Source organism: Leucopleurus acutus, assembly GCF_964270905.1.
Source record: "Leucopleurus acutus genome assembly, chromosome: 6".
NCBI classification, from domain to species: domain Eukaryota; kingdom Metazoa; phylum Chordata; class Mammalia; order Artiodactyla; family Delphinidae; genus Leucopleurus; species Leucopleurus acutus.
The window spans coordinates 86,062,317-86,189,196 of record NC_139149.1 but is presented as its reverse complement, the minus strand read 5'-3'; the positions used below and the strand labels follow the sequence as shown (position 1 = coordinate 86,189,196).

Here is a 126,880-nt window from a genome sequence, read left to right as displayed (position 1 = left end):
GGCTTCAAAAGGGTCTAGCTCTTACAAGAAAAGAAACAAAAGGAAAACGGCAGCATTTACTAGCTATAGGCAACTTTGGGGGGGGGGGATGTTTAAGGAGACGGGAAGACTCTTGAGATTAGTACACCTAAACATTTTTAAAACCTTTTATTGTGAAAAATGACAAGTATAGACAAAAGTAAACTAGTATAATGAAATCCTATATACCGTCGTTAATGTCCCATCTTGTTTCATCAATACCAGCAGCTGACAAACTGTAAAGAGTCAAAGAGTAAATATTTTAGGTTTTACAGACCATCCTGCTTGCAACTTAACAAAAATCAAAATAAGAATATTTTATGATGTGCGAAAACTAGATGAAATTCAAGTTCCAGTGTTGTAAAGTTTGTTGGAACCCAGCCATGCCCATTCCTTCACTATTAATAGCTGCTTTCACCCCAAGGTGGCAGAGTTGACACTAATTTAAAGTAGTTGTTTGCAAATTAGGCCTTTTGAAGATCTCTTCTTGGTCCTCAAGCAGGCATGTGAAACTTAATATGTGAAAACTTCGGGGGAGGAAGGGGGAGAAATTACTCTTGCTGCAGCATCCCCCATTTTAGTAATTAGCAGCTCCATTCTCCTAGCTGCTCAGTCTCAAGAACCTAGGAAGTATCCTTGCCAGCTTTCTTATATACCTCACATTCGATCTAATCCTTTCAGCTATATCTTCAAAATATATCTGGGCTGTAACCATTTTTCTACACCACCACCACCACTACCACCCTGATGTGAGTTACCACTAAATCTTTTCTGGATTATTGCAGTAGCCTTCCAATTTGTCTCCCTGCCTCTGCCTATGCACTTTCCCCACCTATGGATTCTTCTCAACATAGCAACCAGAGTGATCTTTTAACGTAGAAATAAGATGTCACTCCTTTGCTAAAAACCGTCCATTGGTTTCCCATCCCACTTAAAAGAGCCAGCAAGGACCTGTGTTTTCCTCCCACACTTCCCTCTCTAACTTCTCCAGCTACAGTATTATTCTAGCCTTCCGTTATATCATCCAGACACATGGCTTCCTTGCTGCTCCTCAAATTCACAAAGCACACTCCAGTCTCAGGGATTTTACATAAGCTGTCCCTCTACCTAGAGTGCTCTTTCCCCAAATGTCCACACACAATCTTAAAGTCTCTGCTCAAGGATCACCTTGTCCGTTGCTATAGTCTGAACGTTTGTGTCTTCCCGAAATTTGTAAGTTGACATCCTACCCACCAAGGTGATACGTAGTATTAGGAGGTGGGGCCTTTGGGAGGTACTCAGGTCATGAGGGAGGAGTGCTCATGAATGGCATTAGTGCTCTTATAAAACAGATTTCACAGAGCTCCCTAACCCTTTATGCCATGTGAAGATACAGGAGAAGTCTGAGACCTGGAAGAGGGCATTCACCCAACCATGCTAGCACCCTAATCTTGGACTTCCAGCCTCCAGAACTACGAGAAAGAAATTTCTGATTATAAACTACCCAGTCTGTGGTATTATTATAGCAGTCCAGGCAGACAAAGACATCTGTGAAGCATTCCCTGACATTTCTTTAGAAAGTAGCATCCCCTTTTCTCCCTTAATCTATTTTTCACTATAGTATTTATCAGATGACATATAATTTATTTGTTTATTGTGAGCTTCCCTCTGGTAAAATTAAGCACCATGAAAACAGGGACTTTGCTCTCAGGTCTTTGTATAGTGTCTTATACACAGTAGGAGCTCAATAAACATTTGCATACTGTATAATGAAATAAATTACCTATTTCACTACATGTCTCTGTACTTATTCCACCTCAAATTTTCCTCCCACTAAAAACTGTTAGTTTACAGCATGTTGGATTCATCATAAGAATAGCACTATAAAACATAAATTTAATCAAGTTATAAATTATACCGAAAATAATAAACGTGTTGCTCATAAACAAAGGTGATAATATTGTTGTACATGTTGCTTCTCAAACTTCCAAGTGCATACAAATCACCTGGGGTTCTCAGTAAAATGCTGATTTTGATTGAGTAGGTCTGGGATTCAGTGGGTCAGCGGTCTGCCAAACTCCCAAGTGGCACCAATGCTGCTGATCCACAGACCACGCTTCTGAGCATTAATGTTCCCACAGTTAACAGAAGATGTATTTTGCTTTGTTTTGGAAGTAGTACTGATGGATTTGCATCCATCTACTCTCATCTTCTTCACCTTCCCCTTGTGACTAGTGACACAGATATCGAAGAGATATAGTATGTGACACAAAACCAAGCCAATTGCTACATGTAGGTATTGAATCCTCAAGCATGATATTATTGCTGTTAGAGCCAGGAAGAGATAAATACATCATCTGGGATGACTCATGGCTGTTCCTACTGGGATACAAAGGATGGTAGTATTTTGTTTTAGGGTCTGCATCATAGGGACAGTCCTCAGCTTTGCCACCAGTAAGGAGACTCCAGGGCACTGACTTCCCCTAGTTAACTCACAAAGGACTAATATATGTAACCTGTGTGGCAGTTCCCTCCTTTCTGTCCTATAGGTCTCTAGCTATGAACTGAAGAAGAGAAAGTCAAGGAACATATTGTCTCTGAGGAATCTGCTGGTTGATTCTCTTTTCCATCTAATAATTTCAATAATGGGATAGGTTGGTACCCACCAAACTTCTGTGAACGAGGATTATCCAAGTCTAATTTCTCCTTTCCCTTTTCCCTCAGACAAAATACACACTGAATTGCAGTGGAGGATTAAGCAGTTCTTTTGCTGAAGGTTTAAGTCTCCCAAAGATAGAGTCAGGGGGAGATCAGAAGTTATGTCTTTTTTTAGTTAACTCCTTTCCTTATACCACATAGAAGGAAACAAGCACAGTTACTCTCTGCATAGACTTAAATAAGATGTGTCTCCTGGGCAATCCCCAGTTCCCTTAGCTCTCTCAATTCTCAGTTTTCTATGCACCCTATCTTTAAGCTGTTCCTCTCCAATGTCCCCATTATCCTCACACTATAAGTGTGGGATCCAGGCCCCTCTTGAGTCTGTTAAATTCTGCTGCGTATAGATGCCAACGGTCTTCCTCTGCTGAGGCTTCTGAGGGCTCCCAGGAGTGGGGAAAAGCTTTTTTGTCAGTGGGTCCTTCAACAACACTAGGTGTCCCTCCTCCAGTGTCTTTCTAGCTACCTTTCTCCTAACAAACCTCAGGTGAATACATTTTCTTAATAAGACTGTTACTCAGCAGCCTTCTTAAATAATATGGCCTTGTTATCTAAAATCCTGTTTCTGACCAACTTTTCATGGTAAAAGGCATACTCAAGAACTGAAATAGCCCCTAAATCCACTGGATGCTTCTGTGCTCAAACAGTTTTGAATCTGATGGCAGAGTTAGGAATTTCAGTTCCCCTCACCAGATATAGCCTTGGAATGTTACTAAATTAATTAACAATGAAAATTACATCTGCCAAGATAACTGGAATATTCATGTCTCTCAGGGCATTATTTTGTCATAGAAAGAATACATAAGGAGGTAAAGTATAATCTCAGGATTGCTTTTTTTATCTTGATTCAGAGCAAGTTAAATTAATTAAATTAACTGGATGAGTAGTGACATCTTGTATAATAACCTGCATGCAATCATTCCCACGATGGGCAACCTGCCACGATGAAGCAGATACTTAATTGTGCTAGAGAGAACAAAGTTTTCCCTTGGACAGGGTTGGAGGCAGATGAACAAACTTTTGCTTTTCAACCTCCCCTTTCATAAATTCTGTCCTGTCCATTTCCCTTCGATCCATACCTCTTCAGTTAGCATGGCTAGAGGCTTTTCGAGTTTATTGATCTTTTCCAAAAAACTAGCTTTTGGTTTTGTTGATTTTCAATATTGAAATATTCAATATTCAATATTCTTGCTCTTCTTTTTCTAGTTTCCTAAGGTGGAAGTTTAGATGATTGATTTTAGATCTTTCTTCTTTTCCAATATACGCATTCAATGCTGTAAATTTCCCTCTAAGCACTCCATTCGCTGCATCCTACAAGTTTCAACAAGTTGTATTTTCATTTTCATTTAGTTCAAAATGTTTTACTTTCTCATGAGATTACCTCTTTGACCATGAGTTATTTAGAAGTGTGTTGTTTAATCTCCAAATATTTCGGGATTTTTTCGAACTATCTTTCCATTACTGATTTCTAGTTTAATTCCACTGTGGTCTGACAGCATACACTGTATAATTTCTAGTCTTCTAAATTTGTTAAGTTGTGTTTTAGAGCCGAGAATGTGGTCTATCTTGGTGAATGGTCCATGTGAGCTTGAGAATGTGTATTCTGCTATCGTTGATGAAGACACATGGATGTCAACTATATCCAGTATGATTGATGGTGCTGTTGGGTTCAACTATGTCTTTACATCTGCCCTGGATCTATTTCTGATATAATGGGAGTCTCCAACTATAATAATGGATTCATCTATTTCTCCTTGCAGTTCTATCAGTTTTTCTTCAGGTACTGTGATGCTCCCTTAGTAAGTTCATACACATTAAGAATTGTTATGTCTTCTTGGAAAACTGACCCCTTTATCATTATGTAATGCCCCACTTTATCCTTGATAATTTTCCTTGCTCTAATGTCCACTCTGTCTGAAATTAATATAGCTATTCCGGCTTTCTTTTTATTAGTGTTGGCATGTTTTATCTTTCTCCATCCATTTACTTTTAATCTATATGTGTCTTTAAAGTGGGTTTCTTGTAGACAACATATAGCTGGGCCTTGTTTTTTGAACTGCTCAACAATCTCTGCCTTTTATATAGTGTATTTAGAGCATTAATGTTTAAAATGATATTGATATAGTTGGATTAATATTTACTATATTTGTTACTGTTTTCTATTCATTGCCCTTGTTCTTTTTTTTTTTTTTTTTTTGCGGTATGCAGGCCTCTCACTGTTGTGACCTCTCCCGTTGTGGAGCACAGGCTCTGGACGCACAGGCTCAGCGGCCATGGCTCACCGGCATAGCCGCTCCGCCGCATGTGGGATCTTTCCGGACCAGAGCATGAACCCGTGTCCCCTGCATCGGCAGGCGGACTCTCATCCACTGCACCACCAGGGAAGCCCTGCCCTTGTTCTTTGTTCTAATTTTTTCTTCCACTTTTTCTTCCTTTTATGGTTTTAAGGGAGCATTTTATACGATTCCGTTTCCTCTCCTTTCTTAGCATATGAGTTGTACTTTATTTTTTTTACTTTTTTTGTGGTTGCCCTAGAGTTTGCAAAATACTTTTACAACTAATCAAAGTCCACTTTCAAAAAACCCTGTACTTCTTCAAAGGCAGTGCAAGAACTTTATAACAAAATATTCTTAATTCCTCCCTCTTGTCCCTTGTATCATTATTCAGTCATTTCACTATACATAAGTAAACATATGCATATACATACATAAGCATACATAATTGAACATACTGTTGCTATTTTTATTTTGAACAATTGTCAGATCAATTAAGAAAAATAAAAATTTTTATTTTACTTTCACTTATTCTTTCTCTGATGTTTCCTTTCTTTATGAAGATCCAAGTATCTGATCTATATTGTTTTCCTTCTCTCTGAAGAACTTCTTTTAATATTTCTTGCAAGGCAGATCTACTGGCAACAATTTCCCTCAATTTTTGTTTGTCTAAGAAAGTCTTTATTTCCTCTTCACTTCTGAAGAATAATTTCATAGGGTACAGAATTCCAGGTTCGTGTTTTTTCTCTCAACACTTTATTTTTCTTTTTGGCTGCGTTGAGTCTTCATTGCTACACGTGGTCTTTCTCTAGCTGTGGCAAGCAGGGGCTACTCTTCGTTTTGTTGTGCAGGCTTCTCATTGTGGTCGCTTCTCTTGTTGCAGTACACGGGTTCTAGGCGCACGGTCTTCAGTAGTTGTGGCTTGCAGGCTCTAGAGCACAGGCTCAGTGGTTGTGGCTCGCAACCTTAGTTGCTCCTTGGCATGTGGGATCTTCTGAGACCAGGACTCAAACCTGTGTCCCCTGCATTGGCAGGCAGATTCTAAACCACTGCACCGCCAGGGAAGTCCCCTCTCTCAACACTTTAAATATTTCACGCCATTCTACTTGCTTGAATGTTTCTGAAGAGAAGTCAGATTTAATTTTTTATCTTTGTTCCTCTATAGGAAAGGTGTTTTTTCCCCTCTGGCTTCTTTCAATATTTTTCTTTATCTTTGATTTTCTAACTTTGAATATGATATGCCCAGGTGTAGCTTTTTTTTTTTTTTGCATTTATCTTGCTTGGTGTTCTTTGAGATTCCTGAATCTGTGCCTTGGTGTCTGTCATTACTTTGGGGAAATTCTCAGTATTTATTGCTTCAAGTATTACTTCTGTTCCTTTCTTTCATTTCTTTCTGGTATTCCCATTACACACATATTATATCTTTTGTGGTTGTCCCACGGTTCTTGGATATTCTGTCCTGTTTTTGTTTTTGTTTTGTTTCAGTCTTTTCTTCTTTTTGTTTTTCCATTTTGGAGTTTCTACTGACATATCTCAAGCTCAAAGATTCTTCTCAGCTGTGTCCAGTCTAATAATGAGTTCATCAAAGGCTTCTTCATTTCTGTTGCAGTGTTTTTGATCTGTAGCATTTCTTTTTTATTCTTTCTTAGAATTTCCATCGCTGTTTACATTGCCCATCTCTTCTTGCATGCTGTCTACTGTATTTACTAAAGCTGTTAGCATATTAATCATAATTGTTTTAAATTTTCTGTATGATAATTCTCAACATCCCTGCCATATATAAGTCTGGTTCGGATGCTTGCTCTGTCTCTTCAAATTGTGTTTTTTGCATTTCAGTATGCTCTATAATTTTTGATAGCCAGACATGATATACTGGACAAAGGAACTGCAATTAAAGAAACCTTTAGTAATATGGCAGTAATGTGTTAGGGGAGGGGAAGCTTTCTATAGTCCTGCGATTAGGTCTCAGTCTTTTTAATGAGTCTATGCCTCTGACCTGTGTACTTCACAAACGCTTCTCAGTTTTTCCCCCCCTTAGGTGGGACAGGATGGCTACAGTGTACTGCAGTTGGGTATTTCCCTTCCCCCAAGTCAGCTAGGCTCTGATAAAACCCCAACAGTTTCAGCTCTGGTAAAATAGTTTCTCTTGGTGGCAGACTTGTTAAAAAGAACAGAATGCTCTGCTTATTTGAAAATGGTTCTTTTTCCCCTCCCTCTGTCAGAAACATGAGGGGATTTTTCTCCAATATTTACTATGAGAACCTGATTGACCTCCTCACAATAAAACTCAAAAAGTTGGGGGAGACTCCTCCATTGCTGGGACCTCCTGGAGTTTTTAACTCTCAGACTAGTTCACTCTACTCTGAGCCTCCAGTGTTTTGTCAATTACAGGTAAGTTTCTCCTACCCCCCCCCCCCACCCACCAGTATGGATTCCTATGGAGGATTCTGCTCAGGGTTTCTGTTCTGGTAAGATTTGGTTCTCTGTATTCACCTGTCTGTCGCTGCAGTTTTGCAGGTAGTGGTTTGCCCTGTGACCTCACATCTCTGATGAAGCTAAGAAGAATCGTTCATTTTTCAGTTTGTTCAACTCTTTACTTGTTAGGACAGAGTGATAACTTTCAAGATCCTTACATGCTGAACCCAAAACTAGAAGTCTTATCCATACCTTTTCAGTAGGTACCACACAGTGGTCTAAACTACCGTCAGACATACTAACGCAAACACTCTGATTCTGATTACACTGACTCGAATATGGGTGTTTCTAAAATTTTTACCATTTACAGATTCCTTTATTAAAGTGGATTACTTTATGTATTCTCCTTTAGAATCACAGAACTAGAAAACTGGAAGTTATCACACAGATCATGTAATTCAATATCTTCATTTTAAATATTAAAAAATCAAGGCCTGAATCTGAATCAAACCAAGCCTCTAGACCAGCACTGTTCAATAGAAATTTCTGCCATGATGGAAATGTTCCACATCTGTGCTGTTTAGTACAGTAGCCACTAGCCTTATGCAACCATTGAACAATAGAAATGTGACTTGTGCAACTGAGAAATGAATTTTTAGTTGTATTTATTTTTAACTTAGACACATGTAGCTAATGGCTACTGTATTGGACAGTGCAGCTCTAAAGCTAATTTGCATTGCAGGAAACACAGAGGATAGAGAAATAAGTTAAATGACAATTTATTAAAAATAAATTGAGGGATCTTCCTGGTGGTGCAGTGGTTAAGAATCTGCCTGCCAGTGCAGGGGACATGAGTTCGACCCCTTGAGTTCATCCGGGAAGATCCCATGTGCTGCAGAGCAACTAAGCCTGTGAGCCACAACTACTGAACCCATGAGCCACAACTACTGAAGCCTGCGCACCTACAGCCCGTGCTCAGCAACAAGAGAAGCCACCACAATGAGAAGCCCGCACAACACAACGTAGAGTAGCCCCCGCTCGCTGCAACTAGAGAAAGCCTGCATGCAGCAACAAAGACCCAACGTGGCCAAAAACAAATAAATTTTTTAAACACTTATAAAAAATAAATTGATGTCTAGAGGAGTTGACTAGCCCTGTAGCATACTGCTTATGGTTGACAGAACTAGAACTAAAACCCAGAACTCCTTAATTCTAGGCTTTTTTGACTATATTGTGCCACCTTTCAGAGTCCAAAGGTTGATGAATTTGAGCAAGTTTTCTCAACCTCAGCACTATTGACATTTTGTACTAGATACTTTTTTGTTCTGGGGAGCTTTATTGTGCATTGTAGAATGCTTAGGAGCATCTGGCATCCACTCAATAAATGCCAGTACTGTCTTCCAGTTGTGACAACCAAAAAGGTCTCCAGACAACGCCAAATATCCTGGGGACAAAAACTGGGGGCAAAACCATCCCCAGGGCTTCCCTGGTGGCGCAGTGGTTGAGGGTCCGCCTGCCAATGCAGGGGACACGGGATCGTGCCCGGGTCTGGGAGGATCCCACATGCCGCGGAGCGGCTGGGCCCGTGAGCCATGGCCGCTGGGCCTGCGCGTCCGGAGCTTGTGCTCCGCAACGGGAGGGGCCACAACAGTGAGAGGCCCGCGTACCGCAAAAAAAAAAAAAAAAAACCATCCCCAGTTGAGAACCTCTGGTTCCTAGGATTTCCTAGGTACATAAGATGTCCTTTAGGACCACCAAAAGAGGCAAGGTAGGTCCAACTTAATAGTACAATGAGAACTTCAAGAATGTGATCTAGTTTTAAAACTACAAATTAGGGAATTCCCTGGCAGTCCAGTGGTTAGGACTCAGTGCTTTCACTTTCAGGGCCTGGGTTCAATCCCTGGTCAGGGAACTAAGATACCACAAGCTGTGTGGCACGGCCAAAAAAAACCCCCAAAAACAAAACAAACAAAAAAAACTGTAAATTAACTCAAGACAGGGCTGCCTATTGGTGGCTATCACCAGAATTAAGACCAAAAATCAAGGAACGCATAATAATTGTTTGTTGAACACCTATTATGCACACAGTACTATGTGCTTTACATCTTTTATCTCTAATTCTCAAACTAACATTGCAAGGCAAATAGAATTCTCCTCATTTTACAGATTAGATAACTGTGGTTCAGAAAGTTTAAGGAACTGGCACAAGGTCACACAGGTATCTAGCAAAAAAGAGAGGCAAAATTCATACCAATTAGCAATATCTGATTTTAACACCCATGTACTTTCTACTTGGATACCCATCTCTCTAACAACCTTTTGGTACTCAGGACTGCAGATCTGAAGCATAAGATAAAGAAAGGGGGAAAGAAAATAATAAGGGAAATTCTTACTGAGGTAAAGGTACATTTAATGGGGAGAGTTGCAGGGAGATACTGCCAAATAATTACTACGATTAAAGCAGGCTTCTAGTAGAGAGTGGTACCTGAGCAAGGCCATGAAGGAATGTTAGAATTTGGGTGTCCAGAAAGAAGAGGAGGAGAATTCTGAAAAAAGAATGTCTTAGGTAAAGGCTTGACTCCTGGGGGCTTCCCTGGTGGTACGGTGGTTAAGAATCCGCCTGCCAATGCAGGGGACACAGGTTTGAGCCCTGGTCGGGGAAGATCCCACATGACACAGAGCAACTAAGCCCATGTGCCACAACTACTGAGCCTGTGCTCTAGAGCCCACGAGCCACAACTACTGAAGCCTCTGCGCCTAAAGCCTGTGCTCCACAAGAGAAGCCACCACCAGGAGAAACCCGTGCACCACAATGAAGAGTAGCCCCCACTCTCCACAACTAGGGAAAACCCACGTACAGCAATGAAGACCCAACGCAGCCAAAAATAAATTAATTAATCTAAAAAAAAGTGATATAAAACCACGATTTTATTGAACTCACAGATTCTACGGACCAGGAATTTGGGCAGAGGAAAGAAGGGATGGCTTGTCTCTGCTCCACAGTGTCTGGGGTCCCAGCTGGAAAACTCAGAGGCTAGGAGTGACTTAATGGCTGAGGGCTGAAATAATCTAGAGACATCTTCATTTATATGTCTGGTGGTTGATGCTGACTGTTGTTTGGGACTTCAGTGGACTGTCAAAGTAACACCAGCCAAAACATAACACCACACAGTCAAACTGCGTGGGCTCATTTAGGCTTCCTCATGGTGATTTCTTAAAGAAGAAACAAAAAGCACTAGCCATGAGGGAAAAATATGATAACTTTAACTACATTAAGATTAAGAAAGCTTGTTCCTCAAAAGCACCATAGAGAGTGAAAAGATGCCGTGGAATGGGAAAATGTATTTGCAATACATATTTTATTTGGAATATACATCACATTATTCGGAATAGATAAAGAGTCCTAACAAATAAATAATACAAACTATCTAAAACTTTTTATTTTTTTTAATTATTTTTTTTGATAGTTTAGTAAAAGAAGAATACACTGTGACCAATAAGGATTATTTAGGAATACAAGAATGGCTTAAAATCACGAAATCAATTAACCTATTAGTAGGTTAAGGAGAAAAAAACACAAAGATTCTCTGATGTTGAAAAGTTTTCAATTAAAATATACATGCATTCCTGATTTGTTAAGGTTAAGCTGTCGAAAAAATTTCCATAGAACTAGAAAGTAATCCCTTTCCATCATCAAGAACAGCTATCAAAAACACACAGCCTACCTTCACTGAAAGAGGAAAGGCATTCTCGTTAATATAATGAACAAGACAAGAATGCAAGCAAATGGGGCTTCCCTGGTGGCGCAGTGGTTAACGGTCTGCCTGCCAATGCAGGGGACACGGGTTCGAGCCCTGGTCTGGGAGGATCCCACATGCCGCGGAGCAACTGTGCCCGTGAGCCACAACTGCTGAGCCTGCGCATCTGGAGCCGGTGCGTCTGGAGCCTGTGTGTCTAGAGCCTGTGCTCCGCAACAAGAGAGGGCGCGACAGTGAGAGGCCCGCGCGCCGCGATGAGGACTGGCCCCCACTCACCGCAACTGGAGAAGGCCCTCGCACAGAAATGAAGACCCAGCACAGCCAAAAATGAATAAATAAATAAATTGGAAAAAAAAAAGAATGCAAGCAACTGCTGCTACTTTAGACTGTTATGGAGGTTCTAGCCAGGTATGATTTTCTTTTTTATTAAATTTATGTCTTTTATTTTTGGCTGCACTGGGTCTTCATTGCTGTGTGCAGCCTTTCTCTAGTTGCGGCGAACAGGGTCTGTTCTTCATTGTGGTGCGCAGGCTTCTCATTGCGGTGGCTTCTGTTGCTGCGGAGCATGGGCTCTAGGTGCATGGGCTTCAGTACCTACGGCACACAGGCTTCAGTAGTTGTAGTTTGCAGGTTCTAGAGCGCAGGCTCAGTAGTTGTGGCGCATGGGCTTAGTTGCTCCGCAGCATGTGGGAGCTTCCTGGACCAGGGCTCGAACCCGTGTCCCCTGCACTGGCAGGCAGATTCTTTTTTTTTGTTTTTGCGGTACGCGGGCCTCTCACCGCTGTGGCCCCTCCCGTTGCGGAGCACAGGCTCTCCGGACGCGCAGGCCCAGCGGCCATGGCCCACGGCCCCAGCCGCTCCACGACACGCGGGATCCTCCCGGACCGGGGCACAAACCCGTGTCCCCTGCATCGGCAGGCGGACCCTCAACCACTGCGCCACCAGGGAAGCCTCAGGCAGATTCTTAACCACTGCACCACCAGGGAAGTCCCAGGTATGATTTTCTATCTGGAAAATCCAGGAAAATCATCCAAAAATGTGTCATCTGCTTTGGCTCAGATAAGTTGGATTTGTGTCCCTGGGAAGAGAGAATGCTTCGGCTTGGCTGAAATTGTTCAGTTTTCAAATATATTCAGGAGTCCCTGCCTCTGGGGAGAGAAGAAGCTCGCAGCTCGGCGGCTGTCAGCCACTGGCCTAAAACTTTTTAAATGGGCAAAATATTTGAATTGGTCATTCACAGGAAGGGAAATACAAATGGCTGACAAATATTTAAAAGATACTCAAACCCATTTGCAATTAACGAAATGCAAATTAAATCCATAATTTTAAAAAAACCATATACTTATCACTTCACAAAAATAATCAAGTCTAACTATCAAAAGTACTGTTGAAGATATGAAACAACTGGTATTATCACACACTCTTAATGAGAGTATACTTTGGTACAATCAGTTTGGAAATGAGTTTGGCACTATCTGGTAAAAATAAAAATATGAATATTCAATGACCCAACAGCTACTTTGTATATAGGCTTGAGAAACGGTGCACGTGTACCAGAAGGTATGTACAACCTGTACAATTTGAATATGAATTTATGTATTTCACCAATTTACAAACTAAAGGAGAAAAATCATATAATCATCTCAGTATATGCAATATGTGACAAAATTCAACATCCATTTATAATGTAAACTCTTGGCATACTAGAGAAGATCTGAAATCTAAAGAGCTCCAAATGTGTATGAACTACAGAATGTAATTTCCCTTTCCAATTAAATATCCTCTAAACTATTTGGTATATAAAAGTCTAAGATAATACTTCAGGGACAAGGTTCCTTAAAGACTGTCCTTCTATTTACTACATCTTTATAACATCTTTTTTTAAAAAAAATATATTTATTTGGCTGCGCCAAATATCGTTGCAGCATGCATGTGGGATCTAGTTCCCTGACCAGGGGCAGAACCCGGGCCCCCTGCATTGGGAGCATGGAGTCTTAACCACTGAACCAGCAGGGGAGTCCCAATAACATCTTTTTAATGAAAAATTTTGTTGCCAGGGATTTCAGAGATCAAGGTGGGTTGAAAATAAAATTAAAATGTTAATACTACTCTGGAAAAAAATTAGTCCCCACATTAATATATTAATGCATATCCTGCAGTCCCTTATCTGAAGGATCACCATTTAATTTACATATGGTAATTTATATACAGTAATTCTCTAGATTGGCAGGAAGCTTACTCTTTCTTATGGTGAATTTTGATAGTTCATGAATTGTTTAATTTGGGGTTAAATCTGGCTATAACACATACTGGAGTAAAACAATCTTAGGTTTAGAGCTTCCGTTCTTGGCTTCTTCGCTGTAAGGTAGTTAATCTCTCTGAGTTTATTTCTCTTCCATAAAATTGGGATAGTAATACCCAGGCCAGGGCTTCCCTGGTGGTGCAGTGGTTAAGGGCTTTGAGCCACCTGATACAGGCCAACCTCCTGACCTCTGGGAAAGAGAGGAGGGCTGGAGAATAACTTCAATCACAGGCCAATGATGTAATCAATCGCTTCTATGTAATGAAACCCCAATAAATGCTCTGGACACAAAGTTCAGTGGCGCTTCTTGGTTGAATACATTGATGTGATGGGAGGGTGAAGTGCCCTGATTCCGTGGGGAGAAGGCATGGAACTTCTATATTCAAGACCCTCCCAAATCTTACCTTATATGTCTTTTATTTGGCTATTCCTGATTTGTATCCTTTCTGATAAAACGAATTGTAAGCACAGTGCTTTCTTGAGTTCTGAGTCATTCTAGGAAATTATCAAACCTAAAGGGGTCATGGGATCATCCCAGATTTGTAGGCAGCTGGAAGTGCAGGTGACCTAAGGATCCCACTTTCGACTGGTGTCTTGTTGGGGACCATGCCCTTTAATTTGTGTGGTCTGTGCTAACTCTGGATGGTTAGTGCCAGAAGTGAATTGTAGTATACCAGCTGTTGTCAGAATAAACACCAGTAATGTAAAATGTATTAAGAGATGCATGAAAGAATGGTTATCGAATTATTAAAGGTATTTATCTCCAAACTAATTTCAGGTGATTTTTATTGTTTTAAAACATCTTTCATGTATTAATCAAATTTTTTATAATGATTATATGTTATATATATAATGGGGAGGAGCTTTTTATGCTGTGAGGGGAAAAGTAAGCTCTGGAAGACATACTATTAGGTGAAGAAACTAAGATGCTGAACAGCAGGTATTATAAGATCCATTTATACTTATATATGTGTATATATATATTCATGTATATTATGTATATTTAAAGAATATGGAGATATGTACATATTAATAGAATGAGAATAGGAATAATGTACTATAAAATGCTGTTGACAGTGGTTATCTATAAGGAAAGGTGTCAGGAGGGAGTCATTTGCTATGCATATTTCTATATTGTTTGAATCTTTTACAACTAGAATATTTATGTTACTCAACCAGTTAAAAAAAAAGACAAAACAATTCCACAAAAATGTTTTTAAAAAGGCCAACAAAAATTGATTTTTTAAAAAAAGTAGATTGCATTTCTAAGAATTTGTCCATTTCTCCCAGGTTGTCCATTTAATTGGCATAGAGTTGCTTGTAGTAATCTCTCATGATCTTTTGTATTTCTGCACTGTCAGTTGTTACTCCTTTTTCATTTGTAATTCTATTGATTTGAGTCTTCTCCCTTTTTTTCTTGATGATTCTGGCTAATGGTTTATCAATTTTGTTTATCTTCTCAAAGAACCAGCTTTTAGTTTTATTGATCTTTGCTATCATTTCCTTCATTTCTTTTTATTTCTGATCTGATCTTTATGATTTGTTTCCTTCTGCTAACTTTGGGGTTTTTTTGTTCTTCTTTCTCTAATTGCTTTAGGTGCAAGGTTAGGTTGTTTATTCGAGATGTTTCCTGTTTCTTAAGGTAGGATTGTATTGCTATAAACTTCCCTCTTAGAACTCCTTTTGCTGCATCCCATAGGTTTTGGGTCGTCATGTCTCCATTGTCATTTGTTTCTAGGTATTTTTTTGATTTCCTCTTTGATTTCTTCAGTGATCACTTCGTTATTAAGTAGGGTATTGTTTAGCCTCCATGTTGTATTTTTTACAGATCTTTTCCTGTAATTGATATCTAGTCTGATAGCGTTGTGGTTGGAAAAGATACTTAATACGATTTCAATTTTCTTAAATTTACGAAGGCTTGATTTGTGACCCAAGATATGATCTATCCTGGAGAATGTTCCATGAGCCCTTGAGAAGAAAGTGTATTCTGTTGTTTTTGGATGGAATGTCCTATAAATATCAATTAAGTCTGTCTCATTTAATGTGTCATTTAAAGCTTGTGTTTTCTTATTTATTTTCATTTTGGATGATCTGTCCATTGGTGAAAGTGGGGTGTTAAAGTCCCCTACCATGAATGTGTTACTGTCGATTTCCCCTTTTATGGCTGTTAGTATTTGCCTTATGTATTGAGGTGCTCCTATGTTGGGTGCATAAATATTTACAATTGTTATATCTTCTTCTTGGATCAATCCCTTGTTCATTATGTAGTGTCCTTCTTTGTCTCTTGTAATAGTCTTTATTTTAAAGTCTATTTTGTCTGATATGAGAATTGCTACTCCAGCTTTCTTTTGATTTCCATTTGCATGGAATATCTTTTTCCATCCCCTCACTTTCATTCTGTATGTGTTCCTAGGTCTGAAGTGGGTCTCTTGTAGACAGCATATATATGGGTCTTGTTTTTGTATCCATTCAGCCAGTCTGTCTCTTTTGGTGGGAGCATTTAATACAGTAGAGAAAAGACAGCCTCTTCAATAAGTGGTGCTGGGAAAACTGGACAGGTACATGTAAAAGTATGAGATTAGAACACTCCCTAACACCATACACAAAAATAAGCTCAAAAAGGATTAAAGATCTAAATGTAAGGCCAGAAACTGTCAAACTCTTAGAGGAAAACATAGGCAGAACACTCTATGACATAAATCACAGCAAGATACTTTTTGACCCACCTCCTACAGAAATGGAAATAAAAACAAAAATAAACAAATGGGACCTAATGAAACTTCAAAACTTTTGCACAGCAAAGGAAACCATAAACAAGACCAAAAGACAACCCTCAGAATGGGAGAAAATAATTGCAAATGAAGCAACTGACAAAGGATTCATCTCCAAAATATACAAGCAGCTCATGCAGCTCAATAACCAAAGAACAAACAACCCAATCCAAAAATGGGCAGAAGACCTAAATAGACATTTCTCCAAAGAAGATATACAGATTGCCAACAAACACATGAAAGAATGCTCAACATCATTAATCATTAGAGAAATGCAAATCAAAACTACAATGAGATATCATCTCACACTGGTCAGAATGGCCATCATCAAAAAATCTAGAAACAATAAATGCTGGAGAGGGTGTGGAGAAAAGGGAACACTCTTGCACTGCTGGTGGGAATGTAAATTGATACAGCCACTATGGAGAACAGTATGGAGGTTCCTTAAAAAACTACAAATAGAACTACCATACAACCCAGCAATCCCACTACCGGGCATATACCCTGAGAAAACCATAATTCAAAAAGAGTCATGTACCAAAACATTCATTGCAGCTCTATTTACAATAGCCAGGACATGGAAGCAACCTAAGTGTCCATCATCGGATGAATGGATAAAGAAGATGTGGCACATATATACAATGGAATATTACTCAGCCATAAAAAGAAATGAAATTGAGTTATTTGTAGTGAGGTGGATAGACCTAGAGTCTGTCATACAGAGTAAAGTAAGTCAGAAAGAGAAAAACAAATACCATATGCTAACACATATATATGGAATCTAAGGGAAAAAAAAAAAAAAGGTCATGAAGAACCTAGGGGTAAGATGGGAATAAAGACACAGACCTACTAGAGCATGGACTTGAGGATATGGGGAGGGGGAAGGGTAAGCTGTGACAAAGTGAGAGAGTGGCATGGACATATATACATTACCAAATGTAAAACAGATAGCTAGTGGGAAGCAGCTGCATGGCACAGGGAGATCAGCTCGGTGCTTTGTGACCACCTAGATGGGTGGGATAGGGAGGGTGGGAGGGAGGGAGACGCAAGAGGGAAGAGATATGGGAACATATGTATATGTGTAACTGATTCACTTTGTTATAAAGCAGAAACTAACACCATTTTAAAGCAATTATACTCCAATAAAGATGTTAAAAAAAAAAGTAGATTGGGGCTTCCCTGGTGGCGCAGAGGTTGAGGGTCCGCCTGCCGATGCGGAGGACACGGGTTCGTGCCCCGGTCCGGGAAGATCCCACATGCCGCGAAGCGGTTGGACCTGTGAGCCATGGCCGCTGAGCCTGTGCGTCCGGAGCTTGTGCTCCGCAACGGTAGGGGCCACAACAGTGAGAGGCCCGCATACCGCCAAAAAAAAAAAAAAAAAAAAAAAAGTAGATTGCAATATTATGGTCTAGTGAAAAATATTGGTATTTCACACAAGAAAAAGAAATATTTGAAAAACACGTCACTAATAAAAAATGTTAATCTTAACAAAAGTGAAATATCATTTCAAATTAGAAAAGCCTTAAATTATCATATTTAATTCTCATGAAGACATGATCAGATGTACCATCAAAAATTACTTTAAAACAGCGTAAAACAACATAAAATGTACAGGAAGAAACTTGATAATCTTATCACTAGTGTGAAAATGCTTATGTTCTTTAAATAGTATTTCCAAATCTAGGAAACTAAACCAGAAAACATAGTAGTCAGAGATACAAAAAATGATTTTTATATAGAAAACATAGTAGTCAGATACAAAAATGATTTTTATACAAAAAATATTTGGCATTAAAAATACTGGAAATATCTAAATGTCCAAAAAATGTGAGGAATGAAATATATAGATGTGAAAAACCTATATTATGCAATATTATGCATCCATTAAAATGACAATTTTGAAGAACCTTTAAGGCAATAAAAAAATACAATGTAGTGTTCAGTTTTAATAAAGCAGTATTTATAACTGCTTATGATCCAAATTATGTTTAAAGAAGATACATTCCTCAATTTTAAAAATAATTATTTTTTCTTTTTCAAGGTTCCTCAATGAAAGCTCACTATTTTTTATTGTTTTAAAATTATATTTACTCAGTAACATTTTAAGGCAATGTTTCAGACAACCGGTTGTCCATTTAATCTTTGGTTTCCTGATAGAACACTTATTCAATACAATAAAAATATTTTAATTTACTTGATAAAGCACTGAACCTTTAAAGTACACCTGGGGTTAAAGCTCTAAAGCTGACACTAACTGTATGATTCTGGGAAAATTATTTATTCCTTCTGAGCCAAATTCACTCACCTGTTTAAAGGAAAAAAAAAGACTGGGTCAGACTTTCAGGGTCTTCTCTAGGTCTAAAAATATTAGGATCCACTATTATTTATTGATACCACTGATAAAGTATAAATCTCTTTTTTCTACTCTAGTTTCATGACTTATTCAAATGTGATAGATTTGTTCTGGGAGATTAATAAATTTGAGGAGGGCTGGATTAGGATTTTAGGGTTAGAATGAACTTTATTAACCATCTGCTATCGTACAATCATACAAACTGAGACCAGGGATGGCAGCTGACTAACCCATGATAATAAAATAGAAAAGTTGAAAACCAAGCACCGAAAGTAAAAATCTCCCAGAGCTAATTATTAAGATCAATGGTTTCCCATTTAGACACTCTTTGAATAAAATACAGCAAATGCCAAGAATTAGTAATATTTAAAAATTAACACATTTTTTATTAATGCGGTTGAACAAATAGTCATATATACACTCAAATCACATTATTCATTTGTTTAGTGACAATGTTAGATTCTCAGATACCTCAGCAATTAATCTACAACACCTCAGGGGTTTCAGCCAATAGGAAGGGAACTACTGATAAAGACAACTAGCAAATATAAATAGGAAAGAAGCTAAATCTCAGTTCACAGTAAAATTCAAAGCGATATTTTTTGTTTGTTTTTTTGTTGTTTGTTTTTGTTTTGTTTTGTTTTGTTGCGGTATGAAGGTCTCTCACGGGTCTCACGAACCTGTGTCCCCTGCATCGGCAGGCGGACTCTCAACCACTGCGCCACCAGGGAAGCCCCAAAGTGATATTTTAAATTGTATCTTCAAATGTTTACTGATACTTGACAGAATTACCCTCTTTTGAGTCTCAATTTCTCGTTTATAAAGTGTGAACATTCACTGTTGCCAACAGGACTGATATAAAGACAGATAATTATGTAAAAACACAATGCATAGCATATAATAGCTATTCAATGTCAGTTCCTTTCCCCTTGCCCTTTGCATTCTGAAAATTATCATGATCAAATAGGACCAGAACCTGTAAAAGTTATATGTCAGGAAATTTAATGATACAGAAAGAGAAAAGAAATAAAATACTGCCTAGCTATGAAATCTGCATCACACCCATTTAATGAACAAATTGTTCCATTTAATAGCTTATATGACTGGTCTGCATCCAGTCCCTTTTTTTTTTTTTTCCCCCCGGTACACGGGCCTCTCACTGCTGTGGCCTCTCCCGCCGCGGAGCACAGGCTCCGGACGCGCAGGCTCAACGGCCATGGCTCACGGGCCCAGCCGCTCCACGGCATGTGGGATCCTCCCGGACCGGGGCACGAACTCGCGTCCCCTGCATCGGCAGGCGGACTCTCAACCACTGCGCCACCAGGGAAGCCCCATCCAGTCCCTTTTGATACCCATATTGATACCCATGTCATGAGAAATATCATCAACTCTGGGGCCTATGTGTATAGCTTCCATAAGCCATGGGCTCCATAGAGCCAAGATATTTCAGAGAACCACTGAATTCTAGCCCTCATTCTCACTCTCCCAGGTTGCAGATGAAGAAGTAAATTGATTCACCCAAGATTACTCAATTAAGTAAGGATCAGAACTAGTTCTCTGCTCCTATTATTTCACATATCACCCAAACTACTTATTCTACCAGCATCCATTGCTGAGTTTTCTATTGTAGTTTACTTCCTGTGAAAATACTTTTAGCCAAAGGGTATAGACAAAAATAGAAGAATTAATTGGCTATAAAATTGCAGGGCAGGTTTAGGTGAAATTAGAAATAATCAATATACAGCTACAGGTTGTAACTAAATGAAATTCATGACCATTTTAAACCTCTTTTCCTCCTTTATATTCTTAAAGTAGAAATGGGTAAAGCTCTAGCTCCTGTGCTTACTACTACAGAGTTAAAATCAATGGAACTGTAAACTCTAGTGTAATTAAAAATTAAAATGACTTCAGTGTTTCCATGGAAATAAAAAGACCTGATGAATAAAAAATTACTATTACACAACTGATATAGAAGTCTGTTACTCTGGAAGTCACACATTGTTTCTTAGCTACTACAAGCTACATGTTTTTGTTTTCTTTTTTTCTTGCCTATATCCTTTGGTTAAATTCTTCTTGAAGGTCTAAATACACCCATATTTTGTATTAATATAATTCTGATATCAAAACATTTCAATGTATTTTCAAATGTTAATCGAACCTGACAAGAGAGGAAAGATGGTCTTAAGACAGTTAATATATTTACATAATTCTAATCACCTTCTTAAAGCCAGAATGTGTACTGTCACTTAACCATATTTTAGGTGAAAGCAAAATAAGTGAAAAAGTTTAATAATGTATTAAATATAAAACTGAATAAAGTATAAAAAGATAACAAAAAGTTGATAGTTTAAGGTAGCTAGTTCCAAAAAAAAGAATAGAAAGCAGAAGACTAGAAAAAGACTTTTCTGAAATATTTTTATAATCAAGCCTAGAAATTCTGAATCTCCTCATGTGGGGGAGTGTTACATGTGAATATGGTATATTAAAGGGCATTTAGGCTGTAGTTACCTTATATTGCAGTGTCTCTTGGAGACCCTTGTTTATAATACACTGAATATGTATTTATCGACTAAGGGACTGAAGAGATTGCTTCAATTAGCAACTAATCTGAGGTATTTCCTACCCCTATGTTCCTTCACAGGTTCCAAAGTGGACTCAATTGACCACTGTGAAGCATTTGTTGGTGTTCCTTTTAATTTCTTAGCCATTTTTGCTGCTCTACCAAACCTAAGTGTTGGAGGCCCCAGGGCTAGATCCTGGTCATTCTCTTCTTTATCTACATTTCTTCTCTGTTTTCTGTTTTTAAATACCATCCATATGTTGATAAATCACAAAAATGTTTATCTAGATTTGTATTTCTAAGTGCCTACTAAACACTTCCACCTGGAAATCAAACTAACCAGTCCAAAGACAGCTCCTGCTTTTCTCTTCTGACTCTATTCAACCCGTCTTCCTCAACTCAGTAAAATTCACTATCATCCATACAGTTGCTCAAGGCTAAAACCCTGGAGACATTCTTCGCTCTTCCCCTTCTTTCACTCACCATCCCCACACCCCCTCCCCAACAGCCCCTCAATCAGCAAGTCTTGATTCTCTCTCTAAAATATATCGTGAATCTGTCCATTTCTCTTTGCTTGCTGTATCGCTATCATTCTAGTTCCAAGTCACCTAAGCTCTCAGTTGTGCAATTGCAATAACTTCCTAATTGCTCTCCCCATTTCCATTCATGTCCTTCTATAATATATTCTCCTACAACATATAAGGCAAGGTTTATCACTTCTCCACTAAAAATTTTCTAGGGCTTCCCTGGTGGCGCAGTGGTTGAGAGTCCGCCTGCCGATGCAGGGGACATGGGTTCGTGCCCCGGTCTGGGAGGATCCCACGTGCCGCGGAGCGGCTGGGCCCGTGAGCCATGGCCGCTGAGCCTGCGCGTCTGGAGCCTGTGCTCCACAGCAGGAGAGGCCACGACAGTGAGAGGCCCGCGTACCGCAAAAAAAAAAAAAAAAAGAAAAATTTCTAATGGGTTTTTGCTGTACTCAGAATGAAATTGACCCTATGATTACCATGGACTCCAAGGCCTTCTGTACATGACTGACCTCATCTCATACCATTTTCCCTATTGCTCTCTAAGCTTATGTCACACTGACTTTTTTCAGCCCTTTAACACATTTTTGTTTTTTTTTACCTCAAGGCCTTTGCATTTACTGTTGCTTTTACCTGTGAAGGTCTTCCCCCTGCTTTTGAATTTTGGCTTCTTTTCATCTGTTGAATGCTATCTCCCTGAAAATACCACAAAATAACCTGTTGATAAAGCAAAACTAAATTTCCTGCTTACTGTAGTGAGGAAAAATACTACCTTGACGATCTTAACAGTGTCTCTGAGGGGGAAGAACAAAGGAGAGATGTTTGTGAGTTTTGGGGGGTCTAGTTTAAGTTGAGTTTTTCAATGCAAGGATTTGATAGGTATTGGGTAAAGTCTGCAGGGCTGACAGGGAAACCCCAAGCCAAAGTTACCCATCAAAGAGTCCTTCTCACAGAAATGGGCCTGCTTTAGTACCTTTGCCATACTCAGCCACTGGCTGGGAGCAGCCTGTGAGAAGCATAGCCTTTGAACAAGCACCATGGTAGATCCAGAGCATAGCAGCTGGGGCCACTGGTCGATTACTCCACTTGAAGCAAAAGCTCTGAGTGGGTCATTTTCATAGCTGTCAAGGCTCACCTCTTGTGCTGAACAGACATCTCTACCCACAGCTTCAGGGTACAGGTCTTCTGTGGTTCTTGTGGGCCTGTCTTCCTGAGGGGAAACTCAGATGGGACCTCTGACACTGCTGTTGATCTCTGGGGTCACAAGTGGTACACATGCTCTCTGTCACCATCAGCTATCACCTCATCAGGTCTTGGTGGCTTACAGGTGGTGTGACTCAAATCTTAACTCCTGAAAGGTCTTAGCAATCATATTGTTCTCATGCTGACATTGCTGCATGAGTCTATTCACTGTTACAGTGGGACACAGGAGTACCAAAAGGTGCCCAAATGGATCATCTGGGTTCCACATGTAGTCCCCCTGCCCTACCTCCTCCAACTGATCAGGATCCATCACCCCTGCCAGAACGCTGATGCCTCTTCTTACTTGCTGGGGCCTGGATACAAGGACTCCAAAATGTACTGCCATCAGCATACCTTATAGTTCAATAAAAACTCTGTGTTCCTCCTGGCAAGAGTATGCTCCCTTTGGGGACCAGGACCTCCAACCCAGCAGGGCTCATAATTAAAGGGGTGGGAAGCACAAAACCTCCCAGTGTGTCATTGGGAATGATGGTAAATGGAGCCAGTCCTGCTTCTGCCCCTTGGTTATTAATTAATGTCCCATGTATTCTTCCTGTTGGGAACACAGCACCATAAAGAGGCCTCTGATTTAGTGCACCAAGGATGGCACTCAAACTTTCAGAATGTTGCCTCTGAGTTAATGCTGCAGCTCTGCTTTTAGAAGCCCATTTCAGCATTCTATGAACTCACCATCTTACGTACAGCAATTTCTTCAAGAAACAAACCATACAAATTACTTTGCATACATATTCATACCTCTTTGAAATTATACTAAATACAGTCCTAATTGCTGCATTAACCTAGGTGACCAAATTTGTTTTCCCCCAGACAAAACCAGAAGACAGAAAAGCAGGAACTGTTTAGCTATTTTTCTAATGGGCATGCCTGCCATTTTATCTTTATACATTTTAAGGAGGCTATGTATATAACAAAATTCAAAGTCATTTTCACATCCTTCAAATCTATATCTATTTTTAAATGTACAGTAACAACAGTTAGATAAAACTATTTAGTGACCAGTGTTTTGTCTCTCCTTTTTTTCTTTAGATTTTGTCTAATTATTCAAAGATTATGTATCAATTAACTCAGTTTAATATTTGTCTAACCTATTTAAGTTACCTAAGGATCTAGATATTACAATTTTAGTTAAATATAAAGTTCTTAAGAATTTTGATATTATAGAAATATCGTAAGATAATAAATCTTTTTAAGATACCCATCATTATAATTTTACCTAATCATGATTCTAATTTTTTTAATGTTAAACAATTTGTAGAAATAATAACTATGGGCTTCCCTGGTGGCGCAGTGGTTAAGAATCCACCTGCCAATGCAGGGGACATGGGTTTGAGCCCTGGTCCAGAAGATCTCACATGCCACAGAGCAACTAAGCCCGTGCGCCACAACTACTGAGCCTGTGCTCTAGAGCCTGCAAGCCACAACTACTGAGCCTATGTGCCACAACTACTGAAGCCAACACACCTAGAGCCCAGGCTCTGCCACAACAGAAGCCACTGCAATGAGAAGGCCGTGCATCGCAATGAGGAGTAGTCCCCACTCACTTTAACTAGAGAAAGCCCGCGGGCAGCAACGAAGACCCAGCACAGCCAAAATAAATAAATAAATAAATAAATAAATAAAAGAAATATTAACTATAATGCTACCTCATCTGTCCCATCAAACCAATGCAAAAATACAGAAAGTTTAAATTATGACATGTTCAATCTTCTTGCATAACCTAGAATACTGTGTTGGCAGTAATTTCACATATTAAAGTCAGGAAATAGATAAATGTTTTTCAGTCCTTCAAATCAGTACAATTAATTCACTCTAATTTGTCCAATGATTCAACTATTATCAGGAATATTCTATTAAAATTTTCTGTATAATATATAAACTTCATATTCATAAATAAAATTACAAAAAATCTTTAAATCGTGTTTCAAAGCCCTTCATCTTGGAACCAAGACCTCTTTTTTCTTTCCTTATAGTTTTAACCAGAAATATCTCTTAAAAGCAATTTTAAAGAAAAGAAACAAAAAGTTTCATTATTTTTCTTTCCATTTTAGAAATTCTTCATTAGACATTCCTAGAGTGAGCACATAATGACAGAATAATTGTTTTCATCAACTAATCTTTAATGTTTCCCTACAGAGGGAAAAGGAAAAGAGGAACAGACAGAAAAAATGAGAGGGAGCCAGCTTTAGTCAAATACAAAATTATTATTGTAAAAGACTTATTATCTTTCCTTAATTAAGGAGAAGGGAAAACCAATTCAGGAAAATTATTTTGACATATGTGCATGGGGAGAGGGAGGGAGGGAGAGAAGGAGAGAGAGAGGGAGCAAGAGAAAGAGAGAGAGGGAGAGAGAGGAGAGGAAGAGAAAAGAGAGGGAAAGGGTCATTATAATTGATTTAAACATTAATTCAGGTCCCTTGACAATCTGATTTGTATGATTAAAAAGCCAGTAGTTATTGATACTTAAAGTATAGAAATGAGGGGGGGTGTCTCATATTAAACAAAGTAATCTTTCTCTTTTCAATAAAGAAGACCATCTCCTCCTGAGCTGTTCTGAAGGGAAGAAGAAAAAGTCAAAGGTGAGACAGAAGAGAAGGAAATGGAGGAACACAGGATGAGGACATTACATTCAAATTGTGATTTGAAGGGATCTGGAAAAGATGGTTTTAATTTTTTCACATTTTCTCCTTGTCTTTGCCAAGGAATCTTTTAAGGAGGCAATTTCATAATCCCTTGAATATATTTTGGAAGTTTCCCCTTGCCTTAAAATGTAGACAATTGTATGTTTGGGATATTTCTTCTTTTTTGGTTCAAAGTGCCTCCCAAAAGGAACAATTTTGTTCATAACAAAAGTTCCTCAAAGTAACCACTGTAATTCCAAATATCATTAGAAAGTTAAGATGACACATTCTGATCCTAGTATAAATACAGACAAGATGCAGGAGTTCAGCCCAGAGTGGGTACAGAACTAAAGATAAACCTATGAGTCTAGCAACAGTAAGTCAAATCTTGTGCACCTTGTATCTTGGGGACCCTCCCCTACAAAGAGAACTAGACTTCCAATGGACAAAATAAAGCAAGAGTAAGTAAAGTTCTGATAAGATTTTCATAAATGACCTTGAGACAGTTTTTCCAAAGGATGCCAGTCTGAAGAGAAACCTTCTGAACATACAAAACTTACTCCCATCTTCATCCCTATGAACTTCCTCTTATAGACGCACAATGAAGAAATGACGAGGACAAACAGTAGTATTGTTAGTAATAATGCAGATTTTTACCCAAAATAAGAGTTTTTCAAACTGATCAATCAATGGATTTTTTAAAAGAGTTTCTAATTCCTAGATATTACTCTCAAACTAAACAAACTAAACTTAGCATTTGCATTTGGAGTGTCTGATTAAAAAAAAATAAGAAATCAGAACTCAAACCCAATATGAACTTACCTCACCGTCGTCATTGGACAGACCCTGTGCAGGAGGCTCAAAGGGCCTCAGTAAAACACGCTGTTTCCAAGTTGACCAGATTTTGATGAGACCTCCAAGACAGTCAAATATTGGCTCCTTTAAAATACCTCCAAAATAACCTGTTGATAAAGCAAAACTGAGTTTTTTGCTTACTGCAGTAAGGGAGAATACTGTCTTGATAGTCTTAGCAGTGTCTCACAGGGAAGTCAGAGGTACAATATTTATGAGTTTTGCGGATCTGGTTTAAGATGCATTTCAAAGCAGAGGATCTGAGCGGGATTAGACAAAGGTTTTACATAGTATTTTTTGATTGGACAAAGGGAGGTGAGAGTTTAGAAGTATTTCACAGTCTTCTGCCTTTCTAGACTAATCTGCTAGTCCCTACACAACCTGAATTGTTCACCCACCTGGAAATTCTTTGATTTAAAATGGTTTTTCTTTTTTTACAATTGATAGTATCAATACTTATCACACCACTTTACAATTCATTGATTGCATTAACTGTCTGCCACTACACTGTGAGTCCCTGTAGGACTAAGATTAGGTTTTGTTAATCTTTCTTACAGCCAGCAGGTAACACAGTGTCTGGTTCTCAATAAATACTCAGTCACTGTTGCCCAGGAGTGGAGAAAAACACACAAACATGCTGAGGTTATTATGAACATAACCTCAGATGAATCCTTAATCAAGTAGGGCTATTAATAATATTCTTGCCTAGTCTAATTACTCTCCTACTAGCTTTTCTCAACTCCCTAACACACTTCCCCCCCACACCAATCTCCACACTCCCCTAAGGCCCTTGCTTTTTTTTTCACTGAGAAAACTGAATTAATCAGAAGATAATTTCCAGATTCTCACTTGTACCCACCTACTAGCATCTTTACCCATGTAGTCTGTCTTGTCATCCATCCACGTAAGAGGTACCCATGCTTCTTCAGGCAGAGCAAGCACGTCCCATTCTTGCAGTTCTCTCTTACTGCACTACTCTTCATGTATCTGCATGACTAACTCTCCTACTCTCTAATTTGCTTACATATACCTTCTTAATGAGGCCACTCAGATTGCCCTATTTAAAATGGAAATTCTCTCCACACTGAATCCTATATTTCCCTTTCTCTGTTCCATTTTCGTTCCGTATTATTTATCAACCTAACATATAAGTACTTCATACACATATAATAATACATATAAGTACATACAATATACTTAATATGTTTATATATACTTACTTATTATGTTTATTATTTATTGTCTATCGCCCCCTACTGGAAAGTAAGCTCCAAAAGGCAGGAAATGTGTTTTGCTGAACGTCCATCTTTAAGATTTTGGAGGGTTCTTATAGAACAGAAATGTAAAAAACACAAGAGTTTCTAAAAGCAATTACAAATGCAATAGTCACAGCCAGAAAATTGTTATACAATTTTACTATGGTAACCAGTAAATTATCTTACCACCTGCATTTGATCACCATATATATTTTCAGAAATCTGTGAAGCTTAATTTTTTTATCCAGATTTTAGGAAAGCTTTTTGATTCAACAGGCTACTTTAATATATCATTTAAATAAGACTTTTAAACACACACTAAGCAAAATGTAAAATTCTCAGCCTGGCCCTGTAGAATTATTACCATTTAACCTGTCTTATCTTTTTAATCTTTTCCCAGCTTCTTTCCTTCCCTGGATCCTAAAGTTCTCACCAAAATGAACTTACTAGCACCCCCAAATGTGCATACTTGCTCCTTGAATTTTATATATCTGCAGTTTAATCTCATGTCCATATCCTGTCATGAAAGATTCAACCTAAAGATCCTACCATGAAAAGATCACTTGCTTTTCTGGACTGTGTAGCAAAAGTAACGTGGAGTAGTGTTGGTCAGACTTTGTTAATAATATGAGCTTTATCACTTAATAGTTTACGTAACAACCTCAGGCAAGTTACAGAATTTCTGAATTTCAGCTCTCGCATTTGTGGGAGACACCATTAGTGCCCTAAATGATATTCAATGAATTCTTTCTCTCTTATTAAAACACAATCTTTCTTGGGGTGGTAATGTACCCTTTAAAAAGAGCTGCAGTAAAAGAAAAATAAAATAAAAAATAAAAAGAGATACATTTCCCAGCATCCTTGTAACTAGGGTGATTATACAACAGTTCTAAACAGTAAGTTAAAAGTAGAAGTTACTGTTGGATCTTCTGAGAAAGACCTTTGGCTTACTCATCTAGCTCAGACCTTTTGCCTATTCTATTCTTCCTGCCTGGTCTCTGATCAATGCTGGAGGTGGAGCAACCACCTCTGGCCAGTCTGGAAGACTGCCTTTGGACTTAGTTTCACAGAAAAAAAGAAAAACTCTTTATTTGGTTAAGCCAACATAAACATGTCTCTATTGTGACCAGTCAAAGGTGCTCCCTAACAGGACTTCCCTGGTGGTACAGTGGTTAAGAATCTGCCTGCCAGTGCAAAGGACACGGATTCGATCCCTGGTCCAGGGAGATCCCACATGCCACGGAGCAACTAAGCCCGTGCACCACAACTACTAAGCCTGCACTCTACAGTCCACGAGCCACAACTACTGAGCCCGCGTGCCGCAACTACTGAAGCCCATGCATCTAGAGCCCATGCTCCACAAAAGAAGCCACTGCAATGAGAAGCCCACGCATTGCAACGAAGAGTAGCCCCCGCTCACTGGAACCAGAGAAAGCCCACACGCAGCAATGAAGACCCAACACAGCCAAAAATTCATTAATTAAACAAACAAACAAACAAAAAAGATGCTCCCTAACAGATACACCATCTTGAAAGTTAAGGATAATGCTTATGTTTCAGGATTTTAAAGCTCATTATTAATAAAATTAATTATAAAAATTAACATATATTCAGAAGCACGTATCAGATTGTCTTTAAGATCTTAACATGGGTTAACTCACTAAATCCTCATAACAATTCAGTTAGGTAGCTACTACTACTATACCCTCAGATTAAAAAAATGAAAAACTGGGCTTCCCTGGTGGCACAGTGGTTGAGAGTCCGCCTGCCGATGCAGGGGGCGCGAGTTCGTGCCCTGGTCTGGGAAGATCCCACACGCCGTGGAGCGGCTAGGTCCGTGAGCCATGGCTGCTGAGCCTGCGCGTCCGGAGCCTGTGCTCCTCAATGGGAGAGGCCACAACATTGAGAGACCCATGTACCGAAAAAAAAAAAAAGAAAAACTGAAAGTCTCAGTAATCTGTCCAGCTAATAAAGAGGAAGTAGGATTCAAACCCTAGCATATGCTCCTAACCACAAGTCCAAGCTATAATAATAAAAAAACACTTACTTTATGCCAGGCAAAATGCCAAGTGCTTTAACCAAAAAATATAAAGCACTAAGTCCAATGTCCAGTGCTCATTAAAATGTCAGTTCTGTTCCTTGTAAGTAATGTCTTCTTCCTCAGAATTCTTATATAATTTTATCTGTATTCCTATTATCAATTTTACCATTTTCTATATTGTATAAAGTTAAATATCTCATGTAATAGACATTTAGTTCCTTTGAGGCAAACTTTTAAGTCATTCATTTTGGTATCCTACATGGCACCTAACTCTGTCAGTGATGGTACACACAAGGTTGAGAGTCATTATGACTGGAGGAGCCATGACAGTGGGGACTGGAAACTATACCATCAAAGGAGTTGCTACACAAACAGGCTGTTCTTGGGAATTACTTTAGACCAATAATATACCCTAAGTCCCACAATAACATACATATTTGTCTCACCCAATTTGTGATACCCTTTTCTGTCTCATAACCTATCCTTGCACTTCTCTTACAATCTCCTACTTCATCTTCCAACTTTACTGCTCCTGCAGAAACCCAAATGTGACATTATGTTGGAACTGCCTAGAGAACTTCCACATCTACTCAAAATGGAAAAAAAGTAACCAGATTTACCCTCCTGCTTGAAACAACTACAAAACTGGATAACTTCCCTGGTGGTGCAGTGGTTAGGAATCCGCCTGCCAATGCAGGGGACACGGGTTCGAGCCCTGGTCCAGGAATATCCCACATGCTGTGACACAACTAAGCCCGTGTGCCACACAACTACTGAGCCTACACTCTAGAGCCCGCGAGCCACATCTACTGAGCCTGCATGCCACAACTACTGAAGCCTGCACGCCTATAGCCCATGCTCCGCAACAAGAGAAGCAACCACAATGAGAAGCCCCCGCACCACAACAGGAGTAGCCCCCACTCACCGCAACTAGAGAAATCCTCCGTGCAACAAAGACCCAAAACAGCAAAAATTATAAATAAATAAATAATTAAAAATAAAACTGGATAAAATATATGAAACAATGATTCTCAAAACATTGGACATCATGCAACAGAGGACAGAGATCCCTGAGAGATGGAAAACAAATGAGTTGAAGCTTATGTTACCCAGATTACCACCTGAAGAGAGTTTTCAGGCTGCAGCACCTGGAAATGTAATGTAGGCCGAGCCTCTCTGGGTAGAGGAGATGGAATCTGATATTAAGGAAGACCAAACCAGCCAGAGTTTGTAGGATCAAGTACTGGAGAAGAGAGAGCTACACAGATTTGTGAAAATGACTATACTACCCAAAGCAATCTACAAATTCAATACAATCCCTATCAAACTACCAACGGCATTTTTCACAGAACTAGAACAAAAAATTTCACGTTTGTATGGAAACACAAAAGACCCTGAATAGCCAAAGCAATCATGAGAAAGAAAAACTAAGCTAGAGGAATCAGACTCCCTGACTTCAGACTATACTACAAAGTTACAGTAATCAAGACAGTATGGTACTGGCACAAAGACAGAAATATAGATCAATGGAACTGGATAGAAAGCCCAGAGATAGGGCTTCCCTGGTGGTGCAGTGGTTGAGAGTCCACCTGCCGATGCAGGGCACAAGGGTTCGTGCCCCAGTCTGGGAGGATCCCACATGCCACAGAGCGACTGGGCCCGTGAGCCATGGCCGCTGAGCCTGCGTGTCCGGAGCCTGTGCTCCGCAACAGGAGAGGCCACAACAGTGAGAGGCCCGTGTACCGCACAAAACAAAACAAAACAAAAAACAAATAAATGAAAGCAAAATAAAGACTTTTTCAGACTGATAAGTCTGAAAAATTCATAAGCAACAGATCTACCAGAAAAAAATGTTAAAGGAAGTTCCATTTAAAGGAATGTTAAAGGAAGTAAAAGGAAAAATGACTCCAGATGGAAATATGGATCTACACAAGGGAATGAAAAACAATGAAAATAATAATTATGTGGGTAAATATAAAGATTTTTAATTATTTAAATCTCTTTATAAGATAACTGATTATTTAAGGTGTAAATGATAACAGTATACTGTGGGATTGATAAGGTATATGGAAATAAATGTATGACAACAATAGCACAAAGGTGAGAAGGGAAAAAATGGAAGTATACTATTTTAAGAGTCTTACACTTACGTGAAATGGTGGAATAGTACTTGAAGTTTTACACGGTGATAGTTTAAGATGTACAGTATAAGCACTAAAGCAATCATTCAAATAATGAGAGTTACTGCTAATAAGTCAATAAAAGAGGTAAAACTGAATCATAAAAAGTTCAATTGCACCAAAAGAAGGCATAAAAAAAAGAAAAAAGGAACAAAGTATAGATGGGACAAATAGAAAACAAATAGCAAGATGGAAGACTTAAACCCAACCATATCAATAATAACATTAAATGTAACTGAAACCCAACAATATATAGAACAGGATAAGGCATCCTGATGAATGAGTACAATCTATTCTGGGAATGCAAGGATGCAAGGCTGTTTTGCCCTTTGAAATTCAAAGTCTCTCACCATATTGAGAAACCTAAAAAAGGAAAACCAAATAACCATCTCAATATATCCAGAAAAAGCACTCGATAAAATCAAATATCCGTTCTTAATAAAAACTCTCAGCAAGCTAAGAACATAAGGAATCTCACTCAATTTGATAAAGGACTTATGCAAAAATTATGGTTAACATCACGCTTAAAGGTGAAAGATCAGAAACAAAGCAAGGATGTCCACTCTAGTCACTTCCAATTAAAATTGTACTTTAGGTTCTAGCCAGTGTAATAGTTAAGAAAAAGAAATAAAAGGCATCCAGCTTGGAAAGGAAGATATAAAACAGCATGACTGTCTACGTAGAAAATCTGATAGAATCTACCAAAGAGCTATTAGAACTAATATATGAGTTTAGTAAGGTTGCAACATATAAGGTCCATATAAAAAATCGACTGTATTTCTATATACTAATGCAAAAATCAGATGTTGAAATTAAAAATAATACTATTTATAACATCTTAGTGATAAATCTGACAAAAGACATGAGACTTCTACACTGAAAACTCTAATACATTGCAGAGAAAAATTAGAGTCAATATTAAAATTTCAATTACCCCCAAATTGACCTATATATTCTACATAATTCCATCAGATTTTTTGTTTTTTAAGAAATTGACAAGGTGATTCTAAAATTCACATGAAAAACAAAGGACTTTAGAATAGCCAAAACAAAGTTGAAAAAGAAGAATAAGATTCAAGGACTTATACTACCTGACTTCAAGACTTATTAAAAAGCTACAGTAACCAAGACAGTGTATAAAGCTACAGTAACCAAGACAGTGTGATATTCAGTATCAAGATAGAACAGAGTTGTTCAATCCCAGTACTACTCACATTTTAGGCCAGATAATTTTTCATTGTGGGAGCTGTCCTATGTACTCTACGATGCTGAGCAGTATTTCTGGCTTCTATCTACCAGAAACCAGTGGTATCTCCCCTGTTCCGACAACTAAAATTGTCTCTAAACTTTGCCAAATGTACCCTGGAGGCAAAATTGCCCCAGTTGAGACCACTGAGATAGACGACAGATCAATGGACGAGAACAGAGTCCAGAAACTGACCCACACATATGTGATGAATGGATTTTTCATCAATGGTATAAATTCAATTCAATGGAGAAAGTATAAATTTTTTCAAAAAATGATGCTGGAACAAACAGATATTCATATGCCAAAAACAGTCAATCTATGCCTTGCCCTACGTATACAAAAATTAATTCAAAATGGATCATGGATCTAAATGTAAACGTAAAGTTATATAACTTGCAGAAGAAAACAAGAAAACCTTGGGCTAGGCAAAGATCTCTTTGATACAACATGAAAATATCATCCTTAAAGAAAAAAAAGATAAATTAGATGTTATCAAAATTAAGAACTTCTGTCCTTTGAAAGATTCTGTTATGAGAGTGAAAAGATAAGCTACAGATCAGGTGAAAATATTTGTAAATCACATTTCTAATACTGGACTTGTATCTAGAATATACTTTTAAAACCTCTATAATGAGAAAACAACAAATTTAAAAATAGGTGAAAGATTCAAACACTTAAAGAAGAAATACAGATGGCAAATGAAACATGAAAAGATGCTCAACAATACTGGTTATTAGAGAAATGGAAATTAAAACCACAATGAGCTACTACTACACACCTATTATAATACCTAAAATTTAAAAGCCTGTCCAGGGCTTCCCTGGTGGCGCAGTGGTTGAGAGTCCGCCTGCCAATGCAGAGAACACAGGTTCGTGCCCCGGTCCAGGAAGATCCCACATGCCGCGGAGCGGCTAGGCCCGTGAGCCATGGCCGATGGGCCTGCGAATCCGGAGCCTGTGCTCCGCAACGGGAGAGGCCACAACAGTGAGAGGCCCGCGTACCGCAAAAAATAAAAAAATAAAAATAAAAAAATAAAAATAAAAGTCTGTCCATACCAAGTGTTGCCTATTAATATAGAGCACCTGGAACTCTCATACACTGCTGATTGGAATGTAAAATGGTACAATCACTTTGGAAAATCATTTCAGAGTTTCTTAAAAAGTTAAATTTAGGGCTTTCCTGGTGGCACAGTGGTTGAGAGTCTGCCTGCTGATGCAGGGGACATGGGTTCGTGCCCCGGTCCGGGAGGATCCCACATGCCGCGGAGCGGCTGGGCCCGTGAGCCATGGCCGCTGAGCCTGTGCGTCCAGAGCCTGTGCTCCGCAACGGGAGAGGCCACAACAGTGAGACGCCCGAGTACCACAAAAAAACAAACAAAAAAAAAGTTAAATTTATACCTACCATATGACCCAACCATTCTACTCCTATATTTACCCAAGGGAAATGAAAGCATATGTCCATACAAAGATTTACACAAATGTTCATAGCAGCTTTATTTGTAATAGCCAAGAAACGTAAACAACCCAATGCCCATCAATAGCTGAATGGATAAACAAATTATGGTATATTCATACAATGGAATACTACTCAACAGTAAAAAGGAATGAACTAGTCATACATCTTGTGACATAGATGAATCTCAGAATAACTATGCTGAGTGACAAAAGTCAGATTTTTAAAAGGCTCATACTATACAATTTCATTTTTATAAAATTGTAGACATAATAAATTGACCTCTAGTGACAGAAAGCAATTCAGTAGTTGTTTGGGGATGGTGGGGTAAGGGTGGAGGCAGGAAGAAGTGGGAATGGATTACAAAGGGGCACCAGGAATCTTCTGGGGGTGATAGATATGTTCCTTATTTGACTGTGGTGATGGTTTCATAGACATATACATACATCAAAACTTACCACATTGTATACTATAAATATGTGCAGTTTATTTTATGTCAACTATATACTTAAATAGAGATATTTAAAAATTAAAACTCTGCTGGTATCTAACTCCCATTCTCTCCTCTGGTTTTAGAATTCTTTTGATAATTGAGATATAATTGACATATAACATTTAAGGTGTACAATGTGTTAACTCGATAATTTATATATTGCGATATGATTACCACTGTAGCTTTAGCTAACACCTCTATCATGTCACATAATTATTATTTCTTTTTTGTAGTGAGAACAATTAAGATCTAGTCTCTGAGCAACTTTGATGTTTATAATACAGTATTGTTGACTATAATCACCATGCAGTACATCAGATCTCCAGGAATTATGTATCTACTAGTTGCAGGTTTGTACCATTAAGCAACATCTCCCCTGCACTCTTACACCCATATCACATTCTCAAAGGTTTTCCATATTAATCATACAGTTTATTTTTCTCATGAATCAATTTAGGGTTCATTAACAAATGTGATTTTTTTTTAAATTCTGAGTTAATTCCTTAAGTTTTTAGAATTCAGTTGGCAATGGATGTTATATTATTCAGCAACAGAATTCATAGCTAACATGTATGTGGCAAAAGTATACTAGGCTTTGCCATTACCATTATGTTAAATGAGTAGAATTACAGATATTTAGATAAAAATAATACACTATTTAAGATGTCTAAAGCCTAATCAGTTGATGGGGAAGAGACGATGCAGTCCCCCTCTGGAGAGAGAGTAAGATATTCTATGGTCCTGAAAAATAGGTAGAGTGGAATAAAGGAAAAAAAAAAAGCAAAGAGGGAAAAAATTAATGATTTTGTGACTTTCAAAAGTATGTGACTTTTTAAATCACATACTCCTGTCACTACTCCAAAAATATAAAACTGTACTTGAAGATGTTATAATGCCAAAATATGGGGGGAAAAAATAATTACTTATACCCTATTAAACACATTGTTTTAAAATGTTGATAGTTGGCTGAGTTGAGAGCACTGAATGCATATATATCCCCAAACATAATGATAACAGGAGTTACTGGTAGTTATGCTTAAAAACATTCAGGTTCCAAATTGAACATAAATCTCTAGCCAAAATTCTCAGGTACTAATGTGTTTATTCAGCATCTTCAAGATGAACAAAATTACCACTATGCTCAGGAAAAGTATAAAAAGGAAACTAACAAGCTTAAGAAAAAAGTAACAGTATTTTTTAATGAAAAAAATTACATTATAACAAGGACAGTAAACATTAAGTTACTATATATATATATACACACACACACATATACACACATTTTTAAATTTTTTAAAAAACCTGGTACAAAATTAAACTGCATCTTTCTCATATTCACATGATTAAGTATGTATTTTGACAGGATATAAAGATGAAACACAAGCTGGTAGGCCTCAAGATTAGAAACTCTAATGCAGGACCATATCACCAAGACTATTTTCTATCAGTTTTGTGACTTTTAGAAAACATTTACCTTGTATAAGACATAAAGGCTTTTTCTTTCAAGTATGTTAACTGCTTACACAGAAAATCAATATTAAGGGAAGGACCCACCATGCCTGTGTTTATCTATAATTCACTGTAGTATATATAATGTTCACTTGGAGGCTTAGTTATAATGATAACTACAATAAAGAAACAAGCTCAGCTGTAATTATGAATTCTAACTGCTTGTTTTGAACATCCAACTTTCTACTACAGATATTACACCTTGTAATACATGACACAAAAGAGCATATGTCAAACTTTGCTGCAGAGCTGTTAGGAGAATGCCAAATACAGATACTGAAAACTTTATGCGCTGTATTTAATACCCTGTGCATTTTAAAATTAACTGAATATTTAAAAAACGTAAACATACTTTTAAAAAAGCAACGCTAAGCACCTTTAAAATACAATACCAATATACTGTGACTGAACATGCATTTGGAAGACAAATTAATTTTTAAAAATTAATTTAGAAACCATTTTTAAAGAGCTACTCATTAAAATACTTACATGAAAATACTGATAGTTCCAGTTCCTACCTAAAAACCAAAAGAGTATACAATTAGGGATTTAAACCTTCATGCTCTTTTTTTTTTCTTTTTGTTTGTGGGGAAGATTCACTGCAACTTTCTGTCCTCATAAAAAAAGTATCAGAAGAGACATTCACATAGAATTAAGTGAGAAATGTTTTTAAACTATGTTTTGTTCTTGACCAAGTGCTAAAGTCTGGATCCTCTGACAGCTCTCATCCTCCTAGGTAACTGACTAGAGTTTGTATCTTAACAAGCATTTCTCCTTAGCAACATCAAAAAGGAATGTCTCCAAAGGAATATAGTTCAATAAACTATAATAAACTATCGTCATTAATGAAAGGTAAAGATCTATTATTTAAAATCTTGAAAAAAGTTTCCATAAAAACTAGATATAACAAATGAAATGAATATTACCCACAATGCAACACTAAACTATAAATTAATTGGGACTTATACCCTTTAAGTACACACAGACTAAGAGAAAACTGGGCTTGAGGTAACTAAGAGTTGTGGGGTTTTTCTTGCTGTACGCGGGCCTCTCTCACTGTTGTGGCCTCTCCCGTTGCGGAGCACAGGCTCCGGACACGCAGGCTCAGCGGCCATGGCTCACGGGCCCAGCCGCCCCGCGGCATGTGGGATCTTCCCGGACCAGGGCACGAACCCGTGTCCCCTGCATCGGCAGGTGGACTCTCAACCACTGTGCCACCAGGGAAGCCCAAAAGTTGTGTTTAACTTAGCATAACATAGATTTGGCAGCCTGCCTCTATAAATGCTGACATCAAGTATTTTCAATTCTTAGGAAAAATAAAAGCAATTCTTATTAAAAAATTATATATGTAACTGAATATTAACTTTGCATTAAATATAGGTATAAATAACTTTTATGTTAAATAGGGTATAAATATAAAGAGCAAGGAATTTTATAATTCCATCTGCTTCTAACATAACAGTGCTTTATACTTAGATACGTGTTGTGTACCTGAAACAATTAAAGTGAATTAAGAATGGGAGATTGAACTTAGAAAAGCCAAAAAGACTCATATTTATATGAAGTATTAAGGTTAAATTTCATATTCTGCATGCTTTGAATATTAAACATTAATATCCATTGGAAATGCTTATTACTTTTAAATAAAAATTTAAATATACCCACAAATGATCTCTGGGGGAAAAAAAGGCTTTAGGTTGATTTCTTGACAGCTATAATTGACATTTCCAGTTCGCCAGCCTTATAGAAACAAGTAGCTTATAATGAATATACTGATTAGTACTTATTCAGTATTTGAAGTAAATATACTTATAAAAAGACTCATATTCATGTAAAGTATTAAGGCTGAATGTCATATTATATTCTGTATGCTTTGAAAATTAAACATTAATATCCATTTGAAATTCTTATTTTTAAATAAAAATTTAAATAAACCCGCACATGGTCTCTACAGGGAAAAAAAGCCTTTAGGTGATTTCTTGACAGTTATAATTGACATTTCTAGGTTACCAACCTTCTGGAAAAGAGAAGCTTATAATGAATATACTGATTAGTACTTGTTCAGTATTTGAAGTAAATACGCTTATTTAACAAGCAAATGTAACACACCAGTTGTTTTAAAGTTTTAAATATGAACTAAATTTTCAACTACAAATCTTTACCTTTAAATACTATAAATTTTAATACCATCAATTCATTAAGAACTCTGGCACAGAAAAATAAATACAACTCAAATTCTTTTCTAACCAGAGCTGAATCTTCAATACAAAATAGGGAAAAAAAAAAAAAGAAAAATCTTCTGCTGATATCAAAAAGTTCCCCTAATTATCTGTTAACACCAGGGAATTCTATTATTCTTTCTGAATTCTCTCAATTTCTACATTTTTCAACCCATAAGTAGTATTTTAACTACAATACTGTATAAATCCATGCAAAAAACATTTATTTCTCTTGCTTATCTGATTCAAGTTAAAACTCTCAGTACTTACCAAGACACTGTAAATTTCTACTAGATGACCATTGGTATACTACTGGTTTGTAGTTTTAAGTATAAAAATTAGAATGGAAGAAGCTAAAATGCAACCACATAGTTTTCACAGATGTGAATGTTGGGCTTCATGTTATGATGTAAAATCTGTTGTTTTTCTTTCCAAATGAGACAGACCTCAGATATTCTCTCGTCTGCCAATTTAAAAATTTTCTTCACAACTTTAAAGAGGGAATAACTCTTTCAGAACTCAAAAAAATTCACCACACACACACACACACACACAAACTCACATACTTTTTTTATTGTTCTCTTTTAAGAACCAAAATTAATATCTAATTTCCAGAGGATGAATTAGATAAGTGGATACGTTCAGATGACCTTTTGAAATACTGGCCTTATCAGATAATCAAAAACCATAAGAATTATACAAAATAAGAGGAATAAAATATCTCTTAAGGTAAAAATAGGGAGTTAGCAACAAATATGTCAGTTTTAAATTAAAGCTGCTCATTAAACCAGTCTTCAGTCCACTTATCACAATGCTGCGCTTTGATAATATTCACCTTCTTTTTTATGACATCAGAAGTCACCAGAGTTGTAAATTCTGAAAAGCTTCAATAATTTATGTAGCAGACAATTTCTTACAGTCCAATTTTTTTTTTGCTTCCATAGATAATGCTGGTTCTTTGGGTTCTTGCTTAACTTGGTTCACAGAAATGGTACCTTCTGGACTTTCTTCAACTTTAAAACCGAACATAAAAGAAAAACCCTAAGGGTTAATATAATTTATAATACTGGAATCTTTAGAATTATATGAATTTAGAAGCAAGGCAAAAAAAAACAACAGTAGTTTGGAAAAAGAATCAAGTAATTTAGAAAATCAGTTGGTGTATTTGAGAACTCAATGCTTCTGACATCTCAACGGTCATTCATATTAAATTCCTTCAGTACGGGGAAAAAAAAGAGACCAAGAAAACTGCAAAGTTACACTCTTCAAAAGATTCTTTGACCAAAAATCAGTCCATAATTTGATAAAATTATGAGGAATATCTCATATTTAAACTCAACTGTCTTTAAAAATATGTGTGACTAAAAGTCAGGAAGCCTCTCATTTGAAAATGATTTTTTTTTTTTTTACAAACAGCAAACATATACTACAAATCCACTGATGTGTTACCATTCTCATATGGTCTCCATACTCACTCAATGTTGTCTCCCTAAAGAAACCACACTACTTAAATACTTCAGAAAACATATGCAACATCTTAAATGATAGCTCTGACTTAGCTGCACGAGCTATGTGTTTGCTTATGTGAAACATTTCAGAATGTACTACCATTCTGATTTCAAAGTACTTATGACCAAATTAATGTAAATGTAGCAAACCAGCAACACTACTGTGATCCGGCAGGTGGGATACCTAAGATAAAATCTTTCTCTTTCTCAGGAATATCAGTTTTTCAGTTGCTATGGGGAACCAAGGTCAAGGGGACTATACTTGCTCAGAAAAGTGTGTTGAACACACCTAATGCTTGTCACATACAGGTGTGTTAGAGTTTAGCCTACACCATATCGAGAAAACCAGTAGAGGATGGATTTGAGTGATCCTGAGAATTCATATTTAGGTGAAGTAGTCCCTAAACTCATGATCTAACTTGATAGATCATACAAGTTCAGATCCAAAGAGGGTCTCCTTTAAGGCAATCTGAATTACAGCTCCCAGAAATCCTTGGCACAATGGAGGGACGAGAGATCTTAGAACTGGAAGAAGTTTTGGAGGCAGAGAGATCCGGGTTTAAATGCCCTCTCTGTCACTTACTAGATGTGATTTTTTAGGCAATTACTTAACCTCCCAGAGCCTTGGTCTCCTCATCTGTAGAATGGGGACACTACTAGCTATTTCATGGGGTAGTTGTGAGGATTAGTTCATGTATATTCCTTTTCTCTCTCTTCTCCTAAAGTTCCTAAAGACAACTGCCACAGCCCTCTGGAGAAATTTTCTTAAAAGTATGCTTCCTATAAATTTAAAAGCCAATGATTTTTTTCTGGAAGGCACTATCTCACACATGGAGGGAAAAATATATGTTCTAAGGATAATTTCTACGAAGACTTTTGTTCTTCAAAGCAAACTGCAGATCTTTTCCCACAAAAACGCCCAATCCAGAACAATTTGTGTGAAAAGAAGTGGCATAGGTCAAGTAGCAGTTAACAGAATTTATTACTATGTTGACTGGGTTCATTCTAAAGTGAAGGCAACAAAGTCTTGGATTAAAACCAAGTCCCCAAGTCTTACTAGTTCCCTTTCTATTTCTGTAGGACTCAACATTTAAGTCTATAACTCAAAATCCTCCTTTTAACCTTTACATCTGCCAACTTCATCCCATTTTTCTTTGTGTGCATCAATTTTTCCATAATAACCTTTACACTGAATAGTTTTCCTTTTAGAGTTTCTCTAATATTTTTTTCATGCATTCAAAAATGACCTTCCTAAAAAAAAAAAAAAAATGACCTTCCTGATTTCACCTCACCACAGATTTTCCATGTAAAACTAGGTAATTAGGGAATGAATAATTTTGATAAAGAAAAACATTAAAATGTTTAAAAGTTATTAAATTCATGGTCACCAAATTTCTTCCCTTTTTCTCCTGGTTTTAATTGATTTATTAATATATTATAAACCCACTGAGTAGAAATGACAGTTTTTTTTTCTCTAGTGTAATAGTGATGATAGTCCATAAAGGTTAAAAAAAATAAAATCATATGATTTTAACTTACTAAGAGCTGGGTGGCTGTCTATAATCTGTATTGGAATGGTCTGAACATTTCCCAGCAGAATCCGATGAACATTTCCTTCCAGATTCTCTGTATCCTCAACATCTCCAACTTCCACCAGCTGATCCACTGCAACCAGATTTTGATCGGGTCCTGGAAGGTTACCCATGGTAGAGGAAATACTATTGTTTTGGGTTAGGCATGTATCTGTTTGAAGGCAATGAGTTTGGCCAAGCAGCAGAGAATTATTATTCATTACAGCACTTCCTACTGAATCCAGAAGTCTTGAAGGACTGGAGGAGGGGTGATTATTTACTGATATCAGAGCTGGTGATCCATCAGAAGATGTGAATCTTGGTTGCAACTGCAAACCCTTTTGAACCGAAAAGAGTTACATCAAAATGTTTGAATTTACTATGTATATTTTTCTTATGAAATATATTACTCTTTTGACACAAAATTGGAATAAAAGCTAAGAGTATAGCTAATAACAAATATTAAGTGAGGACAGAAACAAGAACCAAAGGAAAATTAGTACAACTAATTTTATCGCATGCATAGTCAATTCAAACTTTTCCAAAACATATTGTTTGAATTATCATCTTAAATCAAGACACAAAAAAGTCAGAAAATTAATGATGAAAACATCTTTGATCATCTTTATAATTCTATAACAATTCTGTTAAATCCCTAAGAAAAGAGGGAAGATTGAGGAAGAACGATAAGGGCCCCAAATTTGGCTATTACACTGGATACTTACCTGTAGTTGTGTGAATATTTTTGGCTGAAATGAAGAAAGTGAGGAGAGCAAGTGCGCTGGCTCTGGAGACAAAGAACCCCTTGTCTGATTTGTTTCCACTTTGCTGGAAATTGCTTCTCCTTGTGAATTTCCTAAATTATATAAAAAATAAACTATTAAAACAAAGTAATTTTTATGGCGTCTAGGATATACTTTATTACAATCCTTACTATCAGAAATGGAATAGGAAATAAGGTCAAAGGTTTGAAACGGACTTTAAGAAGTTATCTAGTCTACTATTTCCAGAACCTGGTAGATCATCAGAATCACTAAACTTTAAAAAATAAGTTCCTAGATTCAACCTCCAGTAATTTTAATTCAGTATATCTAGGAAGGGATGTAAGAAGCTATTGTTTTCCTTAAAAGATTCTATACCTGTAGTTCTAATCTAGTCCATTTTTTTCATGCTATAATGCTGGACCTAAGCTTCTCCAGATGTGGAACACCTATTGAATATCTCAGTTACAAAGACCAAACTTAACTCATCTTTGATAACCCTAGTGCCTAGGACAATGCCTGGCATAAAGCAGGTCTTCAATAATAATAGTACTAAATTTCTTTCAATAACTCATTTTTTTTTTTTTTAATTTTGGCTGTGTTGGGTCTTCGCTTCTGTGCAAGGGCTTTCTCCAGTTGCGGCGAGTGGGGGCCACTCTTCATCGCGGTGCGCAGGCCTCTCACTGTCACGGCCTCTCCCGTTGTGGAGCACAGGCTCCAGACGCGCAGGCTCAGTAATAACTCATTTTTGAACAAATGAAGAAGACTAAAAATTTTTCTTTTCTAAATATCTCAATTTTAAAGTAATTGTCCTTCGGGAATTTGAGTCCTTCTCATGTAATTCTTATATGTTAACCCAAATATATTCATCTCTTTAAGGTAACCAAAAACCAATTAAAACCAATCATCAACAACTATTTATTGCTCCCATACTACATATCGCACCCGTGTAACCAAGTAATTTTAAAAAATGGTCCTGGTGTCAAACAAGGATGGATTTAAGTGCTGGCTTTTCTCTGTAGCCTTCAACATTCTATTTAACTCAGTTTCTAAACTTCAGTTTCCTCATGTGTAAAATCAGGATAATAAGAGAATTTTCCTCAAAGGATTAACAGTACTCTCACTTTTCTTGGCTGCTTCATTTCTAACTGTCCCACCTCACTATGCTGCAGTTACCTGCTACTATGATTATACCTGGGACTATTATTCCACATGTAAAATCTCTAATTCAAACATCCCATTCTCTGATCACAACCTCTATTCTTCCAGGGATTTTGCTCAGGTACTCTACTACAATTCTGCTTCAACTTCACGTGAACCTCCAGTTAACTAATTCCTCAGTTTTCTTCAGATCCATCACTGTCTTCCTTAATAAAATTCTCTCCCCATCCAGCTTAGAGTCCTGGGCTTATAATTTTAGTCACTCTCTTGCAAATACCTTAAACTCCCTTTCCTCTCTGTCCTTTGGTCATAATGCCCTGGTAAAATCCTAATTCTGGATGAAAATGGCTTCCAGGGCCTATACATGTAAAGCTGAATGTCACTGAAGAAGAAATTCGCTGTCACTACTAATACCAATTCATGATCATCAGCCTCAATAGGACCTTCATGTATATGACAATCTTATAATGTTTTTCTCACTCTATATCAGGGATGATATTAAATCTCCATTTTCCTCAAATCTTGGTCACCCTTCCTGTGATCTTTTCGCATTCTTTTTTTTTTTTTTTTTTTTTGCGATACGCGGGCCTCACTGCTGTGGTCTCTCCCGTTGCGGAGCACAGGCTCCGGACGCGCAGGCGCAGCAGCCATGGCTCGCGGGCCCAGCCGCTCCGCAGCATGTGGGATCTTCCCGGGCCGGGGCACGAACCCGTGTACCCTGCATCGGCAGGCGGACTCTCAACCACCGCGCCACCAGGGAAGCCCTCTCATTCTTAACACTTACTTAAAGAGAAAAGAGAAGCTATCAGATAGAAATGTACTCAACTTCCCATCACCAAACCTATCAAGTACCTTCATCTTCATCTATCTCTTCAGGTCTCTCCTTTCCTAACATACCTTCCCTCAACCCCATACCCACTTCATAGCAAACTTTTTGAAGTGGTCCACACTGTCTCTGCTTCTTTATTCATCTCCCATTCACTCTTCAGCCACGCCAATATGGGTTCCTTCCAATCCACCTCATTGAAATGATTGGTACTCACGCTTTTCCAAACTTGATCACAGGATCTTTTTCTCTCCCCTGCTACCAATACCCAACTCTTATGGCAGGATTGCTGAGCTCAGTAAATGCCACTGTCAGTCAGTAGCTCATGGAAGAAACTCAGGAGTCATTCCAGATCATTCCCACTCTTTTACCTCCTACACCTGTTCAATCAATAACCAAGGCCTTTGAATTCAATTTTTTAAATAACTCTTAAATCTGCCTAATTCTAGTATAAATGTCACCAACTGTAATCTATACCACTATCACCTTTCACTTGGACTGCTGAAAGGGCCTCCTAAACCTGTTCTGTTTAACCAGTTTTATCTCTAAGCATTGTCTATACTTTACACTAGCTTTCTTAAGTTCCTTGGACACAGCAAGCACTTTCTTCCTCAGCCTTCAAACATGCTATTTCTTTGATTGGCAAATTCCTATTCATTCTTCAGTTCTCAGTCTAGAGAATAGGGAAGGGACACTTGAGAAAGTAACTTTTAAACTAAGTTGCATGTCTCTATCACCATTCCCATACAATTTGGCACAATTCTCTCATGGCACAATTCATAAGAGTAATTCATTAGAATATACTGTAGTGCCTTTTTCTCTTGCTAAACTTTAAATTCAATGAAGCAAGAAACTTACTTTTTTTTTAGGCTCAGCATTTATCACACTGAGTTAATATACACAGAACAAATGAATAATTCTAAAGACTTTGTGAATTATTTTTTTTATGTTACGGTGAAGGTACTATGATTTTAATTAATTACATATTAAATGTTAAAAAATGGAACTGAGGAGGAATTCCTTATTTATATTAAAAGGTAAGTTACCAAAAATTCTATTCTTTTTTTTTTTAACATCTTTATTGGAGTATAATTGCTTTACAATGGTGTGTTAGTTTCTGCTTTATAACAAAGTGAATCAGTTATACCTATACATCTGTTCCCAGATCTCTTCCCCCTTGCGTCTCCCTCCCTCCCACCCTCCCTATCACACCCCTCTAGGTGGTCACAAAGCACCGAGCTGATCTCCCTGTGCTATGCGGCTGCTTCCCACTAGCTAGCTACTTTACATTTAGTAGTGTATATATGTCCATGTCACTCTCTCACTTTGTCACAGCTTACCCTTCCCCCTTCCCATATCCTCAAGTCCGTTCTCTAGTAGGTCTGTGTCTTTATTCCCATCTTACCCCTAGGCTCTTCATGACTTGTTTTTTTTTTTGCCTTAGATTCCATATATATGTGTTAGCATATGGTATGTTTTTCTCTTTCTGACTTACTTCACTCTGTATGACAGACTCTAGGTCCATCCACCTCACTACAAATAACTCAATTTCGTTTCTTTTTACGGCTGAGTAGTATTCCATTGTATACATGTGCCACATCTTCTTTACCCATTCATGCAATGATGGACATTTAGGTTGCTTCCATCTCCTGGCTATTGTAAATAGAGCTGCAATGAACATTTTGGTACATGACTCTTTTTGAATTATGGTTTTCTTAGGGTATATGCCTAGTAGTGGGATTGCTGGGTCCTATGGTAGTTCTATTTGTAGTTTTTTAAGAAACCTCCATACTGTTCTCCATAGTGGCTGTACCAATTCACATTCGCACCAGCAGTGCAAGAGTGTTCCTTTCTCTCCACACCCTCTCCAGCATTTATTGTTTCTAGATTTTTTGATGATGGCCATTCTGACCGGTGTGAGATGATATCTCATTGTAGTTTTGATTTGCATTTCTCTAATGATTAATGATGTTGAGCATTCTTTCATGTGTTTGTTGGCAATCTGTATATCTTCTTTGGAGAAATGTCTATTTAGGTCTTCTGCCCATTTTTAGATTGGGTTGTTTGTTCTTTGGTTATTGAGCTGCATGAGCTGCTTGTATATTTTGGAGATGAATCCTTTGTCAGTTGCTTCATTTGCAAATATTTTCTCCCATTCTGAGGGTTGTCTTTTGGTCTTGTTTATGGTTTCCTTTGCTGTGCAAAAGCTTTGAAGTTTCATTAGGTCCCTATTGTTTATTTTTGTTTTTATTTCCATTTCTGTAGGAGGTGGGTCAAAAAGTATCTTGCTGTGATTTATGTCATAGAGTGTTCTGCCTATGTTTTCCTCTAAGAGTTTGATACTTTCTGGCCTTACATTTAGGTCTTTAATCCATTTTGAGTTTATTTTTGTGTATGGTGTTAGGGAGTGTTCTAATCTTATACTTTTACATATACCTGTCCAGTTTTCCCAGCACCACTTATTGAAGAGCCTGCCCCTTCTCCACTGTACATTCCTGCCTCCTTTATCAAAGATAAGGTGACCATATGTGTGTGGATTCATCTCTGGGCTTTCTATCCTGTTCCATTGATCTATATTTCTGTTTTTGTGCCAGTACCATACTGTCTTGATTACTGTAGCTTTGTAGTATAGTCTAAAGTCAGGGAGCCTGATTCCTCCAGCTCCGTTTTTCGTTCTCATTGTTGCTTTGAATATTTGGGGTCTTTTGTGTTTCCATACAAATTGTGAAATTTTTTGTTCTATTTCTGTGAAAAATGCCAGTGGTTGTTTGATAGGGATTGCATTGAATCTGTAGATTGCTTTGGATAGTAGAGTCATTTTCACAATGTTGATTCTTCCAATCCAAGAACATGGTATATCTCTCCATCTATTTGTATCATCTTTAATTTCTTTTATCAGTGTCTCATAATTTTCTGCATACAGGTCTTTTGTCTCCTTAGGTAGGTTTATTCCTAGATATTTTATTCTTTTTGTTGCAATGGTAAATGGGAGTGTTTTCTTAATTTCACTTTCAGATTTTCATCATTAGTGTATAGGAATGCCAGAGATATCTGTGCATTAGTTTTGTATCCTGCTACTTTACCAAATTCATTGATTAGCTCTAGTAGTTTTCTGGTAGCATCTTTAGGATTCTCTATGTATGGTATCATGTCATCTGCATTTGTGAGTTATTTTATAGGCAAAGTGACTCTTAAAGGTTAATAAGCCAAAGAATAAAAAAAAATTGTACTGTATATAATTATTAATTTATCCTAAAGCATCTATTTAGGTGTTAACTTTTTAGAAGCCATTATGCTAAGAACTAGGTATATTAATTTGAATAAAATATGATTCTCAAATCATAATGAAAGATACATATGCATAAACAAAGGATACCATGTTAAATGCAGAGATAAATACAAAAGAGTGAATATCCATCTGTACATAGGGGGTGAAGTTAAGACAGCATTTAAAGCCAAAGAGATTGCTATGTGAGTAATGAGAGGAGTTCGCCATACAGAAGAGGAGAAAAGACATTTCTAGAAGAGACATTTCTAGACAAAGACATTTCTAGAAGAGAAAACAAAAAGGTTGAAATAAGCTTGGAATATTGAGAGAGCAAAGGAGTAAGAACATATGAGAAAAAACAAACCATACAAAAAAAACCATACCAAAAAAAAAGGAAAGCTGATTATATAGGAGGAAATTTAAATAGCTGGAAGTATTTTGATAAATCCTAACATAGTTGCTCTTGCCTCTTTGGGACATGGTTTCCTTATCCATAAATTAGATGAGATAAATTAGATAACATCTTAAATGTCTTCCAATTTTAACACTGTTTGATTTTATATCTTAAAAGTATTCAAGATAACCTACCTTCTGCAAGTGTAACTGTCACAGTCTCTCTGAGAATATTCCCACTACCTGTAGTCCATTGAAGCTGAAATGGGAACATTTACTTCAGTAAAAAGAACAAAGCATTTATTCTGAAAACTATTTTAAAACAGCAATGCAACTGTCATATCTTATTCAGTCATAGTATAAATGTGCTTTATTCTGTAATTACTCTCTTTATTTGTTCACATTCTCAAAGTATTAAGTATATTTAACTATGCAAATAAATTAGCTTCCTAAGGTCAGATAGCAAGAATTTGGATAGCAAGTGTAGATGGCAAAGACTACTGCTAACCAAATCTGTTTTAGTTCCTGAATTTTGGATAGTGAATAACTAAGAGTTTTGGACAGAAAAGAGTAGTAGCTCTAGCTTAAAAAAGTCTCAATCTATTCAGTTACTTAATTTAGAGAGTAAAAATGTATAGAGAAAAGAATACTGCTACTTGAGATTTTAATGCCAAAATCACTGCTTGTATTACAATTAGCAGTTCCTGGGTAACTACATTAATCTCTTCAGATTAGGCAAAATTTTCATAGAAATGGCCACTTTTCTGGAGAAAGCTACAGTATCACAGTGTGAGGTAAACTTTATATCCATAGACAGCATATAGAACCAACATCATCACTTTGTGTATTCAACTCTGAACTATTCTATTTAAACTTGCTTCTATTGAAATTTTAAAAAGAGGTGGAGATATACACAGTACGTACTCAATAAATATCTGTTAAATGAATAAGATATACTTTTTACAGAGATAATATGTGTTGATTTTTAAGTGACGATTACTATTGTTATTATAGTCAGGGTTGGAAATTCGCTGATATTTCTTCTTGTGAGAGTAATAAAACATATTTTAGTCAAATCATTATCTGAGAGTTCATAGTGTTCACATTTTGAGAAAAAGATACTACCATTTTTCCTTATATCACAGTTACTTATATGGCCTAATAGCAATCATGCATCAGCTGAGAAGGATTGTTGTAATAAAACAAGGAATTACAGTTGTAATCATACCGTTGCTGGAATAATCTCTGAGTTATATACATTATCTCCATTTCTCAAGGATTTCTGTACCTCATGGATGTGATTTTTTATATCATTTACAGTTGGAAAAAAGGATAAATTATGTCTTTCAGGTATCTCATCAGGTTTGAACAGTTCCCTTTCCACAAATTTTCTATGGAGAATATAAAATAGAATAAAAACATAAATAATCTAGCAATCTAATTCAGCTCAAATGACAGAGTTCTCTTTTAGTATAAACTTCTAAGTATGGTTTACAGCTTTATAAGTAATTTATATTTTTCCACTTTTTTCCCATACATTAAGTCGTGGAATTCATGCAGATTAAAGAAATGTAATATTTTCATTGGTTAAACACCTATATATCTTAGAATGAGCTTTGATATTTTTATGAATTTAACGAAATCACTATTTTCAATTTAAATATAATATGTTTTTGAATGCCAGGCACTGCACTGAACACTTCACATCTAGTATCTCCTTTAACCCACACTATAATCCTGTGAGGTAGGTATAATTATCATTCCTACTTTACAGATGAGAGAACTGAGGGCTACAGAAGTTAAGTATTGCTTTGGCCAAAAAGTTCGTTCGGGTTTTCGTAAACTGTTAGGGACAAATCCGAATGAACTTTTTGGCCAACCCAATCATTTTCCCAAAGTTATACACCTAGCTAGTAAGTAAGAGAGACTGGGCCTATACCAAAGTTATACATATAAACATCATGTTTCATTGCTTTCAAAAGTCATCAATTAATATATGAAATACGTCTGCTCAAATTTTACAAGTAGACAAATGAGAAGACAGAAATAAAAGGCAGCATTGCCATACAATGGTTATAAAAAATAAAGATATAAAAGAAATGATAAAATTCAATATATATATTCTTTGTGCATTACATTCAGTAGACCACATTGAAGAGCTGTACTATACCTCTGTTTCTACAATACAGGTTTAGTAAAATAGTGGATGGCTTACCAAAGTTTGGCTCTGTTCTAAGAATGCCCCAATGGAAATAAACATAAAATGTCTAAGAAAGCTGCTAAATAGAAAAGTCATGTATTAATTAAGAAATAATCCTGGGAAATACTCATTGTGTTGTTCAGATCAGACTACACAATAACCAGAAGGAAAAAGGTCAGTTAAGTAGCAGAAATCATGCTGGAGAGCACAGGCTGTAGTCAGACCTAGATTTCAGTTCTGCCTGTATATCTTTAACCACCCTGAGTCTCCATTTCCTCATCTGCAGAATGAGGATAAATACACAAACTTCATGAGTCATAAGAATAAATGAGATCATACCTATAAGTGCTTAGCACAATAGCTGGCACATACATACTAAGTGCCACGTAATAATTATTATTATATCCTGAGTATCAATAAAATTAGACCAGAGTACTATCTATAAAATTTCATTAAACAAAAAAACTATCCACATTCTTTTGTTGTAATAAAATTTAATTGCATTTCAAACAGGTTAAAACAAGTATCTTGGCCCACGTTTTAAAATCTTTTCTACAAATTTTTTTTCTGTAAAGGTATTTAGTACATAATTCAATGTATATATCATTTAGAAATAGTCCAATTTGCCAAATCTGAATATCTCAAATGAGTAATTCGAATCATTACTTATGGCTTGCCAAGCATCTGCAGAAAAATGATCAGTTCATAAATAAGATTATTTTAATAAATTAATAAACTATACTCCTTATCTACTCTGATAGCCTATATCCTGGAAAATGTCTATAATATTAAGTGTATTATTTAAACCAACAAACAGAAATGAAAAAGAACAATTTGTTTCTACTGTACCTTAGCTGTTTCCTTACTGCATACACTTGTTGTATTCCCTGTGATACTAGTTCTTGAATTTTATGTGCTACTTGAGGATGTAGACGTGAGGGTAATGTACAGTTCTCATCTCTAACTGCAGCTTCCTCTTCTTCAAGAGAAGACATAGGAAAAGGGGAAGGTGATAAAGGGAGGCAGGGAGTCTCTAATTCGTGATACTGATGAGCTTGCTGAGTAGGTAACTGTACATACCACCTGACAAGAAAAAATATTTAAAATTATATTACTAGACAAAGGCAAGAATCAGGGCTTCCCTGGTGGTGTAGTGGTTGAGAATCTGCCTGCCAATGCAGGGGACACGGGTTCGAGCCCTGGTCTGGGAAGATCCCACATGCCACGGAGCAACTAGGCCCATGAGCCACAACTACTCAGCCTGCGCATCTGGAGCCTGTGCTCCGCAACAAGAGAGGCCGCAACAGTGAGAGGCCCACGCACCGCGATGAAGAGTGGCCCCCGCTTGCCACAACTAGAGAAAGCCCTCGCACAGAAACGAAGACCCAACACAGCCAAAAATAAATAAATTAAAAAAAAAAAAAGCAACAATCATAGTTACTTATGTTAATACTCATCAGGAGAAGGAATCATCGTTTAAGAAAAATTATATGATTATATGATATTAAATAAATTTAAAATTTTTAAGTAAATTAAATAATAATAAAATAAATATAAATAAAAGTTAAAATGTTCTGTCTTAACTCTTCTAAGATTGGCTTTATACCCAATTAAATAAAAATCTTTATAAACCTTTATAGACTTTTACTATGTCCTTAAAGTTAAGGAGGGTGCAAGATTTAGGTATACATGAAAATGGTATTTAAAATTTCATATTAAGTAAACTTTACCTCAAAATAATGAGATTTTAAAATCATCTTTTGAATTGTGTATTTTCCCATTCTTCTACCATTTTGTTCCCAAATTACAACTTCTGTGTTGTACGTATAATCCTCCTAACCAAAGAGTGGATATAATTTAGTGCCTACGAAGATCGAGCTATGTGAGGGAATCTTCTCAGACAGGAACTCAACATACTGCCCCCATAGCACTCCAGCTCCTTTTGCCCCAATGAGCAAGAAAATCAACTAAAAGGTGAACACAGATTTCTTACAGCCATGCAGTAAAACAGATTCTAGGAAAATGAACTGATCTGATAGGATACAGTTTTAATAAATATCTTTATACAAAATGTTTGCACTGTCTGATACTGCATGAAACGGAGCCTACTTAAAAATTATACAAAATGTTCTCCAAACTGAAGAGTCTAATTATTGATTGTATTTATTTTTCATATATCTGAAACTTTTTCTAAAGATCACATAAAAACTGTATTCCATACACTTAACCCCCTTATAAATTCTTCACCTGGACCAGCACATAAATAAAAGTAAGAAAGAAAGCTAATATTTCTTATTTAAAACCTGAAGCATAAAAGATATAAAATGGAATTTTATATAGGGCTTAGAATTCATATCTGGCTGCCATAAGTAATCAAAGATGGGTTTTAAAAATATATGTAGGTGACTGCAAGTTCAGTTCCTAATAAGTATCTGAAAAAACGTACTAAATATATAATAAAATGTGTTGCTAAATATGTATTTATCATTTGGGGAAAAAACTTCCACATTGTATAAAGAATTCTTTGGTTAAAATTATCCACATTTGGACGATAAACTCAATGGCTTATACAGTGGTAAATCATTTTAATACCTAGGGAGCAACTAATAAGACATCTATCTACCTTATAAAAACCATTTCTTAATGAAATAATTGGAAAACATAATAATTTCTCTTATTACAGAATTCTTCCAAATGGAGCGAAGTAATTTGTAAAATAAAAGAACAATATAAATGTCATACCTAAGAACACCACCAGCATCTACCAAGTTCTTCTTTAGCATGTTAAAGGCTTTTTCCTGCTCCATTCGGATTATTTTCCTGTCAATTTTGGGGTCTGTAGGAACTCTATATTCAGGAAATTTCTGTACCTTTTTAATGTAAATCCTTTTTATAAGAAAAAGAAGAATTGTTTTCATTATACTATAACCTCAAGACTAACTTATCAACCACAAGTTTACTTTAGCATTAGTTTAGCAGAGTTTAGAGAAAATTCGACTAATCTAGAAAGCATTCAGATAATTCTGTGAAAGATATGCCATGTTTTCCGTGTATAATACTCAGCAAGTTAATAATCATTACTTTAGTAAAAATGTCTAAATATTATGAATATTAACTTTTTTTTTCTGGATCTGTCTCTTCTCCATTCTCCCTGAAGCTGTAAACACCTCACACCTGGATTACTTTACTACCTGCCTTCTGGAGCCTCTAGGCCTCCAGTCTTCCATTTCTTAAATCCACCAGATATATCAATGCCACAATAATTCTTTGCATTTGTACTTCTCTGTTGAAGAATCTATCTGTTCTTTAATCAAGCACAAATTTCTTAGCATTCAAGGCATTCTATATGATTCTAATTTATTTACCCATCTTTTCATCACTTCAAATATAAAATTGCTTTTCCTGTGAAGTTTATCATCTCAATGTTCCTTCCTCCTCTGATACCAAATACACAATCATGCTATATCTTTCTTTATATCATTCTCCTACCCTACCATATCTTCCTTCTAATTCTCTACCTACCAAATTCAATCTAAACTTCAGTATCCAGGTTAAGTTCCATTTTCTTTCCTGTTAATGAGTTTGCTAGGATATATTCCTTCTCTGAAGACCGTTAGCTAATCCACATATTTAACATTATATACAATACTATTATGTTCTCTTATAGTTTGTTGCTTCCTGATCTACCCCAACAATATTTTAAGTTTCCCATGATTAAGTAAAATCATATACCTCTTTTAGTCTCCCCTCCTTCCCATGGCACCCAATGTTGTTGCTGGGCACAGAGCAGATACTCAAAAAGTACTTATAGAATGATAGAGAATAAAATTATCTCTTCACGTATAGATTTTCTCCCAAGTTATATCTAAAGTTCTACATTGCTCATATTTAAAAGCAATGTTTTGTTTAATGATCTACACTGCTTATATTTAAAAGCAAAGTTTTGTTTAATGGTCAGGTTTAAATATTGTCTAAAGTTATCATTATCAGATTAAACATGAAAAGTCTTCTTAACTGGCTTTAAAAACTTCTTGAGAATGCTGGGGTTTGTGATATGAGATGTAATGCTAAAATAAAATGTTTCAAAGCTCAACTAAATCCAACATTTACATGTTATTTAAAATTTTTATCTTATGATTTAAAACACTTTCAATGTGTGAAAAAAGAATATTAGTAAAAAACATTACAAAAATCTTTTACTGGTGCACATTTTTCATTCTCAGCCACAGCAATGACTACTCAGTAGTCCTATTCTACCTAAAACTTACTCTGCTGGTCTTCTACATTGCTGGTATGAATATAATTGGTAAAATCACTCTACAAAGCAACTCTGCAACACCTGTCAACATTTAAAAAGAATACAACACTTGCCCTAGCAATTTCATTTCAAGGAATTTATTCCATCAATATACTTACACAAGTGTACAAATAGGCACAATGTTAATAGCTGAAGCTTTGTATATAATAATAAAGAATATTTTCCAGAGCCTACATGTCCATTGTTGGAGGACTAATTAAGTAAATGACAATTCATCTATAAATGAAATATTATACAGCTATTAAAAAGAAGGAACCATGAAAATAACATAATTTATATGTCAATTTTATTTCACTTTTTAAAATCAGTTGATCAATCAATAAAAAGAAGTAATCGGTTCATTTAAATATAGACATGGAGCCAACTTTGAGATATACTGAGAATGAAAAAAAATAGAGTAAAACAAGGTCCTACTGTATAGCACAGGGAACTATATCAATATCCTGTGATAAACCATAACGGAAAAGAATATGAAGAAGAATATTTATACGTATAACTGAATCACTTTGCTGTACAGCAGAAATTAACACAACATTGTAAATCAACTATACTTCAATAAAAAATTTTTTTAAATGTAGAGTAGTATATATCTCTACATTCACACTAGTATGAAGCATAATAGCTGTGCAGCAAATAACTACAATAGGCATTCAGAATGGAAATGTATCAATGTGAATTCATAGCCGGAAAGAAGGTATGCTACTACCCAAATTTAAGGAAAGAAAATATTAGTAATCTTTACTGAGATCTTCAACATTTATGACAGTAGAGTATATACCTATATGCATATACACAGAATATCTTTGCAAGGTTACTCAAGAAACTGGTAAGAGTTGTTGCCTTAAAGTGGGACATAGGAAGCAGGGGTAAGAGGAAACAGATTTCACTGTATGCTTTTGGCACTGCTTAAACTTAATAAAAATGTGCATATTAGCTATTCAAAAATAAGTACTTAATAAAAAAGAAATAAAAGAAAATAAAGCTTACCGGGCTGGACAAGTAGCTTTGTAGAGCTGACAAGACCTGCTTTCCTGCTCACTGATTTTTTTTAACTGGAAACCTTTTCTTCTTGGCCCATACTGACACTCCATTACCACAGCTCTACTCCCTGTGGGCCAAAACCAACTATTGATATTTAATTCAAGTATCCATCTGTTCTGGACACTAGATTAAAAATAACTTGGTGGTGGCAATGACAAAATCTATACTTCCAATTATACAACCTTAAGGAAAGAAAACATCAGTAAGACTTACTAAGATGTACAAACACATAAATTTAAAAGTTTATTGTAATAGTTACCAAATGTACCGCATTATGGTAAGGAAATTAGCAAATACCACATTTATTGACTGTCAACTGGTATTTACATATGTATGGTTTTTAATAATAAAATCTACTACTTTATAAGTAGAAATTAGCAAATGCTACATTTGTTAGTAAATATTAATATCATTTAAAATTTTATTTCCTTTTATAATTCCTTATTTCCTTATTTCTATTTGAGCTGTTAGAATAATGTGATTACCAGCCTCTAAGATGGCTCCCAATGATCTCTGCCTCTTAGTACTCATGTCCTTGGTAATCCCCTCCCCTTGAGCATGAGCTAGACTTACTAACTTACTTCTACTGAACATGGCAGAAGTGACAGGATGTTATTTTTGATATTAGGTTATAAAAAGACTGTGACTTCCATCTTGGGTACTTTCTTGCTCTTGCTTGGATTGCTCTCTCCTGGTGAAATCAGATATCATGTGGTGAGACAGCTCTGTGAAGAGGCCCACCTGGCAAGGAATAAGGCCTGCCAACAGCCACATGAGTGAGCGTGGAAGCAGATCCTCCCCCAGTCAACTCCTGAGACGACGGCAGATCCAGCCAACATCTTAATTGCAGTCTTGTGAGAGAACCTGGGGCAGAACCACCTTGTTAAGCTGCTCTTGGATTCCTGACCCATAGAAACTGTGAGACAATAAATGTTTGTTGTTTTCAACCACCACATTTGGGGTAATTTGTTACAGTACCATAGATAACACAAATAAGCAGATGTGAAAACTATACAATCTAGGATTTTAAGTTGGATATCCTAATCTATGTAGGGTACAGCAAACTTTTCAAATATAAAACCCAAAACCCCAGGGACTTCCCTGATGGCCCAGTGATAGAATCCACCTTCCAATGCAGAGGACACAGGTTCGATCACTGGTCGGGGAACTAAGATCCCACATATCGCAGGGCAAGCAACGACAGAGCCCACGTGCTCTAGAGCCCACACGTCACAACCAGAGTGCCCACAAGCCGCAACCACTGAGCCTACATGCTCTAGAGCCTGCACAGCACAACTAGAGAGAAGCCCACGTGTCACAACGAAGAGCCCGCGTGCCGCAAGATCCTGCGTGCCACAACTAAGACCCAATGCAGCCAAATAAATAAATAAATATATATTTTTAAAAACCCTGAAAAACACCAACCATGAATAAAAGTGTTGATAAGGCTGATAACTAACTTCTTCTAAATGATGGTAAAAGGAAAATCACAGTTTGAGAAACAATATTTTATAATACATAAAACAAAGAATTAATATGCAGAATATAAAGAACCATAAATAATTTAAAAATAAAAACTAACTACCAAACAGAAAAATGGGCAAAGACTATGAACAGGCAATTCAGAAAGGAAACAAAAGGATATTAAATAAACAATAAAAAGACGCTCAACTTCACTAGTAAACAGGGAAATGCAAATTGAAACAATACTAAGGACTTCGCTGGTTGCACACTGGTTAAGAGTCCACCTGCCAATGCAGGAGACATGGGTTCAAGTCCTGGTCCGGGAAGATCCCACATGCCACGGAGCAACTAAGCCCGTGCGCCACAACTACTGAGCCCGCGTTGCCACAATTACTGAAGCCCACACGCCTAGAGCCTGTGCTCCGCAACAAGAGAAGCCACCACAATGAGAAGCCCACACACCGCAATGAAGAGTAGCCCCCACTCGCCGCAACTACAGAAAGCCGATGTGCAGCAACGAAGACTCAACACAGCCAAAAATTAATTAATTTAAAAAAATAAAACAATAGTAAGATACTCTCTCACACTCTTCAAATTGGTAAACATAAAAAATTTGACAATACTCTAAAACAACTGAATCCACTGATCAATCTTACAGTTAAAAATGCTACATAGGTAGTGATAAGAAGTACACAGCACACCTATGAAGTATTCTCGCAAAATACTTTAATCAAGATTAAATCTTCATTTAATCAAACTCATACATCTAACAGATTACAGGAAATACAGGAGATAAAAGAACATGTTAAAAAACACCAGAGATAGAATCAGCAAAATCCTGAATATGGCAAAGTGTACAGGACAAACTACCTGGGGGAAAAGAGGAGAGAAGTTTTTAGATGAGAAGAAACTTAACCAAATTTGATCCATAAACTTGGTAACTTAACCAAATTTGATCCATAAACTTGGTTTGCATGTGAATTTATACAAACCTCTGCAAAAAGAATTATGGTAAGTGGAGAAATGTGAACAACGGACAACTTATGATATTAGGAAATTACTGTTCGGACTCCTTTGGTGGTCCAGTGGTTAAGACTCCACGCTTCCACTGCAGGGGGCGTTGGGGAACTAAGATTCCACATGCCATGCAGCGTGGCCAAAAAATTAAAAATTACAACAGTAAAAAAAAAAAAGAAATTACTGTTAATTTTTTAAAGTGGGATAATGGGATATCCTTATATTTCAGATATATACTTTAATACCTTAAATACCTTATATACTTTTAGTAATTATTGATGAAACGATATCTGGAATTTCCTGTAAAATCATATTTAGTAATTATAGATGAAATGATATCTGGAATTTCCTGAAGAAGTGGGTAGGGGTATAAATGACACAAGATTGACCACATGCTGATACTTGTTGAAGCTGGATGATGCATACACGGAGTTATGAGATTTCATACATTATTACCTCTACTTTGATATGCATATGAAAATTCCCATAGCATAAAGATTTTTAAAAATCTGACAATGTCAAATCATAGAATGAATGTGGGAAAGGGAAATTTTCATACATTGCTCAAAGGACTAAAAATTGATACAGGTTGTCAATTCCTCACGTATGATTCTCATATTTAAAAAGCATGGAAAACAAAAATTTTTGGAATACATCTGGCTGCAAAACCTGACCTGAACTTTATGAGGCTATTTATAGTCTTTATTCCTTTTAGTGTGGCTATGCATAATGAATTACTGTGTTTGATTATATGATATTGTCTATGGAATACTTGCTAGGAGTATTCTGTAATATTACCATATTATAGTCCAAAAATACAGAATTCTGAAATACATTTGGGAAAAAAAAGTTTAGAGATTTGGGACCTGAACACCACCTTAGAGAGCAACTTGAGATAATCTTGTAAAGTAATTCCACTTTAATGCACACACTCTAGTAAACTACTTACAACTTTCCAACAGAAAACATGTATCATGGAGGTTAGACCATAGAATTCTTTGTAATATTGAAAAATTGTAAGCAACCTAAATGATCATTAGTAGAAAAATAACTGCAGTTTGGTCATATGCTGGAATGACCAAATTTAAGTAATAGATTATTATATAATGTTAAATTATATAATAATTAAATTGGGTTAACTAGAATTTATAGTTATCAATATGGATAGATTTCAAAAATAAGAATGAGTGAAAAGTTTACCTAAGAATATCTATAGTTTATTACTTACATATACTTTAAAATGTTCAAAACAATAAAATGTATTATAAATACAAACATGTATGATAAAGTATAAAAATACACACCAAATTCATGTAGTAGCTGCCTGAGGGGAGTTAAGAAGGGATTTAAACTGGGGAGGAGAATAAAACCTGGGCAGAAGGGGTTACATTTATCTCAGCTTCCTCTAAGTAGTTCTCTTTACCCTCAGAGGTCCAGGATGAGGCTGCAACTCTTCTAGTTAAATCAATGCCCCCATATTTCTCAAATAAATCACTTATTCTTAGGTTCTTTGGGGTTTGACTAGTTCTAGGGTGACTCTCTGGAAATTGTCTGAAACTCTACTGCTTTAGTAAACACTAGCCCAGTGTTTGAGAATGCCGTATGTAACATACCCAATACTTGAGAACCCTAATATTAGAATGCTATATAATAACTCCAGATTGTATACCAGTTCTATACAGTAACTCCTGAGTTATACACTATATAAAATGGACACCGATTTTTTTCCCAAAAGACAAATCAAGAGAGAAGGAGAGACTATCAGGATTGGATGGAAAAAAAAAAAAAAAACCAACCAGCTATACATATTTAAAATAATAAAACTGCTCTATGGTTTGATTTTTATTAAATAGGTCTACCCGGAATTTAAATATTTTTTACTTTCTATTTTTCAGTATTAAGTATTATTTATTTACCCTAATATACTAAAATACAATTTTACAACATAAAATAATTGGTTATATTTACTGTAAGTTTTCTTTTTAGTTTAATATGCATTTTTACCAATTAACAGTCAGTTGTCATCTACCAAAATGAAAATGTTATCACCTTAGGAAAACCACATTTTCACAACAGATCATGGCTGCTGCTGAACTTTTTAAAATAAATCTTTAAAAATGTACCTGCATTGACAAATGGGATTCCATCATATGGGACATACTGGGATTTCCACATCAAGCGTGTAGCTGGCTTGGCTGGGCTTGGAGATTGGCGGGTCCCCCAAACACTCTGTGTTTGCTGCTTGTGAAATGTTAGGACACTTTCTAATTCAGTCTCACTTACACAGTAGCCACGGTATGAATCTCCAATTTTCTGCATGTAGAAATTCACATACATATCACTTATTCAGATATACATTTCTTACTTCCATTTTATGGTTCCATTCTTGTTCTTTATTCTTTAGCTCCCACTTTTAACTTCCACCTTGCTAATATATTTTTAAGTATTTTTGTAAGCTGTCTTAAATTCTTCCTGAAATAAGGCAAGGTATAAACAAATCATGTAAATAAATTGATATTATCTATCCACAACCTTGTGAGTATCCCTCAACTAGAAGAAAAGCTTTTTCTATACCCAGAGAAATTTTTTAACTGTGATCTCTTAAACTGAAATGCATTTAGACCTAGAATTGATTCCAGGTATGTTTCTCCCTTATAGGGAGTAAGAGCAGAGACGTGGAATAGAGATCTTTTTCCTCCTAATTAGACTAAACATTTCACCTGGCAAGAATACATTTAACAAAAGGAAGGTATCAACATACTGTTGTAGGTATACTTTGAGTCATAATAAAAAGAGATATTCTGATTCCAAACAATACATTATCTACAATTTCCCCTAAAAATAATGAAAATGCCTATGCTTATGAATTTTCTTCTAGCCTAGATATTTCCTCATCAAAATATCCCTACAAATAAAAGTAGGAACATTAACTCTAGCTATAGCATGTTTTTACAAATAAAATGAATACAGCATATAATGTTGTTAATGAAAGGAAAAATTCGGAATTAGTACAATGCAGTCAGACCCATATCAGGAGATAAAAGTTTAATGCAGTATTGAAATTTGTCCAACTAACAGATTTTGGTCAAATCTAAAAAATGCCTATAAGAAAAACACCTTTAAATGGAAATTCAAAAAGTAAAAAGGACTACTAAGCAATATTTTTAAGCAAAATGCCGAAAATATTTCTTCAGCCATTAACCAAAAATGTTTTTCACTATTGATATAGCTTGAAGAAAAAGAATCCTTCAATCTTTGAGATAATTCAGGCTGCTGGACAGTTTTAACTAATTTCTTACAAGATATATGATGTTAGAGTAGCTACACAATGTACCATGGTGTAAAATGAAGTAATTTGGCCACATAATTGCTAATGCTTTAATGTCCATAGCATTTCATGAAGTTTATAATAATGATGTTAAAAACCCTCATCAAACGACAAGAATAGTACCTTTAGGAAACCAGTGAAAAACTATGACTAACAAAAAGTGTGAAGGGAAAAAAAATCTTACTGTCTATACATACATACGTACGTAACACTTAGAAAAGCAAAAACAGTGATAATGTCCTAACAAATGTAATACATCATTAGACTTCATGATTAGAAATTTTCTCAAAACATTAAAGCTCAAGTAATGTTTTTCCTTGCCATATTTTAAGATTTGTTTAAAACAATGAAGCATTTTAACAATTAAATACTCATTATCATGTATGGTTTATATGTAGAAGTGCATGGTCCTTTTCCACAAAAAGTGTATAGTCTAAAAGGTATATAATAGTGAACAACCCAAGCTAGCAAATAATTAAGAATGGTAATGGTAATAATTATCAAAGAATTTTAAGAGATAAATAAGGACTTCCCCAGTGGTGCAGTGGATAAGACTCCGCGCTCCCAATGCAGGGGGCCCCAGGTTTGATCCCTGGTTAGGGAACTAGATCCCACATGCATGCTGCAACTAAGAGTTTGCATGTCACAACTAAGGAGCCCGTGAGCTGCAACTAAGGAGCCTGCCAGCCGCAACTAAGAGCCGGCACAACCAAATAAATACATAAATAAAATTTTAAGAGATAAATAGGTAAAAGATAAAGTAATCATTAGACTATTACAGAAAAGACATATAGGACTTGCATTGGGATTTGAAGAATAGTAGTTAGAAAGGTAAGTAGAAGAAAAAATAACATATTAGGAAATGGAAATAAACACAAGTGAAGGAGGAGATAAAGGAAGATTCTGAAGTGTGTGTACCAAGTAGGAATACTTGGCTAACACAAATGAAAGATGAATTGGAGAAAAGCAGGAAATAAAAAAGGATAAGATAAGGTGATACCTGATTATAGAGGACCTTGAAAGCTAGTAACAAGTGGCTAAATGAGGTGGAAAAATAACACTGAGCTTATTGGGCAGTGAGAAAAGACAATGAAAGTAATATTTAAAGATAAGTAGTTTTAGAAAACTACACAGTAAGGACTAGAAATGGAAAAGTCAAAGAGATTAATGGGAAGGCTGTTACCATAATTGAGTTCAAGATAACAAAGGTCTGTGGGAAAAGCTCCCTTTAAACCACTTTAAAGAAAAAAACTAAAAGAATCAGGTGACTATCTGAATATGGGAAAGGAAGAAATTAGTCTAAAACTTTGTATCTAAGGAGATGGTATTTGTTATTACACAGACAAGGAATTTAGGAAGTAGAGCTAGTTGTGGTATGGCAGATAATTTCTCTTTAGATATGGTGAATTTGAGGTGAAATCTAAGTAAAGCTTCAAGTAAGTAGCTAGAGATCTGGGACAAAAGCAAGGGCAGAATTAAAGAACTGGTGATAGAGATTTGGGAATCATTTTTATAAAACTGAGAATTGAAAGTCAACAAAGCTGTTAAGCTCTACAAGGGATAAAATGTAGAGAAATAAGACAAGGTCAAATGGTGACTCTTGAAGAATTTCTGCTGAGAATATGAAAAGAAATAAATGCCAAGCAAAGAAACAGAAGGAATGATTAAAGGATAAAAAGTAGAGAAACATGATAGTGAAGTTTTATGGAAGACAAGGGAAAAGAGTTGTAAGCGAAGAAATGAAATGACAGTGAAGTGTGAAGGGATTTATAAGATCTCTGCTTTAACAGAGCTTACAAGCTCTAAGGAATAAAAGAGTTAGCACAAACATAAACAAAATATTACAGATACAGCTTCTATTAGTTGTACTCAAAAGTGGACATTTTGGGATGAATTGTAGTTATAATCAACTAAGTGAATCTACATAAGGATTATTTTTTAACTCACCTCACAGCTCCTAAGACGACAGGCCCATATAGGTGTGTTAGAAGAAAGTGGCTGGAGTGGAGCCAAAAAGGGTTCTTCAAGTATTCTGGGATGGGGGGGCATATATAAATATATATTACAAGTTACACACACACACACACACACACACACACACACACACACACACACACACACACACACAGCATTCAGTTGCTTTATCCTCTTAGCCAGTCAAAGACAATACTGAGGTCATCAATTAGAAATTGTAATAATAATGGCAGATCGGTCTGATGGATGTAATTATGCTTTTTTTAATCATTACTACTTTATCAATTGCTAAAACAAAAGTCTAACTTTGTTCTTCCAAATACCTGTAGTTTCAACAAGTTCAAGTGTTTTATATATCTTTCTCAGAGCTTATTTTGTATTCTCACATAATTATTTTTCATTTAACAAAAAATGAGTGAATAAACCATCTTCAGGTGACTTATTAACAGTAACAAGATATTACGTCAAGTTCTAAAGTTAAATGTCACAAATATTATGTTACCTTTAAAATATTTTCATATAACAATTAAAATATAAGTAATACAAAACCCATGTCTATATTTCCCTAAATTATTATAAACAGTGTTATTTTTAGGCAAAAATAAAAGCTGAAATAGACATTAACAAAAAACATTTTAAACACTTTACCACAGAGGAATTAAATGCATAAAAATGTGATGAACCATTAAAAATTATAGGACCTAGAATGGATATTTCTTTTTTAAAAAAACTGTATTAGTGCCAGATGTTTACAGATTGCTTCAAAAGATAACAGGCAAATGTCACTGAGGAAAAGTAGCACGTTGGCCTTTTATAGATTCTAAAGTAGCTCCCTTATTGCCAAAATGTTATTAAAATGATTAAGGATGTATTTGATGATGGTTTATTCTATTTTCTGAATTTCTGATCTTTTCTATAGTCAGCCAGCTTTAAATGTGATAATGTAAAAAGAGATTTCCATGGTGATGTTCAAAGATGAGCTCCTCTTTCTCATTGACTCACCTGGTCACTGTCTTTTTGGGCAATGTGAGGGATGCATGTGGATGAAGAATGTAACTACTGTTATTGTCTGCTAGAGAATCCACTCTTACAGTTGGTAAGTTTCCGTCACTGGGTTTCTCTTCAGAGACATCTTAACAATAAGAACAAGAACAAAGCAACATCAATATCTTGAATAAGACCATGAGAATGTAATGAACTGGAACTAATACATTTGAAATAGGAAAGATATACTCTGAAGCTAAAGATAATAAAACTTATACTTTATTGAGAATTTCTCTGATAAACTTGTTTACTTTTAAACTGTAATACTGACTACTAAAGTTTTGTAACTAAGTTTTGGAACTTATATTGAACAGCTAGGATATAAAAGTGGTAGAAGTAATTGTCATATTAATAGTATCACAATATAATAGGAAAATGTAAGACTAATTCTTTTAGTTTCTATACCATGTTTGTAATGTTTTCTGCAAACTATGTTTTCTTTTCCTTAAGTTGTAACAACTGTTATCAAAGACAAAGAATCATAACACTAAAGTAAGAATTATTTGCCCTAAACCATTATCTATGAAAACATGAAAACAGTGTAGCTATGATGTTAGAAAAGAGATTCAAATAGATGGAAAAGGAAGGGAAGAAAAAGGAAAAGAACGAATAGGGATAATATCAAATAGGTAGAAAAAGAATAAAATAAAAAGAAATAGGGGGACTTCCCTGGTGGTGCAGTGGTTAAGAATCTGCCTGCCAATGCAGGGGACAGGAGTATGAGCCCTGGTCCAGGAAGATCCCACATGCCACGGAACAACTAAGCCCATGTGCCACAACTACTGAGCCTGCACTCTAGAGCCCATGAGCCACAAGTACTGAGCCCACATGCCACAGCTACTGAAGCCCGCACGCCTAGAGCCCATGCTCTGCAACAAAAGAAGCCACCGCAATGAGAAGCCCGCACACCACAACAAAGAGTAGCCCCCGCTCGCTGCAATTAGAGAAAGCCCACATGCAGCAACAAAGACCCAACGCGTACAAAAATAAAAAATAAATAAATACGGACTTCCCTGGTGGTGCAGAGGTTAAGAATCTGCCTGCCAATGCAGGGGACATGGGTTCGAACCCTGGTCCGGGAAGATCCCACATGCCGCAGAGCAACTAAGCCTGTGCTCTAGAGCCCACAAGCCTAGAGCCCATGTTCCACAACAAGAGAAGCCACTGCAATGAGAAGCCCGCGCACCACAACGAAGAGCAGCCCCCGCTCGCCACAACTAGAGAAAGCCCATGCACAGCAACGAAGACCCAATGCAGCCAAAAAATAAATTAATTAAAATAAATAAATAAATTTATTTAAAAAAATGGGGAGTGTGATTCTTTCTGAATCTGAAGGAACAAAGAGGAAAAAAGCAAAGAGGATGAGAAGAATAGTTAAAAAAAAAAAAGTGTCACATGTCTAACAACATTGATAAAAATATAAAATAAAAATTTCTCCAGTAGCTATTAGCACCATGTTCTTGTTGCTGTCATTATTACTGTTATTAAAATTAAGAAGAATTTATTTTATGCTCACTGGTCATTTGGGAGGAAGCAAGAGTCAACCAGCTTCACAGAATTCCAAAATGAAATAGACAGCTAACCTAGACAGGAGTTGAAAAATGAACTTGAAATTTATTTGGGCTAAGAAACTTTTTCTAATCATTCAGTTCACAATCTTACCCAAAGAGATCAATTTTAGCACTGACTTTCATGAAGTGATTTTCTGAATATATGTTTGTTCTTTAAAACGTTCTTAAATCCCCTACATCCCATGATTACTCACCCTGAGGACTATTCACATCCACAAGCTGCCCCTGAGGTACAATCACTTGTGTCGTTCCTGTCTGGGTAGATGGAATTACACGCAGCACCTGTCCATTTTCTGATGGGCTGGCAACAATCATCTTGGAGGCATTTTAAAAAAATCAAATGCATAAGTCTACAATGATTCAAAAGAATCATTACTTAAAAAATTAGTAGACATGCCTACCTCTACAGCAGATACTATCATTTTCTTCACTTTATAGATGAAAACACTGAGGTACCTAAAAATTTTTTCCCAAAGTCTCACAATTGATAAGTGGTAAAGCTAGCATTCAAAACAGGCAGTTTGATCCTATGTCCTACGATCTTAACCACCTATGATCTTAATCATTACATGGACGTGAGGTCTAATTACTTAGTAACCTGAACAAGTAAGTCTCTGACTACACTAAATATAGTTACTTTTTTCTACTTACTGTATTATCCACACGTTTGACCTATTTGTGTGATAATCACTGGTCTCATATTTTAAGTCATTTTCATTTAAAAACAGTAACTTAGATGTCTAATTAAACAGGATTTATTTTTATATCTCTGCATTTTTATATATCCTGTCTTGGTCTATAACAAATACTACAGAGTGACCCAAAAGTCTGAAAACACAGGGGAATTGTATATTTATTATTTCCTTTGGTGTTTTTGTTTTTTTCAGTTTAACAAATGAACTCCTTGCCTCAAATTTAGAGGAATGTCAACTAAGAAAGCATCTAAAGTTGAAGAAAAACATTTTGAGCCTATCATTTAAAAATATAACTAATATATTATTTAAAATTAAGTTTATCCTATATTTCCAGACTTTCTGGATACCTTATAAACTTTATTACCTAAAAACTACTCTTCTACTAACAGTTTTACTGTTTTACCTGAAATCCCCTGTCCTCAGTTTTCCCTAGGGCAAATAACTGTCCTTAATCATTCCAACCCACTTTCTCAAACTTCCCTTTTGCTATGTAAAACATGAAAACTTTGCTGATGGCCTGATAGAGACGGCATCACTTTTAGAGAGGGTCATTTGAAAAACTTCAAATTTGGAAAAAAAAAAAACACCCTTAAACCTCAACAAAACAGAAAGCTTTCAATATAATCATAAACATTTCCCAGAAATTAAGAGTAGAAATTTTTTCCTTCCCTCAGTGTTTGTCAGGTTTCTTGAGATAAAAATATCTTGCCATATCTCTTATACCTCTTATTACTTCAGCATGAAAATCAACTGTAAACTCTGAGGATGATAATTCCTTTTCATTTGTGGAGTTCATACTAAGCAGCAGGACTTTACATGCATTGGGTTGGCCAAAAGGTTCGTTTGGTTTTTTCTGTAAGATGGCTCTAGTAGCACTTAGTTGACTTTAACTTCATTCAAAACAATTTTGTTAGATTTTATGTGACAGCTGTCATATCAGTGTGCATTTAAAAAAAGACTGATCAAAATTGGTGAATTTTTTTATAAATGTTTATTGGCATCATAATTTTTTTTTTTTTTTTTTTTGGTTGCGCCGGGTTCTAGTTGCTGCAGGTGGGCTCCTTAGTTGCAGCACGTGGGCTCCTCAATTGCGGCCAGTGGGCTCCTTAGCTGCAGAATGTGAACTCTTAGTTGCTTCGTGCATGCAGGATCTAGTTCCCTGACCAGGGATGGAACCTGGGCCCCCTGCAATGGGATCTCGGAGTCTTAACCGCTGCGCTGCCAGGGAAGTCCCAAAATTGGTGAATTTTTGTGTAGCCATTTTAATACTGAAGATGGAAGGGAAAAAAACCAACATTTTTGGCATATTATGCACTTTATTTCAAGAAAGGTGAAAATGGAACTGAAACGCAAAAAAAGATTTGTGCAGTGGCATGGAGAAGGCGCTGTGTCTGACCGAATGTGTCAAAAGTAGTTTGCGGGCTTTCCTGGTGGCGCAGTGGTTGAGAGTCCGCCTGCCGATGCAGGGGACACGGGTTTGTGCCCCGATCTGGGAAGATCCCACATGCCGCGGAGCGGCTGGGCCCATGAGCCATGGCCGCTGAGCCTGCGCGTCCGGAGCCTGTGCTCCGCGACGGGAGAGGCCCCAATAGTGAGAGGCCCGTGTACCCCAAAAAAAAAAAAAAAGTGGTTTGCGAAGTTTCGTGCTGGAGATTTCTCGCTGGATGATGCTCCAGGGTCAGGTAGACCAGTTGAAGTTGATAGCGATCAAATCGAGACATTGAGAATAATCAACGTTATACCACGCAGGAGATAGCCGACATACTCATAATATCCAAATCAAGCGCTGAAAATCATTTGCGCCAGCTTGGTTATGTGAATCGCTTTGATGTTTGGGTTCCACATAAATTAAGCAAAAAAACCCTTCTTGACCGTATTCCCGCATGCAATTCTCTACTTAAACGTAATGAAAACGTTCCATTTTTGAAACAAATTGTGACCGGCAATGAAAAGTGGATACTGTACAATAATGTGGAACAGAAGAGATTGTGGGGCAAGCGAAATGAACCTACACCAAAGGCCGGTCTTCATCCAAAGAAGGTGAGGTTGTGTATATGGTGGGATTGGAAGGGAGTCCTCTATTATGAGCTCCTTCTGGAAAACCAAATGATTAATTCCAACAAGTACTGCTCCCAGTTAGACCAACTGAAAGCAGCACCCGACGAAAAGCATCTGGAATTAGTCAACAGAAAATGCATAATCTTCCATCAGGATAACGCAAGGCCGCATGTTTCTTTGATGACCAGGCAAAAACTGTTACAGTTTAGCTGGGAAGTGCTGATTCATCCACCATATTCACCAGACATTGCACCTTCGGATTTCCATTTATTTAGATCTTTACAAAATTCTCTTAATGGAAAAAATTTCAATTCCCTGGAAGACTGTAAAAGGCACCTGCAAGAGTTCTTTGCTCAAAAAGATAAGAAGTTTGGGGAAGATGGAATTATGAAGTTGCCTGAAAAATGGCAGAAAGTAGTGGAACAAAAGGGTGAATACATTGTTCAATAAAGTTCTTGGTGAAAACGAAAAATGTGTCTTTTATTTTTACTTAAAAACCAAAGGCACTTTTTGGCCAACCCAATATTACGTTATTTAATCTTCATCACATGTATACAAACTATATACATTTTATACATGCGGAAATTGCAACACAGTGTTTACAAAACTCATTCAAGGTAACTCAGAGCTATATAGTCCTGAGCTGAAATTCAAACCCAAGCAGTCTGACTCCTTTTAACCACTACTTTGTACTGTCTCCCAATATCTGATGATGTTACTTAACCTAAAAAAAGACAAAAATAAAACAATACGAAAACCCTACTGGACTTCAAAAGGCAATAGTAATAATACTGTTGTTAATTCTTTACTCCCTGTAAATGAGATTAAATATGTGTGAAAATTTTTCATTCATTCTTAGAAAATAAGAGTGCTGTGGTTATTTTTAAATCCAAATAAAACACATATAATAAAGTTATAATTTATTCAATCATATGAAAATTTCATAATTAAGACTGATCTGTGGAATATCCCCTTAATTTTGAAACTGTTTCCCAAGCACAGTGGAAAAGCATCTCCTCCATTTTCTGTTTCCTTAGCTTATTCCACCTGTTACCTAAAAACCTATTTTTAATTCATATAATTTGACAATGGTGATGATAATACTACTTTTTCTATTACCAAAAAAAGTAATTATCTTTAATCTTTGCTATGAAAATAAACATAGTTTTGAAGAGTCATCTGCTGCAATACATTTTCTTTGAGGCCAACCATGAAAATCACCAGAAAATCTTGGCTAATGAGTAGTTTTATATTTACTGGGCTCTTTGTGTACAATATTTCTAGTAAATGAAAAATATCATCCCTGCTTCACTCCAAAACCTCCTCTCATCCACTGCAGATTTACCCACTACAGAATCTTTACTAGTTCCGTGAAAGCTTCTATGTGAAAAAAATCATACTTCAAAACAAACAAACAAAAAAGTCATTTTTTACAAAAAGCTCCACTTGGTGGAGACTTTGATAATGGGAAGACTATGCATATATGGAGGCTGGGGGTATATGGGAACTCTCTGTATTTTCTTCTCATTTTGCTGTGAACCTAAAACTGCTCTTAAAATTAAAGTCTATTAAAATAAACAATAAAAACAAAAAATCTCCACTAAGTTTCCCAGAATATCACCACCTTCTGATCTTTGGTTCTTTGGAGAAGATAGCTTCTAACACTCCATGTTCCTTACATTTATTTTCATGCTCATGCCACATGTTTCCTATTTCACAACTTCAAGCAACCCTCTGTATCATCTCCTACCGCAAACAACGTAAAATCACCTTTATAATCACTTCAGATAGAACGTTTAATACAATTACAAAGAGAATGGGAACTCGAACTTTTTTCAGACCCAGACAAATAAGCAACTTTAACATGCTTTTTAGGAAAGGTACCATGTGTAAAATGATAACCCTTCATACATTTAGACTCTTTTATCCTTCCATTAGAACACACAGACTTTCTAAATGTTCTGACAGAAACTAGAATAAATGTCAAATAAGAGGGGAAATTACAGAAGTATTTCATTTTGAACATGAAATATTAAAATGTATTGGTTCACATCTAGATTATTTGTTGCATATTAACCTCTGCTGGTGATGCAGTATGATTACAGAAGCTTACCCTAACTTTGCATTTCAGTCCTGAAGTAAGCCCAGAAATATGTCGAGCCTGAACATACACACAAAAAAGTTGTCTACAGTTAGCCACCTCTCAACCAATTACTCTCAATGCCAAAATTTAGCTGAATTATAAGGGAGCAGAAAGACATAGATTAACTCTAGAATGCTCTAGACTAGAAACAAAAATAAGAATTTTGGGTTAAATGCTTGCCTACTTAAGTATAATTTATAATTGAAGTTATGATTTTAAAAATAATTTTTATTATTGAATTAAAATTTGTTGTAGAAAATTTGGAAAATACAGGCAAATAAAGAGATACATTATTCTTCATATTATTACTGATATAAATATATTATTAGAGAGCAATTTAGAACTTTTTCTCATTAATTTTATTTGAATCAAAACCATCTATTACCACATCTACTCAACTGTGAGCTTGGTCGTACATATTTTTGGCTAACAGTTTAAAGCAGCACTGTCAACTTTATGCATTGTTATTTACATGACACCTACATATCTACTTACAAAGATCAGTAAGGGTATGTCTAAATTCCATTAGTCCACTGGTACTTCCATTGCTTTCTTTTTCTTCAAGAAAGCATACCAGCATGTGGCACACAAATCAGTAACTGAGATGTTGATAGAGCAAACAACATTGAGTTCAGTCAAATGTATATACAAAAAATAAATGTAAGTTATATGTAAGCTCTGGGACTTTAGCACTAGTGACAGATTATATTACATTTCCAACTTATCTCAAAGGACCAGTTTGCCTAGACATAGTAGCTGGGACGTACTGGTTTGAAGTACTCTGTAGTCCTGAAAGGAAATCTTTTAAAATCCTTATATAACTTAAAAATGAATGTCATGGAAACAGTATTTTCAAAGCAATGTAAAGCAATAGTGTGAAGAAATTAAGGTCATCTAGTAAGACTAATACATTTTGCTAAATAGCAGAAAACTGGTTATTTTAAAAACATACTCACCATTTGCTCATTAGAATCCCCCAATGACTGAAGCTCATATTGAATAGGTTGCCCATTTTGGTCCACTAGGTGGAATTGCTCTGCAGAAAGAGTCTGCGTCTGAGTCAGGGGCCCTGGTATATTCTGTGATGTGAGTGAATTATCCACAGCAGTAGTAATGGGTAAAACTCTAGGGGAACCATCTTGTCCAAAAGAAGGCTCACTGGAGTCCATACAGCTTAGATGCTTTTGCAAAGAAAAAAAAAAAATCACTTGAGTGTTTGTAAAATAAGTTACAATTTTTAAAAAATAGAATGTTTTTAATAAAAGATGGAGACACATTCATTTTTCAGTTAATTATTCACTTTACTTTTTGCAAGGGTTATCAATTCACAGACTGATATAGACAGAAGTTCTTAAGTGAAACTGTTGACTTTTATTATATTTTTTTTTGATTTGTATTATATTTTATTTCAAATAGTCCACAGGAATACAATGTGAAATGATGAAATATTTATAATTCAATATGCAGATTTTTCTTTACATATAAACTTTCACAAATACATTAAAGCTCTATATTATAAAATTAAATGATAGAATTATTAAAAATTAAATGTTAAAATTCTTGAATACATTAAATATAACACTATTCCTTAAACATAAAAAATACAATTGCATGCCGCTTTCCCTTTAAACGGAAAAAAGTTCCCAGTTGAATGCCTACTTCAAATACCTGAGAATCGGTTTTTGAGTCTTCGGAATCATTATGGTTGACTCTTAATGAATCAACAGACTGTTCCATGCTGGTATCATATTCAATTCCATTTTCTTCTATTATTTAATACCTGAAAGATTTTAAATATCTGATCAACTAAAGCACTTAACATTTTAATAGAATGTTTGTCTTAAATAAATTTCTCATCTCCCCTACTGTGTTACCCTATACAATTTAGGTTAAATCATTTATACCCTATAAGATCAATAAAACGAACATTCTTGTTAAATAATTTGCAAAGGCACCAGAATAAATTCAAGACAGAGCAAAAATTAGTGTTATGTAGTTTCCTCACCCTATCCTTAATTGCACTCATGTACTGGTTTATTAAGGTTGCTGCTATGTGACAGGTACTGTTGTTACACCCTTTCAAATTCTTCTAAAATTCTCATTTTACAAAGATGTAATCTAAATAAAAGCTTTTAATTTTATGAGGTGTGCCCTATCATGGCATTAGATAATTTTAAAAGAGATCTCTTGGTACAGGAGGAGATTATATACATACAACTCTTACCATAACATACAATTATACCACTTAATATTAGCATGACAAGCTTTGAAAATGAAGAAATATGTATTCTAAAAAGGTTGAGCCACTTAGGCCTAGTACAGTCGTTTTCCACTGGTGGTGATTTTGCCCCCACACATACCCCCAACACCCCCTAATTGCCTGGGGATACTGGGCAATGTCTAGAAACTTTTTTGGTTGTCACAACTGGAGGGGGTGCTACTGGTACCTAATGAGCAGAAGTTAGGGGAACTGCTAAACACCTTGCAACGTACAGGACAGCCCCCACATAAAGATGTCAATGGTGCTGAGGTTCAGAAACCCTGGCCTAGTATAGTATAGTGACTAATGGATTCTGTATGATCTAAAAAGAATGATGTTTTATGTCTCAAAATTGGAGTAAAGTCAAAATGAAACTGCTGAAGAACACCACTGAAAAATTTATAATATAAAATAAACTTCATAAAATCTTTTTTAAGAACCCAACCCTATAATTTTATTTTTCAAAAGACAGCATAAATTATTTTTTTAAAATCTTTAAAATTTTATTTTTAAATTTACATGCATTAATTGAACTCTTTTTTTGATGTATAGCTCTATGAATTTTAACACAGATAACCGTCATCACAATCAGGATACACGATAATTCCATCACTCTAAACACTAATTTACATTTATACCTGTATTTAAGACTTATTTAGTATATGTACTTGGATACAATGAAAACTTATTTTTCTGTGATAGCATCCAAACATATATTTGTAAAATTAACCATTTCAGAAAATCTGCAAGGTTTGCTATTTCATATCTTTACGATATTATAAATAATTCTACTCAAATATAAATTGTAAAATGCTATAAAATCAGTCTTATTTTTAATATATAACTATAAAATATCTTAAAATTGTTTCCCCTTAAAGATTTTAAATTATCACTTATATTCTGATTTAATGTATTACAAAAATTCCAAAAACCTGTAGTTACCTCTAGGGCTATAAAAGTAAGAGCAATTTTAGTTTATAACTTTCTGTTCTGTTTTGAATTTTTTATACTATACATATATTACTTAAGATTAATATTTTATAGAAGGGGTTTAAAAAATAGAAAGGAAGTTTCACTAATGCCAATACAGCAGATAAGACACTGTAGAAGGCTCTCTTGCTAGAAAAGAAAAAATAGAAAGTTGATGTAAAACAAAACATTTCGTGGCTGGGAGCTACTATAGGAAGTAACAAAAATGAGAGGCCACTCCCTGCGCTCTCCCACTCTGCCCACCCCCCACTCCCCAAAATAATAGCAAAAGCTGTGATCTAAAACCTAAGTGATGAGCATAAGCAAGGAGGAAAATTTCAAGGGCAGTGCTGCTAATAAACACTGTGCCTGGGAAATGGGCTTGGATAAACAGCTGGTAGGGGAGGAGAACTTAAAACTCCCAAGGTGAGACTAAGAACCTGGTAAGCCAATAATGTACCCTGGCTTCTGGTGAGAACAAATGCAGTTATTATTTGGAGGAACACAAACACACTTAAGACTTTAGTTTCCTTTCACATTAAGATCAATCAAATATAAGCTTACAATCAAAGAGCGCCAAAAACACAAAGAAATAAGCCATCATAAGAAGGAGTCAGCAGATTTAGACACCCCCTAAAAACTTCAAATATTGGAACGATGTAATACTGAATATAAAACAATTATTTAATATTCAAAGAAATAAAAGAATGAGTCATAGGAATAAGGAAGTAACAAGAGACTATCAAAAGTTTCATTTGAAAGAGAACCAAACAGAACTTTCAGCAATGAAAAATGTAATTGCTGAAATTAAAAAGTCAATGGATAAATTAAGTAGAAAGTTAGAGGCAGAAGAAAGAATTACTAAATTAGAAGACAGGCTTTAAAAGTTACCCAGGGCTTCCCTGGTGGCGCATTGGTTGAGAGTCCGCCTGCCGATGCAGGGGACACGGGTTCGTGCCCCCATCCGGGAAGATCCCATATGCCACAGAGCGGCTAGGCCCATAAGCCATGGCCGCTGAGCCCGCGCGTCCGGAGCCTGTGCTCCACAATGGGAGAGGCCACAAGAGTGAGAGGGCCGCGTACCGCAAAATAAATAAATAAATAAATAAATAAAAATTACCCAGAATGCATCATAAGTAAAACAGAATATTAAAAAATACAAAGAACACACTTCAAACTAGGAAAATAGAAGAAGAAAGTATAGCATACCTATAATTGGAGTCTCAGAAGAATAAAAAGAAAAAATGGACGAGAGACAATATGTGACGAGATAATGGCTGACCATTTTTCAAAACTGAAGACATGAATCTACAGATAAAGGAAGCACAAAATGTACCAAGATAAATCAAAAGAAATCCATACCAAATGTAGCAAAGTACAAAATTCTAAAGAAAAACAGAAAAAATCTAAAATGCAGCCAGAGAGATACGATCACCTACAGAGTATTAACATTAGATATACATCAGACTATTCAATAGCAACAATGGCCGTAGAAGTCACAAGAATAATAAAAAAGTAACTTTCAGTATATAATTGTATATGCTCAAAGCTACTTTTTCACAAGAGGGTGAAAGACATTTTTAAGATTAAAAAACTGAGTTTATAATGAACAGATCTTACACAAAAGCAATTCCTAAAGAAATAGAAAATAAAAATGATACCAGAAGGAAGTCCTGAGATGCTAGAAAAATGGTAAGCAAATAAATTAATAACTCTAAGAAAAACCAAAATAAACACTGTCTGTATAAATAATACTATTACAATTTTGCGTATCTGTGTTTTAATGATAGAAATAAAATACTGGAGAACTAAATAAAATAATTAATTCAAGGGGATGATGACAGATAAACACAATACATCAAAACTCATAAGATGGGGCTTCCCTGGTGGCGCAGTGGTTGAGAGTCCGCCTGCTGATGCAGGGGACAGGGGTTCGTGCCCCGGTCCGGGAAGATCCCACATGCTGCGGAGTGGCTGGGCCCGTGAGCCATGGCCACTGAGCCTGTGCGTCCGAGCCTGTGCTCCGCAACGGGAGAGGCCACAACAGAGAGAGGCCCGCGTACCGCAATTAAAAAAAAAAAACCTTATAGTATGCAGAGAAAGCAGCTCGTTCTTCACAATTTCAAAAATCACTACAAAGCTAAGGTGTACGAAAGAATGTGGTACCGACATAAGGATAGACATGTAGATCAACAAAATAGAATTGAGAGTCCAGAAATAAACTCATACATCTCTGACCAAATAATTTTCAACAAGGGTTCCAAAAGCATTCGATGGGGAATGAAGTCTCTTCAACAAATGGTGCAGGGACAATTGAATAGCCGCATACAAAACAATTAAAATGCACCCCTACCTCATAATATATGGTTGACCCTTGAACAACACAGGAGTTAATGGCACCAACTCTCTGAACAGTGGAAAATTCACGTACAACTTTACAGTTGGCCCTCCATATCTGCAGTTCTGCATCTATGAATTTAACCAACTGTGGATTGTACAGTACTATACTATGTATTTACTGAAAAAAGTCCAAGTATAAACGGACCCACACAGTTCAAATCCATGTTGTTTAAGGGTCAACTGTATACCAAAAATGAACAAAAAGGGATCAGAGACCTAATAAGAGCTAAAACCATATAATTTTTAGAGGAAAACAAAAGAATAAAGCTTAATGACTTTGGATTTAGATATGACACCAGAAGGATAAATGTCAAAAGAAAAAAATAGATAAATTGGACATTAGCAAGATAAAAGCTTTTTGCACAAAGGATACCATGACATGAGTAAAAAGACAAGCCACAGATGGGAGAAAATATTTGCAAATCAAATATCTGATAAGGGTCTAGAATATACAAATGTCTCCTACGACCCAACAGAAAAAAGACAACCCCAGGGACTTCCTTGGTGGCACAGTGGTTAAGAATCTGCCTGCCAACACAGGGGACGGGTTTGATCCCTGGTCCGGGAATATCCCACATGCCACAGAGCAACTAAGCCCGTGCACCACAACTACTGAGGCTGCGCTCTAGAGCCCGCAAGCCGTAACTACTGAGCCCGCATGGCACAACTACTGAAGCCCACGCGCCTAGAGCCTGTGTTCCTCAAGAAGAGGCCACCGCAATGAGAAGATTTCAAAAATCACTACAATGAGAAGACCATACACGCCGCAACTAGAGAAAGCCCGTGCGCAGCAACGAAGACCCAACGCAGCCAAAAAATAAATTAATTAATTAAATTAAATTAAAGATAACCCAAACACACCTACTAAAAAATGGGCAAAGGGGTTGAATAGACATTTCTCCAAAGAAAACACACAAATAGTCAACAATCATATTAAAGATGCTCAAGTTCATTAGTCATTAGGAAAATGCAAATCAAACCAACAATGAGATACTAGTTCATATCCACTGTAAAGGATTTTCTTTACAAAATAAAAAGAAAATAAAGGTTGGTGAGAATGTGGGGAAACTGGAATCCTTGTGCATTGCTGATGGGTAAGTAAAATGGTGCAGGTGCTGTGAACAATTTGGCAGTTCCTTAAGAATTTAAACATAGAATTACCAAATGAAAACAATTCCACTGTAGGTATATACTCAGAAGAATTGAGATGTAGAGAACAAATGTATGGATACCAAGGGGGAAGGGGTGGTGGTGGAAGGAATTGGAAGATTGAGATTGACACATATACACAATTGATACTAAATATAAAATAGTAACTAATGAGAACATCCTGTATAGCACAGGGAACTCTACTTAATGCACTGTGGTGACCTCAGTGGGAACGAAGTCCAAAAGGGAGGGGATATACATATATGTATGGCTGATTCATTTTGCTGTACAGTGGAAACTAACACAACATTGTAAAGCAACTATACTCCAATAAAAATTAATTTACAAAGTTTAAAAAAACAGATAAAAACACTTGAAAACAGGTGTTCAAACATAAACTTGTATACAAATGTTCATAGAAACACTACTCATAATAGCCAAAACTGGAACAACCATAATGTTCATCAGCTGATGAATAGATAAATAAAATGTGGTATATCCATAAAATGGAATAGTATTTCACCATAAAAAGGACTGAAGTACTGATATATACCTCAAAAAAGTTATGCTAAGTGATAGAAGCTGGACACAAATGGTCACATATTGTATGGTTCCATTTATAAAATATATCCAAAATGGGTAAAATACAGACAGAAAGTAGACTGGTGGATGCCAAGGCTTGGGGGAGGGGAGAAGAGGGAGCTACTGCCTAATGGGTACAAGGTTTTATTTTGGGGTGATAAATGTTTTTTGGAACTTGATAGGGGAATTAAGATTTTGCAAGCCACGTAGCACAGTCAAAAAAAGAAAGAAAAAAAAGATATGCAGCTAGCAAATAAACAATGAAAATATGCTAAACAGCATTAGTCATTAGGGAAATGAAAATTAAAACCACAATTATATACATCTATATACCTATTAGAATATTTACAATTTAGAAGATTGATTATATCAAATGTTTATGGAGATATGGAGCAACTGGAACTCTCATGTATTCCTGGTGGTAACGTAAACAGTATATTCTCTTTTGAGAATCACTTTGGCAGTTTTCTAAAAAGTTAAACGTGAACCTAATTATGATCCAGCCGTTCCAATTTATGTATTTACACAAGAGAAATTAAAGCATATGTACCGGACTTCCCTGGTGGCACAGTGGTTAAGAATCCGCCTGCCAATGCAGGGGACACGGGTTCGAGCTGTGGTCCAGGAGGATTCGACATGCTGCAGAGCAACTAAGCCCGTGTGCCACAACTACTGAGCCTGCACTCTAGAGCCTGCGAGGCACAACTACCAAAGCCCGCGCACCTAGAGCCTGTGCTCCACAACAAGAGAAGCCACCAAAATGAGAAGTCCGCACACCGCAATGAAGAGTAGCCCCCACTCGACACAACTAGAGAAAAGCCCATGCGCAGCAATGAAGACCCAATGCAGCCAAAAATAAATAAATAAATATTTTAAAAATCCTATTTAAAGATAAATAAATAAAGCATATGTGCCCATATATCCCATAGAGGATAGTCTTTTTTTTAAACATCTTTATTGGAGTATAATTGCTTTACATTGTTGTGTTAGTTGCTTCTGTATAACAAAGTGAATCAGCTATACATATACATATATCCCCATATCCCTTCCCTCTTGCATCTCCCTCCCACCCTCCTTATCCCACCCGTCTAGGTGGTCACAAAGCACGAGCTGATCTCCCTGTGCTATGCGGCTGCTTCCCACTAGCCATCTATTTTACATTTGGTAGTGTATATATGTCAATGCCACTCTCTCACTTCGTGTCAGTTTACCCTTCCCCCTCTGTGTCCTCAAGTCCATTCTCTACGCCTGCATCTTTATTCCTGTCCTGCCACTAGGTTCAGCAGAACCTTTTTTTTTTTTTGATTCCATATATATGTGTTAGCATATGGTATTTGTTTTTCTCTTTCTGACTTACTTCACTCTGTATGACAGACTCTAGGTCCATCCACCTCACTAGAGGATAGTCTTTTTAACAAATGGTGCTGAATAAAGGGACATCCACATGCCCACCCAAAAAAAAGTGAACCTAGATACAGACCTTATGTTCTTCAAAAAAATTAACTCAAAATGGATCATAGACATAAATGTAAGATGCGAAACTATAAAACTCCTAGAAGACAACATAGGAGAAAACCTAGAGGACCATGAGTATAGTAATGATGTTTTAAGTATAATATACCAAAGGCATGATCCATGAAAGAGATTATTGATAAGCAAGACTTCATTAAAATTAAAAACTTCTGCTCTGCAAAAGACAGTATCAAAAGTATGGGAAGAAGGGCCACAAATACGGAGAAAATATTTGCAAAACATGTATCTGATGAAGGATTTGTATCCAAAATATGCAAAGAACTCATAAAACTCAACAATAAGAAAAAAACCTAATTTAAAAAGTGGTCAGGGCTTCCCTGGTGGCGCCGTGGTTGAGAGTCCGCCTGCCGATGCAGGGGACACGGGTTCGTGCCCCGGTCCGGGAAGATCCTACATGCTGCAGAGTGGCTAGGCCCGTGAGCCATGGCCACTGAGCCTGCGCGTCCGAGCCTGTGCTCTGCAACGGGAGAGGCCACAACAGTGAGAGGCCCGCGTACAGCAAAAACAAAAACAAAAAAAAAGTGGTCAAAAGACCTGAAGATACACTGCAGCAAAGAAGATATACAGATGGCAATTACACATATGAAAAGATGCTCAACATTGTATGTCATAAGGAAACTGCAAATTAAATCATCACTGAGATATCATAACACACCTATTAGAATGGATAATATTAAAAAAAAACCCTCTATTAGATGTTGCCAAATATGTGGAACAACAGGAACTCTCATTGATTGATGCTTGGGATACAAAACCGTATATACAGCCACTCTGGAAGACAGTTTGACAGTCTCTTACAAAGTTAACCATAGGCATACCATACAATCCGGCAATTGTACTACTACGTATTTACCCAAATGAGTTGCAAATTTATGTTCCACAAAAACGTGCATGGATAGTTATAGCAGCTTTATTCACGATTGCCAAAACTTGAAAGCAACCAAGATGTCCTTCAATGAGTGAATGGGTAAAACAAATGTGGTATATCCATACAATGAATTATTATTCAGTGATTAAAAAGAAACAGGCTTGGGAATTCCCTGGTGGTCCAGTGGTTAGGACTCAGTGCTTACACTGCTGTGGGCCTGGGTTTGAACCCTGGTCAGGGAACTAAGATCCCACAAGCCGTGAGGGGCAGCCAAAAACAAAAAAGAAAGAAACAGGCTATGAAGGCACAAAAAGACAAGAAGAAACCTTAAATGCATACTGATAAGTGAAAGAAGCTACATACTATATGATTCCAAATATATGACATTCTTGAAAAGGCAAAACTATAGACACAATATCAAGATCAGTAGTTGCCAGAGGTTGGGGATGTGGGAATTCATATAGGTAAAGCGCAAGAGATTTTTATGGTGATGAGATAATACTTTATGATACTGTTATGATGAATACATGACATTAATCCATAAACCTGTACAACACAAAGAGTGAATCTTAGTGTAAACTATGGACTTCTGTTCATAATAATGTATCAGTATTGGTTCATTAACTTTTAGAAAATGGACCACACTAATACAAAATGTTAATAGTAGAGAAAACTGCATGCTACGATGGAGGGGAGAGAAGGTAGGGGAAGGAATATGGAAGAAAGGAAGGAAGAAATCTTTATATTACCTGCTCAATTTTTCTATAAATCTAAAACTTTCAGAAAAAGATAGTCTTTTAGTTAAAAAAAAAGAAGAGCACACAGATTGTCTGTAAACTGAAGCCAATAACAAATCATAGTATATGAACTCCAAAATTATCTTGAAATTTTAGGTTAAGTTACCATACTCTGAACAATGTTGGAGTTAGGGTGGACAAGAAATATATTATTTTTTCATTAACTTTTAAAACAAAACCTGAGAGGGTTTTGTCAGTTAAAATGTATACAATAGCTGAAGACAGTGTTCTGTAGTCCTATGCTCTGGGTTTGAATTTCAGCTTCATACTTACTTGTCAAATTAGTTAACTACTCTGAGCTTTAGTTTTTCTCATGTGCAAATTGGCAATTATACTGCATCTCCCTCAGAGGGTCGTTATAGTAAACAAAATAATGTGTGCAAAGAGCTTGGTGCAGTTCCTAGTACAGGGTCAATACTCAATAAATTATTTCTGCTACTTATAATTATGCAAACTAAGATAAAAAATTCACCTATCTATAAATAAATTACTTGGTTCCTAAGGACAAAAATCTGTTAAATATCAGTCATCTCATTGATGTAATAAAAACTTACCTGGGCTTAGTATAAAGCTCCTATATATTCTTTTCTATACTGTCTTTGAAAAATTGCAAAAAATTTTACTTTCAGATGACTAACAAGTTCTATTTCAATATTACTGTTTAGTTTAAAAATTCACACATCTGATGAATGTAGTAGAAAAAGAACACAGGGTCAGTCTAGATTTGATGAAAAAAAACAATGTTAACTTCCATGAACTTCAATTCCTAGTTTTTTAAAGATCCCATTCAGTTCTTAGATTTTATGTTTCTAATAGCTGATTATCTTGATGACTTTTAAAATTCATTTAATTATCATTTATTGACTGACCTCTAATGTACACTGAGTATAAAAATAAAAGAACTCTATTCAAGAAGAAAACTTTTACAGAGTTAGATCCAATTGAAAATAAAGTCCTACTGAGGGACTTATTAAAACTGAAATAATTGCTGTCAAGAATGCAACTTAGGGCTTCCCTGGTGGCACAGTGGTTAAGAATCCGCCTGCCAATGCAGGGGATATGGGTTCGAGCCCTGGTCGGGGAAGATCCCACATGCCACGGAGCAACTAAGCCCGTGTGCCACACCTACTGAGCCTGTGCTCTAGAGCCCGTGAGCCACAACTACTGAGCCCGTGTGCCGCAACTACTGAAGCCCGTGTGCCTAGAGCCTGTGCTCTGCAACAAGAGAAGCCACCGCAATGAGAAGCCCACGCACTGCAACGAAGAGTAGTCCCCGCTCGCCGCAACTAGAGAAAAGCCCTTGTGTAGCAATGAAGACCCAACACAGCCAAAAATGAATAAATAAAATTTAAAAAAAAAAAGAATGCAACTTAATTTTTTAAAGTGTATTAAATACACTGAAATATTCACTGTCTAAACATGATGACATTAAGATTAGAAATATTTTTGAGACTTTATTTTGATTTTTAAATATAAGCACTATTATGATAGAATACATGACTATGAATTTAATTATCATAGCTATAAAATAATTTGTTTATTGAACGCTTATTATACTTAATAATTATTAGCCAGAATTATTAACAATCACTCTGCTATTCTGTGATATAGGACCCATTAACAACATTTTACAGAAAAGGAAACTGAGGCTCACCAGTAAAGGTTATCAGGTTTTCATTTATTGAGCACTTACCATAGTAAAGCACTAGGCTCAGTGTTTTATACATGTCATTTTATTTAATCCTTTCAACAACCCTGTGATTCAGTTACTTGCTCCAATTTACACATAAGGAAATAAGATTTAAGCAGTTAAGTAAAGCCAAAGATTACAAATATACTAGGTGGCTGAGCAAGAACTCAAACCTACATGCATTAATCCCAAAGCCCACTCTTTATCATTACAATGGGAACTCTTTCAAGGTAACAGACAAACCTCCCTCCTTCATTAGTCATGGCTTTAATATATTTTTTTTGGTAGGTTAACAAATTAAAGATGCTAAAATTCTTTGTTCATTTTTGTTCTCAACTTTTCCTGGTTGAAATTTAATTATAGGCAGTACCTAACACACAAAAGCCCTCCTGCAAGCAATCTAAAGATCTCTGACCTCCCGAAAAAACTAGCATTCTAACTATGCAGGAATTACAGCCCCTGAGAAAATATTCTGTAAACAGATCCAAAAGTGGATCTCGGGACAGAAAGGTAAAAAGTGAAAATGGCTTAGGGGAAAAAAATTCTAAAAACTTACTCCCAGTTTCCTGGTAGGTGCCCTGATTCCATTACAAATTATCCCTACTGATCTAAATTTTTTTTTGTTTTATTTACTTTCTCTTACCCTATCTGAAATTTCATCAATGAAATTTTCATTGGAGTTATCAAGCATTTTTTCTTAAAAAGAAAAAATTCTGGAGAGATTATCAGTCATTAACAAATTTGTGTAAATTTATATAAATATAGCTTTCTTCCTTTAAGATGAGTTAAAAACAGCTACCCCGAAAAGTTTAACTTAGAATGCAACCTCTATCCATTCTAATAGGTGCATTTGAGGCTCAGAGCACCTAAAAGGGATTCTGCAGACCTGAGGTAGATGCTGCAGTGAACAGGGAAGGCAGGATGAATGCCCTGGGGAAGTTCACTATTGAAGGGGTGGGATAACACAGGAAGCTTGCCAAATATAAACCACTTACTTCAGAACTTTGCCCAGACTGGGAATCTGCAAATGGAAGAAAGAGAACTTCTTTCCTACTATCTTCTGGAAATTCAAAACTCAAAATTTTCCTTTCAGTATGCAGTACCTCTATACTATGTGTTAAACAAGGTTTTAGTGTTTATTATATGGAAAGGTGGGTTTCAATATCTGTTGACCTAACTCATTGTTGAACTGGAGATTAGAAGTACATTTTTAAGTTACAGACATCCTTTTCAAAAAATAATTTGAATGAAGTGAAAAGTATTACTCCTTCCTCCCCTAAGTCTTCCATCAATTTGCATTACACTCCTCAATCCTGACAACTGTAGGGTGACTTAAAATACCCAGTTTTCCCACCTAACCTCAATGTCAGCGCATGCTATAAATTATTATCCCTAACTTTCAATTAACTATGTCAAAGTAAAGTTCCAAAGAATGTAGATATTAAGATTAAATAACTAGGTATAAAATGTTCTTTTCCAACTGGTAACCATAAACGGAACAAAGTACCTATATATAAAGTGTAACTTGACTTTTTCATTAATATGTAATAGACAATATTTAACTTTTATAGAGCCGTTACTTTCTATCAGTTAAAAATAAAATTATTACCTTCATGAAGGAGCTTGAGTTTAAATTCAGGTCTCAAGCATTCTACTATACCCAGAAATGCCCTCTCTTTTCCACTGAAGTTCTTCCTTTCGGGGGCACTAAATCATGATGGTTGGGGCTTCAGTTATGTGAAAGCTATAACTATGTCTTCACAGCAGCATTTTTTCTGTAATGAGAAGGTATTCAATGTATATTTATTTTCCAACACATAAAGCAAGCTACTAGATTTTGTTCTGCAGGTTTTACTATAAAATAGCCATTACCAGCCTGGTATAGTTTACCCAGCAATTGACTCGGTTAAAGTGAAGTAAAGACTAGGACTGTCTTTATGGAAGACTGCATGTGTCCAGGGGTTGGTGACTTAACCGGTGTTGGGGATTTGGACTAAGGCCTTGTTTCAACTCTCACATTCTGTAACTACTACAGAAACAAAAACGTCCACAGTAAATTGCATTTTTCTCCACAATGAAAATATTTACTAATTGAACATATTTTGGAGCCACAGAAGCTTGAGAATAAGGGCTTCCCTCCTCATATCCCATCCCCTATAAAATCCTAGAATTAAATTGATAAGCTTATTTCTTAAGTAGTATTGGGATTGGATAAAGAGAACAGAAAGAAAAGAGAAAGCATTAAATATATAACCTAGAGGGTTAGTAATAATTGGAGTTCAGAAAACACACTAAGGCCATTAAATTTTGCTGGCAAACTGCTTTCTAGAATGTTTCACATCACATTTTAAAAAGTGAATTTTACCTTATACCAAAAGCAAAGATTAGGAAGAATTAGAAGTTCAATGTTTTAATTTATAGCAAAAAAGGGCTTTTATTGTTTATACATATTGAATACATGGCAGAGGGGAACACACTAGTCAGGCTGTAGTTACTCAAATCTCTGTAGACCAAGTTGGGGCTACTGCTGTTTTTTGATTTTGTTCAACAGCAAATCTATTTGTTCAAAACATTAAAGGTAATTCTCAGCTGTAATTTATTAAAAACTGTCTTAATATTTGATTTTTTTTTTTTTTTTTTAGTTTTCCCGATAGACTTTTGTGTGGTAAAATTTATCTGTTAAAACCAATAATCTAAGAGTAAATCCCCAAACAGGCTAACTGAAGGATGAAGCCACTTGAAGTTTAGAGTTTCTCTTAATTCTAGGCACTTTGGTTAATGTCTCAAGATTTAAAGGATATTGAAATCTTATATTTAAAATCAGTGTCTGACCTATTAACTACATTAAAAAATACTGCTCAAAAGTACTTTAGAAAATAAAATTTCCCTCATCTTTTAGGGTAGGTAAACAACACAATGTTCCTTCTATGATGTATACAAAATTGCTATGAATCAGTGGTGTCAAAAATTAAATCAAGACTCCTAATTCACAAATATTTTATAGAGTAATTTATTTCTTAAAAGATGGGTTTTGCAAGTTGTATTGTGTTAGTTAAATCAACATCAAAATGTTAAATGTATGCAAATATATATAAACAATCTATTTCAACTTTTCACTTTTCAGTGAAAAAAATTTTAAGCTAGTGTTCACAATGTCTCTTTTCCTTTATCTAAGGTTTGCCCTCTCTATAAACTTCCCTGTAATCTTGGTTTCTACCCATTTCTTACCCTGTACATACATACCTCTTTTTACCTCTTTGCTCTTTGAGGGATTTACAAATTATTTCATTTAATCCTCACAATGACTCTAAGGTAGAGCTTATTATCTATTTATAGATAAGAAAACCAAAGCTGTCTAGTAACTTGGTTAAGATCACAGAACATTAGAGCTCAGATTCAAAACTAAGTAGGAAAAAATCACCAAAACCAATTAGGACTCCAAAGCCCACACACTGTCTTTATATCATACTACACCATGCCATTACATACAGAAAAAAAAACCCTATAATAAAGAGAAACATTTTCCAAGCTGTAGTTCTCCAGATAATGCGTCTTCGTAAGAAACCTAGTAAATGAATCATGTAGGAAATCATTAGAACCAAAAGCTTGAAGTTAATATTCTAAGCAAAGTTAAGAAAAACACTCAGAGTAAAAATACTAATTACTCTTAGGTATTACATAGAGGGAACACGAAATACAACACATAAGCCACTGTTGAAAAAACACCAAAGCCATCATACTAGGTGTTCAGGTATCTTGGAATGCTTGTTAACTAATTTTCCCTTAACTAAAGGTCTCAGTCAAATGAAGAGTATTTTAGTGAATTCAACATTTCTGCTTTGTAAATTGAAGTTTTATCCTATTAAGCACATATTTAAGTTCTGTATCTTACTGATCATAGAAAATTTTTCCATTCGAATTAGGATCAACCTGTATTGAATATCAGGTACAGTATTTTCTTATTTTGATAAATTTCAAATTAATGATAGTTAAAAATGAATTAATCTACTGATTACACATTTAAAAATATATTTTAACCAATGATATATTAACAATTAAAAATTACCTGAAGAACCTATTAGAAGTTTTATTTCAGGTTCTATGAATTTTAATTCAGACAATTTTACTGCTGTAACTCAAAAATTACTTATGATTAAAAGCAAAGGATGTTTGAAACTGTCAAATTTCTTTTTACTTCTACCAGATTCAAAATATATGGATTAAATAACAAGACTTCAATTAAGAAAGAGAAAAAAAAAGTGTTTCAAACTTCAGGTGGTCTAACTTATGCATACAATTCTCACAATTACAATGAATCACATGGTTAAATAACCATGGCTTCTATTTGCAAGCCCAATCCTTTCCTAGGCCCTCAGCACAGACGTTTTCTCTTTTTACTCCTCTAACCATTAAGCTAGTCTTTCTTACTTGTTCATGTTGCCATAGCTCCCAGTTAAACTGACATCTAAAGGATAACGATGGTAAAAACAGTTAACATCTACTATGTGGCACTTAATCTCACAGTTGACCAAGGTGTGGCACAGAGAGGCTAATAAATAAGCAGCTGAGGCAGGATTCGAACCCAGGCATTCGGGTTCCACGGCCTGCATTCTAAGAAGGTGAATAAATTGAAAATAGTCTTAGTTTCATTGTCACTGCGCACTATTAACAGATTATTTTACGTTTACCATTGTTTAAATCCCTTCTCATAATCTATGGTTGACTTAAATATCATATGTCTACTTAACTGTTGTACATCTTGAAGCAACGTAACAAAGGAAAGCTTTAGCTATCTTCACCTGCGCACATACCGCTTTGACCCAAATTCTGCAATCCAGTTCTGCCTTACTCTAACCTGCCGTCTCTTTAAGAAGTCCCCCTCTTGAAAGATTTCTGGCGAACGCCTTAAAAAGCGACTAGCAGAGCTGAGTAGTATCTCTCCAACCATCCTCCCTCAGAAAAACTAAATTCCATTAGAATTATTCTCGGGACCTTTTGAGAATAAGACATAGGCCTTTGGGTAACTTCAAGACGTAAAAAAAAAAAAAAGTCAAAAAGCGTTGGGAGAAGGTGTGGGAGGACGCCTTTCCCCTTCTGAAAGGAAGGTATAAAGGGGCTCATAAAGAGAAAAAAGGAACCCTAAAATGCGGGGCGGCACACAGGACCACACAGCGGGCGCTCCCGGCCAGGGGGTCCGAGTCCTCCTCCGTGGTGGTGCGCCCTTGTGCTCAGCAGCCCTCCTTAAGACACCTAACCTCCACCTTCTCCAGCCTGCTGGCTCGGGGCCCGCGGACCCCGTCCGGGCGGGGGACGGTAGGCCTCGTCAGGAGGGGCCCCGAATACAGCCCGAGGCGGGGCGCGAAAGGCGCCACCAAAGCCCGTCAGCGGCAAGGGGCGGGGGCCGGCGGTTGCTCAGGGACCGGGCGGGTCAGGAGGTGACGGGAGGAGGAGGCAGCAGGAAGAAAGGGGGATTGGGAAGCAGCGTCCCGTCCGTCGGCGCGGACAGCTCTGCCAAACCTCCGACTCCCCCAGTCCCGCCGCCGCCGAGCACCCTACAGGGCGAGAAGGGAAGTCCACAAAGTGCTGGAGCAGAGGGGAGAAAATTCAAAACGAGTCTACTCAACCTCGTCTTGGCTCCGAGGCCCCGCCATGGAGACCAGCACAGTGCGCAGGCGCGCCCCTCCGGGAACGCGCAGCGCAGTCGCTTGAGATAAGACCACTATCAGCCACCGTCGCTAGTTTCCCTTCTGATTCGTTCTTTTTTTCGTATCCCCGCCTCTCACCTGGATCTAAAGCCTGAAGCTAGTGTCGAGAGCCCAAGAAAAATCTCGGTAGCCTGAGAGTCTGATTGGGAGTATGCTTGAAAAAGTAAACCCGGAAAGGCTTTAGTGAATTAGAGCTGAAGGCAGAGGAAATATAATAGATAATTTGGCTGGAGTCGGGAAGGTTTAATGCAAATAAGATAGTCTAAGGCAGCGTGGGAAAAAAGACTACAATACCCAGTGGTTACAGTGTGTGAGAAGCGCTGCTTTCTGGGAGTTGTAGTATCTAGGAGCTGTGTTTGAATTATCGGGACTGAGGATAACCTGTTAAAATTAAAAGAGAGAGAGAGAGGAGAAGCCTATTTGAATCGGGCCTCTCTGTATCTTCACAATCGATTGTAAGCTTAAATATATTTTTAAAAAATACAGACAGATTAAAGGGACGCGCCGCCTTTAAGACTATGCTTTACTAATCGATGACTCCTAAATCTAGGAATAGGTAGTTGATGTTTGTGGGCTGGGCCTTGTGGAAGAGAAGCCTCGTGGTGTCTCCTGGCTGAGGAGGCCCGAGGAAAGAAAGCGGAAGCCCAGTGTTCGACTGCTGCTTTTCTCTGACACGTGCGGTCTAACTTTGAGCTGCCTCTTTTTGCAGTCCTGAGAGGCCAAAGCGCCGGTTGTCTGTTACCCATACGTTTCTGTAGGCAAGCCATGGCTCAGCTCCAGACACGCTTCTTCACTGACAACAAGAAGTAAGTAAGCGTACTCCCTTTCTCTCCCCTCCTCTCCTCCCCCCTCCCGCCTCCCGCCCCCCAGCCCTGGGATCCTTTCAAAAGACCACTCCGGTATGACCTTGTGCATCCCTGGTTATCTTTGCCATCAATTCACTTTTTCCCTTTTTTTGGCTGGATTCCTCGCTTGAGCGAGTTTTCGTTCAAATGGAAGCGGTACTTTGCGAGGATTTCTCAAGGATCACCGAGCCTTCTTGCCTAGACTCAGGCTGTATATAATTTGAATTGTGGGTGTAGAGGGACCTGAAGGGCTTCAGGTTTGCTTTCTGAATGAAGTGCATTATGTAATTGAACAGTGAACAACAGACCAAGTCGTTATAGGCTGTCTGCTTAGTGGTGTTTCACAGTGTCTGAAAACACAACTTCATTTTCCTACGTAGGTAATAGACGATGCTTTTCTAAACCAGGCTAGAAGGTGGAGCTCTCAATAGGGAGTTTGTAGAACTGGTTTTTGATGAGTGTGAAGTCAATTCAGTTACAGATTTGTGTATTTATATACATAAATCTACACGTATACGTGTGTATATATATATACCTGTATGTGTATACCTATATGTATGTAAACATTTTACCAATTTTACAAATGGTCCCCAGGTATGTAGCAATCATTTGAAACCTAATTATATTCTGCTTTGTGGCGTATATTACACTATTAATTAACTTTTTTTTTGTTTCGCCTGGTCTCTTCAACTATATTGTAAGCCTCTTGATTGTAGAGACTATGCTATGCTTCTTGGATTGACTGAGTCAACAAATGTTTGTCAAGTTCTTCTGGAACTGATGATAAATAATAAATATTTGTTGTATTAACAAGCTAATGTCAGCTATAAACTAAAAAACTCCCACCTCAATTAAGATTATATTTTTGATTCTGTGTTTGTAGCTTTATGTGTTGACCTGGTACATCATATTCACTCCTCTTGTATTGTTGCTTACAGTACATTTAAATTGTATTATCAATACAGATGAGTGTATATACTTAGTCGAAATGCTTCTAAAGGAATATGGTGATGGTATAGCATGATCACTGTATTTTTTCTAATTATAAGTTTTATGGAGATTATTGTTGATTCACATGAAGTTTTAAGAAATATTAGAGCACTGTATTTTAACTCCTGTGATAAATGGATAAACATCATATGTGTGTATGTGTGTTTGTGTTTATATATTTAGGTTTTCCAAAAAGGTAACAAAACCTAGAAATTAAACTTCTCGCTTCTTCCTTTCACGCAGTACGTTCTCATCAGTAAAATGCGAGGGGAAAGTACATTTATTCATGTATATGTGTATAATGTACATATGCATGTATCTTCCTATATGAGTATGTAATTATGCTACTTTTCCCTACTCATCTTACTGGCCAAAATATCATAGTAAACCCAAACTTTCAATTTCTAGGCTTTGTTATCTTTTGGAGAACCTAAATAACTTTTTACTTTTTTCAGCATGATAAATATATAACTATAGCCTTACTACTCAAAGTGTAGTTTGCAGACCAGCAGCATTAGCATCACTTGGGAGCTGGTTACAAAAAGCAGAATCTCAGACTGTACCTCAGACTTGCTGATTTAGAATCTACATTTTAGCAAGATCTGAAACTTCCATCCCCCTCTCCCACTGTGACAAAAAGAGACTTATCATAGCATGTCTTGGTGAGCCCTGGAAGTTTTACCTTAACATCTTTTGAAACTTTTACATTCCCCACAAATATAGCCTAAATTCAGACCTTATGAAGACTTTTTTGGTTTTGTTTTTTGTAACAACTTTATTGAGATGTAATTCATGTGCAATAGAATTCACACATTTAAGTGTCCAATTCACTAGTTTTGAGTGTATTTGCAGAATTATGCAACCATCACCACAGTAAATTTTAGAACATTTTTCATCATCCTTTAGTTGTTACCCCCTCCCCCCACACCCAAATACTTCCAAATCCCCCCAGCCCAGGGCAATCACTAATTTACTTTCTGTCTCTATAGATTTGTCTGTTACGGACATTTCATATAAATAGGATTATACAGTACGTGGTCTTTTGTGACTGGCTTCTTTCACTTAGTATGATGTTTTCCAAGGTTCATCCATGTTGTTTTTTATATATATATATATACCTATATATATAAAACAGGGCTCATCAAGACATGTTGTAATAAATCTCTTTTTGCCACAATGGGAGTGGGGGTGGGGGGAAGGCTTTTATATATATCAATACTTCATTCCTTTTTTCTGCTCAATAATATTCCGTTGTATGGATATACCAAGTTGTGTTTCCATTGTTCAGTTGATGGACATTTGGGTTGTTTTCACCTTTTAGCTATTAGGAATAGTGGTGGTGTCAACATTTGTGCACAAGTTTTTGTGTAAACATATATGTTCATTTCTCTTGGGTATATACTTAGGAATGGAGTTGCTGGGTCAAGTGGTAATGCTGTGTTTAACTTTTTGAGGAACTGCCAGATTTTTCCAGAGCAATCATACCATTTTACCTTTCTACCAGCAATGATAAGGGTTTAATGTCTCCACATACTCACCAACACTTAATATCTGTCTTTCTTATTGTAGCCATCCTAGTGGGTATGAAGTGATATCTCATTGTGGTTTGATTTGCACTTCCTTTATGACTAACAGTGCTCAGCATCTTTTCATGTGCCTGTTGATCATTTGTATACCTTGTCTGGAGAAATGTCTATTTCGATCCTTGGCCCCTTTTTAAAATAGGGTTGTCTTTATTATTGAGTTATAAATGTTCTCTATATATTCTAGATACATGTTCCTTGTCAGATATGTGATTTGCAAGAATTTTCTCCCATTCTCTCTCACAAGAGTTTCTTAATCTGCCTCCTGCTGTGTGTGCCTGTAATCCAGTCTCTGCAGTGCTGCCAAGAAAGATCTAACTAAACAAAATTCTGATGATGTTATTTGACTTAGACAGTGGTTCCTCCATTGCCTAGGGAAAGAAGTAAAAAGTACTTCACAGAGCATCTAAACTACTCCATGCACATCTCTTTAGCCTTATCTTTGGTCACTGTCTACAGTAAAGTAACACTTTCTGGAATAAGCTGGGTGGGCAGCTCTTTAATAACTCTTAGCTATTTTTTTTGCTGCTCTCCCTGCTTTCCTGCACCCCTTCTTTCTGCCTCGCCACACTTCACCTGGCAGAAACTCACTTTTCTAGATGTAGTGTAAGAGTGATGTTTTTTATGCATCCTTTCAGACTCTGTTCTCCCAGCCCCCTTTTCTCTGGTTGAAATGACCTACCACTTCCTTGTTCTCCCATTTTATGTATTACTTATGACACTGTTCTTACATACTTTCCTCGTATTTGATTACCAGACTTTAACCCTTTCCAAGAACAGAGACCACAGGTTAATTCATTTTTTGTTAACCCCATGTAGCAAAATGTCTGGCATGTATTAGATACTCAATAAATGTTTGTTGAATGAATAAATGCACATTTGTTAAAACATCTATAGACTTGATTTATTGTTTCCTTTTTGTAGATATGCAGTAGATGATGTTCCTTTCTCCATACCTGCAGCCTCTGAAATTGCTGACCTTAGTAACATCATTAATAAATTGCTTGAGGCCAAAAACGGTGGGTATATATACTCTGAAAAGTTAGGAGAAAGCACAGTGACACTAACTAGACTGAAATACATGACATGTTATTTATAGCCCTTTGGGGGCATTATTTTATAATATTGCATGGATTTTATCATGGTAAAATTTATAACATGGATTTCCCTACTGTATGATAGTTTGAAAAATGCTTTGAAATAAGTTTTCAGGAAAAAAGAAATTCAGTTTAATCTGCTTTTAAGGCAATATGGAGAGAAGGTGGTTGAGATTTAGGAGTAAAGATTTTAGTGTAAAAGTTGTGATGTAGAGGTAATGAAGACGTGAGGGCTAGATTGGGTAGGCATAGAACAAGCATCTTGGTGCTTCTACAAAGCAAAATTACAATATCTGAATTTGAGCATTTGTTTTGTATAATAACAAATGCCAGTATTAATACTAGTATTTTATTTAAGTATTTAAAATTCATTTTAAAATAATGGATAAAACAAACATAAACATGCCACAGTATCAAGTAAAACATTTATAAAGATATAAATTAAAATAAATTAAACGTATGTAAAAAAATTTATGGGCTATAAATTTATATGTAAATTTAATATAAAATTAAAATGATATGAACATTGTAAAATTAATATGAACAATGTATGCAAAAATATTGATCAAACAAGATTGGTCATAAGTTGATAATGGTTGAAGTTGGGCGATAGGTATAGGAAGGTTTATTATTCTCCACTTTTGTATATGTTTGGAATTTTCTATAATAAAATGTTTCTTTAAAAAGTAATGAAACCATATATATAGTAGAAGATTTAAACATGAAAAATGGAAAATAACATAAAGCATAATCTTTAAAAACAAAATTTGTCAATGGAGCCATCATTTAGAGGCAAGCTTTTTTTTTTCTTTGCGTATGCGGGCCTCTCACTGTTGTGGCCTCTCCCATTGCGGAGCACAGGCTCCTGACGCGCAGTCTCAGTGGCCACGGCTCACGGGCCCAGCGGCTCCGCGGCATGTGGGATCTTCCCGGACCGGGGCACGAACCCGTGTCTCCTGCATAGGCAGGCGGACTCTCAACCACTGCGCCACCAGGGAAGCCCTAGAAGCAAGCATATTTTTATGCAGATGTTTCTGATGCTTTTAAAGCTCTTTTGATTCTACCCTAGTTGGAGGAATGGGGAGGTGAGAATTGTAAACTAATGCCTAATGTTTTACACTTCCTCTTCCAAAAATCTTATAACTTTTTTGTTAAGCTTAAGATGTTTTTGAACAACTTTTTTGCAGGGGGACAAGGTCTTTTCATTGTTAGCAAGATATAGTTCTTGATACAGAGATATTCACATAGCATTTCCTTTCGGTTCTTATCTTTCATCATGGATGTACAATAGTGTAGAGATTCTGATGCATAGTTAGTTTTCTAAACTCCAAAGATGTCATATATTCTACTTGTTGAAAAACTCTGAACTAGCATAAGAATTATTTTCTTGCAAGACACTTTGCAATATCAGTATATGGTTGGTTGTTGTTACCCAAATATTTGCATATTTTTCTAAACTTGTAGATGAACATTGATTTGTCTTTTTGTGTAAATCGATTAACTGAGTCACTGCTCTTGAGTTGAAGATGCAAAATGATTCACATTTTTATTTTATTTTATTTATTTATCTTTGGTTGCGTTGGGTCTTCATTGCTGCATGCGGGCTTTTCTCTAGTTGCGGTGAGCAGGGGCTGCTCTTGATTTCGGTGCGCAGGCTTCTCACTGCGGTGGCTTCTCTTGTTGCAGAGCATGGGCTCTAGGCACGCGGGCTTCAGTAGTGGTGGCTCACGGGCTTTGTTGCTCCGCATCATGTCGGATCTTCCCAGACCAGGGCTCAAACCCATGTACCCTGCATTGGCAGGCAGATTCTTAACCACTGCGCCACCAGGGAAGCCCAGATTCAGGTTTTTTAAAAAGTAACAAGCCAAAGAGTCAATGAGGGAATTCTTCTTTAAGAAGGATTTTATTATAGCTAATAAATCAGAAAGAATGAAGAAGTTTTAGCATTTTGTAACTCCAAATGAAATAATGGATTTAAGAAGTGAATATCTATAGCTACTAAAGCCATTTATTAGGTAAAAGGCTAACAAAGAACGTTATGGTGGATGGGATCAGACTGACATCATCTGAACTCAGAGGTAGATCTTAATATCGTAAAAGGGGAGACAGTGAGATAGTGTGCTTTCTAATGTGATACAATGGGAAATACAATATGGTGTGTAAATATCTTGCCAGAAACAGACAGACCCAAAGTCTAATCAGGCATTTGGGTCTGCCTAATGTACAGGTTGTATGTAGGTGGTAGAGGAACATGTTAAAGGATACCTTGGAGATATAATCAACCAAAGCCAGAATGTAAGAAGTATTACAAGAAGACCCAGTTTCTTCAGCAAATAAAAGGCAATGGAAAAAAAGGACAGAGAACTGTTAAAGATATTAATCAAATATAATGTGAGGACTTCGGATGCTGATTCTAGAAAGCTCACTGTTAAAAGACATTTATGAAACAAGGAAATATGAACATTGACTGGCTTTATGGTATTAAAAGGAATAAGTAATGTTAAATTTTTAACATTGTGACTTTTTTAGTCTTTATATTTTAGAGATTACACACTAAAGCATTTACAGATGAAATTATATCATTTCTGAGTTTTGCTTTAAAAAAACCAGCAGGACAGTGGAGGGAGGAGTATAGATGATTGTCCATGAGTTGGTAAAAGATGGGAATGAGGATTCATTATGTTATTCCTACTTTTGTATATATTTGGGATTCTTCTTAGAATACAAAGGTTTCCTTAATCAACATGATTACACCATCAACAATAAAAATATTATACCAACAGAACAAAGTATTTCTGTTCTTAAAAATCACATAATATACTGGAATACATGGTCTGATTGTGCCATGGAGAAATTCTGGAGAAACTTGGAGGCCACACTAGGATAATAGGTACCTGTTTGTTTTGGGGGAATCTCTCATTTACCTCTGCCAATACCACTTCAGGTCCTAACAATGATAATTTTATTATGTATTTTCTTTAGAGTTCCACAAACATGTGGAGTTTGATTTCCTTATCAAGGGCCAGTTTCTGCGAATGCCCTTGTTCAAACACATGGAACTGGAAAACATCTCATCAGTAAGTTCAAATGCTTACCTGCTCTATTTTACTTAAGGTATTACCAGATAATGTAGGAAAACTTCATTTAGAATCAGCCTGAATCTACAGGAACCAAGAGCCTTTTGATTACTGTTTTTTCCTAGAAACTGAACCTCGGTTTCTATATCTTCAATGTTTAAATTCCCTCTTTTTTTCTAAGAGTATTATTCAAGAAATGCAGATGAATGAACAAGGAAAGGTAACTTCATATTTGTGGAACAGTTGTCAAGAAAGGGAATAGCAAATATATGTTTACTACTAATAAAGGTATATAAAATGATTGTGTACATATATAAACTTATGGGTTAGGTTATTGTGATTTATAGTGATTGCCCCTTCCTCTAATTTTCAAACTTTCCTTATTATTACTTTTATAATTTAAAATATTTATAATTGCTTTTATGATTAGGGGGGCAATTTTTGGAACTGTGGTGAAATATACTGTGGCCTCTCCCCTTGCGGAGCACAGGCTCCGGATGCGCAGGCTCAGCGGCCATGGCTTACGGGCCCAGCTGCTCCGCGGAATGTGGGATCTTCCCGGACCGGGACACGAACCCGCGTCCCCTGCATCGGCAGGCGGACTCTCAACCACTGCGCCACCAGGGAAGCCCTTAAACATTTTTAAGTGTACAATTAAGTGGCATTAAGTACATTCACAATATTATGCAACCATCACCACTGTCCATTTCTAGAATTTTTTCATCATCCTAAACAGAAGCTCTGTATCCATTAAACAGCATGCTTTTATGATTTTATAAAGTTTCTTATATTCTTTTTTTTCTACTTTTAGCATAAGTTTTCCAAGGTCATTAATATTTCTTGATATTACTCTTAGCATATGGTTAGGTCAAATAAAGTTTTTCACTTTTTATATGTCTCCAAAATTTCTGGATTCTGAAGGGGAATTATTACATGAAGGAGATAAATTACACCGGGGGTCTTTTATTTTCATAACGTACCATTTAAAAACTGCACCACCTGATTGATTTTTTTTTTTTTTTGGCGATACGCGGGCCTCTCACCGTTGTGGCCTCTCCCGTTGCGAAGCACAGGCTCCGGGCACACAGGCTCAGCGGCCATGACTCACGGGCCCAGCTGCTCTGCGGCACGCAGGATCCTCCCAGACCAGGGCACGAACCCGTGTCCCCTGCATCAGCAGGCAGACTCTCAACCACTATGCCACCAGGGAAGCCCTCTCTTGATTGATTTCTGGTTTCTCTCTGTGACTAGGAAGAGGTTGTGGAACTAGAGTACGTGGAAAAGTATACTGCACCTCAGCCGGAACAATGCATGTTCCATGATGACTGGATCAGTGCAATCGACGGGGCAGAGGAATGGTATTGCCAGATGAATGTTTTTGTATCCATTTTAAGTGTACTATATGAATATTTTTCTCTGATTACTTGTTCTTTGTGAAAGTAATTTTGTGATATATATATATATATATATATAGTGACCATGCCAAAGACCTTTAAATTTAGTGTAGTCAAGAAGAAACATATCTATTAATAGGTTTTCTTTTCTGTCTAAAGATGTTGTAGTGACATTTGTCTTCCGAATAGGTCGTGTGTCTTAGGGCATTTATTTGATTATGTTGCTTTTAAGACCAAGAATATAATTTGTTTCATAGAGGGAAAAAAACCTTTTCTAGCCACAGATCTCCCAGCCTACTACCCTGAAGATGCAGATCATGCTATTTTTAGGGCTGAAAAGGGCAGACTGGAATCAAGAAGGTATGAATCGTTCAGAGCAGACCCCCTCTGGCCTTATTGTAGAAAAACACCTCAAGAATGGATCTCAGTAGGAGCTTACTTTCAAAGAATGTCTCCCTGGAGTTATTACATAGTTATGTTTTTACTGGTTTTACTTTTACTTTAAATGGTTCTACTGCTTTTTTATTTAATGGTTTTCACTGGTTAAATACAAAGGACTATTAGGCTTTTCAAACAATTCGTTTAGCTTCCCTGGGAGTGGTAATATTTTACAACAATCATAAAAATGAAATCTAGGGTTTGTCAGTTACATTTTTATTTTAGGAGGTCAGGAAAAGCCAAATGTAACATCTTCTGATTTATTCTAGTGTGTTTTGAAATCTTAATCTTTATATTAAAGAAGAGTTTAAAAATATAATCCTCAAGGTTTACTTTATCAGTGCTTTAGAAATATAATTGATTTCAGGATTTGAGAAAAGCTGTTTTTTGTGTTTCATAGGATTTTTTTCTCCTCACAGGATCTTGACTGGTTCTTATGATAAGACTTCTCGGATCTGGTCCTTGGAAGGAAAGTCAATAATGACAGTTGTGGGACATACAGACGTTGTAAAAGATGTGGCCTGGGTCAAAAAAGGTTAGGACTCTGCCTAAATGGAGAGGAATCCTGGATAGGGAATTGGAAATAAGCCATTTTCGATGCTGGGGCAGAATGGGGACAGGATAAGAAATGTCTCATGCCTCAGTTTTTAAAGGGTCTTTCAAAAATATACACATAAAAAAATCCATAAATCAGTAGAAGTGAATCCTAAAATTATATCACATAATATACATTTTCAAGTTAATATTGAGTGTGTTAAATGCATGTCTTTTTATAGTTTTGTTTTGTTTTTTGGCTGTGCCCTTTGGCACACGGGATCTTAGTTCCCCAACTAGGGATCGAACCCGCTCCTACAGTATAAGCACGGAGTCTTAACCACTGGACCTCCAGGGAAGTCCCTGTACTATTTTTGAAGAATCTTCCCTTTTATACCATAAGTTAGCTTCTTTTTTCAAAGGTGGCTATATGAGGTCTTTTACCTTTTTAACATCTTTATCAACAACTACAAAAAATTCCGTTCTTTAGTTTTGGAACACTATTTAAAATTTTTGTACTAATTTGTTTCTTATCCTTGTGTTCTCCTTTCTTCAGACAGTCTGTCTTGCATACTACTGAGTGCCTCTATGGATCAGACTATTCTCCTGTGGGAGTGGAATGTAGAGAGAAACAAAGTGAAAGCCCTGCACTGCTGCAGGGGTCATGCTGGCAGTGTGGAATCTATAGCTGTTGATAGCACAGGAACCAAAGTAAGTAGCTATTGTGTTATTAGTACTGTGTTCAATTAGAATTTGAGCTTCTTGTGCAAAAATGTCTTTTCTACATAAAGTTACTGTGATCGGTCTACTTCCATAACAATTGGTGACTAAAGAATATGATTTCAAACCAAAAGTAAATACTCATATTGAGAGATATGAAGAGTCACTCCCTGACTCTGGGTATCTCTGGTTCAGAATTTTATATAAATAGCAGAAATTTTAAGAACTCAGGTAAAAAAGTAATTTCTTTATGTAACCTCCTCAAATCATAGTGATTGACATTTTCAGTCCTTCAGCTACTCATAGTGCTGTCATTAATTGAAAATGTCTAGCTGATCCCCTAAAACTTAGCATGCACTAAAGTTAGCATTAATCGAGGTTGTTTTACTATTACTGCTGATCTACTCTGTATCACAACAAAATGGTAAAAGTTAGTCAAGCTATGAGGGCAACACAGTATTTACTTAAGAGGGGTTACAAACTCCCTCACCATTTGAAAATTCTCCAAACCACATGAAGTATTCTAGATTTAAGAGTGTTTCTTCAGCATTTCTTTGCCAGTTAGCGTAACAGAGGACGTTTCTGCATTCAAAGTTAAAAATTTATGAGTATTCATATTGAGGCATAAAGAAGGTTTACATGTTGTTGAGTCCAAACTTAAGTGAATTAACTGTACCCTGTCCTTTGGCTATAAGAGATAGAAACTCATCCTGAACATTTTTTAGCTTAAAAGACCCAAGGAGGGAGTGATGCACCACATCATGAGCAGGGTGATGATGCATTTGGATGTCAGGAACCAATGGAGTAGAGGCTTGCATGTGGCTAGCACACCTCCTCCCTCTCGTCTCCCCAAATTGACTTCATTCTCTTACCTCAGTCTGGCTTTCTCCACATGGCAATAAAACCTGGCCTTCAATATTCCCAGGTTTTACATCCTATACTGTCTGTCCCTGGAAAAAGATTAACTTCAGCTCTCTAAAACACAAGTTTTCAAAAAAAACCACAGTTTTTTTCAAAAAAAACACAAGCTTTCTCTTTCCTCTGAAGGAGGAAGAGACCTACTGCCACAGTGTAGGTCAGTTGCCCACCCTGATCTAAGCAACCATGGCCAGGGTACGGGCCCTATAAGAATGGCAGCTCTTTCAGTTGCCATGAGATTGAGGGTACAACTTCCCAGAGACTAGGAAGACAGGCAGATAGGTGATGCCATAGTAGTAAGGATTTCAGGGCAAAGTAAAGATTTCAAGTTAAATAGCAGAAGAAAACCAGGCAAACAATATGATGGATTATATTGCATACTCTTTTTCGCTTCATATATATTTTTTTTAGTTTTGCAGTGGCTCCTGGGATAAGATGCTAAAGATTTGGTCTACAGGTAAATGAAATGTTTCTTCTACGTTGACTTATTAATGATATTTCAAGAATTTCAGTGAAAAAAAGACTTTTTAGCCCATATTTTTCTATAAAAAATGGACCAGAGCTTTTTAGGTCACAAATAAAGTACTATAGTATAGAGAAAAATTAGTATATTTCTTTGTGTTTCAAAATGTTTTTCTACTCTTCCACCCCCTTATTTATTGGACAATGTCACTGAATCCCTGCAAGTACCAATAACACATCTGGTGCAGTGTGACATAACTACCTTAGTTCTCAGAGTTCCCTTATTCAGGAATGTGGAAATAAACAAATTACCTTGAGTCATTTTGATATACTTTACTATTAGAGAAATTTCTTAGTTTAGCTGGTTTACTTTAAAAAAATTTTTTTAAATACAATTTTACCAAACTTAATTTTCTCACTTCGAAAACGTAGATTAGAAAGAGCAATTAGAGGAGACAAGGGGACTCTTAGAGGAAAGTACCTTGATAATAGTAAGAAGACACTGCTAGAAGAAAAGAAGGGGGAAAACCCACATATATTTTAAAAAGTAGTAGTACAGAACTATTTATTGCATGGGTAAGCAGATCAAAATACCTCTGTTGCTTCTGAGGAAATTGCTATATTACTGTACAACACCCTAAATACAGTTAAGCCCAGCTTAAACAGTTTTAAATAATTATGTGTAAAATGGCAGGAAATATAAATCCATTTTAGTTAAAGCAAACAGTTTTGAGGCAGAAAGTTGTTTGTGTAGGAATTTTTCCTTTTGTGAAATACTTTTTGATAGTGTTGGGTAGATGAGATATTATCTATGATTAGTTGTTACCCTTAAGGTGCTTATAGTCTAGTTTGGGAAAAGCACATGACGTTTATAAAATAGTTACAAAACATTAAAATCTATGGTTTTTTAATCTGGGTTTGCTACCTAGTCAAATGATGGATAACGAAGATTTTAATCAAAAAATAACTATCGGGCTTCCCTGGTGGCGCAGTGGTTGAGAGTCCGCCTGCCGTTGAAGGGGACGCGGGTTCGTGCCCCGGACCGGGAGGATCCCATGTGCCGTGGAGCGGCTGGGCCCGTGAGCCATGGCCGCTGGGCCTGCATGTCCGGAGCCTGTGCTCCGCAACGGGAGAGGCCACAGCAGTGAGAGGCCCGCGTACCACAAAAGAAAAAAAAAACTATCTATGAAACACTTTTAATTTATTGTTAGAAAAGTGAAATAGTCAAGAAGAATAAACATGGCTGGAATGTATGTCCTTTTAACATGTGTTTACTTACCATGTCATTCCCTTCTTCATAATGTAAATGCAATCTGGTCAGAACTCTCCTACAACTATAATAGTAAGCAACTTTTCATAGATATGGTAAACTGATGAATAGCCATAATGATAATCTTAATAAGATACCAAACTGGGTAGGTTTTAGGATTTTAATGTATAACACTTTATGTTTTGCTTTCTCCTTTTCGAAGATTGGTAAGCCAGGTATTGTTTTTAGATATAATTTCCATTAACCAAAATGAGGAGAAATGTTAACTCCCTAACCAGTTGAGATAACAGAGAAAGTATATACCTAGAAATATAAGAATTATTTGAGACTGTTTGTAATTAATATTTACCTTAAATTTTAACTCTATCAAATCTAATTCTCTGTGATATAGTCCCTACAGATGAAGAAGATGAAATGGAAGAATCCACAAATCGACCGAGAAAGAAACAGAAAACAGAGCAATTGGGACTAACAAGAGTAAGTATTTGTGAGAACTGACAGTATTGGGCTTAGGGTTTTTTTTTGATAAATTGATTGATTGATTGATTGATTGATTGCTGCAATGGGTCTTTGTTGCTGCACTCTGGCTCTCTCTAGTTGCTGTGAGCAGGGGCTACTCTTTGTTGCCGTGCGCGGTCTTCTCATTGTGGTGGCTTCTCTTGTTGTGGAGCATGGGCTCTAGGCACACAGGCTTCAGTAGTTTTGTCATGCAGGCTCAGTAGTTGTGGCTTGCGGGCTCTAGAACGGAGGCTCAGTAGTTGTGGCACACGGGCTTTATTGCTCCGCAGCATGTGGGATCTTCCCCGACCAGGGATGAAACCCATGTCCCCTGTGTTGGCAGGCGGATTCTTAACCACTGTACCACCAGGGAAGTCCCGGCTTAGGTCTTTATTGACAAATATATGTTAATTTAATATAATTGTTCATATTTAGTTTCCTTTTGTCTTGTCTTGCTGCTTCAACCATAAGGCTTTCTTTCAGTAGATTTGTAAATTTTTATTATAAATACTCTGCTGCATTTATTTGAGTTATTGAATGTAGTTGCATTAAGCTAGGTTTACAGCTTGATAGGTTGATTATTTAGCTATTATATTTGGCCTCATGGTGAATTTTTTTTTTTAACATCTTTGTTGGAGTTGCTCATGGTGAATTTTAAAGTAGGATCTTTTAATTGTTGAAGCTTGCGCTAAGTTTAGTGAAATATCTCATTACCTGACTGTTTAATGATAATGTTGCAGACTCACAGACATAGAAAACAACCTTATGGTGACCAAAGGGGAGAAGGGGTTGGGGGGGAGCAAATTAGGAGTTTGGGATTAGCAGACACAGACTACTGTGTATAAAATAAGTAAACAACAGGTCCTGCTGTAGAGCACAGGGAACTATATTCAATATCTTGTAATAAACCATAATGGAAAAGAATCTGAAAAAGAATAGATAACTGAATCACTTTGCTGTATACCAGAAACTAACACAACATTGTAAGTCAACTATACTTCAGTTTAAAAAATAGTAATAGTAATAATGTTTCATACACTGAGGATGTAATTCTAGTACATCTCCTAAATCAGTAGAAACCAAGAGTTTAATTGAGGTTTTGATTCTATCATTTTGCTATAGATCCAATTAAATCAAACTCAGAAAGTTAATCCAGATTCTTATTTGCTCTGTTCCATTAGAAGGATATTTATCATAATATGATCTGACCTGCATTAATATACTTAATGAGAAGAACAATACTGAGTCAGATTTAGGAAATCGTATGTTTCATTCATTTTCTAACAGCTGTAATGGATGTGCATTAAATCAGGCACACATTTGCACATTATTTCTTATAGTCACCAATAACAAGATAGATATCTTATAAAAACTGTTGAAAATGAGGAATAAGTGATTCCTCAAACTCACGTAAACTGCAGTAAACAATAGCACTTACTGTTTCCAACTGAAAATAGTGGTTTATAATTTATACATTTAAACATAGACTGCTGAATTGCAAGTTGAATGATCTGGCGGCAATTCAGCTTCCTTATCACTTGTCTCATAAGACACATTAAAGCTGGAAATGCCTTACCAATTGGATAACGTGCCAGTGGTAATTTATTGATGCATATCCCTGATCAACCTTTAAAGAATATATCTGAGTAGAAAAAGACTTCTTGAATTATCAAAATACTTTACTTACAAGGTAGCTTTTTTTTTTTAACCTTTATGTTAGTTGAAGTTTGGCATACGTATAATTAAGTATACAGCTCAATGCATTTTTGCAGTTGTGTATACCCAAGTAATCACTATCTAAATCAAAACATCAAGAATTACCGACACCCTAGAAGATGCCCTCTAGGCTCCCTTGAAATCAGTAGCCTCCTAAAAGTGATCACTGTTCTGACTTATCCTAGATTAGTTTCACCTAGTTTTAAGCTTCATATACAGGCATACCTCATTTTATTGCACTTTGCAGATAATGCATTTTTTTACAACTTGAAGGTTTGTGGCAACTGTGTGTCAAGCCTGTTGGTTCCATTTTTCCAGCAGCCTTTATTCACTTCGTGTCTCTGTGTCACACTTTGATAAGTCTCAAAATATCTCAGACTTTTAAATTATTATTATATTTGTTATGGTGATCGGTGATCAGTGATCTTTGATGTTACCATTGTAATTGCTTTGGGGTGCCATGAACCACGCCCATATAAGACAGTGAACTTAATCAGTAAATGTGTATGTTCTGACTGCTCCACCGACCAGCCGTTCCCCCATCTCTCTTGCTCCTCTCGGGCCTCCCTATTCCCTGAGATTCAACAATATTGAAATTAGGCCAATTAAAAACCCTACAGTGGACTCTTAAGTGTTGAAGTGAAAGGAAGTCTCATGTCTTTCACTTTAAATCGAAAGCTAGAAATGATTAAGCTTAGTGAGGAAGGCATGTCAAAAGCTGAGAGAGGTCAAAAAGATAGGCCTCTTATGCAAATTAGCCAAGTTGTGAATGCAAAGGAAAAGTTTTTGAAGGAAAAGTGCTACTCCAGTGGGCACATGAATGATAAAGTGAAATAGCCTTGTTGCTGATATGAAGAAAGTTTGAGTAGTCTGTGTAGAAGAAAGTCTGTGTAGAAGATCAGACCAGCCACAACATTCCCTTAAACCAAAGCCTAATCCAGAGGAAGGCCCTAACTCTCTTCAATCCTTTGAAGGCCGAGAGTGGTGAGGAAGCTGTAGAAGAAAAGTTTGAAGCGAGCAGAAGTTGCTTCAAGAGATTTAAGGAAAGCAGTCTTTATAACATAAAAGTTCAAAGTGTAGCAGCAAGTGCTGATGTAGAAGCTGCAGCAAGTTATCCAGAAGATCTAGCTAAGAAATTAAACGGTGACTACACTAACAGATTTTCAAAGCAGATAAAACATCCTTTTAAAAGAAGATGCCATCTAAGACTTTTATGAGAGAGGACAAGTCAATGCCTGGCTTCAAAGCTTCAAAGGACAGGCTGACTCTCTTGTTAGAGGCTAATGCAGCTGGTGACTTGAAGTTGAGGCCAGTGCTCATTTACCATTCTGAAAACCCTAGGGACCTTAAGAATTATGTTAAATCTACTCCGTCTGTGCTCTGTGAATAGAACAACAAAGCCTGGATGACAGTACATCTGTTTACGGCATGGTTTACTAAGTATTTTAAGCCCACTGTTGAGACCTACTGCTCAGAAAAAAGATTCCTTTTTAAAAACATTATTGCTCATTGACAGTGCACCTGGTCATCCAAGAGTTCTGATGGAGATGTTCAAGAAGATTAATGTTATTTTCATGCCTGCTAACACAGCATCCATTCTGCAGCCCATGGGTCAAGGAGTAATTTCAACTTTTAAGCCTTATTATTTAAGAAATATATTTCATAAGACAATAACTGCCATACTTAGTGATTCCTCTGATGGATCTGGGCAGTCATCTGAAAACCGTTGGAGGGACTTCCCTGGTGGTCCAGTGGTTAAGAATTCGCCTTCTAATGCAGGGGACGCGGGTTCGATACCTGGTTGGAGAACTGAGATCCCACATGCTGCGGGGCAACTAAGCCCACACCCCACGACTACTGAGCCCCCGTGCTCTGGAGCCTGCGCACCATAACTAGAAAGAAGCCCGCGCGCTGCAACAAAAGACCCCGCGTGCCGCAACGAAGATCCCGCAACTAAGACCCGATGCAGCCAAAATGTAAAAAGAATTAAAAAATAAATTTTTAAAAAAGCTTTAAGAAAAAAAAAACCTTTGGAAAGAATTCACCATTTCTAGATGCCATGAAGGACATTCATGATTTATCGAGGTCAAAATATCAACATTAACAGGAGTTTGGAAGAAGTTGATTGCAATCCTCATGGATGACTTTGAGGGGTTCAAGACTTCAGTGGAGGAAGTAACTGCAGATGTGGTAGAAATAATTTAAAAAACTAGTACTAGAAGTGGAGCCTGAAGATGTGACTGAATTGCTGCAATCTCATTTTAAGACTTTAATGGATGAGGAGGTGCTTTTTATGGTTGTGCAAAGAAAGTGGTTTCTTGAGATGGAATCTACTCCTGGTGAAGATGCTATAAAGATTATTGAAATGATAACAAATGATTTAGAATATTACATAAACTTAGTTGATGAAGCAGCAGCAGGGTTTGAAAGATTTGACTCCAATTTTGAAAGAAGTTCTACTATGGGTAGAATGCTATCAAACAGTATTGAATACTACAGAGAAGTTGTTCATGAAAGGTCAATCGATGTGGCAAATGTCATTGTCTTCTCATTTTAAGAAATTACCACAGCAACCCTGGCCTTCACCAACCACCACCTGATCAGTCAGTAGCCATCAACATTGAGGCAAGACCCTCCAAAGGCAAAAAGATTATGAGTTGCTGAAGACTCAGATGATGGTTACCATTTTTAGCAGTAATTTTTAATTAAGGTATGTACTTTTTTAATACATAACGCTATTGCATATTTAATATACTACAGTATAGTGTAAACATAACTTTTTTTTTTTGGTACGCGGGCCTCTCACTGCTGTGGCCTCTCCTGTTGCGGAGCACAGGCTCCGGACACGCAGGCTCAGCAGCCATGGCTCATGGGCCCAGCCGCTCCACGGCATGTGGGATCTTCCCAGACCGGGGCACGAACCCATGTCCCCTGCATCGGCAGGCTGACTCTCAACCACTGCACCACCAGGGAAGCCCTAAACAATAACTTTTATATGCACTGGGAAACCAAAAAATTCTTGTGACTCACTTTATTACAGTGTTTGCTTTTTTGTGGTTGTCTGGACCCAAACCCTCAGTATCTCTGAGGTATGCCTGTAATATCTGTGAGATTTTATTCATCTACTGCATGTAATAGTTCTTTTCAGTAATAGATAGCATGCCATTACATGAATATACCAGAATTTATTTGCTCTTGTTTTGATGGACATTTAGATTGTTTCTAGTTTTAGCCACCATAAATAAAGTTGCTGTACTTGTTTTTTGGTGCACATATGTCGTCATTTCTGCATATGTAGAATTGCAGGAGTAGAATTGCTGAGTGACAGGGTATACACATGTTCAGTTTTATGAATGTTTAATACTGCCAAAACATTTTCCAAGATGGTTATATCAGTTTATACTCCCACTGACAGTATGAGAGTCAAAGTTACTCCACATCCATATCACCACTTGATATGGTCAATTTTTTAGTACCATAACTGATTTTATTTTATCACATAACATGTTTACATTTACTTACTGTTAAAAGGTGTCTTATTTTGTGATTTCTGGTGGTGTGTAGTGTATTTTAAGTCCCAGCCCTTTGATGGCTAATTTTGAAGTGCCTGTTCTTGTTTTTAGCACTTTTTTTTTGCTGCACCACACGGCATGCGGGATCTTAGTTCCCCGACCAGGGATCAGACCCATGCCCCCTGCAGTGGAAGCTCAGATTCTTAACCACTGCATTTTTTTTTAAGTGTGTTGCTTATCTTTTTCTTTTTGATTTGTAAGAGATCTTTTTATATTTTGTTTTTATTTTTTATTTTATTTTATATTGGAGTATAGTTGATTAACAATGTTGTGTTAGTTTCAGGTGTACAGCAAAGTGATTCAGTTATACATATATATGTATCTATTCTATTTCAAATTCCTTTCCAATTTAGGTTATTACAGAGTATTGAGCAGAGTTCCCTGTGCTATACAGTAGGTCCTTGTTGGTTATCTATTTTAAATATAGCAGTGTGTACATGTCAATCCCAAACTCCCAATCTATCCCTCCCCCCTTCTCTTCCCCACCCCCCGAAACCATAAGTTCATTCTCTGTGAGTCTGTTTCTGTTTTGTAAATAAGTTTATTTGTATCTTTTTTTTTTAGTTCTGCATATAAGCAATATCATCTGATATCTGTCTTTCTCTGTCTGACTTACTTCACTTAGTATGATAATCTCCATGTCCATCCATGTTGCTGCAAATGTCATTATTTCTTTCTTTTTAATGGCTGAGTAATATTCCATTGTATATATGTACCACATCATCTTTATCCATTCATCTGTCAATGGACATTTAGGTTGCTTCCATGTCTTGGCTCTTATAAACAGTGCTGCAGTGAACATTGGGGTGCATATGTCCTTTCAAAGCTAGTTTTTCTCCAGATATATGCCCAGGAGTGAGATTGCTGGATCATATGGTAGCTCTATTTTTAGTTTCTTAAGGAACCTCCATACTGTTCTCCATAGTGGCTGTACCAATTTACATTCCCACCAACAATGTAGGAGGGTTCCCTTTTCTCCACACCCTCTCCAGCATTTATTTGTAGATTTCTTGATGATGGCCATTCTGACTGGTATGAGGTGATATTTCATTGTAGTTTTGATTTGCATTTCTCTAATAATTAGCGATGTTGAGCATCTTTTCATGTGCCTCTTGGCCATCTGTGTGTCTTCTTTGGGGAAATGTGTATTTAGGTCTTCTGCCCATTTTTTGACTGGGTTGTTTGTTTTTTTGATATTGAGCTGCATGAGCTGTTGGGAAATTTTGGAAATTAATTCCTTGTCAGTCACATTGTTTGCAAATATTTTCTCCCATTCTGTGGGTTATTTTTTCATTTTATTTATGGTTTCCTTTGCTGTGCAATAGCTTTTGAGTTTCATTAGGTCCCATTTGTTTATTTTTGTTTTTATTGCCATTACTCTAGAGATGGATCGAAAAAGATATTGCTACAATTTATGTCAGAGTGTTCTGCTTATGTTTTCCTCTAAGAGTTTTATAGTATCCGGTCTTACATTTAGGTCTTTAGTCCATTTTGAGTTTATTTTTGTGTATGGTGTAAAAGGATGTTCTAATTTCATTTTTTTACTTGTAGCTGTCCTGTTTTCCCAGCACCATTTACTGAAGAGACTGTCTTTTCTCCATTGTATATAATCTTGCCTCCTTTGTCTTAGATTAATTAACCATAGGTGCATGCATTTATTTCTGGGCTTTCTACCCTGTGGGGCAATTTCTACCCTGTTCCATTGATCTATATTTCCATTTTTGTGCCAGTACCATACTGTTTTAACGACTAGCTTTCTTTTTGTATTTTGTATTCAAGGTCTTTGCTGGATATAGGTATTATAAGTATTTTCTCCCACTCAGTGCCTTGCTGATAACTTTTATTTTTAGGTGTGCACATTCATAAGCTTGCTTCCACTGTTCATTTTATTTGAGAGAAATCACAATATATTCATTTTTTTCATTTAGGTTTTTATAAGCTTTAAATCTGTGCATTCATAAATTATTAATTGAAGTTATGCTAGAAACCCTTGAAGTGCTATTTGAAGTTGAAATTAGAAATAATAGGAAAAGTTGGGTTATTAAGACCAAAATAAGACAAATATCAAAAAGTTATTTTCTCTCTGGATTTCTTTCTAGTACCTGGCTTGTATTAATATGAGTAATGCTCTTTTTAAAAATTCATTCATTCATTCATTTGGCTGCCTCAGGTCTTAGTTGCAGCACGCAGGATCTTCATTGCGGCATGAGGGCTTCTCTCTAGTTGTGTGCAGCCTCCAGAGCGCAGGCTCCTCTGTTGCTTGCCCCACGGCATGTGGGATCTTAGTCTCCCGACCAGGAATCGAATCTGTGTCCTCTGCATTGGAAGGTGGATTCTTAACCACTGGACCACCAAAGAAGTCCCCTCCAGTACTATTCTGCTGAAGTTTGTTTGCAGTAACAATGCCAAAGTTGACTTTTCTATCTTAAAAAAAAAAAAATGTACATGTAGGAAAATTCACTCTTTTTGGTGTATAGCTTTTGAGTTTTGATAAATACATAGAATATGTAACTACTACGTATTCAAGATACGGGAGAGTTTGCCATCCCCTGAAACTCATGTTGTCCATTTGTAGTCAGCCTTTCCTCTCTATTTCTATCACCTGACAACTACTATCAGATCTCTGTTCCTGTCATTTTTCTTTTTCTAGAATATCATATAAGTGGAATCACACAGTATGTAGCCTTTTGCATCAAGCTTTTTTTTCATATATCGTAATGTATTTGAGGAGGGAAACAAAGAAAGATTCATCCAGATTATTGGATATCATGGTTTATTCCTTTTAAATGCTGACTAGTAGTCTATTGTATGGATATACAACAGTTGGTTTAATCATTCACCAGTTGAAGGATATTTGGGTTGTTTCTAGTTTGACAGTTATAAATAAAACTGCTATAAACATTTGTGGACAGTTTTTTATGTGAACCTAAGTTTTCATTTTTCTTAGGTAAATACCTAGGAATGGGATTGCTTATTCATATACATTTACCCATCATTTTACATGCCATTTCCTATCCTGGAGCCTCTGATTGATTGTTACCTTACTTTTTGTTTTGGATCACAATAGAGGTTGTTCTGTTCCTCACTCCTCTATCAGGTTCCTTTACTACTTCCAGGAAAATTTTAGGGCTGGAAGAGAGACCTTAGGGATCATTTGGTCCAGCAGTTGGCAAATAACAGCCCCACAGGTGATTTGGCTGTGGCCTGATTTTGTACTACAGAGTGCTAAGAATGATTTTTACATTTTTAAGGGGCTTTAAAAACAAAGAACACGGAACAGAGACTGTATGTGGCCTGGAAAGGCTAAAATTTTTACTTTCTGGATCTTTATCAAAAATCTTTGCTGATCTCTAATCTAGTACAACCCCCTTAACATTTAAGAAGGTTAAATGTAACAGAGTTACACAAGTAGGTCAACTGTCCCCCATTTCAAGAGTTTTCCTTCCTTCTTTTACATGTTCTTTGTATTTAAGACAGACAGTATACCTAGTTTGATGATCTTAATTTGAGAGGGACATTAGAGATTTTGATTAGATTGATTAGATTAGATTTTGATTAGATTCATCTAATAAATGAGCCATGGGCATTATTTAAAGATTGGATGCTGAAGAAATGAGGTGGTGAGAATAACCTACTGCAATTAATTAACCTGGAAGAGTTATGTAGAAAATAGCAGCACCTTACCTCAAACCTAGGTCTTTCTGACCCCAGAGCTTTTTCTTCTAGCTTCTACATATAACATCTTTGTCAACTGGGAGAATTTAATTAGCGTTAATATTCCTCAAAATGAAAAGTAGAGCAGAAGGGGAAGCAACAGAATACTGTGGAAAGACTACAAATTTTGGAGTAATATTTGGGTTCAATCTCAGATCTGCCATTTATAAACAGTATGACCTTGGGCAAGTTATCTTTCTCAACTTCAGTGTTTTCATCTATAAAATAAAAACAGAAATATGTCTTGGAGGATTGCTGTAAAGAAGAAATAAGGTAGGATATGAAAGCTAAAGCACCTGACAAAATATCTGGTATATCAGCTTTAAAAGTAATAACTATTATTATTGTTTCAATCACTCTAAACCAAAAATGCTTTCCCTTTTGGGTGTCCTTCATTTCTAGACTCCCATAGTGACCCTCTCTGGCCACAAGGAAGCAATTTCCTCAGTTCTGTGGTCAGATGCTGAAGAAATCTGCAGTGCATCTTGGGACCACACAATTAGAGTGTGGGATGCTGAGTCCGGCAGTCTTAAGTCAACTTTGGTAAGACAAATTCAGTGTTTCTCTGATTAATTTTGAGCTTTTAAGCCCGGTAAACTTCTAGGAGATGGTTACTTTTCGCCCACCCTGGTTACATGTTCTTTCCTTTTTTTTTTTTTAGGCAGGAAATAAAGTGTTTAATTGTATCTCCTATTCTCCACTTTGTAAACGTTTAGCATCTGGAAGTACAGATAGGCATATCAGACTGTGGGATCCCCGAACTAAAGGTGAGTTGTGTAAACCTCTGAAGGAAAAATATGAGTGAGTAACATCAGTTTCTCTTCTCACTAGAGATGTGTATAAAAAGATACTTTTCTAGAAATTTTTGGGGGGGTTCTGCCTACTTCTGTTTTCTAAAATTTAATAATGGTTGTCTGTTTTGTTCAGATGGTTCTTTGGTGTCGCTGTCCCTAACCTCCCATACAGGCTGGGTCACATCAGTCAAGTGGTCTCCTGCCCATGAGCAGCAGCTCATTTCAGGCTCTTTAGATAACATGGTTAAGCTGTGGGATACGAGAAGGTAACTCCTGTTGATGACTTACAAAGGAAATCTATCAATTGCCCCGTTGTATACAGAGAAAATGAAATGAACACTGAAATGACTATCCAAAAGCAAAAGGGTTAAAAGAAAGGTCTGGGTCATATATCCTGAAATGATACATATTGATATCAAAAAGGAAGACCAGGATCAAAGGAATTTTCTTAATGTTAATATGTTGGGTTTTTTTGCATTCTGAATGAATTTAATTGTGATAGTTTATCTTTTGCCAAAAACACAATTTATGAAATCCATCTTTCTGACCTTGTTATATAAAATAGGAAAAAAACCCCGAACCTTAATATAAATATGATAATTATAGAATTCGAAGGGCAGTGGCCTGAATGAATGGAACTGTGGTCAAATTGTAAATTATGTGTTAATAGGCAATTAAGTAAAAATACAGAATTTTAAAGATAAAATTTAAAGGTTCCTTTCTTATTCATCAGTTAGTGCTGCGATACTAATATATGCAGAGGGCCCCCAAGAGAATGCATATACAATTTATTTACATATTTCTACAAGTAGAATGGAGAGGCAGTAACCAAAACCACAGTCTGCTAATGATACAGGAAAAACAGGAGTAGTAGTCAAGTAAATGCTCAGAATTTTAAGATTAAGTGGTTATTGGGGCAAGGATGGTAAACTAAAATTTTCAGAAAAGTATAAGTGACTAGTCATATATGTTTGTTTAATACTATGGAATGCATATAACATGTTAATATTTTCATCTTTTAGTTGTAAGGCTCCTCTCTATGATCTGGCTGCTCATGAAGACAAAGTTCTGAGTGTAGACTGGACAGTCACAGGGGTAAGAATTTATTAGTTATTTGGTAGAGAGGAAGAAACTACATTATGTTTTTAGAATAAATCTGGTATTTGTGTTTACAGAGTTACTAGTTTCAATATATCTGATATTTATAATTCTGTATTCTAAGTTCCATTAATATTCATAAAATCTCATATCTCATTTAAAGAAGAAAAAAATTGTCCTTTAATATTAGGAGTAGTAAAATTTGAATATTTTGAAGCACTTTTTTTCTCATGAGTATTTTATTGAAATGTTTTAAGTCCCTAAACTTGCTACTTCAGACTAACTGGATCAAAGTATTTGCTACTTAGAAAAATCTTAGATAATATGGCTGTATTATAAAATGTTCTTAAAGAATTAACAATTTAATTATACACACACACACACACACACACACACACGTAAAAGCTCTTATTGCCTAAGAACGCTTTCCAAATGCAGGTTTGAGGGCTATCTGAAAAATCTGTAGTATCCATTTACCTACAAACAATGTGCCATCTTTTAAAAACGTAATTTTCTTAAGCAGGTAAAACTACATTACCCTTCAAACTTTTAAATTTTATTACATTTCTTAGCAAATGCTTCATAGAAAGTACAGTAGCATATTATGCCTCAACCAAATTAAAATCACCACTTTTAAAGTTTTAATATAGTGTATGTATATATAGTATATTTGTAATATAGTAGTGAAATTTGATGCAATTGGCCCGTTTTAGTATTATTAACTCTCAATGCAAGTTAATTGCTCATCCATAATTCCTTCTGTAATCAGAATCATCAGTATTTAATTAGGTTCAGCAATCATATGAAATAATTGTATTTACTTCTGTGTTTATGTTTTTTTCCTCTCCCTTTACGCAGTTACTTCTGAGTGGAGGAGCAGACAATAAATTGTATTCCTATAGATATTCACCTACGACTTCGCACGTGGGTGCATGAAAGTGAATGATAAATTTGGCTACAGAGATGCCTTCTGTAAATGAAATTGGTAGAGAATTCTCAGATTACATCGATGCAGATGCAGGAAGCAGCCTTTTAGATTAAAATTTATATACTGTTTCACCGTTGATGATAGTTATCACTGTCTTTTTCTTTATTTTGTATTTATTATATAACAGTTATGTTTATTAAATGTAAAACATGGCCTGCATTCTCTACCTTATGAAAACCCTTGAAATTAAACTGAGTTTTTAATTTATCTTTTAAAGGTATTGGTTTGAATTAAGAATTGCTTTTGAAATGCTATAAAAGCATTATTAAAAATTCAGTAATTGTTCAGATTTTTATCTCTAAGGGAGAAACTTCACTTTTTAAAAAGTTAGCTGTTTAAAAAAAAGCATCTAAAAAAACTAATAAATTTTAATAGAGAAAAAATTAGAAATACAATCTGTGTTTGGTAAAATAAGTTATGTCTAACTATAATAATGTTCTTTGTAGGTATTCAGGACATTAAAACATGTAGATATTGCCAGTTAATTAAGAATTTGTTGAAATGTTTTAAGTGAAGTACTTTGTATTAAAGATAAGTCAGGGAGGGGACTTCCTTGGTGGTCCAGTGATAAAGAATCCGCCTTCCAATGCAGGGAACATGGGTTCGATCCCTGGTTGGGAAACTAAGATCCCACATGCCACAGGGGAGCTAAGCCTGTGCACAACTACTGAGCTTGTGCGCCACAACTAGAGAGCCTGCATGCCACAAACTACAGAGCCCACACGCTCTGGAACCCACACACCACAACTACAGAGCCCACGTGCCCTGGAGCCTGTGTGCCACAACTAGAGAGAGAAAACCCACGCACCACAACTAGAGAGGAGCCCGCATGCCACAACTAAAGATCCCGCATGCTGCAACTAAGACCGGATGCAGCCAAAAATAAATAAATAAATACAATATATTTTTTTAAAAGATAAGTCAGGGAATTCCCTGGAGGTCCAGTGGTTAGGACTCTGCACCTCCAGTGCTGGGGGCCTGGGTTCAATCCCTAGTCTGAGAACTAAAGATCTGGCAAGCTGCGTGGTACAGCCAAAAACAAAATTTTTTTTTTAAATAAAATAAAAGGAAGTCAGACTCCTTTAAAAATAGCATACAGATTTCATGGTAACCAGGAATCTCTCTCCCACACTTATCCTTGTATATAGATAAGAATTAGATTCTTCAGACAAAACCTTTCAGTCAGTATTAGATAAAAATATTCTGGGCTTCCCTGGTGGCGCAGTTGTTGAGAGTCCGCCTGCTGGTGCAGGGGATGCGGGTTTGTGCCCCGTTCCGGGAAGATCCCACGTGCCGCGGAGCGGCTGGGCCCGTGAGCCGTGGCCGCTGAGCCTGCCTGTCCGGAGCCTGTGCTCCGCAACGGGAGAGGCCACAACAGTGAGAGGCCTGCGTACCGAAAAAAATAAATAAAAAATATTCTAAAATTTTTTTATCATTAGCATTTATCTAAATTCATATATACAAAATATTTAAAGTAAATGTCTTAAAATGTGACTTTAATGGATTAGTATTTCTCAAGCAGAGCACCTCAGCCTCTAAGTAATATATGGGAAAATCAGTTTGGTCTCATCATTAGACTCTAATGCCATATATCTCACGTGAGGTTCCTATCAGAGGTCTAGGAAACAACCGCCATAACTTCGCTGCAATTGAGAGCCAGATTAACAGTGGATTAAACCAGGTGGAAGATTAGTTCTCTTGTATGTAGAGGTCCAGAGGCAGTCCAGTGCTGGTATAGTGGTTTTGTTCCATACTCCTTAGGGACCTGGGCTCCCTCTGCCCCTATGATACGGTCATCATAGCTCACAAGAGCTAGAGCTCCAGGTACATCATTTCTTAAAAGACAGTTATATTTTAATGCCCAAGAAGTGAATAAAGGTAGTTGTAAAATTCACACACAAAGTCTGTTTTTCCCATTTTGTGCAGAATGGTATAGATTTCATCATATTTGCAGTCTCTGGAAATATAACTTTCAAAGGACAAAGATGAATTTATATTCCTTTTCTGGATGGTCCCTGAATGAATCTTAAGGGCAGAGTTATTTAAAATAACTTTCTTAATGCACCCAACCTGGACTGCTCACAGGTAGTATGCATACACTAGGTGGTTAAAGTAAAGAGTCCTATTTATTAGATGAAAGACAAAGAAGGAAGTGGCATCAAGTCCTGGTCCTTAGCCTATTCTTAACTCTGGTTCCAAGGCAGGATACATTCATGGTTCAGGTATTCTCCTTTGAGATGGATGTAACATTAGTGTCTAAGTCTGTTAGAGGATTGTCTGATTGATCTCTACCAAACTTCTCTTTTTGTGTAACACAAGTGATTAGATCTTATTCCCCAAACAGGAAGAACATGCGAGTCCAACAGAAGCCTAGAAGACTTAAGTCCTTTTAAAACAGTGCTCTCCTACCTCCCATCCTCCATCTTTTCTTCAAAAGTAGGAGTCTCCCTTTCAATAGTCCATTTTCCTCCATTTTAGTCACACCAGAGACAGGGGCCTTACATGGACTTATTTGCTCCTAAGATTTGCTTCAGGAAATGAGTGGAGCTGCTTTTCTCGTGCTGGGAGAAGTTTGGAACCAGACAGTGCAGAGTTCAGGACCTGCAGACCAGTACAGGGTTATTTATGCTGTCTTGCCATAGTAATGCAGTTAATAAGCCTGTTGATACTTGTTCAAATTCCTTTTCTTACAGTTTAACAACAAACTTCCTAATTTTAAAATTAGGCTCAAAATGTACCCTAATTGCTGAAAAAGGCATTTAAAAGAATAAGGCTGACTTTCCACCATGTACAGGGTCTCTGCTGGGGGTGGAGGAAAGGGAAAAAAAAAACCCAAATGTGTAAGACATGGAGACTACCTTCAAAAAAGGTCACATTCTCACATGGGAGACATTCAATTAAAAATTGGTTACAACAGTATCCTAAGTGCAAAGAAAGATGTAAATCTAAGGTAGAAAGGAGCAATTAGCTTTGTGGGGAGCGAGTTGGCTGTCAAGAAAGGCATGTAGAAGAGCGACATTTGAGCCAGATTTGGATAGAAAATTGGTTGGGAAAGTGAAGATGCAGGTTATTTCTGGCAGGGGAAGCAGCACAGAAGCATTAGAAATGATAGCTCAGAAATACTGTGAGGAAGAAAGCATAATATTTCTTCATATGCTAAGTTTAATTTTGTTTTCCTCTTAAATAAAGTGGCCTTCCAGGTCTTATCTAAGACATGAGATCTTAGATTGGAAAAAAAACCAAACAAACCTGGCTGTTACGATTACCTAGAGATTATTAGGGTAGAAATCTGAGTTACTTAAGATTTTTAGGAGTTCACCGGTGGCGCAGTGGTTAAGAATGCACCAGCCAATGCAGAGGACACGGGTTCGGGCCCAGGTCCCGAAAGATTCCACATGCCACGGAGCAACTAAGCCCGTGAGCCACAGCTTCTGAGCCTGCGCTCTAGAGCCCGTGAGCCACAACTACAACTACTAAGCCCACGTGCCACAACTACTGAAGCCCGCGCACCTAGAGCCCGTGCTCCACAGCAAAATAAGCCACTAAAAGGAGAAGCCTGCGCAACGCAATAAAAAGTAGCCCCCACTCGCCGCAACTAGAGAAAAGCCCATGCACGGCAACAAAGACCCAATGCAGCCAAAAATTTTTTAAAAAAGATTTTTATTCTACATAAAATGTTATAATAGCTTAACTGTCAGTAGCTGCCCAATATTTGTTTTTTTTTTCATATTCTCCTTTGAATTTAGAATGACCATTTTGGAACTGTTGTCAACAATGCATAATAATATATTGGAATGCTTCCTAGCATTATCAGGGGAAAGAACAAATGAAAGTTTTAATTGACATAAAATACACATAATTGAACAAACAACCCTGCAAAATGAAACATACTATCTGGGAATTTCTGATAAGAACATTGAAATCTGTTTATAAAAATTCTTTTGATATATTTTTGAAAAATCAGTTGCTTATAAGGAGAAATATTAATCTTTGTGATGTATTACCATACCTCCTATTCTTAAAGGGGAAAAAATGACACTTTAACACTATGCATGTGCAAGGGTATTCAATTAATATCTTTTTATTTAAAAAGCCACTAGTTGGAATCAGGTTTCATTAGACAAGTAATATCCAAACTTTGCTAATCAGAAACTGCCAGGTATAAAAACAGCAGGAATTTTTAAGTCACTTTAATACTGACATTTTTTGACTATCATAGACTTCTAGTAGTAACCATATTAATAATGTTAATTATTTTGTTACATAAGCCAAATATATCTTTAATATAACTTAGTAGAAAAGGAGTTTTTTGGTTTAATAGAATTAGATTGGCTGTCGTTGGCTATTAGTTCCACTGGTTCGCAGGTTTGAGGAAGTATATTATCTAATGGCAGTGTCTATAAAAACAGCAAAAAATTATCCCACCATAACAATCATCTGACATTTTATTTTATTTTATTTGGCTGTGCTGTGTGGCTTGCAAGATCTTAGTTCCCCCACCAGGGACTGAACCCCAGCCACGGCAGTGAAAGCACCGAGTCCTAACCACTGGACCACCAGGGAACTCCCATAAAAGATCTTTATTTTAAAGAAGAAGAATATATACGTTAGATCAAGTTATTTGACCAGATTTCATGCAACCAGTAAAATGGCAGAGTAACAATCTGACTTTGGATTTATCTGAGTCTAGAGCTCAAGCTCTTAACCATACATATTCTGCCTATTCTTCAGTCATGCATGAGAACAATGATTTTATACATGCAAAGAATAAATGAGAAAATGTCTTCACCTACATGAAAGAAAGTTTATGTATAAATTTAAATGGCAGTTATTGGTACCAAACTACCATGTTATGTTCAACTTTGCACGTTTTTGCCTTAAAAATTAATTTCAATTTTAGTATACCACTAAATGTATTAGCATAATAATATGTAAATATGTACTTTAAAGATCCATTTCTGTATTTTCATATAGGAATCGTATATAAGCAGAAAGGAACTTTAGAAATTATCCTGTTGTTCATATCATTTTAATTATCATGTTATTCATGTTATTAAAGGAAATCACAACCCAAACAAGTTAAATATCTAATGTGAAGGTATACAGTCCATTAGTGATAGAGATAGGAGACATGCCTCTGGGTAATAAAAGACTACAGAGAAATGATCTTGGTTAGGTACAATTTGATCGAAAGTTTAGAAACATGTCAAACAATTCTATGTACAGTCATATGCCTGGGACTTATTAATACCAAATGAAGTTAAGTGGTGGTTTCGGGGAGGAAATACTTTTTATATGTCTGTAACATTTCACATTAAAAAATAATCACTTCAATAATACTGTCTAATTCTAGCCTTACTTGAATAAACAAAACTGCAGTATGGGAGAGCCAGCACGCTTACCTTGTCACGTTTAAGTAATTACTAGTACGAGCACCTGGGAAGACAGCGTCTCCCTACTCTGACTGCCACTTGCTTGAAAAAATCAGATTACGGGGGGTGGGGGGGGTGATGAATTGGGAAACTGGGATTGACATGTATACACTAATATGTAGAAAATGGATAACTAATAAGAACCTGCTGTATAAAAAACTGAATAAAATTTAAAAATTAAAAAAAAAATCAGATTACAAAGTAAGTGGAACACCTTGAAGAAATGGAGCTATTTCCATGACAGCAGGCTCCATGACATCAGGTTCAACAGATCCCTAATCCTTAAGAGTAAAACAGTACAAAAGGGTAGAATTATTAATATGCTTTCTAATATAAGTTGAGGTTTTATTTAGGATATTAACCAGAGGTTTGATTGATGGTGCAGAAATAAAAGTAAAGATCATTGCTCTAAGGAAATCAGGACTCCAGGTTGGGATACCAGATTTGCGGATCTCCACATTCCAAGCCATCTAATGGTCTTTTCTAGTTAGCGTGTGGAAGCCTACAATGGAGGAAAACACTGTTTATACTAGGATAAATCTGATAATATGTTGATAGGATATTAAACAGCAGTTCACTAAATGTTTGTACTTCTTAATGAAATTAAACCCTCCCATATAAAGTGTTTTCATGGTGTTAAATCCTTTCATTTTCTAAAAAAGTTTTTTTAAGAAAAACTAAATTTTAACTACTGCAGTTGCCTCATTTGTTAAGGGACTCGTACAATGCTATTTAAATAGTTCCTACCCATCCAACACCGTGAGTGAGAAGACCTGATTCTTGCCCAGGAAGAGTGTCAGTAGCTCTACCTTGTTTGCTGACTCCTTTCCTATACTGTACCCCTACCTGCACACTTTTCTTAGTGACCTAGGAAGGAAAGTGATTATGTGTAAATGCTACATTATGTGGCTCAGAGACATTGTATATCTCTGTTAATTTTCCCCAATTAAGTGAACAAAACCAACAGGTCTAGCCCCAGAGTCATTACCCTGACTTCCTGCTGTGTTCCTTGGAGGCCCTTTCTCTGCTTCAGATTGAGTTAAACTTCATCCTGTTGGAACAAGCACTTCCTAAAATATCCCAAGAAACTTACTATCGTGCATGGTAACAACTGGGAAGTTATCTTGCTTACCATATTAGAATAATTTGTTTTAGGTAATTAATACTGTATACTTCAGTTGTCAATTAGCTATCTTTTTTCTGTTCATTTATTGATTGAATAAACGTTCATTCAGAACCGAGTGTGTATTAGGCACTGTGCCAAGAGGTAAGGCTATGGAAATGCATACGAGGAAGCATCTAATGGGGGAGACAGGCAGGTAAGTACTTAACAATACAGTACAGTTGTTGAATTTGAGAATAGAGGGACACCAAGCTTGGCATGAGTGAGTCAGGAAAGATCCGAGGAAGTACAGCAATCGTCATATTTGCCAAATATTAATTCTTACCCTTTTAAGGATCTGGACTTTGAGACTCTGAGGAAAGCTTAGATTCTTTCCTCTAAAAAAAAAAAAAAAAAGGCCAAAATTTTGCATATTATTTCATGTATTCACCTTGACACCCCATATATCTCAGGGTAAGCATTCCTGGTCTACAGACTTAATATTTTCAGTCCAAATTAACTCTGTAGCATAAATAGCCTACCCTTTTCCCTATTCTAAACCTGCTTTTTTCAGGTCTTTAAGTTAAATACTTTGTAATAACATTCTAGAATCTCACCACATCTTTATGTCTTTCATGTTATAGACTTTAGTCACCACCTCAAGCGTCGAAGCGTTTTTCTTTGCTAGCCCATATGTCACAGTTGTGATTAATTCGTATTTTGTAAAATTTTAGTTGATAATTTTTGTGTCACCTTTAAAAAGAAAGCACTTTGGGGACTTCCCTGGTGGTCCAGTGGTAAGACCCCGTGCTCCCAGTGCAGGGGGCCAGTGTTCAATCCCTGGTCAGGGAACTAGATCCCATATGCGTGACACAACTAGGAGTTCGCATGCTGCAACTAATAAGTCCACATGCCGCAACTAAAGATCCTACATGCCGCAACTAAATATGTGGCAACTAAACATGCCGCAACAAAGATCCCCAGTGCCGCAACTAAGACTGCGTCACAGCCTAAATAAATTTTTAAAAAAGAAAGCACTTTGGGTTTAAATTATCTTCCACCAATAACATAATTTTACTTTTGCCTTATTTCCAATTTTTTTCTGAGGTTTTTAGGTGCAAATTTTACCTTTGACTCGAAGATTCATTTATGACAAATTATGCTTATGTAAATGTACACTTGAGGTCAGTTATTAAGTTATTAACTTAATCCTCTTTAAACCTTTAAAATAAGTTACATACAGCACGTGAACGTTTACCGCGTGCGGCCACTGGTGCTGAGAAGCGCCTGAGAGTTCAGGAATGACCGAGGCTCAGAAACTTCCGTCCTCCGAGGGGTGGCAGCCCAGGGCCCGGCAGGTGCGGTGGGGCTGGGAGGAGGCGGGGGACCCGGGCTCGGGGCTCGGGACTCAGAAGAGGAGCCGAGAATTCCCCCCACTTCCCCACGCCTCGGAGGTCTCCCACTCAGTACCTTATACCGATGTTCTGACCGGTTTGGTGTTTGTCATTAAATGAAGAGGAATTCGGGAAAGGAGGAACAGAGAGGGTCCCGGAGTTTCTTCAAGAACCGGCCGAGAGCCGTGGCTCCCGCGGGGTTACGCGAGAGCCTGAACGGAGTGAACGCGGACGCCGGGGCAGAAGCGCCGAGGGCAGCGCGGCTTTTGCGCTCGCCAAGCCGCGGGGTTTAAATCTCCCGCCTTCCGCAGCCGGAGCCCGACACCTCCACGCTCTGGTGCGGAGGGGCACCGGCTGCGGGTGCGGCTCGGCAGCGGCGCAGGGCTCGCGAGCGGCGGCAGCGGTAACGGGCGCCGGGACCGACCTCCGAGCTGCCGAACGCGACCCGAGGCGGCGGAGGACCGGCGCGTCGCGGCTCCGGCGCCGAGGTGAGTGTCTGCGGCCTCCTCTGGCCCCCTCTCTCCGGGCGGAGGAAGGGCCGCGCCCTCCCCGGCGGAGGCTGGGAGGCCAAACCCTTGGTTCCCATGGCGACGCCCCAAGGTGGAGGGGCGGCGGGAGGGGACCGCCACGCGCGCACGCGGTCTCTCGGGGCTTCTCGCCGGCCTTCACGGTTCACTTGGGGACCCCGGCCCCTGCGGCCTCCGCTCCCGGACGAGGTCCTGTCCGAGCTCCTCCGGGCTTACCCTGGGCAGATCGGACCAAGAGTAGTTTTAGGCGTGGCAGCGTCCCCTCGGGCCGAAGGGAGCTTCCACCCATGCTCGCCCCGGGTAGCGAGCGAACGAGCGCAGGGGCCTGAGGCTTGTTTGGGTGATTTCTCTCGAAGGTGCGGATCGCTTCCATTAGAAGCAGATGCTCACGGCCTTTAGGTGCTTTCCTGCTGACCTCCTTTTTATGTTGTGCTTATTTTCATGTTATTATTTTGTAGTGGGAATGTATTCCTTACAAACTAAATGGCTAGCAATGGGTAAAAACAAAACACAAGTAAATGTGCGGTTTAAGACAAAGTGCAGAAGGCGCGAGCCCCCGAGGGGTTCCGCGCACAAATCTCGCTGCCTGAGGCCTTTATCCCAGCGCCACGCACCGGTCCGGCTCGTGGAAACTGGATCATCTGGTCAGATGCCCAAATGATGTCAGCTGTCAGATACCTGATGCTCTGAGAAAGATGGAGAGTGGAAAAAAAATCCATCCTGGCAACTAACCCGCGATGCTGTGGATTTGCCAGTAGAGGGTGTGGGATTATTTTTCATGTAATAGATGATTTTGATGCACAGAGCATGAAAGCAATCATAAACTCTGGGTCACTGTGAAATAGCTTACTGGGAAGATAACGTTTATCCATCGTTTGGGGTTTTTTCTAAGTATTTATGTATTGATTTATTTGGTCACGACTCAGGCAACGTACTGTAAGGTGATATTACTTTAATCATCTTCACATCAATATTTATGGAGTAGCCACAGGTGCCCATCCTTTAGTAGGAGTTAATTATACATTTATTGGCCAAATAAACATCCAATAGTATGTATATATTTTTATATGACCAGCCTTTTTAGTCGTTTTATATTCGTTGTGTATGCCTAATGTACTCAGTATTCTTTGAAATTTCTGTGTTTATTTAATAGTGCAAAATGATTGTACATCTTGACATTAAAACAGTTATGTGCAAGACATTGTTCTAATTACCAGTAATTAACGTTAGAGTTAGGTGGTTGCTCAGAGATCAACTAGTCCAAAGTGCAAAAACTAGAAACATTAAGACTGGTGGAAAAACTAGGAAGCCATATTTTTATTAGAAATATTTATTATAAAAATAAAATTTATACCAATGACTGAACTAGGACAAAATATTAAATATCAGATATTAAACAGTATTGTTTTGTTCTGCTGTGCTGTCAAACTTTATTTCATTGTGTGGTACATACTATATTAAAATTTTTCCCCTTTCCTTTATAGTTTACCTTTCTCAGTACTCACTGTGCCTCCTTTAAATTTTTATTATTTAACAACAACAGGTGGGGTGTGTGAAGGACTTTTCAGTATGTCTGTGACTGGAAAGATTTCCTCATGTGAACTGGCTTTTGTTATTTAATAACATCCTTATTCCCCTTTTCCCTTGTTTGTTTTTCATTCATCTGTTAGGTTTCTTCCTTTTTTCTGAAGTCAGACTTTTCAAACTTCTTGCATCCAATATTCACCTTCTATGTAATTATTATTATTTTCCTATTGTAGACTCATTTGCAGATAACACTTTAGGTTTTAAAAGAATTTTTTTGTGTGGATTTAGTTTAGATTAAAAAAGAAAACCAAAGCCCCAAAACTGAATTACCACAATAAATACAGTTACAACAGCCAACATTAACAACTGTTCACATTGTGTCATATTTCAAATATTTTTTAAATAAAGAAATAAAACATTTCCAATAAAGCTAAAGTTGTTTTTGTATCATACCCATTCTCCTCCTGCCCACTATATATTTCTCATTTATATTATTCTTTTTTTCTTAATCTTGCTAGAAGCATGTAAATTTTAGTAATTTTTTCAAATGAACCAACTGATTTTCTCTATTTGCTTGTTTTCTATTTCACTGGTTTCTACTCTTATTTTTGTTTCTTCTACTTTGGGTTTACTGTGCTCTTCTTTTTCTAACTTCTTAAAGTGGAAGTATAAATAATTGATTTTGTACCTTTTTTACTTTCATATATTGATAGGTATTTAAAGCTATAAGTTTTCTTCTAAGCATGCTTTAGCTGCATCCCACAAATTTGGGTGTTTTCATTATCATTTAGCTTAAAATATTTTAAAATTTCTCTGTCACCTGTTATTTATTTAGATGTGTTACTTTACTTCCAAATATCTGGGAATTTTTTTTTAAATAGATCACTGCTATTGATTTCTAAATTAGCGTTGTTGGTGTCAGAGGACGTACTCTGCACTATTTCAAAACCTTTAAATTTATTGAGATTTTTTGTTTGTTTGTTTTCTGCCTATCCTAAGGTCTGTCTTGGTGAATGTTCCAGTTACCCTTGGGGAAAAAATTTGTATTCGGCTGGTGGTGGTGGTGGAGTGGTCTATAAGTGTCAGTTAAGTCAAGTTGGTTGAAAGTGTTGTTCAGATCTTTTAAATCTCCACATGTTTTATGTCTCCTTATTCAGTCAGTTACTCTGGGGGGAGTGTTAAGTCTCTAATTATGATTGTAGATTTGTCTTTTTCTCCCTTTAGTTCTGTCAATTTTTTTTCTCATATTTCGTGGCTCTGTTATTAATTACATACATATTTAAGATTGCTTTAAGATGTCTTTTTAATAAATTGACCCTTTTATTATTATGAAATGGTCATCTTACCTCTGAAAATACTTTTTACCTGGAAGCCTGTTTTGTCTGACATTAATATAAGCTTAATGTTTGTCTCATATCTTTTTTATCCTTTTCCTTTTAACTCGTCTGTATTTATGTTTAATGTGTGTTTCTTATAAACTACATATAGTTGGGTTGTACTACTTGTTATCTAGTCTTACAGTCTGCCTTTTAACAGTATTTATATCATCCACTTATGTTTTTGTAATTGTTTTCTGTGTTTGGATTAAGCACAAAATATTGGTGTTCTTTTTCTGTTTTCCTACTTACTCTTTGGTCCTCTTTCCTGCCTTCTTTCTAGTAAATTGAGTTTTTTTTTAATATATTCTACTTTTTCTCCTCTCTTGACTTTTTAGTTTTGCCTCTTTGTGTTTTTTTTTTATTGATTGTGTTAGAGATCACAATATGCATCTTGAATTTATAAAGCCTATTTTCAAATATATTCTAGTACTTCATGAACAATGTAAGAGTATTACAACTTAGACTTCCATTTATCATCTTTTTATCTTTTCTTCTGTTATACATTTTACTTCTACATATGCTTTATTTTTTTTATTTTTAAAGAATCAATACTCTTTTAGTGAAATTTAAAGATGCACATGTATATTTTTGAAACTTTCTTTGTGTTTATCAGTATATATTTACCCTTTTTGATTTCTCTCTTGCTTCCTATAGAACTGAGTTTCTATATATTATCATTTTCCTTCACCCTAAAGAATATTTAGGATTTTTAGTAGT

At 36.7% G+C, this 126,880-nt stretch overlaps 2 protein-coding genes across 8 annotated transcripts; one reads left to right on the top strand and one right to left on the bottom strand.

Annotated features, from left to right (window-relative positions):
- Positions 1-26,475: 26,475 nt before the first annotated feature.
- Positions 26,476-89,036, bottom strand: CARF (calcium responsive transcription factor). 6 transcript variants are annotated; one of them, XR_014326267.1, is made up of 18 exons: positions 89,014-89,036; positions 84,999-85,164; positions 72,810-72,921; positions 72,098-72,322; positions 66,440-66,560; positions 64,633-64,762; positions 63,604-63,688; positions 60,452-60,641; positions 55,794-55,914; positions 53,231-53,374; positions 51,338-51,571; positions 49,517-49,679; positions 48,484-48,547; positions 42,605-42,735; positions 41,848-42,217; positions 39,636-39,813; positions 37,071-37,099; positions 26,476-26,511 (listed from the first exon to the last, which is right to left on the bottom strand). XR_014326267.1 is itself a non-coding variant. In XM_082840804.1 (15 exons), the coding sequence occupies exons 2-15, from the start codon at positions 72,876-72,878 to the stop codon at positions 39,695-39,697; spliced, it is 2,166 nt and encodes a 721-aa protein (XP_082696930.1). In that variant the 5' UTR covers positions 72,879-72,921; positions 84,999-85,474; the 3' UTR covers positions 39,378-39,694. The 6 variants fall into 6 exon arrangements, 2 of the variants coding, with proteins under 2 accessions (XP_082696930.1, XP_082696931.1); XR_014326268.1 differs by lacking the exon at positions 89,014-89,036 and having other exon boundaries at positions 84,999-85,474; XR_014326269.1 differs by lacking the exons at positions 26,476-26,511; positions 89,014-89,036 and having other exon boundaries at positions 37,046-37,099; positions 84,999-85,474.
- A 139-nt stretch (positions 89,037-89,175) lies between these two features.
- Positions 89,176-114,974, top strand: WDR12 (WD repeat domain 12). 2 transcript variants are annotated; one of them, XM_082840821.1, is made up of 14 exons: positions 89,176-89,220; positions 89,804-89,900; positions 93,437-93,531; positions 96,592-96,686; positions 97,938-98,044; positions 98,938-99,053; positions 99,609-99,763; positions 101,102-101,147; positions 102,814-102,899; positions 112,325-112,465; positions 112,584-112,689; positions 112,850-112,982; positions 113,739-113,811; positions 114,673-114,974. In XM_082840821.1, exons 2-14 carry the CDS (start codon positions 89,860-89,862, stop codon positions 114,748-114,750), a joined length of 1,272 nt encoding a protein of 423 aa, XP_082696947.1. In that variant the 5' UTR covers positions 89,176-89,220; positions 89,804-89,859; the 3' UTR covers positions 114,751-114,974. The 2 variants fall into 2 exon arrangements, with proteins under 2 accessions (XP_082696947.1, XP_082696946.1); XM_082840820.1 differs by lacking the exon at positions 89,176-89,220 and having other exon boundaries at positions 89,704-89,900.
- Positions 114,975-126,880: the final 11,906 nt, after the last annotated feature.

What these genes read in the sequence shown, in the direction of transcription:
- CARF (XM_082840804.1), bottom strand. Translation starts at nt 72,878, where the DNA reads ATGGAACAGTCTGTTGATTCATTAAGAGTCAACCATAATGATTCCGAA. An exon ending in ACTCAAAAACCGATTCTCAG is followed by an intron (nt 72,323 to 72,809) that starts GTATTTGAAGTA and finishes TCTTTGCAAAAG; the next exon opens with CATCTAAGCTGTATGGACTC. An exon ending in GCAGTAAGGAAACAGCTAAG is followed by an intron (nt 49,680 to 51,337) that starts GTACAGTAGAAA and finishes TATTCTCCATAG; the next exon opens with AAAATTTGTGGAAAGGGAAC.
- WDR12 (XM_082840821.1), top strand. Translation starts at nt 89,860, where the DNA reads ATGGCTCAGCTCCAGACACGCTTCTTCACTGACAACAAGAA. An exon ending in ATCGACGGGGCAGAGGAATG is followed by an intron (nt 98,045 to 98,937) that starts GTATTGCCAGAT and finishes TTCTCCTCACAG; the next exon opens with GATCTTGACTGGTTCTTATG. An exon ending in AGCAATTGGGACTAACAAGA is followed by an intron (nt 102,900 to 112,324) that starts GTAAGTATTTGT and finishes CTTCATTTCTAG; the next exon opens with ACTCCCATAGTGACCCTCTC.